Below are 139,915 nucleotides of genomic sequence, written 5' to 3'. Positions count from 1 at the left end.
CGAGGGCATGCCCGGCAACCGCTACTACGGCGGCAACGAGCACATCGACGCCATCGAGAACCTCTGCCGCTCCCGGGCCCTCGCCGCCTACCGCCTTGACCTTGCCAAGTGGGGCGTCAATGTCCAGCCCTACTCCGGCAGCCCTGCCAACTTCGCCGCCTACACCGCCCTCCTCAACCCCCACGACCGCATCATGGGCCTCGATCTCCCGTCCGGTGGCCACCTCACCCATGGATACTACACCTCCGGGGGCAAGAAGATCTCCGCCACCTCCATCTACTTCGAGAGCCTCCCGTACAAGGTTAGCTACGCCACCGGCTACATCGACTACGATAAGCTCGAGGAGAAGGCCCTCGACTTTCGCCCGAAGCTCATTATCTGCGGTGGCAGCGCCTACCCCAGGGATTGGGACTACGCGAGGTTCAGATCCATCGCCGACAAGTGCGGGGCCTTGTTGCTCTGCGATATGGCTCACATCAGTGGCCTTGTGGCCGCCCAGGTAATGAACGGTGATTTCTTTATCTAGGGTTCTTTTTGGTTCCTGTTTTAAGAACGAAGCCTTTCGTTTTCCTTTTGTTTCTTCTTATTGTAAGTGATGGGTAGGATAGATCTGATAGATCTGGACAAGTGGTTTTTGGTTTTCTTCAGCGTGTTCTGTTTGCACCATCTTTTCAAGAGCTGGTTTGAATGGATGACCTTTGTTGGATCCTTGCATGATATGGAATAGATCTGCAGGTTCGGATTACATTAAATATACTAGCTTTTTATTCAATGCACTTTTCAAGAACCGATTTTTCAGTTAATTACTAGACGTAGGCGCAAGATCTGAAAGTTATTATATTGTTGTATCTTTTTCTTTGACCTATATTAGAGTTGATTGGTTGTAATGCATGTTCAAACATCTTGAATTTGTGTGTTTTTTATTTGGACTTGGTCTTAGAATTTTGTTGGTTAAGCTACATTGCCTTTTCTTTTACTGATGTAAACAAAACACTTTACAGTTTTACGATTATTGACTGCATTTTTCTATATCTATCCATTTAGTAGAAATTAAAGCTCAGTTATGGTCAATTTATAATTTCACATAGGTCTTGCAAGTAGTTGGACTATTTTGTTGATTATTAGCATTGACCTTTTCTTCTCATGATACGGTAAGTCAGAGTAATTTCAAAGTTGATCTATTTGTTTTTCTGAGAAATTTGTATTTTGCTCTGCATGCGTCTAAATATTGTGCTGATCAAAAGGGTTATTTCACTATGATGTAGGAAGCTGCAAACCCCTTCGAGTTCTGTGACGTAGTCACTACCACTACTCACAAGAGTCTCAGAGGACCGAGGTCTGGCATGATCTTCTACCGGAAAGGCCCTAAGCCTCCAAAGAAAGGACAGCCAGAAGATGCTGTTTATGATTTTGAGGACAAAATCAACTTTTCAGTGTTTCCAGCTCTCCAAGGTGGCCCTCACAATCACCAGATCGCTGCATTGGCTGTGGCATTGAAGCAAGCTATGTCGCCTGGATTCAAGGCATATGCCAAGCAGGTTAAGGCCAATGCTGTTGCTCTCGGGAATTATCTGATGAGCAAGGGCTACAAGCTCGTGACAGATGGAACTGAGAATCACCTTGTCCTCTGGGATCTTCGACCTCTTGGCTTGACTGGTACTAAAAGCTTCACTTCTTTTTGTAGCTATTTGGTGTTTGTTTCTCTTAAATTTATCTATCCCTTCACCTTGGATTTGTGTAGGAAACAAGGTTGAGAAACTTTGTGATCTTTGCAATATTACTGTTAACAAGAATGCTGTATTTGGAGACAGCAGTGCATTGGCTCCTGGTGGTGTGCGTATAGGTAAGAACATTCCTTTGCGTGATTTACTTGCATCAGGTTGTAAAGCTCTGAAAAGTGGTAGTTCATTATTAGAATTTGAATTATTTTACTTCTCTGAATTTGTTTTCTATGAAGCAAAAGAAGGTTGGCTTTAGTGCATCGGCGAGGTTGCTTCATTTCCCAACTTGGCATCAAGGGTTAGAATCACAAAGACAGACTTAACCTACCTAGTGAAAGTCTACACTTGTGAACTAATGGAGGACTACTTGCCATACAACCCTTCATTTTCTAGCTCAATGCTAATTTTTCTTTGCTCGATATCAAAGGCATAATGAACTTGGAAATGCCTGTGGAATCTAAGGTTGCAGAGTCTAAGCTTCTATTAAGTGAACCATTAACAATGTATTTTATTCTCAACAGAATTTCATAGAGTTATGGATGAAATTATAGAATTTTCTTAGGTTGCTGACCTTATTATCCTCTTTATGTAACTTCTTCCCTTCATTCCTCTAAATCTTGCCTTTTGTATCGTTTCCTACCTTACTACTGTGAGTGCACATTGGGTAGAACCTCGTATTTTGGTCTAATTAATGCTGCACTCATTTCTTTGATACCCTGTTTTAGGGTTAAATTGTTGAAGTAGAAAGAGTCAATTTAGGGCATAAAATTAAACAAGACATCAGAGTTTTCAAGGATCATATTATGGAATAACTAACAGAAGAGCCGATATAGGATGTTATTGAGGATATTATACTAGGATTTAGAAAGGACATTCATGGTTCTAGTATTATATGCAAAAGCTTTCTTTGATAGGTCTGTTGAATTTATGGAGTATATTTAAAATATTTTTGTTAAGTTAGCTAATCTGTTTTTGCTCTTCCTAGCTCTTCCCTACATAGATTCCCTTCATCTCTTTACTCCTACAGCGTCATATGATTTTGTTTCAGTTTAACTAGTCCTCCATGATTAATATGGGCTCTATCTTTTTTGTTTTACCTCTACAAAAATGGGTGCATTAACCCTTGAGAAACGTATTCTATGTTGTTCGATCATTATATGCTTCTGCAATGCTTTTTCTCATCGTCATAGGAGTTCCATGTGATTCATCTTTCAGGCGCTCCTGCCATGACATCACGGGGCTTGGTCGAGAAGGATTTCGAGCAGATCGCCGAGTTCCTTCACCAGGCTGTGACCATTTGCCTGAGCATTCAGAAAGAACATGGGAAGCTGCTGAAGGACTTCAACAAAGGCTTGGTGAACAATAAGGACATAGAGGAGCTCAAGGCAGCGGTCGAAAAGTTTGCCGCATCATTTGACATGCCTGGCTTTCAAATGTCTGCAATGAAGTACAAGGACTAGTTGGAAAGAAAAAAGGTACGAGGTCTAGGGTATCGTCGTCATCGGCATGCAACTCTGCTCATGTTTCTTTCAACCCCTTATATTTTGATAAATCTGTGCTTGGTTTTGCTTGTTTAATTGTCCACACAAACTCTTCGTCCTCTGATGCAAGTTCATGTGCTTCGAAGGTAAACTATTTAGCATAATGATCCTTCTGAATAATGATATTTTTTTGACCTGTGAGAAGGTTTCTTATCACTATTGTCAAATTACGAACTGCAATACCTTTTTTTCTTAAGTTTAATAAACGTAGGCATGATGAAGGCCGACTTGTTCTTGTTTGGTTGACATTTATTTGGGTTCAGATGAATGAAATCAAGTTTTAGCATGGTGTATATAAAATCCATTTTCAGTGATGCAGCTCTTATACCAGATCAATTCTGATATCAATTTTTGTTATTTGATGAGATAATCGATTCATTAATGGGATTATGCTCAATAGCTTTGCCACTGACCTTTCAAAATATTGTAGTCAATCATATATGGTACCGGTCCATCAGAATGTTGCCATTTGGAGCAATTTAAAGCCTCCTGCTCAAGTTAGGCTTTTCCAGCCAAATTAATTAATATAAGGAATTTGTTTACACGAGGAATTATGACAAATAACAAAAAAAAATTCCGTGAATTCAAGTTTCAGTCCTATAATATCAAATTGTGTGTCATGAACACCTGTTTGAAATTGTGTACAAAAATATATATGACATTACAACTCATAAAATGGTCAACGAGAGGGCAAAACCAATATATATACAGTCAACACAAATATGATGAAGCAACACTACACTTGAACCAAATAATATGGAGGAACAACCACAACAAAAGTATACCTCGAGGAAAAATTAGAGCATATTGTCTACGTTACAAGATCAGCTGGTGATGGAACACAACAATGCTGAAGTAGTATGGTTGTTTTCTTTTCCTTCTATACTTCTCTTTTCGATTGAATATTGGTTAATAATCCATCAGACTGCATTATACAGATGAGAAAAACCTGAGCATCCTCTCATAAACTTTCTGCACCTGTACATATCTCTTGAACCAGCTCTCGATTTGCTCAGATTGATGAACTTGGTTTTCAGTATTTGATGACACGGTGCCGTAGCCAAAGCTAGTCCATCACCATGTGGAATGCATCGTAAGGTATGGGAGATGAGTGCCATTCAAAGTGTTCCTGATCCTGATAAATTGTTGAGGAACCACCAAAACATGTAAGCATTTAAGGCCAAAGAAGTTCTATCGAGTATACTCGGATGCAATCCTTCAGTGACAATGACTTTTGTGTTACTACATGTCAATAGATTGTTTTTGTTCTATTTAGTGTAGTATTGTCCACAAACCATTTAGACAATGCGGAGGAACTCATTTTTATTTGAAACTCCTATTTGAATGATGATAAGATCATTTAATCCCATGTTGGTTGAGGAATATGAGAACTAACGACTCATAGGTTTGTCAGGTGTTTCTTATCTTTAAAAATATTTTTTGAAGCTCATATACTTACAATAACGATCTTTCTTATCCTTATAAGTAATTTTTGGAGCTTATAATTTTAATTATATATCATTATGATTCCACCCCGGTCAAAACTTTCACGGAATCTATCAACCAAAGTTTGGCCCAATTCTCACGATATCGAATAAGATTAAACAGTGGTGGTAGTTCGATATTGTTCTTACGAAATAGGGATTATACATGAGATTCTAAAAGAAGAGGTCAATTTTATCTGTTGACTTCCTTCACTATATGTTTCCAATTAAACTACCCAATCAAGCTTCACATCATGGAGTCGAGCGCGAAATCAAAAGCAAAGAAACGGGCTGAACCCATCAGCTCGAGCCGTGTTGTGGAGTAGGATAAGGTTAGAGGCTCTGGAGGGGCAGTGAAGTTAGTTAGGTGGACGTTATCCTCAGTACACCTTTATGTTTTTTGGTTTAATAATAATAATAATAATAATAATATTATTATTTATATCTCCTCTAAATCCAACCACCTCCCCGTCGGTGCCCGCTGCCTAAACGCTGTTACCGGTTCCCTCCGTCACCGAACCTGAGGCGATCCCACATTTCCCAAAATGCCCCCCCACCGTGTCGCTCCACGTTGATAAATATTAATTTTTTTCTTATTTTGGGGGAATTATAGAAGTGAAATTAAAATATTCAAAATTAGTAAATTTGATATAATTAAAAATGAAAGAGAGATGCAATTGGGGAAGGCCCGGAAATTTAGGAGGGCGGTTGGTTAAATCGCACGAGGATTAGGGACACTATGGTAATTTGAAGTGGGAATAGAAGGTGACATAAAACATACGTTCCCATCGCTTCGGTGCCTTCGACACCTCGAATACGAGAGGGGAGAGCGCGGAGACAACCACAGAGAAAAGATCAAGAGAAGAGGAGGAAGAAGAAAAGGGGAGAAGAAACGAAAGACAACACTAATCGAAGAGAAGACAGGTGGTTGATGTGAGCCTCCATCTCGATCACCTCCTCCTCGTACCTCTCTCGAGCAGCCGTCGGCATCGCCGCTCGCCCTCCCGGTCCGAGCGTCGTCATCTTCCCACCGGCGTCAAACCCGGTACGGACTCATCATATCCTTTTTCTTGGATTCTTGTCTGTGTTCCTTTTGGTCTGCCGTGGTGCCGATGCTTATTTTCGTGCTGTACGTGGTGAGTGGACTGGGGGGTGTTTGGGGTCGGGTTCTTGAGGGTTGGCGGCCACCTCGGCTCACGGCTTTGGACCTTGTCGGTGGTTTTCCGTCATCTGGGTTTGTGCGGGCGTGGAATATGTGTGGGTGAAGGCTGGGGAATCGGATTTCCCGAGATCCGAGGTGGTGGTTTGGTTTGGTCTGGTGGACCTTTCGACTTTCTACCAGATTGAGGTTCTTGATGGGTTTTGATCGTTGATCGCGTGTTGCTGGAGGAGCTTGGGGCCTGACCACCCTGTTAGATTTGTATTCTAGGGATTGCTGTTTTAGTAGAGCGTGTGGGTTGGAGTTGGTTTCTGTTTGCTCTGTGTAATCTGATTAATTCTATACTGATGAATGATGATAATGTTGGTTGATGACCAGTGCCTGTTCACGGGAACAAGGTGGAGTTGTGATGTTTGACTCGGGTATCGTGGAGTCAACGGGATAGCACATCAAGGCAATTGATATAAGACCGAGTCATAGTGGGAAATTAGTTTCCTTACCATATGTTGAAGTTACTGTTCATTTGTGTGCATCATGAGGATCTTCAGTAGTTCTCTGTTTAGTTCTGCAGATTCATGTCAGTTTGAAACGAAAATTTTATGCCTTGAATTTTGTACTTGTTTCTGTGAATATTTCCCATCAGTTGTGACAATAGCAGTTGACATAAGTATGATGCATCAGTTCAATCAGCTCTCTTAAAGGACAGAAGACTTTGCTGCTGCAGTCTCTTTTACTTTGTCTTAGTCTCGTCCCTAAGAAATCTTCATATCTTTCTAGAGACAAACCTAAATAAAGACAAAAAAAAAATGATGGAAATTTACTTAAATTTGAGTATAATTTGAATCCATCCCCAAAAAGGTAGCTAAGAGCTACTTGACTGCGTTCATCCCTCCACTTCTTTCTTGAAGATCTCCAATATTTCTGCATCAGGATTGATGCACGATGGAGCTCAACAATGAGATGATTCCCTTTGACTTGGTGGTGTGCCAGGTTGGAACTCAATCTTGTCATCTCTGAAGGTGGAGCTCTATTAACATCCATTGTCATTTCAGTCATATGTCAGTGTTCAACTAAATTGATTGTTAAGCTGGAGTGATGTGGGTGGGCTCCGGGTTAGTCTCAAACTCTCGACCAATCTAGTTGATTTATACTGCTGGATGTTCTGGGTTTGAGGTCGAGCTGTTAGTTTGTAATCCAAATACTTAGATTCATGGTGTGTCCTATAGGGCAATACGACAACAGAAGATGGATCACAATTGCCGATGACAATTTATGCCTCTGGTGAGAAAGATATAGCACCTAGTTATTGTGGACACACCATATGATTGTGAACTGTTCTGGACAATGGATGTCCAGATTGAATGAAGCAACCATAAAAGTTTTTAAGCTGTCTATTGTGAAAAGGATTTATGTTTGGATATTAAAGAGGAAAGGTACCTATACTTTGAGAATGTTATCAAATGATATTATCAGATACTTTTGGAATCCCTTTTCATTCTGAAAATGACTTAATTCTTATAGGGCATCATATTCTGGATCCAATCATTTGACATCGCTTTTATTCTTCAAGATATGATCAGAACCATTGGACAAACTAGATAACTAGATGGCTTGCTTAAGTGGATTTCCATCATGTTTTCCTGTGAGTTTGATACTATGATGATGCGTCTGCAGGGAATGTATTGCTAAAACATGAGAATTGATAAACAGAACAAGTATTGCGATTGACTTGCTGAGATCCAACAATTTTGAGCTTTTCTAGGATAATTTTAATAGGACGTGAATGCTAATTGAATCTACCTTTTCACAGTTTTAATTGGACATCAAGTCATGTTTTGCATCAAGTGCATTTATTTGATTACCTTCTTATTGGCTTATGATTAAGGAATTCGTTATCCACATGGGTGAATGTGCTAAACCCATCCCCGAAAGGAAGACTCCCTCCAAACCAAAAGAAAAGTTGAAAATAATATTCTCCATTAAAAACTTCTATAATGTCTATTATGTGAAGAGCTTTTGCAAAAAGCTGAAGCAATACCAAACCTGTAAAATGTCTAAGAAGTCAGTTATTTTTTAACCCTAGTTTGAAATGTAGGCATCATTTTTTCTGTTACATTTTGATTTAGTGGATATATAAATCAATCAGGTATTTTTATCATGTAGCCCTGGCAATTGGTGTGATCTACTGCTATTAGTTTCCTGTCCATTATCTAGGCCAATTTATCTTGAACTTTTTGTTCAGCATTAGTTTTTTTTTTGTTCATGTTTTCTAATAGTATTCAGTGGATGTTTATTTTTTCCATTAATTTATCCTCTTCATTCAGAGCAAGGCAGTCAGCAATGGTTAGCATAAGGCGAAGAAGATATTTGGGGCTCTGTTCTGGTAATGCAATTTACTCAATCTATAAATGATTTCACAGCATGCATGATGCAAATGACTGTTTTCCCTTTAATTTTATTAGTTTGGGATTGATGACTTATAGATTCTATACCATGGACCTTGATTCTTAGCAGATATGCATGCTTTGCGTACTAAGTGATTTCTTTGTGGTGGAAGATAGTATTTCTATTCCATCTCTAGTTTGATCTTCCAAGGTTTCAATTGTTGTTAATGTCTCGAAAGAAGTCATGTTGATGAATAAAAAGGACATATCAGTAAGAGTAAAAAGGACTTGGTACCTTCAGTAAGAGTAAAAAGGACATATCAGTGCATGAGGCTTCCGCCAATGTGGGATCCAGGATATATATGCAATTACCTTTAAATATTTAAAAAGGTTGTTTCCGTGACTCTTACCTGATCTTTCAGATCACAAAGGAACTACCAAGGTTCACCTCACCTTCAGTGAGAGTCAAAAACTTAAGACATTAGTTAACTTGAATCTTTGTGACATGGATGGATTATTTACATCTCTGACATCTTACTTCTGATTATATGGAAGTGGAACTATCATGTCCCATTTTAATAATTGGATGAATTTATAGCATGCTTGTTGGGCCTATCATTCTAGTAAGAGTTCTAACATGATGTTTCAGGAAAAAGTTCTTTCCCGGTTGTGGTTCCTCAGCCAATTGACAATGGCAATTCTGTGGAAAATCCTAATCAACATGTCAAGCCAGTCAGTGTATATCCCATATCTTCAGTTAATACAAGTCCTCAAAAGCTGGTATATATTTAATTTTAGAATCCTAGGTTCATTTTTCTTCAGCTATATTCCTGCCACATGTGTCTTTTATCAATCATTTATATGTTATAATTTGTCACCTTTGTCAAGACATAGTTGTTGGCTCAAAAGTCTTACATTTATAAGTTTTACTTAGACTTTTAAAAACCTACTTCAGCAATTGCAATCATTATATTCTATGTTCTGTTTGATATGTGATGTTCATGTACTGTAATGTTCATATACTGCAGGCTTATACTAATAACACACATTTTCACTCTTTCGGCTGGTATATATAGTTTTCCCTTAATGAGTGTTGTTATTGTCAGTTTGGTACATTAGTTGCTTAGATTTGTATACAATTTTATTAAAATAATTAATTTGCTTTCGAGTATGCAGGCATGTTTACATCAATATTATAGCATGTGTTCTGTCCTTTTTCAAGTTTTACTGTTTCTCCTATCGGGAATGTTAGAGGAATAAGTTCATTTTACAGTTAATGGAGTAGATAGTATCTCATTTAACTATAATGGTGATCGATTAAAGCTAATAACTCATCTTGCAACTATTAGCATTCCCTCGGACGTGGTCCATTCTATTGATCCTGAAGAATGATGCTTTAGACAATATTCATCATTTTTGAAATACAAACCACCAAATCGAATTTTTGACAACAACTGCATCCTTGGTTGTTGCTAACATATGCCACTATTTTGTTTTTCAAATTTGGATTGTCAAAAGCTGGTCATTGACCCAAGGTCACAATGGCTTGTTAAAATCCTTTTTTTTAATCCTATCTTAGGTTATGTGTATACCATTACTTGGGATCTGAAATCCGAATACTGTTTAAAAAGTTCTGTTTAATTAAGAAAGATTTTTGAAATGCTTTTTCTAATTGATTGAGTTCATATTTACATAGTTCTTAATATACCAAGAAACCAAGACTGTTCAGCATCCACTTAGTGTTCAAGCTGAGCCAAATATGCTTCACATTCATTGATAAAATTCAAGAGACAGGGATACATGGTTCCAAATCTAAGGCACAAGGAAATTGATCCGTTTGTTATAAATTAATGGAGTATGCTAGAGTGCACATTAAGTCTAGTATGAGGCACATCTAGACAACAGTTTACAGGTTATTCCTCTATCACAATTCTTAGGCTGAAGGTGGTCATGAGGAAAACTGTTACTAGAAATATTTCAGGTTTGCAAAAACTATCAGTCGAACTAACACTCAAAATATACAAATGGTATGTTCACATTTCATTAAATGACTGACCTTTTATTTTTCTATGTTCATATTCTAGTTTTAGGACAAGTAGCTCAATTCTTTAAAGTAGTATCTCTGATTCTTTTTGACTTGCAAGATGCATCTGGGAATAAAAAATAATGTTCTTTCAAAAAATCGGATAATTTTTTCCATTGATGAAATAGTCTTATAGTTTGATTTTGCATTAATTCTGATCCTTTATCGATCAGCACCTATATCTGTCAGTTGCACCAATAGGAACTAAGCCTCAGATTTATAAGGGGGAGAGTATATACATTATGCTGATTAGGTATCTAAAAGCTTGAACTATCAGTGGCAGTGCTGGTAGTTTTGGGTATCTAATAGCAATGTGCAATTACCAGTCTCATGTGAATTAGGTCTCATTTAAATAGTCCACATAATATGTTTGTTTCTTGATCTAGTAGTATGCATTATTTAGCCATGACCATCAATCAATAGTTATTTCTACATGATTAATTTACTGAAAGACTAGAGGTTAGACAGAATTGTTCTCATTTTGCAAACTATTATGCTAGTTTGATCTGGCATGTATTGCTTCTTCCATATATTAAGTCCTACGCATGATATATAGAAGATCAACATATTACACTGGAAAATTTATGTACTTCTAAAAAGCCTGTTATTTGGTTTACTTTTTCTCCTATCTGTGCCTTATACTCCAATTTCACTGTACTGCCATGGTTCAGTGGTTGTGTAAACCTTTTTCTACACCTTATTTCTTTAGAGTTTATACTATGCAGTCCAATAGACTTTCGAAATGAGACACTGAAAAAGTGACTCTACCACTGGATGATATTTCCATATACTTTTGAAGTTTGAACCAATAGGCCCCTTGCTGGTATCTATGTCCACACAATCACCATAACTCATTATTGACAAACCCTTTCCTCGAAGACCTAATGTAATATTATTAAGCCTAAGCTGTAGTCCTTGCTGAGGTATTTCCATGCTCATTGTGTTCTGCAGGTAAATAAATCTGAAACATATTCTGGATCCTCAAATGTATCTGGCTTGACTACGCCGAAGGAGGCGCTGAACCATCATTGTCCTGGTTTGTTTTTTTCCTGAAAATTCACTTGATATTGAATGCCTTGAAACCTTTATATATTTATTCTCTGAGTATGGAATACCTTCAGGTACGAATAATCATGCATAATGTTGTAGTTCCTTTAATTTGATTTACTTAGAAGAAGGAATAGGTGACTAAGAGCCAGAAATTTTTAATACACTGGGAAAGGAAAACAGAAAATTTCATACACTAGAAGAATAATTTTAATTCATGTAATTTTTCATCAGTTCTTGAAGTGTGACTATTCAATATGCAAGTAGAAATTTAAAGTCTTTTTTTTTTGTATATACATGTTTGTGTATAAAGGGGGTAAATTTCGGTTCATTTCTTTTTCAGAGATTGCCATGTTCTACATTTACCGAACTGGATTGCTGATCCATTAAATTTTTTTTTTGTAGAAACAAATTTGAACAGCAAACACACGTACACTTGTTATTAAGACTCACTAAGCTTGCCATGTCTTTTAAAACAAGAGTTGAAAATTGTAGAGTTTTTCTCATTCTGTTGACATCAACTTAATCAAACTTTCATAAAAGGAGCTGACTTAGTGTTTACTGTTTTAAGCGAGTTTTTTTTAAAATTGTTTATTTAACTTACATGCCATTTTGCTACTTCTATTTGAGGTAAAGAAATAAAGCGTAGCAAGCGACACAGGAGAAAGCACTACGAAGACCAAGAACCACGCAAAATGACTGGGGTTTACTTTAAAAATATGAAATGGCAGGCAGCAATAAAAGTTGATAAGAAACAGATTCATTTGGGAACTGTCGAGTCTCAGGAAGAAGCTGCTCGATTGTATGACAGGTATTAATCTATTAGATACACTTAGCTGGTATTTTAATTTTTGTTTGTGCCACAAAGCTTCTAGGCTTTCCGAGAATATCGTTGTCTTTCTTGATTTATCTTCTAGGTTTCCCAACAATATCATTGCCTTTCTTTATTATTCTCAACCTAACTGGTGACAATATTTTCAGTGGAAACTTCCACAAGTTAGCTTTGCCCACCTGCTCCATGACTTCGATATTTCTTGTAAAATCGGAGATAATTTATTGTACAGGATTCAGGGAACAATTTCATTAGGCAATTGTCCTGCTAATTGGTTATGGTGTCTAGTTCAGAGTATGACAACTGATGTTGACTTGACTGATTACTAGAAGATACTGATGTTGTAGTTCTTCGGCGTGACTTACATTTCCTGCTGCGTATTCCTTTTATGAGGAGTTCATCTTTACCTACAGAGCGGCTTTCATGTGCGGAAGAGAACCCAATTTTGAGCTCACGGAGGAGGAGAAACAAGAACTAAAACAGTACAACTGGGATGATTTCTTGGCCATGACTCGCAGCGCAATCAACAATAAGAGTAAAATGAAGCTCATTTGTATTTTATTGTTCGTCATGCTCAACGGAGCTGTTCTATTCTCATTTCTTTTGGTTTTTGATTTCCAGAGAACCAGAGAAAGATTGGTGCAGGGAGACGAAAGAAGTTGGAGAGTCAACTGCCAAATAACAACCGGAAACAGGAGGGAGGCACCCCTGTTTCATCTATTTCCGAGGATGATGAAGATGTTGACGTCGAGACATCTGCCTCGTGATCACTGTGATGCAAAGAATCCAGAATACAATTTCTAATCATTTTTACTATCGAGGCTAGCTTATGCATACATATACACATTTCATAGTTTAGCTTTATTAATTACCTCATCAGTTTGCTCTATATAAAGGCCCCTATTAGGGCAAGATTTTTGTTGCCATCTTCTAATCAAAGACTCCCATTTAAGATGTCTCAACTTCTATGATTGCGTTGACCATCGTTTACCTTGTCGAATTCATGCAAATGTTGATCGATTGTGTGTGAGCCTTAAGACCTAAATCTTGAAGGGAGACTTCGTTCAGTTGTGATCCAAGTTATTGATTGTTTGACTACTAGTATGTCGATCATCGACATTTCTTCTCTTGTACAAAGAACAGTCGACTGTTCTGCACTGACGAAAACTAGTTCTATGAATACAAACCATTACTTTCTACTTTGTCCTCGATGTCTTGTGACACTCTCCTCGAGAGAAACATTGGAATACATCCCCATCGTAGCATCGATGAAAGCAATCCTCATACAGAGGTCACTGAACACCCATTCTACGTCTTGGACACGTTATAAGAGAAACTTAGAATCTTTAGATAACTTATTTTAAAAATTTATATTAGCATCTATAGTTACTAATTACCATAACATCATCAATGAAAAGGACCGTGACACCGTTAGGGACCGTGAGTAAATGTTGTGGATAAAGAAAATGACAACGAGAGATTAGGATTGCTTTGTATCTACGTCAATACTGACGCAATTGTCAAGCAGCATCGTTTTACATCTATGTTGGTGTCAACGTAACTGACGAACGATGAAATGATCGCAAATGTAGATACCGAACGACGATGCTCGATAATTGTATCGATATCGACACATATGTAATGCAACGAAAGGATCACTGGACAACTGCATCGACATCGACGTAGATACAAAACGACTCTCACTTTTCATTGTCGTTCTACTCATCAACAACAGTCATCCACGATCTCAACGGCATTATCGTCTGTTATCATTAATTGAAATATTAATTTTATTTTTATTTTTATTTTTTTTAATAAAACTAACGATATTAAGATAAATGAATCTATATATTTTACTTTTATAACTATAGAGATATTAATATAATTTTTTTTAAAGATAAAGACCAAAATACGTAATTAACCCATCTTTAGATCGAGTCGTATTTATCGTCCGTTACAGAGGTTTGTTGTATCGGGTCTTTGGTTCCCTACTCCTCGACTCTGGTTCTATTTGGAAGACGGCTTGCTTGCTCTCGCGTAGTCGCGTGCGGTGGGCATGCCGGAGATGTCGTCGGAAGAGAGGGCCACGGACGCGCCCGGCAGCCGACCTTCGGACGGCTGGAAGGGGCGCATCATTGTTCCCACTCTCCTCGCTGGTCACCCACCTCTCACTTTTTGCCCTCTTTCTCGTGAACTGTCCGTGTAATTATCAGTTCTTCTTAGATCCCAAGGATTCAATTCGATTTATTCGATCGATTTCAGGGGTGGTCGGTGGAGGAGCCGGATTGGTCTCTAAGCACCGGAAGGTTCTCGGCACGGGCACCATCGCCGCCACCTATGCGGCCGATTTGGCCATCGTTACCGGTTGCTACTGCGGTAATCTGTCGCCTTAGTCTGTTGTTTTGGTTGAGATTAGATACCTCTGTTGCTTTGAGAATATAATCATGGTTCAGTGTGTAAAGATCAATTCTTTAGGTAGAAAAATTGTTAGATTATTTCTTTTTATTATGTGTCTTGATTCTTTCTTTCGATGCTGAATAATTTGAAGGAAGAACATTTGTGCATTCGGGCGTTTACTGGATCATGACAATCTTATTTACTAAGTCTTTGTTCAGTTTTCCTATATATTTTTCTTACATGGATAAGATTACTTGTAATCCCCCTAAGCGTAGATAAGATTACTTATAATCCCCCCAGCACACAAACTAAGTATAACGAAGCACACATCACAAAATTACAAGTGCGTCTGGTCTTGGAAACGATAGATAGAGAAAAAACAGCTAAATATTGTATTCCTGGATTTATATGTATGTAATGAATTAAACCATTGAAGTTCATAGTCTACCAAATTTCAATATGTTGGTAGAGATGTAACGGCAAAAATACATAGAAATTGTTTAAGAATCCCCGAAAGGCACATGATAGGTAAAAGAAAAACTTAATTATCGAATAGACCAACTTGAGATGGCATACATAATTCATAATATATCCAATATAAATTGGTTGATTACGTTACAAATACCCACTTGCAATGTGAGATGAAAAAAGGTCCAGTGTGCCAAAAATTAGAAAAGTTAGGAAGTGCCAGCTGAAGTCATTGCCTGTAGACCAAGTGAGAATGCATATAAGGAATGCGGAAAAGTGGTTAAGACAAAGTACTATTCTGGAAAATTAATTTTTCATGAAATGGCCTCATCTCATTATTGATTTTGTTCCAATTTTGATCCAATCTCAGGGAAGATGTATTATGTTGTTCTATCTCTTGAGTAAGGAAAAGAAACAAAGAAGTTTAGAAAGATATATCTACCACTTTAGATATATTCTCCTATAAAAATTTAATCACTATTGAGTGTTTTGTTGACAGACCAAAGAGCTGGTTTTACAAACATGTTCTGAATGTTGAGATAGCATGGTTTAACACCCACTTTAATCATAAATGTTAGGGGCAACTTTTATTCAATGGCACGTCTAGCAATATACATAGCTTAGAGACCACCAGCAAAATCTTGATTTCATCACTCCATCAAGATGCCAGAGTTAGTGATTCTAACCCAACAAGAAAACCACCAAAAGATTGGAACAAAGAGATGCCATTTCTCTCTTTTCCTTTTATCTAAAACACAAAATATCATGGTTATGTCTACAAACTTCCTATTTGTCAAAAATAAACTAAGAACGTGTTTTTTTGTTACATTCACTAAATAACTACATAGTTTTTGCTAGAATACAGCTTATAGCAGGCCCTTTAGTGATTAACAATGACCAAAGCAAGAAAGCAGGAGTAATTCTAAACCAAGAGTAACCATTCCAAACCAAAAGCATAGCTAGAATCAAAGAAATCATATTTCAACAAAGATATTTGGATTGCAGTGTCAACTGAGGATCAGAAATGTCTCATTTTTTGAGGAACAATGATATCGACTACTTGCCCCAGTTTAGCTCCAAGAAAGAACAAAAGATCAGGAATGAAATGGAAACTTCCTCAGGTTAAATATGATGATTTGGATCGGCAATTGAACTAGGGATTAGGATTGGAGAGCTGGATCAGCTCTGGTGTTTTTGCTGTACAATAAAGTAGAACAATCTAAAAAGTCAAAACTATATTCAGAAAAATAAAACAAATAAAAATAAGAAATGTAACTATTATTTCTTTCTCTTCTTCCTCATTGTTTCTTTCTTGTATTCTTATCCTCTCCCTGCTATTCTCCTCTTTTCCTTCCCTTCGTTATCCTGTCTTTCTGCTCATTTTCTCTCATTATCCCATAATGAGATAAATAAAACTCATTTTCTCTCATTATTCCTGCTATTCTCTCTTATCCTCTCATTATCCTGTCTTTCCGCTTATTATCCCATAAGATGAATAAAACAAGTCGTGTTCTCTTTCTGCCCATTTTCCCTCTCTTATCTTCTTGTGCTCCTGGCAATATAATGGTTGGTGACACTTGCTAGTGTTCGAGTAGGGGCCTTGTGGGTCATGTGACTCATGACTTCTGAGCCTTATTTCTCCAGCTATAAGATCCTCTAAAAAGGAAAAAGGGATTAGTTGGGATGGGTTGAACCAACTTGATATCAGGTGGAGTTGGCTGATATGCTTTCTAGGATCGCTGCAACCCAAATATTGGAGTTTCAAGGTTGAGTCAGGTTCTTGATTCTACATGCTGCATGGAGTTAATGGTCTCAAAGCAGATGAAAATCAAGAGCACTGGAAATTAGTTACCTTTTTTATTCAGAGGAAACTGATTTATGGAACATTAAACTTATACTTTTCATGGTACAAGGCAGAGTGTTTAGACATGTATAGTAGCATATGAGATATGATTAAGGATAAGAGGTTTTTACAGGCTCTGCTACTTTTCCTTTTATGGGTACTCTAAATAGGAATCTTACCGGATCTACTTTGATATTTTGTGTCACTTTATTGATGCCCTTTAGTCTTGCTGCTGTGTTTATACTGATTATTCAGGTGCACGGGAACTTGCAAGAGATGCTCGAGCTTCAGAACCCGATGACCTTTTAAATTCTGTGATAGGAGGAATTGCAAGTGGCGCTCTTCTTGGGAGGCTACAAGGTGGTGAACCTTCTTTATCATCAAACTTTTCTTGCTTAATTTCATATACATATGTACAGTATGTTAACGGAATGAATCAAGCAGGTAATTTTTCAAGAGAAGGTGCATAGATGGCTTAGCATTGTGTTCTTTCGGTTGAGTCTTTATTATTCGAGTTCTTTGATCTTTTATACAATTACCATAGGAAATGTGTATGGGTATAACCATTGTTGCCAAATGTGGTCAGCTAATTTCAATCTGAGTCTGTTTCTATGTGAAATGGGTTTGGCTATAGTTTTGTGAATGTAAGTTGATTCTATTATCTGTAAAACTGATTCAAATATAGGTTCTCATTCCACCATTTCTATATATTTGAATATCCAGTGCATTTTAAAGGATCAAAAACTGTTCTCGCGGATACATAAACTAATTTTTCTTTGTTATTTGTATCATAATAAAGCCATGTTGACCTGCACATCAGGTTGCATAACAATCTTCAGTTTTTCCATTACCTAATTTTTCTTTTTTCCATTTCATTGCAGGTGGTCAACTAGGAGCAGCTAAATATGCAATCATCTTCGCAGCTGCAGGGACGGCACTAGATTTCACCACCAGACAGTTGAGACCCCGTTTTCAAAACTTCAAGAACACTCTAACCAGGATCAAAAATGGAAATTCAAGCTGGAGTTTCCCAGAGTGGTCACCTATTCAAGTGCTAGACGAAGAAGCTCTTGCTGCCAAGCGTGCCCGAGAACAACAGTTATACGCCAAAAGAACATTTGGTAAATTGAATAAAGAAGAATAAGGAGATTCAACAACTAGAAGTATGTTTTTACTTTGCAATCGTCAAGTTTCTGTCTCAGAGTTCCTCTGCAGTATGGGGACCAGTACAGCCGAGTTCCAGACTAGAGTTTCAAGTCTACATAAATAATCTCTCTTCCATGTCATGTTAGATCTTTGCTCTTGGGATCAGGATTAAAGGATAATACGAAAGCAATTCTCAAGGATAATAATCAGCTCAAGGCTGCTTGGAGCTGATTCTGAATTGAGTTCCAAATCCTTTGGAATGTGAAGCTGCTGCGACCTTTCTTTTGGATCGAGGAAAGCTTTTTTTTTCTTGTGCTGCTGTTCTCAAACAAGCTGTTGAGCCATGTTTACATTTATTTGCCACAATGATTGTATTTATAACATTACATATCTTTTGAATTGTTTTAAGAATATTATTGGAAGAGCACAAAAGTCGAGCAAAAGGCATGAGAATAGTGTAATCTGAGGGAAATTATCTGCTTTAAATCTAAAAAAAGCATGGAAGATGTGTGGGAGATAAAAAAATTGTTACAGCTTAAGTGATGGGTTAATTGGTTTAACAATTTTGTTTGGTTCAAATCGATTAAAATATTTAAGTTAAAATGGATAGTAATATATTTATCGAATTCTTATAAGTTAATTTTAATATTAATTTTTATAAATTAATTTTAATCAAACTTAATTTTTATGTGAAATTAATTTTTTTATAGGTTGATTTTGATATCAAATGTTACGATTTAAATTTTAATATATTCACCGGATCTTTATAAATCAATTTTAGTCTTGTCTATTTTGATACCAAATGTTATCGTAAGAAATAATATTAAATATTTTTTATTATAACTCAGGGCCCCAAATGACTATAGTGGCATTTTTGAGCCTTTAATTAAGGATACAAATGAATCCAATTAACCCTCAATGTGAATTCAAATTAACACTTACAGTAATCGATTCCCTCTCCTTTCTCTCTCTCTCTCAATTCTTCTTTTCGAGGGATTTACATCTTCACGTCAACGAATGGTAGATCGGCGATATGTTCAGAAATAAGGAAGAGGGATGGAAAGACAGAAGAAGACCATGGAGGAAAAGATTAGAAACGGGAAGAGAGGAACAATAGATGGACGAAGACAACTAAGTCAATAAGTCTAAATAAAACACAATTCCTAACCATTAAAAAGATCTTAATATATTCACTCTTCCTACTAGTAAATAGTCCACGACTCACCTCTACGCAACCAAGTCATGAGAGAGATCCTAATGGAGGGATAAATCTACCTCATCCTACCCACCGTCCCATAAACAACTTACATGGACAATCCCTACTCTCTGTTACGCAAAATGAGACTCTGTGTGATAAACCAAAGGCAAGAGTAAAATAGCTAAGCGATTGTTCGATGTATGATTGGGACTCGAATCCAATCTGAGAGCCTCTCAAGGACACAACTGGCTGTATTATTGTGTGTTTGGTGACTCTTCGATCTAGGTAAAGAATAATATCGAGAATGGATTATTTAGCTATCATTGATTAATGTTCATCTCTATATTGGCTGTATTTTAAGTGAACGATAGGAGAGAGAGAGAGAGAGAGAGAGAGAGAATTAACATTAGATGAGTAAGTAGTGGTGTAATTATAGATTGTAGTTATTTACCTTTTCGTATTTGTTTCTATATATTAAAAAGTTAAATTGATATTCTTATATTTGAAACATCTAAGTTTATTTACCTTGACGTCATCAATTCTATTAGTGAAAAATATAAAAAATAAAAAGATAAAATAATAATTTTAATATTTCAGTCGATAATAATGAATGATGACAATATTAAGGTCACGAGTGACTATTGTGGATGAGTAGAGTGTGAGGACAACTCTGCATCTATGTCATTGCTGACGTAGTTGCCGAGCGACCCTCATATCTCATCATCGCTATCATCATCCATAACAACCATCATGGCTCCTAACTATGTCGGTCATCCGTCATCATTAGTTGGAATATTAAAATTATTTTTTATCATTTATTTTTATTTTTTATTAGTAAAACCAATGATGTTAGAATAAATGGATCTATAAATTTTATTTTTATAATTATAAAGATATTAATATAATTTTTTTTTTAAAAAAAATAAAGATCGAAATATTAAAGATAACTAAACTAATGTGTAATTAACCTAAGTCAACAACAAGGAGGCATGCAGTGTGCGAAGGATGGCGAACAGAAACCCATCTTTATTTGTTGTCTTTCTTCTTTATTGGCTCTCTTGCATAACAAGTGCGTGCCTGTGCATAAAGCTACTCCTTATTGCAAGAATCATTCATGCTCTCTTTAACGTGTTAATTATTGTGTATCAAAGGATAAATCTTCCCCACCGATTTGCACTTCAGGACTCGCTGCTACTGCATGCTACTTTGAGAGAGCATCTCGAGCAGGTCCATCTCCGGTTTCATGTCCTCGCAGCACAGCGGCATGGCTGCCATGTCTTCCCACTCCATCGCCACCTCCACCTCCACCTCCGTCTGCAAGCTCTTGTCAATGTCTGCACCGCAACCGAGCTGGTCCAAGAAATAACCGAAGTCATAACTCTCACACGGGACGGCCTTCTCCTCCTCCTCCTCCTCGTCGAACAGCAGGCTGGCCATGACGTCGCTGAAGTCGCATGCAGGGACCAAGTTATCGTCGCTGTTCGGGGAGGCATCTGCGGCAGCGCTCAACTCCTCCACCGCGGCCGCCGTCGCCGCCTTCGAGTTTCCGCTGCTGGCCTTGCGCCTCCTCGTGGACGGTGCGGAGCTCAGGGCCAAGCTTTTGATGTAGTTCTGCAGGAGCATGCCGGACTTGGGGTTCTTCCTGTTGCGGCACCGCCGCCGGGCGAACTGCCTTCGCTTGGTTGCGTTCCAGTGGTTCTTGATGGAGTTCTCCGTTCTCCCAGGGAGCCTCTTGGCGATCTCAGCCCATTTGTTGCCGACTTCGGTGTGAGCTTGAATCAGAATCTTGTCTTCCTCGTCACTCCATGTATCTTTCTGGATGAATACAATGAACACAGCATATTGTCGTATATGTTGACGTATATGAATGCATGTAAACAACTTAAGAGTTTAGGTTGATATTTAAAGCTATTATTTTTAGATTTCAAGGATGCACTATGAAGAAGAGAGCCCATTAATTGATACTTTAGATCGAGTAAAATCCTATTAATATTCATGAACAGACTTAAAAGAATAAGAAATACATCTCTGTTGTGATATCCGGATTGGTTAGTGCATTGTTGCACGAGTTATAGATCTCATATTGGAATCCATATATGCTACTGAATCTAATAGAACTGTCTTCCATACAGCAGTAAATTATTGTGCTTCTTCGAAACATAATGATGGCATTCGTGAACAAACTCGAATTCTATAGAATCTTAATCCCACGATTACGTACCAACAAAGTAAACCTTGTTTTAGATGTAGTTAAAACACATATGAACAGGGCATCATCTTATCTTCATATTTAGCAGCCCTCGAATGATGTTTAGGAGTAGGTGTGTCAACAAGTAGATGGATGGATATCCAATGGAGAAGAAAAGAGATCATAGCAAGATATTTGATCTAATGATGCAAATGAGAGTGTATGTAAAACCTTGATGTTTGGCCTCAGATGGTTGTGCCATCTTTCTCTGCATTGCTTTCCTATTCTTCCATGCAGCATCTGAGCTATGTGAGACCACTTCCTCAATCCATGCTGCTCCACCAGACTTATCAGCAATCTGCAGCATGCATTCATGAATCAGCAATCAATAGCTGATACGGAAGAGAAAGGAAAAGACTTGCCTGTCTTCTTCAGCAGTCCATTGGCCTTTCACCACGCTGGTCTTCTTCTGCCCTTTACCCCCACTTCTTCTCGCAGGCATGGACTTGTTGTTCTTCTCGACCTCCATCTGGGGCGGCTTGTTGTTGACCACACTGGACAGCTCATCGGGGTAGCTGAAGTCGATGGGAGTCTCGAGAGGGGGAGTCATCGAAACCATGCTAACATCTTCTGGCTCCACATGATCGCCATTCGTGCTCTCTGCGATGTAGCAAGGCAACCCCAGGCTTTGGATGTCTTCAATGGGCACCATGTTCTCTGTGTCATCCAATGGTGGAGAGAGATCTTGAGGACAGAAGCCATCGAAGCCACAAGGGAAGCCATTGGCGATGCTGTGAAATGGATCATCCAGCCGGTAATTGAAATCTTGGTGCCCATTGGGATGGCATGCTTCCAACAATCCGTCGCCCATGTCGACCTTGAAGCACCCAAAGTCCATGGGGAAGAGAGAGAGAGAGATGTCACCATGTACAGGACTGCATGCTATATCAACTGAAACCTACAAGAAGGATGTCTATTGTTACTAAGTGGTGTAATTAGGGGAGGTGAGTTAATAGAGGATGTTAGTAAAGTGGAATTAAGCTGCTTTAATAGCAGTGTTAATGAGAAAATATACTTCATTAAGAAAGTTAGAGGGCTTTAGCTTCAGTTCTCACTTCCTCAAATTACTCAATGAAACATGAGAAACTGTGGCATATGGGAAAATTCTCCAGCACTCTTCTATGCTGCTAGACAAGGCATCATAAAATGCAAATTTAATGGGGCTGCTTTAAAGTGTTTTTATGACTGTGTAAGTAATAGAATTCAAGTCAGCATTTATATATAATATATCTTCCCTGTACGCTTTATTTTCTACTGCTTCTCCTTCCTGTCTAGAAACCAAAAAATATTCTTGTGATGTACCATAGAGTATTTTGATAATTCTCCTTCGATACTACGTTTATATCATCTCGATATGGTGAAATCTTGACAATGAAGTGAATCAAGAAGAAGATGGTTAACATCTTCTAATTAATGTGCCATTAGAGCATGGGCCAAATGGAGATTCGATGCTATAGTATTTTTCAGATTTCGATGTGGTCCGAACTTTTCGATTATAAGTAGATGAACATAATAACCACATATATCATCAGTGTCTTTGAATGGCTTGCTTGGAATATCCTCCCTCCTCCCTCATGGTATCCTGCGACACCAGATTGTGACACATAAAACAAATTGGTAGGGGCTCCACGGTTCATCCCTCTCCACCAACTTTAACACTTGGGAGTTGGAGACTGCCACGGCTGGGAAGACTGATGGATCTGTAGCACTAAGTGGTTGGTCTTCGGGCATATGCATCTTTGTCTTCGCTGCCATTTGGGATCTCTCTTTGAGCTGCAGAAGTAAATTTGTGTACAGTGTTAGGCCCATGAAAGCATAGTATTATTTGCACGTAAAAGTGTCAGGCAGGATTTTTTTTCTTTTTTCTCCCTCTCACAAAAAACGACTACCATTCAACACTTACAAATCAATTCAAAGGTTTCGATCCATTCGTTATGGATCTCAGGTGCTCCGAAGGTTTCCTAAGAGATCACTTTCCATGCAAAGCATGGAACCTTGCCTTGCCATATATTTATTGTTCCTCTCTATGGTTTCTACAATGTGGCTACAAAATTTCAGTGCAAGACACTTATTTTTCCAGAAAAAAAAAATTATATTCAACGAATTATTTGCAAACGAGCAAGCTCTGAAGGTAAATATGCAAGCCGAGTAGTTGATCACCTCACCAACTCATATGGTATTTGCTACAAAAAATAATAAAAAATCTGCCATTTAAATAAATGTTAATATAAGGTTCGCATTGCCATTTATACCTTGGGCTTCCGACATGGTTCTTTCGGAAGGCTCTGACCAATCTTTGTACTAACCCTGAGTGTTACGGAGTCCAGGAGATTTTAACTTGATAGTGAAAAGGCAAGCAGGCAGCTTTGAGCACAGTTTTCTGCTTCTGCCATCTTTAGATGTTGAAAGAGCTCAGTTGAGTGACAACCCCCAAGACGGTTTTCCAAAAATTCTTGGAATCTGCATATCATCATACCAAGCTTCAGATATGAAATTTACATGTTTTGACAACGCTGGGTTTGTGAATCTATTCTTGTTGTTTTCCTGGAGAACACTTCCATCCCAAGATTGTGTAACTGCCATTTCAGCATTAAGTTCCACCGAAATCATAACAAAGAGGCACTGGATAATATGTTAAATAGGAAAAACAAAGTAGGAAACTGAGATATGGCAGGAGAAGTAGCCCTTCAACTCTCTTTCATAGTCAGTTGCATAAAAGATATTGTCATTTTGCCAAATTCATCCATGCCATGCTTTATTATGCCGTCGGTAAATGTTTAAATGTATGCTAAAATAATTTTAGCTAGTAGTCCTTGAACCAAAACTCAATCATTAGCTAAAATAATGTTGAAATAATTTGCCTCTTTTCGAGCACCAAAACTCAATCATTACCAGAGATCAGGCAGGTAGACTGCAGCCAAATCCTAAATCTAAACACTAGACTCAACCCACTAAAGCCGTTTTTACTCGATAGAGCAGTGAAGCTGATTTGAAATAATTGGGACATCAGGGCTTCTTGCTGTTATACTTGATAAAGTAAAAAAATTATTTCAGGTCAAATAATATTGTAGAGTGTAAACTGGCAGAAGCAACAATGACTTTAAACTAGTATGGGTTGTTGGTAAAGGTAGGGCCTACAGTTTGGTAGCAACAAGTTACTTTCTGCTGCCTTCATCAGCAACTTATACGGGTGAATAGAAAACCAGCATTTGCAACTGTTATATGTGACTGAAACCAGCTTTAGATCATAAAACTATGATGAATAAACTGATTACAGCTAAGTTAAGAAGAATATCAGCCAACAAGCTATGGTACATACTTGTAGACAAGTAGTTTCAGTAAAGAAACAAACAAACAAAACAAAAGGGCTCATAAGAAGAATTGATGAAATAAATTTTACTGCTGGTGGATGGTGAAATAAATATCAAATCATAAATATGGTGAAACAAAAAGTGCTCATTTGAATTTTCTACAAATGGAGAATTAGCCAATGAAAAATTGTACTAGCTAGCATGGACAAAAAGCTTTTGATCAGGCTTCTAAAAGATTGCAGTTTAGCTAGACACAAGAAAAATCCTTTCATGACAAATAAAAGTAAATGTGAAGCAAGATCAATATCTTCTATAATAGAACTATGACCTATGGAAGCATGTCTCCAAAAATCATCAAATCATAGCATAATTAAGAATCTTTGGTTAACTTGCTAAGACCTCCAGGAATTTTAACACAAGTTTAAAGCTACTGTTTTGTCATGCTCAAAGCATCATTAAAATTAAGGTCAGAATGGTCACAAATGTCTATCAGAAGTGGCTTTTCACCAAGATGGAACCAATATTTTGTGGAAATGCACCAGAACAGTTCATTGACCCAATATATTCTTATCAAATCCTATCAGATCATTTTAGAGTCTTTAGTACTCTTGTTAGGATATATTAATTTTTATAAAAAAAGGGAATATGATCATATATCATTTGCATACACGTGTAATTTCATTATTGAGAATAGTGAGCAAAACAGGGGAACAAATAATGGGATAAATTCAAAACAAGTGAACTGACTTTTAGTGTTATCCTCTTTGTTCTTTTCTTGTTTTTACATTTGTTCTTTCAACCTATCCACTCTTAAGCAAATTTCTTGTTCAAGATAATCCATATCCCAACAATATTTTCTATTTTTAATAATATTTCACAATAAAATTTCAAGAGAAATTTTTTTTCTAAAGAACATTTTTCAATGAAAAATAAAAACTATTTTCCTAGAAAACTAGGTGATCCACTTTTCTAATTTATTTATGTAATCTTCAGTAAACAAATTATCTCCTAGCACACTCAACCTTCTTTTCTCTCTCTCTCTCTCTCTCTCTATCTATCTATTTTTTGACACCACCGATATACAACTTAACCCCAAGTCTAAGTTTTTAAGTGTAACGGAGTGCAGACATGTGATTTCACCCTAGCTCGGTTTGATTAGTGTACCAATGATGCCAGTTGGTAGGGGTTTGCAACCTAGCACTACACTTTAGTATAGACAGTAATATAGTATTTTTACAATTGAACTTCTGGTTAAATCAAGCATGAATTCATAGGGATCCAACTAAGATTCACAAGGTTTAAGTCAAATTAGCACAAATCTAACCTAAACCTACCCAACGGATCTAATCTAGATTTGTGTATATCTAACCTAAATTTAGATCCATAAGGATCAAACCTAAATTGACATGGGATCCAGTGATTTAAAAAGGCGCTCGGGCGCTCGCCTAGGCACTCGGGCAAGGCGAGGTGAGGCCCGAGCGTCTCGCTAATCTCCTAGGCGACGCGCTTAAAACAGGCGTCGCCTGGGCGCTCGCCCGAGCCCAGGCGCTGGGCGCTTCGGGCGAGCGCCTGGGTTAACCAAGGCGACCGAACCAGGATTTTAGGTCTGGTTCGGTCTATGATGGTTAGTTGGTTCAATTGAACCAACTAAAACTGATATAAGTGACAACCGAACCCTAACCCTCACCGCTGCCGATCCCGATCCCATTGCTCGCCGCTGTCACCGCTTGCAAATGCTTCTGCTGTCGCCGCTCACACCTCCCGCTGCTCTCGCTCCCGCTGTCGCCGCTCGCGCCTCGCTCCTCCCGCTGCTCGCCGCTCCCGCCGCTCGCCGCTCCCGCCGCTCGCCGCTTCCTCTTTTCTCAATTAGCAGGCTCAGCACCCCTTTACACTTCCTTTTAATAGTATACGTATACTGTATATTGTTAATATTATTAAGTTTATTTAAAATGATTAATTTTTAATACTATTAATAGATTAATAATATATTATTTTGATTTTAATACTGTTAATTTTTATTTATTTGAAACTTTTTGTTAATGTGACATTGTGATTTTGTATCTTAGATTTTCTTAATTTAATAGCATATTTTTATTTAAAATTTTAAATAATTATATTTATTAATTATATTATATATTTTTATATTTTAGCGCCTCGAGCGTTTTTAGACCTAGGCGCCTTTTGACACCTAACGCTTTTTAAATCACTGACGGGATCTACAAGTCCATATGGTTCTACATTCTTGTGATTCATTATTAAAGTTATGTGCATGCACTAATTCTAGCATTTTCAGATATCCTAATTTTGTATTTTGCTTGAAACACAAAAAAATAGGAGAAACGATTTGGGTACTAAATCAAACTATGAACTGGTGCAACTCGGTACCGGTATCCTACCAGCATAAGATGAGGTCATAATCAGTGGCAAACCGACATTTTGAATCCTGGTTATGAGACAGTAGAATACTAACAAGTAAGCATGACCTATAATTAATATGGTCTCATACCAATATTCCGAGCAAAGTGAAGTATTTATATTTTTTGGGAATAGAGGAAGGAAAAAAAAAAGAAAGGAAAAATAATAATAAAGATAATAAAAATTAACTACGACTCATTCTACCTCAAAAAGTATCTCTTAAGGATGAAGAGTTCACACTTTCACTCGTCTCATTTCGGAGGAATTGAAATTAGTCCAATAAGTTATCTGTTTTCTATCTTCCTTTCCTCTCTTCCCAAATTATGCTACTACGTAAACCCCAAACTACTAAGAACCTTTGTTAGAGCTAACCAACATCAGAGACCAGTGGACAACCTCACAATGAAGTCAAGCTAGTCACAAAGAGAGGCACCGATGTCATTCTTCCTCCTCAAAACCAATGTCTTTAGATTTGCACTACTTATTCTTTCATTGTTTGAATTAAGATTTCTATGAATTGAACATGTTTTGTCTAATTCTCCCCCATCTATCCCTTCTTTTTTCTCTGTTAATCAACTCTCTTCTAAATCCTTAATCCTTATCACTCTTTAGGATTGTCCTAAGTCAACCTCTCTTTTATAGTTTTATTAGACAAAATAACTACTTTAACATCACCCTTTTCTAAATTAAGAGAAGTGCTTAAAATTACCATTTCTCAAAGCATGAAGATTACTTAGGATCTTTAGCATCCAGTACCTCTACCTCTCCAGTTATGTGCTCATTCTTGACTGATAATGCAAAATCAAACCTAGACAACTGGGTTAGTGCAATTCCATCAGCATTGTTGGGAAATTTGGACTGTTTTCGCCAAAAGGAGGTAAACAATAATCCTCCTGCTAGAACTTGCTTCTTGTTCACTATTATATAAGATCAATCCATTGACAACCAAATAAAGCAATTCTATATAAACACAGTCTAGAATAAAAGTCAAGGAAATCTGTCAACAGTCACTGAACTGAAGTGCTCTATTGGAGGGTTAGATCTACCCCACACACGAGGTGAACACCATTACACTTCAAAACAACTAATTTTATTAATGTTTTGATTTACTTCACATGGTCCTAGTTCGTCAGAAGAAAAAAAGGTTTTAATTTACTTCATTTATAGGTTTAACACCATATATCCATAAAAAATCACCACTTTGTAGGAATAAAAAGCATGGGAAAATAAATAGGACAGAAATTCTCAGTTGAGGATGAGGACAACAATAAAACAAGGAGAGGAACACAGAGAATGGGGAACAGAATCATGTTATGGGTATCTGCCTCTCGTTACATTTATATCAAAAGTTAGGTTTGAGAGAAGTGTATGCTTTTTATAAAAAAATGTATTAAAATTCTAACATTTTGTATTATTTCCTAAATCAAAATTTGTTTTATAGTTAAGAATGAAACATGCTCCTGCTAATCCTCATGTATCTTGCAAGTCTCTCTCTCTCTCCCCTTCTGTTTTAAAGAAATAAAAGCTAAGGGGTGAAATTCAAAATTATCATGTAAAAGTTGCATCTCTTAAGTCTTTCATTTAAATGCATATGAGTATTCATTATATAGCCATCCACCTTAGATAACCTCGTAAATGCCCAATCTAAAATCTCCATGACCAAATCCACTATCAATCCTACAAAGGCCATCTCTATGTCATTCAATCTTATTTCACATTTGCATGTCATATTTGGAGTTAGTGATTTTGTTTGAGCATTAACAACTGCTTGATTTCTTGGTTTGCAATGCAACAATAATGAAATAAAAATCAGCACTTCCTCAATCCTGTCCTGTAAACAAAACCTGTTACCAGATATTATAACTTTTACCATTAACAAATATGATATCATCCTCCTGCTATGTGGTTTTGACAATTATTGGTATTACAGTTCAAACTTCAAAGGAAATTGATCTTAAACAATGTTATATACACAGGATGTTTCATCAAAGATTATTCACTTCTAGAACTAGAAGTTAGATTGTCTATTAAAGTGATGACTATTTCTAGCCTTTTGATCATTTAGTTAGATATTGTATATCAATCTTTAGACACTACCATAACAATCAAGCTAAATTACAAAAAAGTGTTCTCAAACTCTGTTGCATAACATTGCAAAGTTGCATAACTTTGAAATTTTCTTGTCTCCTGTTGCATTTAATAAATTTGAAGACTCAATAATGACGGATGATAGTACTTCTCAGAGATACCTTTTTGTTCTGTAACATGTAACTCTTTAGTAAAATTCATCTTTGTTTTTGAAGTTATTACATGAATATTATTCTTTCAAACATGCTGGTCAATCATTGTTACAGATTCCAACTATGCATATCTACCAAATTTCAGTTATCTATGCAATAGCGTATATCTTCAACCATGTGGAAACATGGCTTTTTGTACTCACATGTAGTTGATTATCTCTCCAAATAAGAAGGTAATTCCTATAAACAGAACCATAGCCATAAAATTCCAACTTAATATAATATTTACTATCACACAACAAATTAACATATAACTTATCCAACTTGCTTATCTTTCAAATATTTAGTTCCAGCATCTACAAAGATATAAAACTATAATAGACTTCATAAATCTTGAGATTGTTGTTCAACTTGCATCAATAAGTTGAACAATTTCTTTCCTCAACTTTGCTTTATTAGTTAAATATGTGAAAACCAGTCCATGTTGAGTAGTCAGATATTCTTGAAAACACATATATGCTATACAATTCCTTCATCATATGTGATAAGTAGTATAGATTGTCAAATTCTACCCTTTAAAAGATCATTCAGGTTTCTAATAATATAAACACTTATCACTTGCATTCTTGCAAAATGTAACAAGATGTACTCAAAGTGATGCTATGCCTACATCACTCTTGAATTTGTTTCTGTAGTGTCATTGTCATTCACAAATTTTGCTTCACAAGCCATCCATATTTGTCTACAATGTTAATTATTTCATCCAAAATTATGTAATATTTTCTCCTGATGCTATGCTAGTTTCACAGAACCTCTTAAAACTCACTTATAAATCCTTCTCAGTAATTTTTTTTAATGATTGCATGTTTATGTCAATTTAATATAATTTCTGTATACAGAATTTACATTTTGACTCAGACAAACATGCTTGTTTAATTCAGTAAAAATATCATAGATTTAGATAACAACCAATAATATTTATCTAGAGACCAAATTTTTATTCCTACACTGCCTAAATCAAATGACAAAAGTTCTTAGAAACAAAAAAACCAGATGTACTGGATACATACCATAAAAGAATGTTTAGACAATTAGATATATAAGTAATGTCATTAGACTCCACAATACCCACAAAGCTTTTTGTGAACATAGTTCTTATGACAAGCAACCCGATCCACACTTGTTGAAAGATAAAATAATTTTGCCCTTAAAAAAGGAAACTAACAGAACCAGACTAACAACAGTACCCGACAGTAGATGAAAAGTCAACTTTGTAGAGAAGAAGCTGTCATTATATGGATGGTAAAAAATGAAACAGGTAAAAAATAATTATAGATTATATGAGAAAAATGCAAATTGAAAATAGTCTAATAAATTGAAAGCTTTTAGGTGCATGTATCTCACACAGAATACAAACGACACTTTTATTCCTGTGATGTATAAACAAGACAAGCTGAGGGCAGAAAACTGCCTTCTAGTGTATTCATTTAACAGGAAATCAAGTGTAAATAGTTTATAGCTGTCCTGTCCAATAGGGAAGATACCTGCCAAATCTAGAACCAAAAGAAACATGTGGAATTTGAATTCCAAAGATACAATAGGCAGGAAAAACTTCATTACCAATTAATCTACGCAAAAAAACATTACTGATACTAGATATCAAGTCCAAAATTGGACGACAGCATAAACAGCCATAATGAAACAACGTGAACTGGAGAAGACTGTATGAGCAACTGCAGTGTCACTAATGCATAACTAGTGTAAATAGTATAAAGTGTAGTAAATGAAAAGTTGGGATTAGATGTGAATTATCCTATATGTTAAGGCACATAAAATTTGAAATGTTTTGCTGAATAGTTCATGTATCTTAGGTACTCCCTCAAGCTATGTCACCTTATAATCAAATTCATCGCAATTCATGGCAGGGATTACTGAAAGGGAAACACGTAGAGCTGGATCGTTCCTGATCATATATTGATTTGAAAGAAACATAAACAACAATAGTTGAGCATTAGACCAGTAAATCATGCTTTTATTTAGCTAGATTGCGCATTCACTTAAACTAGAGAGATTGAAGCTCCAAACCATTGGAGAAGTTAACTACTGGCTTCGGGATAGAAAACGTGTGCGTTACATAGAGAGTAATGATCCTAAAGTCCAAATTTTGAGGATAAAAAAGACTAAAGAAGTAAAGAAAGAAAGTTCTCAACTTGGCCTATATCGAACTCCGATCACCATGATTTCACAAATCGAATGCAACTAACAAGAAATATCGAACGATGGACAAGAACGAATCATACGGGAAACTGAATGGCCAGGGATCGAAGCGATAAAGAAACAAACCTGGAGGGTTTCCGGGCAAAGAAGACGCTCCATCACGAGGGCGAGCGAGCCAGGTGACGACGAGAAAGAGCACGCTGGTACACACAGCCATGGCCGCTCCCATGATTGCGGACCGGCGTGCTCTCTCTCGTTGTCAACCCGACATGCGAGCATCTGCCAACAGCAGCAGCACACAATCCACTGCAACCACCCTAATCTCGATCCGAAGAACAAGAAAGAGCAAAAAGAACATCAATCGGATTCCGGAATCGTTCGTCTCCGAATCCAGAGGAAGACAATCGAAACCCTCGACCCTCAAATCACGGGGAAGTTATTCGCCCAAGGTAGAACAAGCCGAAGAAGAATCGGATACCGAAGTCGAGCTAAAAGGTCAAGGCAACGAGAGAAAGAGGAGGACGAAAGGAGAAGACGAACCGAAGGGAGGAGCAGCGGCTGATGAGGACGATGGGATGGAGAGCGCATCGTCTCCCCACCCGGCCGTCCTTTTAACAAGTGGGGTTGGAGTTACGGAGCCGGTAAAACATTATTAATTCCGATGGACCAAAAATTAACTGGCGGGTAAAATTGCGTCATCGTCCTGCGACCTGTCCACCTCGGTGGGGCCCATGAATAGGAAAGGATACGAAAGTGGGTGATGGCGGCGGGGGTGACTTGGTTTGCGGTGAAAACCCGGGGTGGTGATGTGGTGTCCGGCACGGTAGGACGGAGGACCGTGTCGGGACGAGTGAGCGGTCGAAACGTGTCGCGCCGGAGGTACGGAACCATCCCCGCTCATTGTCTGTAATTACGAGAGTGTCACCACGGCGACGGACGCGACGTCGTCCTCCGCAGTGGTGTCGGAAATCATCGTGCCTTATCCCTGCGATCGATATGCACACCCTTGCTTTTGCGCATCTGCACCCTATTGGTGGAGTGATTGGCTGAGTTGTAGAGCACTCTCATCCCTTGATGTTTGAACCACTACACCAAGTCTTGAGTGCACAAAGACACAGTGTCCTAACACTATTGGAGCAAAGAGTCTATTAGAATGTCTATATTATTCAAAGAAGATAAGTTTGCATGCCTTGCGACGGGTGATTTGTACACTTTTGGGCACAGGTGACTTGCACAGCAGATTCTGTGCTGGGGAAAAGCGTTCATGGATCCAACATGTTTGTACCATCTCTCTCCAGAAAGATTCCTTGTCCAAGTTCTGTTACAGTGTCTCGATCCCATGTCCACAGCTTTGATACTGCCTGCTGTGTCCTTTTTATAGGGGAAGAACTGCGGATGGTGTACGTGTGGTCATGCGTGCATGAGTTGCGTTACGGACGTCGACGCCGATAGCACACCGATGACTAACGCGCGACTTCATGCCTTGGCCGAGCGAGACGGGACACGGGATCCGTCGCGTCACGCCCCGGCGCATCAGCCGCGAGAGGGCGGTGACGTCGTGGCGAGGGAGGGACGCACCTCACGTGTTCGGTGGCTTGGCCGAGACACGAGAGCCGTTGGCCCCGTATCGCGATTCCAAATATTTTGGACACCTCGATCCCTGGGAAGAGAAGGGAATAATCCACGAGCGACGGGACACGAAAAGCGTCGAGTCACACCCACGCATCAGCCGCGAGAGAATGGAGGCGTGGGGCCCCACGTCCGGGGACGGAGCAGGGACGCGCCTCGTGTTTGATGGCTCGGCCCATTGTCGCGACTCTCCAAATACTTTGGACACTTCCCCCTCTTGAAAGAGAAGAATACGATCCACGAGCGACGGGACACGGAAGGCGTCGCGTTGTCTCTCGGCGCATCAGCCGCGGGAGGAAGAGAGCGTTGGGGCCCACGTCCGGGCAGGAAGCAGGGACGTGCATCACGTGTTTGGTGGCTCTGCCAGGACACAAGAGCCGCTGGCTGCATGTCGCGCTTCTCCATATATTTTGGACACATCTCCAATCATCCACGAGACATGGGACACGGAAGGCGTTGCGTCACGCGTCGGCGCATCAGCGACGAGAGCAGGCACGCGCCGTGGCGCACGTCTCGTCTCGTCGTCTCCCGTGTTTGTCGGCTCGGCTAGGACACCAGATCCGTTGCACTTCTCCGTATGTTAGCAAGAAGTGAGCCACTTCTTATAATCACTTTGGATGTGGAAAACATTTCTCTTGTAATTATTCCTTGCAAGAATATTATGACATTATTTAATTTATAGTCATAATTAGTAGTTAGACTGTCCGTATCGACGACTTCTTCTGTTCATGGCGAACATGAAGGCGATATGAGCATCTCATAATAGTGTATGAGCATCAACTGGTGGTTTGGTGTTCCCTTCTCCATCATCATATTTAGGACCACAGTTCAAAGTAGATATCTAGTCCTATTCCATTTCCTTTTTGTAATGATGTACCATTGTCCTTTATGCTACGCATGAGTTGTAGAATGGTGATAGAAACAATTTACAAATAATTTGTTGGTTTGATTGAAATAAATTGATGTATTTTATACTTTGGTTAATCGACCACTTGACTTGCATTTCGAGTATTATTATATTTGGAATAGAGGAGTCACTAACTATTCATGATTTAGATGAGAATTTTTTTAATTGATATTGTTTATAATTTAATATGATCAAATTTCATCATAAATTTAACTTAGTAAAATTGACTCTATATAACTTATATTTCGAGTATTATCATATTTGGAACGGAGGAATCACTAAGTATTCATGATTCAGAAGAATTTTTCTCGAAGGCAAAATATATGTATCTATGTCTCTTATCTCACTTTAATTTGAGGACATAAGACTTTAATGTTCTATATCCCCGATGAAAAATTTGATAGTTATATACGAAAGGACATGTCGCTTGGACAAATATCCTTTTGTGATAATATTGAGATATTTTTAGGTTCTATAAATAAAATTCTAAATCCTTAATTAATTCAGTTCAAAGTCCAACATAATTATTTTTTAATTATAATATTTATTATTATTGTATTTTGTTGTTTTGTTAAGTGAAAAAGAAGTCAAGTCATTTCACAATTGTACTCATACGAGAGATAATTCCAATTTAATCCTAAGATAAAAAATCTTGATCAATTCCTCATGCAAGGATAATATTTTATCTTTCTAAATTTTATTATTTTATTAATTTCTTAATCAAAATCCGAATACATTTTACCCCGATATAAGACTCATCTAACAATCAAATTAATATATGCTCATAAGCATCTAAATCTCATAAGTGTTCATTTCATTTGTTTTGAATAATAGTAAACTTAAAAATATTGTTTTATATAACGTCACTTTATATCACAATAAGTTTTTTTATCATCTTTGATAGCTAACATGTTGTGTGTTCAGTAAATATATAATGACCTGAGTGATCGAAAAATATATTTTCGTTCTTCTCAATTATATATTTACATATGGCACATCAACTTTAATGTGGTGTTGATATATAACTAATGATTTCTTACACCCTTCTTAATTATATATTAAAATAGGATAGCATCATCTGACAACCATTTAAGAATCGTGAAATTAAGACGTGATTTGTGATAGATTTTCTCAACTGCACGTAAAAATCTCGCTGGACAATAAAAAAAAATCTTCCCTTCCCACATACATAAATAAGACATTATATTCAACTGTTTCATATGTACTTTTCAACATCACAATTCAACTTATCAATTTGAGCAGCAATCTAACCTGGATAGAGATTTAGTGTTTTCTTACCACAATGATGGATGATTCTTCTTCATGGTTCTTTTATTAGCTTAAATTGGTTTTGAATGAGTCCCATAAGAGAAGTTCTTAGATCTCTGAATTATGTCTTCAATAAATATGGTCTAGAATGGGTTGTTTGTGTCCATGATCAAGATTTGAAACCCACAGCTTTCTTGTGTGTACAACTCACAGATCATCTTCCTAAATATTTTGATATGAGGGTTGACTAAATAGAATAAAGCAGAAGTCTGACAGTGGAAGAACAAAGAACATAAATAATTGTTTGTTGTAGCTTGCAAACACGTTGATCTTTCCTACCGGAAGATGAACGGAAGCTTGTTCTTGATGATTGATAGCATAATGGCTCGAGATGAAGCTTGTCATATGCTTTATAATATTTCATCTTTGTAGTTCCAAGTACGACTCTTTCTCCTCAAATGCAGAACTTTCATGTCACACGTTCCAACACGAGGAAGACGACTTGCAAAGCACGGCCAAATCGCCGATCGTCAACGGTACTGTTATTTCCTCTCCACTCTCCTCCCTGCGTCATTAACTATATCCCCCCTCCTCTTCCCTTCCACCATCTCGTCTCTTTCGCGTTCTCCAATCCAAGGGGGGGGAGATTGCCGAAGCTTCTGTCCCCTTGGGCATCGCGGAATCTTGGCGGGAGGAGAAAAGACAGCACCTTTTCATCATTCGAGGCCTGAAATCAGAGAATGGCGGTGCGTTTTCGTCCCTTTGGGATGTTTTCGATCATCATGCTTGGCATTCTTGAGAAATCTGGAATTGGTTTCTTTTTTGCTTTGATGTGGTTTTTCTGGTGGTCTTTTCTTGGGAATCAAAGGTTTGGTGGGTTATTTGTAGCTCTCTATCTGCTTGTTCTAATGTTTCTTTTAGTGGGAAATCTAATTGAGGTTTCTGCTCTCTTTGGTAGATGCATAAGAATTTTTTCTGCCTTCTTCCCATCTTTGGAGGCATATGGACCATCTTCTGCTTGTACTATTTGTGTTGCCTTTTTATGGATTTTGATATTTGAATGTGGGAATGGTGAATTTCCCAATGTGGAGTGTCATAAAATCAAATATGATTTTATCCTGCTGTTATATTCACAATGCTTTCTGATAAAAGATGAAGCATTCTTCTTGGATTGCTTTGGACTGATTCATGCACCACAATTTCAAGTTGAGAAGGAATTGGTGGTAATAAGAACATTCTGATTAAGGGCACCAACTTGACATACTTGTGAATCATGACAAATGTTTTGATTTCCATGATTTCAGATAAGATTATTTATCTCAGTTTGACATTTGGATCCAATAAAATCTTGCTATCACTTTGCTACATTAGATGTGATTGTGGATTTGGGACACCAAAGGGATATGTCTCAAAAAGTTTCTGTGTAATGAATTTGGTTCTATTTCATGGCGCAAAACATTTATCCTGCCTTTTACGATATGCATTTTGTGATTCTCTATCAAACTTGGCCTTTGATCGGAGAAGGTTTCGGTAGACCAAGGCATAAATCAGTAGCCACTTCATCTATTTTTTTATCTCTGTCATAATGACAAAGATATTTAGTGCATAATCCTTGAGATTTCTTTTCACGATCGATGTGCCAACTTCATTCTTTTTCTGGATAGAAATTGATCAGCTTCTGGCTTTATTTGGATGCAGCAACAAGCTCAAGTGCCTCAGTTCGGCAACTGGGAAACTGCTCAAGATTTCCCTCACACACAATGCTTCGATCATGCCTGGAGGAGAAAGAGTGGAAGAAATGCCACCAATCCGATTGGTCCTAATGAAAGCTCAGAAGCTCATGCTAAAGCTACATCTACAACTGAGTCCATTGCTGATACCACAAAACCCAAGGATGCAAATCCTCTGAAGATTAATGGTGGTAATTTTCGCCGAACCGCGACACCCCCCGTGCGCAAATCCCCCGCAAATCGAGCAATTTTTGGTGACAACCAGAAGAGGTTTCAGGGTAGAATAGCATCAGAAGTCACTCCAGGAAGAATCAGAAGAAACCTCTGCGATCGAGCAAATGCAACAGTAAGTGTTGTCTTTACTGATGAAGTAGTCTGAGAAGCATATGCAGAGATGAGCAGGAAGGTAATGCTGTTTCTTTGGCTGGCAGCCTGACCACCATTATGTATTTGTGCCACCTTTCGCGGGATGGGATGAGAACGATCCAGCATCAGGCCAGAAGTATACTGAAGTCTTCAACAAAGTAGCTGATCAAAGAACTCCTGGAACTCCATTTAAGCCATCGCAACCGAGTTCTCTGAAGCAGAAAAGCACTGAACCTAAGGTCAGGATCTCTAATTGTTGGATCCAGCCATGATTTTATATCAGAAATATCCTATTTAAATTGCTCTTTAATCACATTTTCTTGTCAGATGACTGCTCATCTTGATGGAAAAACTTGGCATGTTGTTTCATGGCCACATCTCATCATGCTCATACACTTGTATCAGCTGTACAAGAAATTGAAGATCTTCTGTGCTGCTTAATACATTAGTTTAATGTAAGCTTATATTCTTGCTTTTTCAGGGCTGTGGGTGCCTAAGTTGGATCTTTTGAGCTGAAGACTTCCTACCCTGGTGAGCATTTTTGGAGGTGCATGCAGAATTCTCCAGATAAGGCATGTCCAATGGAGATGGATGTGTTCTCAATATCTGTCTGTTTAGCATCTTATCATAATGTCATTGCATGTTTGTATGCAAGTTTGCATTTTCTTTTTCTTTTTCTTGTATCATGGCTGCTGCTTTACAAGCTTGTCGACCATTTTCTGGCGTTGACTTTGATGCTAAAATGAAGAAAGATGGTAACTCTTTTCCAGGAATTTCAGCTGAAGTGGCATATAAAGCTTATTTCAGAGGCATCAATAGAACCATCCACTGAAGTCAACCCAATAGAGAGATGCATACAAAAAGTCAATCCAAAATGGTCAGAGGTGAACTTATTTTTTCCGCATCAAATGTGGATAACATCCGTTAACACACTAACATCAGTGGGTGTCGGGACGGGTAGAATTGGGTCGGATGGGCCGAACATGTGTGTTGGCTGTCCATGAAGTAATTGGATTATACTGATGCGCCGAATGGGAAGCATAACCCCATCGAAAAATGTGAAGGACTTACCCGAAGTCACCCGCCTCGACACCACGCGCACTGTCGAACTCCCATCCTCGTGGGTCCCACCGTTGTTCTTTCTCCCGGTCCTCGTCCCGGCTGCCTCTCCCGACTCTTCAGCCTTCCATTTCCGCGCACGAACACACTCTGACCCTAACCACCTTCTCCGTCGCTCTCTTCCGTATCTCCGATGCCGCCCTTCTTCTCCCTTGCCGCCCTTCGCCTTCGCCCCCTCCCGCCGGTTTCCGCCGTCCTACGCCGCGCCCGCGCCCCCTTTCACGCCGGCTCCTTTGCCGCGCTCTCCTCCCGTGAGAAACCCCGTAGGCCCGCCCCCGATAAGAACGTCCTCAAGGCCAGGGACGTCGTCAAGGACCTCCCCTCCGCCACCTCCCCCCTCGACTCCGACGACGACCGCCGCCGCCACCTCCTCCCCTCCCAGGCCGTCGGCCTCGTCGCTGCCGCCCAGGCTAATTTCATGCGCGTCATCGTCGTGTCTGCCGGCGGGGAGCCCGAGAGCCGTGGATTCCTCGGGGGCGACCCCCGGGTGGGGCGGGAGCTGCTCTGCGTCGTCAGGGCTCTGCTCAAGAAGATCAAGAGGAGGGTCCTTGTCGGTGACAGGGTTCTCGTCGGTTCCATTGACTGGGCCGAACGGAGCGGGATGATCGAGGACGTATTTAAGAGGAGCTCTGTGATCTTGGACCCGCCGGTCGCCAATGTGAATCACCTACTGGTCCTCTTCTCGATGGATCAGCCAAAGCCGGAACCGTTCACGCTAACCAGGTTCTTGGTTGAGGCGGAGTCCACCGGGTTGCCGCTCACGTTGGCGATGAACAAATCGGATCTTGTTGGCGATGAGGTTTGGTCACCAGCTTGCTTTCTTATTCGATTTCTTTGGCTCGCCGGCTTGCATTCTCGATCGTTTTCTTCGGCCGATCATTGATTTTGAAGGTGAACTTGTTCTTGTGTGGCTTCGGATGCCATTCTTTGGTTGATTCGTCAGTAGCATGTCAGTCTGGTTGGTATTTTATTTTGGTGATTGGGGTTTATGTGGTATGGTAGTGTATAAAGCTGAATTGAGCTTGGTGCTTAACAACAGAACTATTTTAGTTCAATGTGAATCTATTAGTTAATGAAACCTAAGGTAAAATCAATCTCAGTATATTGGTTCCAAAGCTAAAAAATGCCTCAAGTAAAATGGGACTACTAATAAAAGATTACAGCTACGGAGAACAAGTAAATTGGAATTAATCTATCGAATTGCATGATCTTTCAATGGCACAGTATTTAAAATTGAACTAACCATAAACCACAAGAATAAATTCGATAGTTTAGACTAAAATTACATACAAATGGCAGGATGCCTTATATACTGATCTAACATTCGGGCAATCTGTGTGGGAAAAGAGCAATAACAGCAAGAAAATGGACATGGATCTCCACCGAGTTTTTGAATTGTGTTAGAGTTGATGAAAAAGAGGAGTGTGTTGGTAAGGACTTTAAAGGGTAAAATACTGCCTAAACTGATATAAAAATGGGAGAGAGATAAAGATGCTACAGAGAATTGGATGGAGAACTTATAAGGTGACTATGCTTGAGATAGATGGGAGCCCTCTTTTTCATTAGTTCATTAGATACTGCTGATTAGAGCTTCGCCAAGACGACGGGAGATAAATGAACGAAAAAGAGTTTCCATTTACATAGTGGGGAACTAGGTTGGGTCTTGCCTTTTCTTTATTGCTATATTACATAATCACCCTGTAGAAACAGCACAGGTGTGAAATATGCTTCTATTGCAGACTGTGGGAAGATGGCCTATTATGAAGCCAACTATAGCGATACAATTTGTTAAAACATGCTTGACACCTTCTATATATCTTTAATGTAAGATAGAAGGGTTCTGGAAAGGTCCTTTCATGTAGTTTATTATATAACTATTTGTAACTAATCCAAATACAAGCCTCTATTCTTTTTCTTTCCAGGTTTAACATTTTCATGTACAACCCTAACTTGTTCTAGGTAAAAGTACTTAACAAAAAGCTTCATCATTTGGTATAGTTCAACTAGTCAGGATAGCGATCACCTTGTTTTCTTGAACTGTCTAGTTTTTTGGATCATTTGAATTAGACATAGAGGCTTGTTGTATTTTTCGTAAAGGGTGTGCTTTCCAGAAAATGTTATGTTTTGTAGTCATATTTGTGGTCTAAAAAACATTTGCTAGTTTACTGTAGTTTGGTTCATCTGTTTGGAGAGTTGATTTTTTTCGAGCAACATCTACTCATGCATTTGTTTTGGGTTAGAATTGTTTAATTTGCCTATATTTGGTGTGAGTTAGATTGTGTATTGAACTTTTCTTTCCGATTTTGGCCTTGGTCAATGGATAAGTTGAAACCACATACGAAAACTGCCATTCTTGTTTGGTGCAGGTAGCTTTGGTTGGACTTGGCCTTTTTTTAATTTCTACCATATTAAAAATATAAAAATTAACATAAAAAGGGTAAAGAGAGAAATTCATTCACTACAGGTCTTAGAGCATGAATTTTAATCTTTCATTGGTAAAATATCCTCAGTTTAATCTTCTTTAATGAGAATCTGGAATTGGCTATATTTTCTACGAATACTGTTAGTGTTAGAAGCACAATTAAATTTATTTTCTTCATATTTTAATTTTTATATTGTATTTTTTTTGAAAATTGAGATACTGAAATTTTTTGGCATGCTTACATATGTAGTTCATGTAAATATTATATTTTACAGTGAAATTGTTATTGAGATTTTAAGAAAGAAATATATTCATGATTCATAATCGATGATTTGGTTTGGAAGAAAGGGGGAAATGTTGTATGAAGATCTCAGGCATACCAGGTCTAAGTCTATTTCACAGGATTATGAGTGGTGGATGCTTTGGTGGTATGTCAAATTTTGAACGAAACAGAACTTGAAATTAGTTATAGAAATTAATCATAAAGACAACAGACTTTTTCTTGTTTGACCTAGGTATTCTGACAACTAAAATTACAAACTATTTTTAAAGATTATTTAATGCCGGTGAACATGATTCGGATGTAACAGTGACTTAACAACCATTGAGCATTTAGTAGTAACCAAGGTGTTCTGTTACCATTTTAACATGTAATTTTCAATCTCATTTAGGATTATCTTCTTCTTGTATGTTTGTTGCAAATATCTGTGAACATCTGTCTGTCAAACTTTGCTTCCTACCTTCTATTAAATGCCTAGACACTAGGCTAATTGGACATATGCCGGACATATGTTAGTTCAGGCTGGTTGCTTTTGTTGCAACATATGCAAATAAAACACAGGTACAATGGTACTTAAGAGTAATGTAACCCAGTGGTCTGCCTGTATATAATGTCTTGGAATAGTAATTTGGTGTTTTTTCTAGTGACTAGTTGTCCATTCTGTCCTTTCATGGCATTGCGTCACTCAACAAGTGCAACTTTTTGTCTCATGATGGACGCTAAGTGGAAATTGCCTCTCGATGTCATACTGCTATTCTTTTAGTTTGAAAGGTAATTGACTTATGACACATTAAAATGAAATTTTTGCTATGAAGTTGGGATCAATTTGCTCTCGTGCTATTTTTTGTGAACTCATTAGAAAGGATTGATTCTAGTGGCAGTCTTCTGATGAAAAGACATGTTGTTAAATGTTATGACTTATAACAAAGTACGTCTTTCATTCATTTGTGATTAAACCTATAAAGTATCACATTGAGTACCCTTGAATGTAAATTGACTTCTGTTTTACATTTTTATGTTGATTATTATGATTAATAATTATAAGGGCTGTAATATGAATTCAACATAGGTTTTTCATATATTATTTTAGAAATCGATCATCGCATGAATGTGTAGTATATCATGTTTCTTGGATGCAGACTTTATCTGCCTGGAAAGAAAGGCTACATGGATGGGGCTATAAGCCACTATTCTGCAGTGTTGATCAGAAATCTGGATTAGCTGCTCTTGAAGACAGACTGAAAAGGCAAACGACTGTAGTTGTTGGTCCAAGTGGTGTTGGGAAGTCCAGCCTTATCAATTCCTTGAGGCTCACCCTGAACATTTCTGATGAAGAGAAAATAAATAAGTTTCTTGAGCATGTATGTATATTTAAAAGACTACTTTTAAATATTTTTTATGCATTACATATTTGTTGTTGATCCAACTTTCTGTTTGTATTAAATGGGGATTCTTGTCTGTTACACATACCTTGTAAATTTCATGAGGTGTAGGAATGAATTTTGATTAGCTGATTTTAAGCGTGTATAACATACATGACAGTGATTAGGCTTCTCATTTGACTGTTTTATCTAGAACTTTACTTTTCAATCTATCCATGTATATGATTAATTAATTTATAGTGTTATCATTAGAGGATATCCCTTCATTTATATTACAGTTTACATAATCATTATATTGAAAACTTTTTTTTTTGCATAAATTGGTCAGTATGAAAGAAGTAAGTGGCTAGGAGAACAGCGTGTTGGCAATGTGTCTAAAAGCGGCAGAGGAAAGCAGACAACACGACATGTTTCTTTACTTCCACAATCTGGTGGAGGCTACCTTGCTGATACTCCTGGCTTTAACCAGCCGAGTTTGTTGAAAGTTACAAAGAAATCTCTTGCAGAAACATTTCCAGAGGTTTTGTCTAATTTGCATACTGTCATTCTCTCAATTGTTTCTTCGTAATCATAATGCTCGATGCGCTATCATTTTTTTGATGTCTTCAGATCAGACAGGTGCTTAGTGCTAGTGAACCCCTGAAATGTGCATTTAATGACTGCTTACACCTTGGCGAACCTGGATGCATTGTCAAGGCAGACTGGGAAAGATATCCATACTATGTGCAGTTGCTTGACGAGATCAGAATCAGAGAGGAATTCCAGTTACGGACAATAGGAACAAAGAGAGAAAGTGATGTGAGGTAAGATTAAGATAAAAGAGGTCAATTTGTTTATGAATGTATACAAGTCTAACACTCATTCGTTATGAGTTGCACGTTCATCTCAGTGATCTAGACAGAGTCTCAATTGATTTATATTGGTTGATTGATAGGAAATTACTGTGACTAACACTTAGAACTATGACCACTCATTTTGATGTGTCAAATAGGATTGTTCGTATAATGGTATTGAAATCTGCACCACCACATTTAGTGAGAGAATATATGATTCATTATTCACGAGTGATTGGGTGGATATATTGAAGGTCAATGTCAATGTACAAATTGTGATATTAATACTTGCGAAACAAGATGAAGTAAGCTGAACTTTTGCAGGTACAAGGTGCGTGAGATGGGTGTCAAACAAGCAGAACCACGACTTGAGCTTAAAAGGCACAGGAGGATATCAAGGAAGCGTCTCAACCAGTCTATACTAGATGATCTCAGTGATCTTGATGAACTCGAGGACTACTAGTCAGATGCTGAGGGAAGTGCTAGATGAGGCTGGATTCAGATAGATCTAAATGAAAGTCCAGGAAGGCCATTGCCACAAGTCCATTTTGTGTAAATACTAAATAGTGGGACTAGGACAATGCCTTTTGTATATCTTCTGTTCTGTTGTAGCCTTGTGGTGATTAGCAACTACGACTGTAGGACACTTACTCTGCTTACAAAATAATATTGCACATGAAAAAAATTTTCCCGCAACTCACGGTATATCTTAAACTTAAACAAAGCGGCACAGGTTAAAAAAACAGTGATTTCATTTCTAGTTTGTTTTTTGCAGTTTATCAGAGTTTATGCTCCAGTTATGCTGCAGGTGGTATATGATCAAATACTTAAAAGAGGAGACAAGTTTTATGGTATGATGAAGAAACTCATGTACATCGCTATGCTTATCTGATGTGAAGTTGTGATACTTGGGGTTCAACCTTTGGCAGATGTTTCCCCTTTTTTATGACTTTGTAGCACTGGATTATGAATGTCCTTGTTACACTCCTGCATTCTGAGACCACACTTTGTTTGTCTTCTGAAACTTTGATACAGTGTGTATGATTGTTCTCTTGTTCATTAACTATGGGGTTAATTAACTATGCTTTGTGTACTTATGTTTTAGGTGCACTCATGTCTGGTTTGATGTGTTTGCTGAGCTGCTCACAAACACATCCAAAAAAGAAAACAGAAATAGAGACTGAGATATTTAACACAATTAGGAAGAACGAAGCAACATAAGATGTTTTTTTATATATAGTTCATTGCCAATGGATATTCACATAAAAAAAGACATGAGAAATGGTTATTGAAGTCTTATTAAGCGAACATCCAAAGCCATCTTCTTTATTCTCTCCTCTGATCAAGTAACTGCATGTTCTTGAGCAAAGATGGAAAGCCAGCCCTCAGCCTCCTTTCAATTCAAAGCCCTGCAACCTCTGCAAACCCAATGGAATACATACAGTAAACAACTAGTCACAGGCAAGAGTAAAAAGTAATAGTAAGTAGGATGGGTGGATGTACAGAAGAAAAGATGTGTTCTTACTTCCACATTTTCCCTTGGGGACAGGTTTGCCACAGCGTTCGGCAACATAGACAGCCTTCTTCAAGCTAATCTTCTTTTCGATCCCTGGGGGGATGTTTTTGCAGAGACATGGCACATCCACCTTTTTGATCTCAGCGCAACAAGTCTTGGAGGGCTTGATTTGTGGCCCTTTGATCTTCACATACTTACCACACTCCTTCACTAGCTTCGAAAGGTTTGCTCCGCAGATCTGTGCTTGTGCAGGAGAAATCAGGAGGAATGCTGCAACCATGGCCAAGACCAACAGGGACAAGGGAAGCCTGCGTGCTGCCATCTTTGCGGACTCTCGAACACCAACCTCGAATCACGTCTTGTGGATAGCTGAGTCGAACCGAGTTGGGGAGACTTTATAGCATTCCGGGGGTGTAGTAGGGGGAGATTTTGCTGGCTACGAGTATCCAAACCTGCCAAAGAACAAAGAACACACATTGATTGCATGATATATTTTTAAGGGACGCAAATAATGATTCATGAGATAGATATTTCAGTGATTAAGTGATTACCATAGTGAAAACTTCCTTTTCTGAATTTTCCTACACTTGGGAGGCTTTTTTGGCGGTGCCATAAGCATTTAAGAGTTGATTTGTTTCCGTATGTGTAGATATTTCTACGAGAATAAAGAGTTTATTTTAATGAATATGATCGAGAAATGAGAAGCAAACATTATCTATTGGGCATCATCTCTATCTCTAGAAAGAAATTAAATAAGCCAAGAATGAATATTACACTTTTCATTTGTTTTGGTGTGCACACACCAAATCTCTCAGGAAAAATGGAACATTAGTGATCATATTGAACATTTGTGTTGAGCGAATCCCCCAACCTGAGAGTGGATATGTTATATTCATCCATCTCTCTCTCTCTCTCTCTCTCTCTCTCTCTCTCTCTCATGATATGATATGATATATTCATGCATCTCTCTCTCTTGAGATGCATTTAAGTGCGTTCACTAATGTAAACGACAAGAACTTTGTATTCTTCGTCATCAATTTTCAGGGCCACGGAGAAGGAAGGATATGCGAGAAGTAAAAAGGATGATGAGGTGGATATTTTTCTTTTGAGAAACAAAATTGGCAAAGCATGGGATGAAAAGAAAAAGGAAAAAAAAAAAGGGATGACATGAAAAAAATAAAAGGTATATTTATTAAATTTATAATTAATTGATTTAATGATCCATTAATTCGAGTCTCCGATTCGATCAAGATGATACATACTTATGTCGTATGTATCACGGAGAACAAATTTAGTAATTTTTCTCTAATTCAAATCAATATTTATAAATTATAAAATATATTTAATATTATAATTTTTTTAATTATATTTAAAAATATCATTAAAATATTTATAGTTTTATCAAGATGAGATGAGTTAATTGATATATTATCGTCTCATTTCTTGTGTATATCAATCTTTACTAAAGGTGTTCTTGGTATCTTAATATAAAATTATTATTATTCTTAGCTAATTAGAATTATCTTCTAGTTAGTTATCTTTAGTATTTTAGTCTTTTCACTTTAAAAAATTATATTGACATCTCTATAATTACAAAAATAAAAAATCTAGATTTATTTATCATGACGTTATCAGTTTTATCAATGAAAATAGGAAAACAAAATATAAATGAGTAATTTTAACATTTCAATTAGTGGTGATAGATGACGATATTCTTGGAAGCCACGAGTGATTGTTGTAGATAAAAAGAGCAACGACGAGAAGTGAGGGCTACTTTGTACCTACGTTAATACCGACGTAATTATCAAATGACGAAAGGGCTACCAATGCAGATATCGATCGACGTTGCTCGGTAATTGTATTGACATCAACGCAGATACAGAACGATGTTGTTCAATATCTACATATGTGGTCCTTTCATCTACATATGTTAACGCTGAAGCAGATACAGAGCGGTGCTATTCGGTAACTGTATTGACATCAACGCAGATGCAGAACAACGTTGTTCAACATCTACATCTGTGGTCCTTTCATCGCTTGACAATTATTTTAACGCTGAAGCAGTACATAGCAGTGCTACTCGCAATTGTGTCGACATCGATGTAGATGTGGAGTGGCCAATTAAATGATATCACTCTGCATTTGCATCAGCGTCAACATAATTATCGAGTGATAAAAGGGTCATTAATATAGATGTTGAGCGATGCCGCTCTGCATTTACGTCGACATCGATGAAGTTGCTGAGTGGCGTTGCTCGGTATCTATATTGGCGACCCTTTATTGCTTGTAACTATGTTGGCATCAATGTAGATGCAAAACGACCCTCACCTCTTATGTCGTTTTCCTCATCCATAATAACCACCGGTGTCACTATCTATTATCACAAATTGAAATATTAAAATTAATTTTTTTTATTTTTATATTTTTGGTAGGGATTGAGATAGTAAATGTAGCTAATTATAGAAGTAATATGTAATTAGTCCTAAGAAGTTTTGTTATTAAGTTAATGTTCAAATGTTCAATGGTTAGTATTTGTGCTTTAGCTTCGACTCCACCTGAATATCTAAAAATATTCACATGTGAATAAAAAAAATTAATTTTTTTCTTTTAAAAAATATCTTCTTATGACTCTATTCATTAGCTCTAAGTAGATGTATTTGAGCTTAAACTAGTCTTTTATCTCACTTGTAGCCTCTCATTCTAAAGAACTCAAGCAATTCAAGACTTTAACAAGTATTTTGGGCTATGGGAACACTTTTTTTCCATGTTCTTTATATTCACAAGATTGCAAAGCTTATGCAAACAAAGAAACACAACAATGGAAACCTCAATTCCAGTGTAGATTAAGTAAAACATGTTGAATCATAACAATCAATTCCAACGATATTTAACAGGATACAAAACCACAACATTTTTCTAGCACTTTTCTTCTAACAATCAATTAGTCATATCTTCATGTAACCACAACTTACCCTAACTCATCAGTAACAATTGTAAATGGAAGGTGACCTCCATGTCCATATTTAAAATATATATTATTTTTTTCTTAAAATTAAAAGAAATTTTCATTGCATCAGATTACATTCGTATATGATACTCACATGTAAATTCAAGATTCGGATATATCACTTTGTATAATAATAATAATGCATTAACCAATCCGGATAACATAACAAAAACTAAAACAAACATTATTACACATTATGGGATTGTATACAAATTATTAGACAAATAAAAAATTCTTTTAACTTTTTTAGACACATTATGGGATTGTATACTAAAACAAACATTGTACATTTTATTAAACAAATCAAAAGATAAAAAAAATTCTTAAACTTTTTTATTCTCTCGATACTTTGGTCTCATGTAAAGTTGATGATGGGATTGTATACTCTATAAATCCAATAAAACTAATAAATAATTAACCATATAAAAGAATTTAAAATTAATAATAATAATCAGATTGTATATATGACATGGACTCGATGCTCTGATTTATCACTTGTAGGAAGGATAATGTACTAATCAATCTGATTAACATTATTAGACACACATCTACATCTATTAAGCGAATCAAAAGATAAAAAATCCTTCAACTTTATTATTCTCTCCTTTCGTCTCATGTCAAGCCGATGAGATGATGGGATTCTATACACTCTGCAAAACCAATAAAAACAGTAAACAGTTAACCGTACAAAAGATTGGATGGATATCCATTAGACATATTCTTACTTGCACATTTACTTTTTGTATCTCTTTAAATGTTCCGTGTAATCTTAATTTACTTACATAAAGCAATTTAAGGATAGGCTACTTACTAGGAGTTCAAGGTGTGTTTTAACTTGACAGGCAGGGCTATCTATGGCCTCGAGATTCTAAAGAGCTCATGCAAACAAGAAACATAACATTTTGGAAACCTCGGTTCCACTTTAGATTAATCTCTAACACATTATCAATCATAACAATCAAAACCAATAAGATTTAACAGAATACAAAACTGCACGAGGAGTTTTCGTTGGATTCCGCTACCTTAAACCATGTCAAAACCAAGTACTCTTCTTCAGTACTTTTCTGCCAGTCTAGCAGTGACTGCTCTAAGTTTGGAGTAGACCTTGCCGGCTGGTGATCCCAGTATAAGGCTACATAGAGAATCTCTAGCGACCTTTATGTTCAAGAAAGACCCCAGGATGTGGATCTTGGTATCCGCAATCACGATACGGGTCCTTGTAGAATTTTCAATAGCAAACTTGGTCTTGCCTCCCTTCCCGGACAGCCTGCCGATAGCACGAGAAAGGTGTTCTCCCCGTAGCGTCTTCACATCCTTGATCTCGAAAGAGTCCACGTAAAGATCATCCAGGCGTAGCAGAGCAAGGGCATCGGCAACATCAAATCCAAGCATGAAAGCATGAACAAAGTCGGCACATTTTTGCAGGTTACTGACATCCGGAGTATCTGCTCTTGTTTTAAGTTCCACCTTCCTTGCCTATAGGATATAAAGGGATTCACAATAAGAAAAAAAAAAAAAACTAACATGAACAATAATTTCAAAGTAGAAACTCGTATATGCATGGTCCAAGAAAGATTAATTGACGGGAACAAAGTTAATCAACAAAGGAAACAAATATTTCAGCCTCCGCAAAACACCAAGCGCTATCAAGGAAGAGTGTCTTTTGTCATCAAACAAGATTACATGGAACAAAATAAACAAATTTACATTCTTTAATGCAACCAATTCAACAAAAACCGCATATGGATGTTTTATTTGTAGTTAACAATAGCATATTTCAAATCCAATATCTCAACCAAATTACTTCACAGATCATTTTTTCTCAAAAGAATAAACAAAGCATTGATCAGCACAAACATGCATATGAAGTTCATAGAGGGTTTCACTAAACCAAGTTCTGTAATCCAGATCATTAAAAAGGAAATTACACAATTTATTTTGAAATCCAATATCTCAACCAATTTTTTTCTAGAAGCATTCTTTCTCAAAAAGAAAAAAAAAAGTGTTGATCAGCACAAACATGCATATGAAGTTCAAAGAGGTTTTTATAAAACCAAATTCTGTAATCCAGATCTTTCAAAGGAAACTATGCCCCTAAGATATTTAGATATTCATCAAACTGTAGCTCAAGAAATCCTCCTAGGGACTTTTTTCAGTACAAAATAGTAAATACTGAGTCATCATTTGGCTACAGCAGAGTAGATTTATGGGACACAATTGCTATTAAGAAAGTCGCATACTAAATAAATATTACGTTTGCTTACACTATTTTAAGCAAGATCTATCACATTTATGAATACAAGACCCACGCCCTTGAAAAACTAAAGGTTAAAACATACGATACTCTGAACATGCGAATATCGATGCAGTAGATCATAAAGAATGCCACTTAGATTTCATAAAAATATCATATATAGATATTTGCACACAAAGAATATGAAAGTGCATCTATTTTCACTGAAATTAGCATCACAAAACTTCACATTACAGTAACCAGTTCAACATAACAAACATCTAGATGGAGACCAACAAATTTTGGTAGTTTAGTTGATGCTGTTCATAATGGTTTCTTTAAATATAAATTTGAGAAATAAGTTATAGGAAATTGTCAATATAGTGAAAGTAACAGAAAAAAAAATGTCAAATGAGAATTAGACACTTCCAAAGCCTGTTTGGCAGACAAGAAAAAGAGATTATATCAATTTTCAGTGGGATTAGCTTCTTCTCAAGAATTTACAGCAACAACTATCAATTTACAAGAAGATACAAGTTGTTTAACATAAGACACCTCCAAAATAGAGATTGGTGAATTTGGTTGTTTAGTTGATGCTGTATGTGACTGTTCTTTGTATATAAATTTGAGATGGATCCAAGACGAAAATGTCTAAACAGCACGAGTAACATAGGAAGATCAAATTCTCTTATCATAATATGAATTGAACATACCTAAGTGAAATAAGCTTGACTAACTAATGAATAGCTGGAGTACTATGATCAACCAACCAAGATTGGAAAAGTTGGCCAAAATAAACCTCAAAGTAAAGAAAAGGTTTCAGGGTCTTCTAAATAAACTCAGCTGATCTCACCCAAACCTGAAAGCAGGAATACCATAAAAGCCAAATAATCATATCTTGTAAGATGCAATCAAATTCTGATGCAGCCAAATGGTAAGCTGAAGGACTGCATTAACTCTTGTTTGTTTAAATTGTCTGGGTTGTTTAAATTGTTTGTTTATGTATTGTAGCACAAAAGCTAGTCAGATGTTGAACCTGAAACATCATCATGAACCTATACATAATTACATAGAAATTGACAAAGGCACAAACTTGAAGCTCCAAGTCTGTTTCTTCCTGCTATCACTTAATTACAAATTCATTTAATTAGATTTATATGCCTCGATATGAATACTGTGCTACTATTCAACTAATGCAAGGAGAAGAACAACATAAAAATCTTAACCGCAAGAAGTAAAAGATACCGAAAGGGGATCACAACAACGTTCTCAGAAATTTTACTTGGCCGCTAAAGAAAACAAAGAAGACTCGATGATCATTAAGTTCACTCGTAACATAACATAAGATAAAGATAATCATTCATATTCGTATCCAACACGTTCTTCAGATTGCAGAGAAGCAATAATTTTCAGGCTAATCGTTTCCGCAACAAAGCCAGCATACCAATTAATGCATAAAACTAGAAGGGATCCACTTTTCTGACAACTACAGAACCTCAAATTAGATATCCGATTCGATTAATAGACGACTAATCTACTGGCGGAGGGGAGAAGACGGTGATCAAACCTTAAGGTTCATCCTGATGTCAATCTTCATCTGCTCATAGATAGGGGTGTAGATTTCCATCCAGCAGCGCTTGAGCGGCGCGTAGCGGTGGGTCGGGACCCCCACCTTCCGGAACTGGACCTTCCCGTCGGACATGTCGTGCGGCTTCAGAGCCTCGAACTTGGGCCGGAGCACGGCCGCGGGAGCGGGAGCGGTGGCCTTCTCGATCTCCATGGCCGAAGCGGCCGCTTCGCTCGACGCCATGAACAAGAAACCTCCTCTGAGGGTATGCTACGACGTCGGCGAGAGAAAGCGAAAGACGGACTAGGGTTTCAAGAATGCTGCTGTTATAGGAATTGGCACGCGCGTGTGATGACGGAGTTCGCATGACACCGTCCCAAACGAGACACTTCGGACGGTGGATCGCTGAACTGTTCTCAAATCCAACGGCCTTAATCAAAGAGAGTAGGATCCTTATTGACCCAATGAGCGGACAATTGTAATTCTCCATCGGACCGTTCATTTTGCACGATCTCACGTCTCAACCGTCCATTCTGCCGCGGTTGAGAGTGGTGTTCGTCCGATCATAATATCAGTCCATTTATTTATAATTGATATGTTTTTATGCGTTTATATATATATATATAATTAAAATATGTCAGAAGTGGCGTAGAGGATAATAAAATAAAAGAATTAATATTTAGATAACAGCATCTACATAAGCTTACCTTTTAATATACATGAATACATCTTTGGAATTGCTCCAAAAATCTGCAGTGGTCTAAATTGGACGCAACGTTGGGTACATACGTGGAATAATACGTACGGTCAGGCAATTACGTATCATTCTCATCGGTGAAGGATAATGGTCGATACTAAGTGGCCACTGAAGGAATACAGTCCGTGTACGTGTTCTCTCCCTCCTCCGCCGTTTTCTGTTTGACGTTACGTTACGGTTTCTTTCAGCTACATAAAATTGAACCCTCCTTTAATATAGCTTCGTCCGCTATTATGTGCGGTCAACGAGAAGGAAACGGTGGCAAATCTTCGCCATTAACTCCGTTTGTGGACCTCACGACGCTTCACAGTTGATGCGCCAATACCCGCCGTTGGATCTACAACGAACATTTTTCATATACATCACTCAATGTTTTATAAATTGTGACTGATGATAGCATAGGGTGCACTGTAGGGGTGTATTTGCAAAAATAATTTAGACGATGGTGTATCTGACAAAGTACAACATGTCTATTTTTGTGAAACGAAGCATTTGGGTGTGCGGGGGATTACCGAATGGCTGCTCTCTTCTCCCTGACCTGCGTCGTCTCCCCCAAACCCTCGGTTCCGGTCCCCGTTCGGAGCTCGAACGCCCGATGGCGGTGGGAGTCGGTTGCTTCGAGAGTTGTGTTGCAGCCTGAGACGCGGAGATCGAGAGTTGTCGCTCTGGTTTCCCAGGCTTCCCGGGTCGTCTTCCGTGACCTCGACGCCGATGATTTCAGGCACCCCCTCGATAAGCAGGTTTGACCTTTGATCGTACCATAGGATAAAGGCTATCGATCTTCTATCCTTGTAATCGGGATTTTATGCTGATTCCCTTCGGTTGCGTACCTCGAACCTCGCAAATTTTGTATTTTTATGATAGTACGCTATATTTCGTTTTCGCCTGAAACAATCATGTCATGTGCAAAATGATTGTTTTTTCAGGTATTTAATGGGGTTTTAGTTCTTTCTTTTTTTTCTCCTCTTCCACGTTTCTGTGTTTTCAGCATCTGATCCTTTTGGTATGATGGATAATCTTGTTTCTTTGTGTGTGTCCAGAATACTCTGCTGCTGAGGACAATTCCTGGGTTGAATGAACTTGGCAAGGCGTTGTTAGGTAACATCACATGGAATCTACTCCTTTTAGCTCATGAAAGCTTTTGCAACTATATTTCACTTGACTCTGGAAATGTTCAGCAATTAATATACTTTGTTTAATGGTTTAATCATCACTTTTCTTAGTGACGGGATAATTTACACTTCTTTTCATATCGAGTAGGGACTTCAAAGTTGATAAGTTTTAACTGATTTTTTTCCTTTTATTTTTGAAAGGTGATATCCTTGATGATTTTACCTTTGTATTTTTTTTACTTTTATAGTGTCTAAGTTGGCAGTTTATATTTTGTCATTGCAGGACCAATGACAGAGCAAGTAATGCTTCTTGAGAACATAGGAACATCAGTACTTGTTTCTGAAAACCAGGTTGGACGCTTGCAAGAATTAAATATCTGATTCAACATGCAGATATCTATCATATTGAATGATTAACTACATGAAGTAATTTAGCGTTGTTTGCTATGTAGTTGAGTTCATTTGTGTATTCCTGCATGGTGCATTCTATGATGCATTATAATACTACGAACTCGTCATCATGAAAATGATGATGGATCAATCACTTTGTTTCTGTATTTCAACTTCATGATTGCAGAGGATTTTGGAAAAAGAAATTCTTTTAAATTGTTACTGTTCTTAAGCAAAAAAAAAAAAAAAAAACTTTTATGCCTGTTGCTACCTTCTGATTTTTCGCTTAATACAACTTTACTCTGCATATAGATCTTTATTCTTTTGGAGCTTTCCCTCTAATTTCCACTTTTACAACTTTGATATAATTGAAATAGTCCCATATGTGAAAATTATGATATCAGTTTGTCCGGTCAGTCACTTCAATATACTTTGAATAGTCCTGTTTGTAAATAACTTGTTACTGGAAGGCAATCCTACTAAAGATCTTGGAAGACATAAGACAAAAGTACAAATGCCTTACTGTGTTTAATAAGAATTTTTAGTATTCATAGTTGTGACTTATGTAAAAAGTATACAAAGGAGAAAGAAGTAGAACAGATGCCCTACAGTGGGATTTGTTATTGAATGACGTGCAAGTAGAGATTATACAACAATTTTTGGCAAATATTGTAATTTTCATGAGCCTCTAACACCAGCTTAATTGTTGCAGATTTATCTGCTTGATATTATCTTTTAGCAATTTTCCCTCCAAATTTTGTTCATCTATTGTTGAAGCAAAATATGGAAAGCTTGTCAGAAAGCTTTTTGAGGAAAACACAAATGGTTTTTGGTAAGCATGTTGTAACATCTTAGGCAGCTTTTGCTGAGAGCAATTTCCAAATAAGGTTACATAGGCCTCCCTCACATAAAAGGGATAGTAATCCAATGATTTTGAGGCATCTTAACATGCCATTTCCATGTAATAGGATGGATAATTGCGATCAGAGTAGCATGGACATCTGTGTCCTAATAAATATTCCTACTCAAACTTTGATTCTCAGTTTGCTCAACTGGCCTCTGTTCATAGAAGTCACAAAACTGAGCAAGAAGGATAGATCCATGATGGACTTTACCCAGGACAAGCTTTTTCGCTCAACACACACAAGGCAAATGTCCATAGAAACAGTGTATTAGACTGGGCTGCCTGGGGCTGAGGATGCACAATTGTATGTATCACAGATTGGATGTACATGATAGATGCGTAAGTCACACAAGTGGTTTATATTGTGACAGATTGTGCACAAGCAACAAGGTTGATGCAGATTTGTTGTTCCATATCTCTTCTCTACTTTTTGGAGCATCATGTAGTGAAATAATTCATTCTTGGTGAATATATTAACTACAATTGTCAATTATTTGTGATCATTTATCATTATCTATAACTATATTCTCCCCCTTCTTTTTACAGCTCCCCGGTCTTCATAAATTGATGATTGAGGCGGCAAAAGTACTAGACACTGAAGCTCCTGATCTTTATGTCCGCCAGAATCCTGTTCCAAATGCATACACCTTGGCAATTAGTGGTAGGAAACCATTTATAGTTGTTCACACTAGCCTTGTGGAGCTTCTTACTAAAAGAGAACTACAGGTATCATCATCTTTATTTTGTGGTGCAGAAACATTAGAGTACATTTAATTCTTTCTTTTAGATAAACAAACAGCAAGTGAATAAAATTTGAGATTGTTCGTAAGAGATCTGCATGCCTATGTGCTCTGAAATAAAAAAGGGGGTTCCCTCGTATAAAAGTTATATTGCTGATGATGGTTCCAGAAAGTGCCCAATGGATAGAAAATAATAAAAATATCTTATATTTGTGAATCCATTCCTTGATGAGATATGCATTTTTTTAATAGTTAAATGCTGGAGAATGTGTTGCCTTTATTATTTACTGATTTCTTGGATCATTGTTGCTCCATTTAAATTCTCGCTCTCTTGCCTGTTGCCTTTTGGAAGTTCTGAAGTTATTGATAACACGTATCTTATGTCATTATTTTAATGTTGGTGACAGTAAACTCCTGTAGCATATTCTTAATATTGCATTTCAATTTCCAGAAGAAAATTTTATTTGACTTGGATCCAATAATTTACTTACGTATGCCGAGGTTTTCCTTTAATTAGGCCGTTTTGGCTCATGAGTTGGGCCACTTAAAATGTGACCATGGGGTGTGGCTTACATTTGCAAACATAATTACACTTGGAGCTTACTCTGTACCTGGTATGATGTGTTACATCTTGTGGTGCTCTTCATGGATTTATGAACATCCACGCTGAGATGGATCTATTGTCTGCAGGCCTTGGTGGGTTGATTGCCCAGAGTTTGGAAGAACAGCTTTGTAGGTGGCTTCGAGCTGCTGAGCTAACTTGCGATAGGGCGGCTCTCCTTGTTGCACAAGATCCAAAGGTACTTTTAAGTTTTAACTGCATATCAATGTATTTGAGGATAACCATGGTCCATTCAGTTTATGATATTAGTGTAAACTATTATGTCTGACCAAACATTAATATCCCAAAACACAAACATTGTGGACAATGTTGATTGGTTATTTAAAGGTGTGGTATTGTTTCTATATCTTCACCTCGTCTCTGTATAGAGCTTCATATCTGTTGAAAATGTATACCAAGACATCATGGTTAGTGGTAGGAATCAAATTTCTCCTAATCTATACTCATCCACTGGAATCCCATTAGGAATACTGGAGCTGACCTCATTTAAGAGTTTAGGGTTCCCGAACAGGCAAACTATATTCCACATGCAGATTTTTATATATGCACATTGTTCTTTTTTTCTGGAGCTATGATTTCATAAATGCCCATGCCGTTTGAAATTTTAAAAAGATACTTATAAATTTTGACAAATTTATAAGGATATCTATAATATATTTTCTGTGATACCTGCGACTTTATGAGGATTTATTGTAAAATATACAAGTTAGCTGAAAAGCCTATATGCACCTTCTTCTGTTTTATCTCTGGAAGGAGGCGGGAAATGCAACTGCTAGATGCATATGCGGGATCACATTCCAACTTCTAGTCAATGACAATGTTATTTTAGTTATTTCTTCTTGCAGTACATTTATCAATCTCTAATTACTTTTTTCTTGTGTCCTATCAAGAGGTGGTCATCTCTGTTTTGATGAAACTGGCTGGAGGGTGTCCATCTCTTTCTGACCAGCTAAATGTAGATGCATTCTTGGAGCAAGCTCGCTCATATGACAAGGCTTCTTCCAACCCCATTGGTTGGTACATCAGGTTTGTGTCATGTGCTTTAATGTGACATTAATTAATTTGTAGTATTTAGATATTACACCAACTTTGCTCAGAGGAGGAAAAGGATCCATGAAGACAGCCCCAAATAATTGGGACTTTACGGCTTCTCTTGCCATGTAAATCATTTTATGAGGTTTCTTGTTGAAATTTAACTTCAAAGTTCATTTGTGTGGTCCTAGGAATGCTCAAACGAGGCAGTTATCCCACCCCTTGCCTGTTCTACGTGCCCGTGAAATTGACGAGTGGTCAAGGGGTCAGGAATACAAATATCTACTGAAGCATGCTATCCAACTGGAAGATTCTCTAAAGCCTAGAAATACCTTTGTGCGGTGAAGATTGCGATGATGTTTTAAATGCTTAATGTTGAAATTAAACCAGAAGGTAACTAGAAATGTTTTGCAATTGTCTGTTCTAAATGTCATCGATGCCGCTTAATCATGCACATCTAATTCATCATGTCTGGATTCTGTAGTGCATGGTTGGAAATAGGATGCTGGAAGCGCTAAGGAGGGGGGATGTTGATACTAGAGCGTCATGAAGATAGGAAGAAATTTAGTGAATATTAGCATTGTACACAACATATACAGTATTGTAGATATACATGAGAATACGGATCTTTGGTATCTGTGCATGTAATATGTTTTGTTAAAACGCTGAAATACAAAGAAAGTTGGATGAATGATTTGAAATGTTGTATATTTCCTATAGTTGGCTTCCTATAGTTAGCTGGGCCTACTAAGATTTATTACTACTGTATACCTTAACATATTTTAATACATTCTTCGTATTGCTGTTGTTAATTTTGCAGGATTAGATCCTTGTTGCTGTCCATAGAACCATACTTCTCTCGGTGAATGTTTGTCTTCATGACTACAGGATAGACCTATCAAAATGGGCAAGGACTGTAGGTGAAGGGATTGTGGCAGATATTGCACACCGGGATTCCTAGGGAGAATCTGGAGGCAGATATCTCATGTCTCAATGAAGGTACTTTGGATTTGTTTAGGAAGTATTCACAAGTCTTAATCTTCTTTGATTCATGCTTTAGAAAAATTATATATTAAAGTCACATTTGACAAGGCTGATATATATTTTTTCTTGCAGGAATTGATTGGAAGACAGAAGCTAGCAAGCCTTACTCAAGATGATAAGGATTACAGATAAAACCAGGGGAAGAAATTTAGAGAGTTGAAAGAAGCTAAGCCTCTGAAAGTGACCAGTGCCTGCTTGTTCACCTCACTAGAAAACAACAGTAATAATCTCTTTGCATTTGATCTTTCTATTTCAATCAATTTCTATTGATATGAATCCAATTGAAAAGGATAGGACCCTCACCCCAACAATATAATCCCATAATCTATTAGATTTCTTCCTTCCTTGTGGGTTCATGAGATGACTCCAGTAGAACACATACATGGTTGTGGTTGTGAATGACCAAGTCAGCTCTTGTGATGTGAGGGGGAGGCATCAGTAGTCTTTGTTTTAACATGACAATTAACCCTCTTGCAAGTGGTGATTTGACATGAAGAAAGATGGCAAGATTTGCCTAACCTGCATGTAGAAATTATGAACAAAATCTGGTTATTATATAACTTGTCCTCCTGATTTGATTTCCAAGAATCTGCATGATGTGAACTTTTTTGTATGATCAGATCAAGTCAATCGATCACTCAGCAAATGGAAGATAATATGTAGAGTAAATCTTTTCAATGCCTGGCAAATATTAGTGTAAAATTTCAAATGATTATAAGATCATCCAGCTCAAGTATTTTTGGTAGTAGATTTCAAGATGCAGAAGTTGATAATTTTGATAGTAGGCTCATTTAATATTTTATATTCATTATCATCTGATCTTTTAACTATTTTATTATAGGATAAAAAGGTAAAAAACAAATGTAATTGATTTTTTTTTCCTTGTTCAACAATAAACAATCAGTGATTGGCTCAAAGAAAATGTCATTTTCATGTCTTATCCTTGGATTCCTTTGTACGTCCCCCCCACTGTTTTCTGTGTCTTCACACTTTTCACTTGATTCAATCACAGTCAAACGGAAAGAGCGTTACGCACATACAGAGAGAGAGAGAGAGAGAGAGAGAGAGCAGAAGCACTTTATTCCGGCCACAGGAATAAGCTTAACCCCAACGCAAAGGCGATTTAAGCTGGTCCACCGCGTGTGACCGGAAAAAGCTAAACAAAACACACAAAGTATCATCAACATCATATATATATATATATATATATATATATATATATATATATATATATATATATATATATACACACAACAAAAGGCTGCTCACAAGTCACGCACGCCACCTTCTCTCTCTCTCTCTTGCTTTCAGTCCTATTGAGACGTTGAGCGTTTTTACTTTCCACAACACCGCCAATTCAAGCGGTTTCTCTCTCATCTCGACAAAATTAGGGTTTATTGCCATGTATTCCAAATATTCCTTATCCAACTGTAACGTCAATCTTTTAGATGTAATCTCTACTTTTTCATCTCCCTCAAGTCCACTTTGAGAGGAGGATTGGAATGGCTCGATTGAGCTAACTACAGTTAATTAGAATTAACTGTGGTATAATCCCACAATTAAGTTTCTATTATATTTGGCCACAGGAACGCCACATTACGTATTTTTCTTTGTCAAGAATTTCCATGATTATATATCTCTTTATATTTGAATCTCGTTTTTATCATTTATTTTTTATAAAATATATAAACAATTTTGACAAGGAAAAAAAAATTTCATGCTAAAAAATATTTTAATAAATAAATAAATATAAATGTATATATATATATATATATATATATATTATGGGAGAAATAAAAACATGAGAAAAAGATGAAGCCATATTTTTGCTTTTTTTTTTATCTCTATAGAGGTTGAGAAGAAGGAAAAAAAAAGGGCATCATTTTTGCCTGCTGTACAAAAATAGAAAAAAAAAACCAGAAAAGAAAAGGAGAAAAAAAGGACTACCTCTCAATTCAACATCATCATCATCATCATCTCACCGTCACCAACCTCCGGTGGGGCTCCGGCCGCGGCGGCGGCATCGAGCCATCGATCCATGGGAGCGCACTCGGCCTTGTGCGCCAGCTTCCAGTGGAGCGCCTGGCACGCCCGCGAGCAGTAGTTGACGACGCCGCAGACAGAGCAGCGCCGGAACTCGTGCCGCCTCATCTCCCGCCGGCCGCAGCCGATGTGTGAGCAGAGGCGGAGGCCATCCTCCCTCGGCCACCCGCTGGCGCCCCTTGCCGCGAACCACTCCGCCATGAACCGGTTGGCCGGGTGGGCCTCGGGCGCCGGCACGTTGCAGCCGAAGTCGCTCAGGAGGGAGCAGCCGGAGGCCAGCGCGTCACCGTGGCGTTTCCAGGCAGGGGAGGAGTTGAGGACGGCGGCGAGCTCCCGGGCGTTGGCCTGGATGAGGAAGCGCCGGCCCTCGGCGACATTCCGGCGGACGCCGTAGCCGTCCTGTAGACAGTGGCCGAGCTCCCGGAGCGCGTCGACGTGGCCGAGGACGGCCGCGCGGGCGCACAGGGCGACCCCGGCGCGGAGGTCCTTGTCGTCCTTGGAGCCTCCGCTGCCATTGAACTGGATGACCGCCAGCGAGTACAGCGCCGCGGCGTGGGAGCCCATCGCCGCCCGCGCCATCAGCGACGCACCGCTCCCCCGGTTCTGCAGGCAGTAGAAACGGATCTGCGGCAACAAATCACAGAATAGGAATCTCCAAAATCCTTCCTTTCGACCAAGAACGAAACAGGGGAGACGCCACCTACCATGCCGAGGATGTAACAGGCCTCCAGATTTCCGGCGTCGGCGCACTGCTTCAAGAACTCGTGTGCCGACTCCGACCAGTTCTTGGCCCTAACCGCGAGCGATTTCATGGACGCCATGGCAAGAGCCAGGGGATCGGACCCCAATTCGTTCAGCCTCTTGCATCTACGACGGGAAAAAAAAAAGCGATTTTTAGCACAGAGATGGAACAAATGAGACGAGTATTCGAGCGAAATGCAGGAAGCTCAGAAGGAATAGTACGTTATCCGGACGCCAACGAGGTCAGCGGGGCGAGCGGCAGAGGCGCTCAGCTTGCAGAGGATGGAGACGACGAGATCGTCAGGGAGGGAGTCGAAGAAGTCTGGCATCTCCCCAGCGACGCCCTCAGCGGCCATCATCCTCGCGGGTTCGTCCGCCGCTGCTCCTCCGGCAGGGACCCGCCGCGGCCTCTTCCTTCTCCTACCCTCCTCCTCCTCCTCCGGCTCCTCGGCTCTCCACTGCGGCCTGGGGTAGCAGACGCCTCTCCTCGTCCGCATGGCGCTCTCGTTGGCTGCGCGGATGGGCGAAGGACGCCTCAGGAGGAGAGCGACAAGACCACCGTATATACACAGCCATACACAAAGCAGGAGTGTCTTAGCCAAACGAAATGACCGTATCGCCATCGGTAGACGGTGGGAATCAGCTGCTCGCACACGGTCAAAAGTGCGTTGACCCGTCACTTCCACCTCACGCATGCTTCTCTCTCCTCTTTCTAACACTGGCGGTTGAAAACAAAAAAAATTCAACTAAAAGTAGAGATAACTACGTATTATCTCATTTAATTAATTATAATTTACATCACAATCCTTATATTTGAAAAAATAATATTATGATCCTTATAATTATAAAAAATCTTTAATCTCAATTTTTCTCGATCATTAATTTTATCGACGAAAAAAATCGCATGTGTTATCACATGTAAAACGGCACGAATAAAAAAAAATAAAAAATAATTTTATTACATATTAATTTCATATAAACTATTTCTTCGGAAGAGATTTTCACATAAACAAATTAAATTCTTTGTTGATATGGCTCACTCTTTTTAGATTTCTCTCACTTTTTGTTTTTTGGATTTCTCTTATTTTTGTTATCATTTTTTGTTTTTTGGATTTCTTTTTTTATATTATCCCTTACTTTTTGTTTTTTGGATTTCTCTTACTTTTTGTTTTTTTGGATTTCTCTTTACTTTTTGTTATCTCTTACTTTTTATTTTTTTGGATTTCTCTCACTCTTTTCAGACAAACAAACTAAATTCTTCGTTGATATGGCTCACTCTTTTCACACAAACAAACTAAATTCTTCGTTGATATGGTTCGCTCTTTTCACACAAACAAACTAAATAATTTTTAGATTTCTCTCACTTTAGATTTCACACAAATAATTTTATTTTTTGGAAAGGGTTTGGGGCATAGCGTCAAGGTTTCGCGACCGCTACGGTGTGTAATCCGTGATCCTGACATGTTTGACGGAGAGAGAGAGAGAGAGATAGTTGAGAAGTTGGCAAAGTAAATACGGCTATGAAGTAAAGTGAGTCGGAACGGAAGACTGAGTCAGGTGGTCGACGGTCAAACTTCCAAACCCGGCGGGCACTTGTATAACTCCGAGAGAGAGAGAGAGGGGAAGAAGGAGAAATGATGGATGAACAAAGACAAAGAACGGTTCGAAACAAAATAACAACGTTAATTAAGTTTGAATTGATGTACCTGTAATCAATGAGGCTTTCGTCGTTACGTAATTTGAAAATAAATTATGTATAGATTATCGACTTCTCCAACTCTACAAGAATTGAAATATATGATTCAAAAAAAATATTTAAAATATATGATAAAACTGAAATTTAGTTCTCAATAGAGGGATGATATTGATTTTAAATAATATTTTTTGAAATCAGTGAGGCTTCCTTTCATTAATACAAGATTCGAAAATATATTATGTATTATGTATAGATTATCGACCTCTCCGAATCTGTTCGAAGAAAAAAATATTTAAAATATATGATAAAACTGAAATTTATTTTTCGATAAAAGGATGATACTGATTTCAAATAAATTTATTTGAAATCAATGAGGCTTCCATTAATATGAGATTTGGAAATATATTATGTATTATGTATTTTTGACTATCTTGAGCGTCAGACGAACATTGATTTTCATACGAAAACCCCTCGAGGTCAGATCCCCACCTCAGAGATACCTCAAGATCACCTTGGAGCCGCCTCGAATGTCTCCGTGCAACTTAGAGAGAACCTCGGATGACTCTATGCCTTCGAGTATAGACCAAGTCGGACTGACTCTATCTATATTACATCTCTCGACACCTCCAAACTCAAGTAGAATGCCTCAAGCTTGAAGAACAAAAATTTTATGTTCAAAGCCTAAGTTTGTGTTAAATAACTTTGACCATGTGCTTGAGATTGTTTTAATGTATAATTACATACATTCAATGGGTACTTAGTTTTATCGAAATATCGAGTGTTATTTTGAATATAGAGAGTCATTTGAATCGTACCCAAAAAAAAATATTATTGATGTTATGTGTTGATCGGATGTCCCACGAGATGTTGACATATAAGTTGCCTAACTTGGTAATAAATTGATAATCATATGACATTCAATATTTTTTCATATCAAGGTGGTTGGTAGCCGGTTCGTCATACCAAGCTATGCCGCTTAGTATAAGCAATTCGTATTGGTCTGATAGAGGATCGATATATAGACCACCTTCTATCAAGTTATACCTATTTCATGACATCATATCGGATGAGACTAGATTTGTACTAGTCGGTAATGATGAATTTTAATTATTATTGATCAAGGGCTCAAATTGCCCTATTTCAAATAATCAATTTGACCATTTGAATCATAGGAAAGAGTTTTTAAACCCTCTCTTCCGCTTCAATCTTCCACTCAACTTGCAAAGGCAAAAATGTAACGGGGAATATAGTAGTATCATCTACACCATAGGAAAGAATTGAGCTGTGCGGACACTTTCTCAATTGCATTCAACAACCCGCTCGATCTATAGGCATGGCAATACATGAACAGTAATACCTCGATCGATGATGATACTTACATCGGGGAGTCAATGGTCTCATGTACAAAATTCAAGATAGTGCATAAATCAAGAATTAATATTTTACACATACTACCCAAGATTCAAATCATAGAACTCATCGAGGTACTAATCAAATTTATACACAGATGGGAAAGAGGAAGATAGTGGATGATTTTTAGTAGATGTAATAGAGCCTATATGATGTAGACACAGAGCTCATCGTATTCACATCCATTATATTATGGAGAATCTTACGACTAACAATAATATAATGATAGTTAGTCATACTTCTCCGAGTAGTAGTATAGTTATCGAAAGTAAATCAATGGCGAAGGTAGAATTCTAACATTCTTCATGCTCCACATCAATACATGTCATAATTATCCTTGTCTAAGGGTTGTGTCGGACATATAGTTCATAATGATTAGACTACGACCATCATTACATCGATGCACCAATGAATATGGTGTATCAGTATACTATGTCGTAGGATCATTTTTAAGATTAAACCTAATAAATTATTAAATTGATATATAGATATATAGGATCGAGGACCTCGATTTGTCGATCGTTGAGTCACATCATTTTTTTGTGATAAAATCAAGTATATCCATCGATTAATTACTTAATTCATTTGAATCTTAAAGTTTAAATTATTTAAAACTAATCTAATAATTTAATTTATTTTTTTAATTGATAATTCAATATTAATGAAAGAAAGATCCCAAATGTACCACAAAATTACTTCGCAAAGAAAAAGATATATCACTATTTTTTTTAATTTAGATTATTTTTACTAAAATTATATTAAATATATTTATTTTTACTCAAAGTCCTAATATAATTATTATTTTTTATATTTTTAGAAATTTTTAAAGCTATTTTCGATAATTTTATCGTACTATCGATATGCTTAGTTATAATGATATACGGTACGTCGATACACCTCAATACATATCGTAAAACAAATCTTAGTTGCTAGGTATATAGTTTAATTTTTCTAAAGGAGAGACAAAAATATGCCGAGATGTTTTAAGCTTTTAGATAAATAATATTGATAAAAAAATTGAAAGTGGTATAAATTAAATTCGAGAGGGATACAAATAGAAATAGACACTTGAGTCAAATACAAGACTTAGTGGCATTTGGATTAAGCTAATGCTGGCTATAATCTGGTCAACTTTGACCGCTACAAGTCCTTTGACCACATCCACCAAATTATTGTCAAACCCTAATTCCCACCACATGCATCGAGTTAAGGTTGAGCGAGGTGGCCATTTCTCACTAGTCGAAGCACCTGTGGTGGTTGGTTCCTTTGCTTGGAAGAAGGGAGAGCTGCTTTGTGGCCTAATTTCTTCTTCTAAGAAGAAGAAGAAGAAGAATAAGAAGAAGAAGAAGAAGGTGGTCATCATCATCAATTGTTTTTGCTTGGTTGAATCAAACACATGTATCAATTCCCAATGTTTTATTCTCCATTTGGCCCCGAGATTATTGAGTTCCGACTGCCATCACTGTGGCTAACACTGCCATGATTGCTAAGTCTCCTAATCCCTTACGCTATCCACTTATTCCCATTCCATGTGTCTTTGGAGATGCATACATACACTTTGGAATGTGTTGCGTACGCTATATGGATTCTTGCCAAGTGATTGTTTGTGTCCAAACAAGAGAGAGAAAGAGAATTCTTAATTCAAGAATAAATGTGCATGCCAAATACATAATAACATACATATATGTGTATATGTGACCACATGTGGCTTAGGAACCGCTAACGTCGAAGGCAATAAATGGCATTAATTATGGTAGATAAGTAGTCATATTCTTCGATCGTCATTTTTGAAGTATATCACTTGCACAACAGGACACTAATTGTTTATTAATTAAGGTAGATAAGTAGTCATATTCTTCCATTATTAGAGAAGGTACGAGGAAAATATCATCTTTTACGTCTATCACTTATGTAATAATTATGCATTAATCGTCTATGTATTAGTGTAAATTCGACCCATAACTTTTTAGGTAAATCAAATATAAAACTATCATAAGAGCTAAGTACGTAGCAATGATTTGTCTTGAAAATTGCAACTAGTATTTAGCAAACAATTAGGGGGGAAAAAAGTCATGTTTGATTGTGATATAATTATTTTCTGAAATCCACTTGTCAAAAATCCATCTAAAATACAAGGTAAGAAAAAGTATAGGATAAGTAGAAATCGTTTGTAATGTAAAAGAAAGAAGAATTGATTGTGAGGTAAAAAGTGTATTCGAAAATACTTGAAAAAGGATATTAAATTCGATTTGATTATTTTCTTATGGTAATCCATATTTGGGTGTTTTCGATCAATGGGTTGGAGTCAAATGTCAAGAATAAGATCGATCACATCCTTCTAGAATTCAAGAACATGATAAGTGGGGAATTGGTCGTCCCAAGTTAGTTGATTTGTTCGTTGATAATTTTCTAAACCTTAGAGTTTAATATACATTGGTGACTAGCTTTCGTTTTTATATGGAGGATTTTTTTGGAGTTTAATATAAATTAGATCCTCTATTTATTATTAGAAGCTTACTATTTAAAGTCTTTTTTTACTATTGATTATTATTTATTATTATTATTATTATTTATAATCTCAATATTATCAATATTATTTTATTTTTCCTTTCTTATGATCTCTTATTAGTTGCCATTGTCATCGGTTGCGACCATGCTCATCATTGCTTTTGATGTTGCTCGTTATTGTTCGACCTTGCTCATCTCTTTCTCTATGTCATAGGAGGAAGAAGAAAAGAGGGTGTTTACGTACATTTGCAAAAGGGATAATATAGTGATATTATTTTTTTTAAAAAAAAGTTTATAAATAGTAATATATTATTTATTAAATAATGGTATGAGTTTGAATCTTATAATTATTTATGTAATATTAGTTTTTTTATTTGAACTCGCATCAAACATTTGAATTTTGAATATAATTTACAGAATAGATTAGGGTTTAATTTCATAAATAATATCCAAATCATTTTCCAAAGTGTAAACTTTTGGGACAAGTAATCAATTATTTTAAAACACTGACCCCTACACGTAACTAATCTCAATGTGGGTGCAATCCGACCGACACGAGCCTATGTTTGACCTCAAGATTAGCTGTCAATGCATCATTAATAGCAGAGACAATCATCATCAACATCAAATAGTTTGCCATTAATGAAAAGTATAATTCATTAGAAGGGGAAACCTTTTTTGAGAATATACTTGGAGATATTTTGTAATGTGACATGTGACATGTAATCGTTGGGTTGAGATCGTAGTTAATGTTCTGATAGATAGAGATAACTCGTAATAAATAGAATCATGAAATCTTACATCAAACCTAGAGGGTCTATTGACTCAAATTTTCATTAATGCTATGCTATATTTCTTCGTGATCGTGAAGATATCATGTCGACTAATTATTGTTCTGATAGAGATAACTCGAAGATATGGACTATCCATGTGTCATATAATCCATTCAATTAAAGTTTGTTGGTTATTTTATTTATTATTATTGGATTCATATGAAAATTTTGGTTCAGAGGATAAGATTGATAAATCATTTTTTTTAATATATATATAAAAATAATAATGACGGAACTGAAATTAATTAACAAGACATATTCAAAATCTTTTTCTAAGTATAAATAATTTATTTTACTCAAATCATATATATTAATAAATAAAATATCAAGAAAATGGACAAAGGCATGAATAGTAAGTATATCATAAACAAACACACGTTTCTTTTTCAGGCATCGTCCGAAATGAGGTGTCGGTACGTCACCGACAGCCGAAATGCCGGTCGTCGTTGGCGGCGGTCGTGGCACGACTCCGTCTTACCCCACAGGTGCCGCCCTCCCACGGGCTCATCTCTAGCGAAGATGGCGGAGGTGGTCAGCGCCCTTGACAGCACGGTGACGCCGTTCCCCGTCTTCCCTGAACCTGGACCGGGCAACCATGGAATATTTCACGGCTGCTGTAATCGAAGCTTACCACACGAGAGTGAGTTAAGGAATGGAGGAGGCTGCCGGCCTCGGGATTCCACAGCAGGAATGGGTATCCCTCAGTGCTTCATTCCTTCCTTGTGCTCCCTTGTTCTACTGAACAAGGCAGCGTAGTTTACCGTCTCCGAGAACACCATCGCAGCAATGCAAATGGAGGGTTTGGGGTTGGGTTGAAGACAGAGGAGGGACGTTGCTTCACGCACTCCTCCTGTTCCCTGCGTGGAGGTCAGTGCAGTGTTCGTGATCCCGTGCTCTCTCTCTCTCTCTCTCTCTCTCTTTCTCTGTCTCTCTCTTTCAACATTTATGCAGCAAGTATAAGGGATGCAATTGACCGTTAGACTTCGTCATGAAACCCTTCATTTACCCGATGGTTCGATTAAGGAATGAGGTACTCAACTTTGATTAGCCACGATGATTATTAATATTGGTGATTGAAATGATAATGATATAGATCACATAAGTAGATCAATGCTTCGATTGATGCAACTAAGTAAAGCATCCCTCAATAATAGAATGTAATCAAATCAAGAAAAACTTAGCGAGTAATGCAACTTATGAAAAAAGAGAAATTAACACTTTTCTTCGTAAAGATATACATTGAGTCAAATAAAATGTTTCTTATTCCTTTTGGCTAAATTAGTATTTGTCAATATGACTAAATCAATCAAGATGCATCATATAAGCCCCACTATCTTGAATCGAAAGAGAAACCACCAAATCCACTTTGTATGGTGGAGAATTAATCCTTTGGTCAACCCTTATCTTGTGAATTAACCTACAAGTGGTCTCTCTTGTGGTGTCCATGGAAAATGTAGGTGTAAGATTACTTCACATTGTCTCCATCAGCATTAAATGGATATGGCACCATTACGTGATGGTAGCCCACAAATATATAAAATCTACTAATTTATTGAAATAAAAGAAAGAAAAACAAGATGATAAAGCTACTTGCAATTACCATAATCTTGAATAATAATAATAAATAGCAGGCTATCAAAACTAGGTAGGAGGGAAGGAACAAGAGAAAATTGATTAATAGCAAGGCTCCAAGTTGATAAACATTCAAATTGATGATTAACTATGTTTAACATCCTAACATATGCATCACAAGACATACAAAATAAACAGCCTTACCAATATAGAACATGTATTATCTTTGATACATCAATATCTCAGTCATAATGAGAATTGGACCTCAATGCCCTCAATTAATGTGGTTGATGGTTGGAGACAATGATTGGGTTGGGTGCTATCCCAAGGCCAAGTAGATGGATATTTTGTTGATGGTTGTGTCTTGGCTATTGCTTTTGGAAAGAGGAGGCAAGTTCCAAGTTTTGGGAGCAATGGTATGAGAATCCAAGTCAAGGATGAGCACCACTTGTTGTGAGACAAGTCCCACATCTTTTCTTCTTTTTGCTTGTGCTTCTTTCTTTCCCTTCATTTGATGACGGAAAAAGATTGGATTGAAGGGGATAAGAACAAGGAGGTGGAAATAATTGGCCTCATGCTTTATTGCATCAAGGAAAAAGAGGTGGGGGGATGAAGGTGAAGGTACAACAAGCGATCAATCAATCAATCAATCAATCATGGTCATAGTATTTAACATAATCATGGTCTTCAGGATCTGGGAGGGATGAGATGGATAAATCACATGCAAAGATACTTGACCCCATGCAAGGAAACCAGGTTAATTTGGATGCTTCATGTCATCTCAGCCACTGGGTGACTATATGCACATGGATCAAAAATATGAGTGGGAAATGATGGATTACCATCTGTAAGCCCATTGTCTAGGTCATATGGATTGAAGTCGAAGATGTTATAAGCATCATAATCACAAAGTACAGTGAACACATGATGAATGAAAACTTTGTTTTTCTCATCATTGTAGTGTTTCATTGCAAGGCCATCCTAAAGGGAAGAATCATATGAATTGTCATCTCTAACAATTGACTCAAGATTAGTTTCATAAATGTTTCATCTCCATGATAGCTTGCATGAATTCAGAATGAGATTCATACAATCAATCAGTAACACTTCTCCTTCAAAAAATTATTTGGTCGATAACAAAAGGCCATACAATCAGTAACACTTTTCAATCTAAAATAATAATAAATAAAATAATCAAATTAAGAGAAAAGATGTTGGTTCCATTCCTGGATGTAATTGTTCAATATCCATAACATAACCTTCTTCATAATCTTAAAGATGTAACTTACATCTAATGCCACCATAATTTCCTCACTAACTGATTGCCCAGATTAATCCATTTAAATGGAATCCTACACCAACACACAGAATGGTCATTGGCACCACTGCTTCAGGTAAGCATTAGCTGGCAAGATTGATAAGTGGATACATCCTGTAGCTACTAATTAAGACATGAATCCCACCTAAATTTACATGATATCATACAAATGTAGGATGCACTCTATGTTTCATCTAGAGGAGGTAAGTTTGGTAAGAGTGCTTGATGGATCAACAATGGCCTATCATTTGTCATTTCTGGGTCTCTATGTTTAGCCCATCACATGATACCATTAGGGCCTGCCACAGGGAATGCCAGACTCAGCCGAACCAATGGGTCTCATCAAAAGCAAAATTATGCCTCATTGCCTTCAAGTGGCCTATGAGTTTGATTGAATTGAGCCTCATCACAAGTATGGGGTATAGAATGCTCCTTTTACTAAATTGCTAATAGGACAAGAACTTATTCAGCTACATAATAGTCTCACATTCACTATGAAAATTAATCACTATATGCAGTTGAACAGATATTCTACAAAGAAGTATTACCGGAAATGTAAGCAGCCCATACAGTTAGCACAGAAGAAAAGTATAGAAACTGAGAGACATTTCTATCATCTTGTATTCTCTGCTCCAATCGGGAGGAACACATTCACGGTGTAGCAGACCATTCCCCAGGAACACTAAAATGAAGTATGAACAATGTAGATTGCTATCTTTCTCTCAGCAGTAAAGCAAGCATTAGTTGTGAATTCACATGGGCTATCAAATTTATGCACCATGGACTAATATTACATGTTAGTGTCATCTGCAAGTTCTGGTTTGCCATACTGAAGCCATTCTTCGCAATTCTATGCTGTGCTAATTGTAAGATATGTACCCGATCGAATCAATCACTTAGGAATATACTAAGCAAAATTCACCATTTACTGTGCATATTTTATTCCTAGCCAATGACATAATTGAAATCTGCTTGGGTCTACTTGGATGAAACCAGTTGTTTGTTTAAATCACACAATGCTGCGAAAACACGATCATCCTAAATGACTACATCAAGTTATGATCAACAAAAAAGACATGAAAAATAGTCGCTAAATAATGTGATAAAATAGGCTAGAGAACGTACCCAATTACTGCATCCAGAAGCCAGAATCCATTCATCTAATGGTGTCTCTTCTCTGCATGACAAATGAAGGGAAAGCAAACACCAACAAACATCGGCATTGTGCCGGGTAAATACGTTCAGAGAGTGTTGCTAACAAATAATATGTTGCTAAAGAAGTTGGAAAACAATCTCATTAGACAGCACTGCTACAAGACCTACGAAATAATAACATTCAGTTCTCAGGTCACAAACCTTTGGGTCTCTTGAGCATTTCTTCAAACGTTGATCGATCATCAACGACCATTAGCAGACACCCTGCTAGGCATTTCTTCAAACATGTAATAATGGTCATAACCATCAAAGCGTCCTACTAGGCATTTCCTCAAGCATATCGCGCTCGAGAGGGAACATTGAAATTACACTATCTATCCATGGAACGAGCCGTTCCCCACGAATCATTCTTTATACAGATGATGAACAATCGCAGACACTAAGATCGAAATAAATAGCTGAAATCCAAAAGAAAATTAACTAACAAATCACAAAGCGAAGGAACTCCACGGCCACAATTAGAAATCCTCATCCAGCTTGAACACGTGGATGCCTCCATTCCCATTCAAGCTCGACATCACGGAGGCCTTCTGGTACTCACCGACCCTTTTCTCGAAGAAGTTGGTCTTCCCCTGCAGCGAGATGAGTTCCATCCAGTCGAAAGGGTTGGAGACCCCGTACATTTTGCCGTAGCCCAGCGCCCCGAGCAGGCGGTCGGCGACAAACTCGATGTACTGGCTCATGAGGACACCATTCATCCCGACGAGTGCGACGGGCAGGGCGTCGCAGACGAACTCCCGCTCGATGTCAACGGCGTCGGCAACGATAGCCCGGACCTTGTCCTCGGAGAGCTTGTTGCGGAGGAGGCCGTAAAGGAGGCAAGCAAAGTCGCAGTGAAGGCCCTCGTCACGGGAGATGAGCTCGTTGGAGAAGGTGAGACCGGGCATGAGGCCGCGCTTCTTGAGCCAGAAGATGGCGCAGAAGGAGCCGGAGAAAAAGATGCCCTCGACGCAGGCGAAGGCGACGAGTCGCTCGGCGAAGGAGCCGGAAGACTCAATCCATTGGAGGGCCCAGTCGGCCTTCCGGGCGACCGCAGGGACGGTGTCGATCGCGTGGAAGAGGCGAAACTTCACGTCGGGGTCCTTGATGTACGTATCGAGTAGAAGGGAGTACATCTCGGAGTGGATGTTCTCGATTGCAATCTGGAAACCGTAGAAGGCGCGGGCCTCGGGGAGTTGGACGTCGCGCATGAAGCGGGCGGCCAGGTTCTCGAGGACGATGCCGTCGGAGGCGGCAAAAAAGGCGAGGACGTGGGAGACGAAGTGGCGCTCGTCGTCGGAGAGGCGGTGCTGCCACTGGGAGAGGTCCGGCGACAGGTCCACCTCCTCTGCGGTCCAGAAGGAGGCCACCGCCTTCTTGTAGAACTCCCAGATGGAGGGGTAGGTGATAGGAAACATGCAGAAGCGGTCTGGGTTCTCCGCCAGCAGCGGCTCCGACTCCTCCAGTCCTCGTCTTCCTTCTCCTTGGGAAGCAGGTGGCACAATCGTGGGCATGGCTGGTCGAGCAAGCCGGACTGAACGGAAATCAGCAGTGGAGGAAGAAGGGGATTTATGTCTCGGACGACGAGGAAGAGGATTGAGCGTATATATATATATATATATATATATCGGGTGAGAGAGAGCCGGCGGGGGATTTGAATTTGGTGGGCTTCGGCTTGCAGTGGAAGGAGGAAGGGGTGAATGGTGGAACCGTGTGTCAAGTTACCGCGTCATTCTTGCAAGGGAAGACAAGGGAGGCTAGGGGGACCGTCGGCAGGCGGAAATTACCCCTTCAGCCACCTTTTATGTGATTGGACAATGTCGTTGGGCCCACAAACAAGCAGATCGATCCGAACGAGAGTACATTTGGAACGTTCTGAAGTCGGGCGGGAAACTGTACTGCAATCTTGACGGCGTTAATGGGATGAGCGTTTTGGATCAGAGGGGAGCGGTTCCACGGGCGGCCACGTCACGAGATGACGGAGGCATACTCGTGTGGAGACCGTGACGACAAGATGGTTCGGATCTCGTTGGCTATTGGAAAGCGAGGTGACGGGGCGCAAAATATCTGACGAGCCCAAAGGGCAACGAATCTTTATCCAACTGATAGGCAGCACGCATACACGCACGCACACTTCCGAACGCGGTTCACCTGCCCTGTGATTGGAGGCAGTGGGTGGCCCCCCCGGTTTGCAGTCTAAGTAGGTGACCATAAGAGCATCGCTCGCAGAGGAACATCAAATGATGTACAATAAATGGCGTCCAACCTAAAACCCAATCAGCTGCTACTTTGATTCTTGTGGATTGTCTAATGTTTGTATAGTTTGTGACTCGATTCATTCTTTTCTCTCAAGTAATCACTGTTCTCTTACGTCCAACTGCAAACATCACGCTCATGAACAAAGTCCGATGTAACTCTGTGTGGGTCGTGCCAAGCCCGACCCGGCCCACAACATCGTCAGGGAAGCATGTACCATGGACTGCATCGAAGCCTCAGTCCATCCAATTAGTGGACATGAAGCATCGAGTTTAACCATTGTTACTCTGCATTAAATGTTGATTATGATAAAACTAATTTGATTGGATAACATTAATCCCAAAGGGTTAAACTTGTAGGAATCGATTCGATTTATATTATGTGCAAGTTCAACTAGACTTGACACCAAGTTTATGGTGCAAGTCAATTAGACGGGACATTACAGCATATATCAAGCCCTTGGTGTAAGCAAAATAGAGAGAATAACATTGCACAAGCATTAATTAAACAGCAAGCAACATGGAGAGAGACAAATATAAGATTTGAATCCGTAACTTGCTCTGGTACCATGAGAACTAAAATACAAGCCATGTAAGCTAAGAAATTTGGTGAAATATAAAAACCAAACATCTAATCAATAATGTGAGGAATATAATGAGATCAAAGACACACAATAATCCTGCGATGAGATGGAGGACAACGATGTTGCATTGTAAGAGCCAACGTTTATGGCCACGAAATGGCATGCGACCAATAAAATTGTAAAAGATGAGCAATGGTGACAATATGATTAAAGTGATGACGATTCATTTGGTTAAAATGTCATGCCCACTTAGTTGACACACAAGTGAATCCTTGACCTACAAGGTCAATGACATAAGGTCGATAGGGATACTGACACCATGCTAAAATCAAGGGGAGTCGTTACCCTATAATCATAATCTTACAATTTGATGTATGATTCTATGACTTGATAATAGACAAATAATCCATATACCCATTACCATTATTAACTACAACCCAAGCTCAACAATCACCTGACACACTATAAAACCTTCTCAAGTGTGTGCATCCTTAAAAGGAAGAACTCTCCTATCATCTCACTACATATTTGAATATACTATATTATTAATATCTAAGAGGCCTTTATCAAAATTACTCCCAACAGTCTTACAAGATCGTCAATCAAATCCTAAAATTTTGTGTGATGTGTCGGGCAATCTGTCTGTGTGCTTCTGTGAAGAGTGTGGAGTAGTAAGATGTTTGTAGTCTTTGATGCCATTGGCCGCAATCATATTCTTGTGGAGGGCAGTTGGGCCATCGCTGTTGCCTGCCTGCGGTACTTGCTTGATGCAATTAAGCATGTCAACTTCGCACCAACCTGTAACAGGCAGATCGCACACACATGATCGTGCTGCCGCCCAGCTTTTTGCTCCATTTGATTATTGGTTTCTACTATCCCATCTGTTTCCTGGACAGTTGGATAAGGCCAATTTCGACATCACGATTAGCAGATTCGACATAGAATCGTCTGTTTCGATTTTGAATTCATCAGTTTCAATTTGGTTAAATTTGAAATCAGAATCGGATCAGTTTTAGGCGAACCCAAGTCACTAAATGACTGTTTAAATCATCGGTTTCAATTGATTAAAAAAATTAATTATTATATCAAAATTTAAATCAAAATTAATAAATTTAAATTACTAATCACTACATCATAGAATTGTCAACCTGTTGATCCAATTCAATTTCGATTCGAATCAACACGAATGGCTATTTCAATCAGTCAACTGATGTCGATACAGAATTGGGGGGTGTGGGGGGGTGGGATCCGCAGCAGCAGATTGATGTGGATGGGTGATGCAGCCCCATTGACCCTCCAGCAGTGATGGGATGAACCCACTGACGTCCCTCTCGTATGTACATCACCTCGTCAACGCCAACCCGTCGCTTTTACAGCGAAGGGTGAGAGGGGCGTGGGTGGCGATCCTTAATGGTGGTGGGAGGCCGCTGTCCCCCAAAGGAGAAGAGGCATCTTCCCCACCCACATTACTCTCGGGCTGTCGCGGGGGTGTGGCTGAAAAGCATCAGCCCAAAAACAGCTGACATAGGTTGATGGGTGGGCTGCCTCTCACAGCACAAGCTTTGCCATCGCACAGCTTTTTCCCTCCAAGAGCAACTGGCCACCAACCCATGAGACATGGGACGCAGTTGCTGCCTGCCTATGGCTGATGTGATGGGCTCGAACGTTTTGGGTAATGTTAGATGCTGTTTATGCCACCTCATCATCTCCTCCTCTTCCTTTTCCATCCTTTAGTTTATCTTAGTTTATCTAATAAAAATCTTTTGAATCGAATTCCACCTTGATCAAAACTTACTCACCCTTATCCACGTTTTTGTTTTTTTATGTGTCATCCAACTCAATCGATAAAAAAATCTTAAAATTAAATTTCATCATCGTTACTTACCTTTTATATTTAAAAAATTATTTATATAAATATTAGATTAAAAATCAGAGCCAGCATGCTATCATAACTGTCAGAAATCTAATAATGATAAATCTGAGTCAATTCAACCAAATCTAATAATGATAAATCAATTTAAAAAAGATTAACATATATCAGATACCAACACAATCAAAAGATTAAGCATATAAGGTTATAAGTCAAATATAACATATGTAAGATTATATTTACAATTCATCCTTCTTTGTTTCACACACAAATATTTTCAACAATAATGGATTGAAACTAAAATATTATAAGGATCTAAATATTGATGTTTGGCCACACAATCTAATAAAGAAAGCCCTCTTCTTTTAAAAATCATGCTTCAACTATTTAAATGTAGAGGTAAGCAATGTTGGTTATTGTATTAGATCAATTTAAGAGGAAAAACATACAAGGACCTTTTCATTCTAGAACCAATGCTAAAGATTAATACACTATTCTAAGGGCTCCTATGTCATTTAAATCCATTGGATATATATATATATATATAATCAGTTTTTGTATAGTACAGCTATCAGTTTTTGTATTTAGATAGATCCCCTATTAACACACCTAAACAATTTTATCTATGTTGTTAATTTTAGGACATGTTTGATTGCACAAAAGTGGCTTTCTAGAAGTAGGATTATCATTATTATTGTTTCTTCTTCTAGTGTTGTTGAAGGATTTCAACAGTCAGAAGTGGCGTTAAAGGCCTGAAATCTATGATTAACTTGAGGCTATGCTAAATTTCTTGAGCTGGCTTCAGCATGTAAATGATTGAAGTCACTCGAAAGGAATGGACACGTCACACTCATCACCAAATAGATTGATACGTGACAAGAGAAGTGAGATCATAATGAGAAATTTCTTTTGACAACATTGACTTACCTGTCATTGAGGTCCATCTTCCCACAAGGCTTTGCTCCCAACTCAAGCTTGCCATCAATTATTGCACCCTCTCCCACTGCCAAGGGATATACATGCCAAGTGACGATGAATCAGATACAAGAGAAAGATCCAAAAGAAGCTTAAGATCAAACTATAATGAAGAGAAGTCGACCAAAGGAAAATGATATATAGAGAGCTGATAAAGTCGACCAAAGGAAAATGATTAGACCAAAGGGTGCACCATTGTGGTCTAATCAATAATGATGGAACATTTACAATGAACAATGCTTGCTACCTTCCAGAAAAAACGGGTTAAGTAACATATTAACTCAGATTAAGGAATCTACCATTTCACAAACATCACGCCACCAGGTTGGATGATGTAATAAACAATGCACACAAAAGTTAAACCGAGGAAGACTTACCAAAATTTTGAAGGTGCAAAGACCAACCCTACCAGCATGGGCATGCTGGTAAAGTTGGCTGGTAGGAAGTCTGTATATAAAGACTCAGACTAGTTGCTAAACCATCACATCATTGTTGGATTGTATGTCTTTGGTTCTATGGAAGAGGATGACCCAAGAGAATTGCAGCTGCTACACCTCCCCTCGACCCATATTCTTTCTGAAGCACCCATGTCCTTGGTGGGAAATGATCCATCTGATCATCCTTTGCTCGACCTTAATCTGTCGATGAGTGTTGGAACACAGCGATCATATTTCGAAGAGTCCAACAGCTTTGCAAAAAATCTGCAATTACTGAAGCAACAAACCGCAGAGCAGATCCAACTTACTGCTGTAGAGAAGGCTTACGCTGAGAGAATAAGGGAGCTGACAAGGAAGGAGATAGACTCAGCAAAGAAAGAGTTTGCACAAGCTAGGCTGGTCTGGGAGCAAGCCAGAGAGGAGGTGGACAAAGTGGAGAGGATGAAGGAGATAGCCACCAGAAATATGAACCCTGCCTGCTTGGAGTTCACCTGCCACAGTTGTCATCAACGGTTCCGACCATAGCAGAACTCAGTTACCATATCAGGTCCAGGCTCTTTCCGCATATGTGGGTCATCATCATTAAGTGATTTTTTTTCACAATTTAATGCTTCCATGTTGAGATTCAATCCAAAAATCAAGCATCCATGCCTTTGTTGTATCATTTATCCTAGCAAAATGTCTTTGACCATATCGGTAACACAGCCACTTAAGCTAAATGTGAAATAGGAACATCACTATGATCACTGAAAGGAAGATGTTCTAATTGCAAAATTGTGGACGTTTCTAGTTGACCTGTCAGATATTAATATTTTCTTCTTGAATATTTTTCATGTAATCCATGAAACAGTAATCATCTTCACAGGAAAATTATGACTAGAGAACAGAAACCTCTGCATGCTCATCATCAGTGAAGATCCATGGCACGCCTGCTCAAAAAGAAATTGGAATGGGGTTCAAACATACTCCAATACCCTTATTAAGAGTCACTGTATGGGGAAAATTAAGATTAACAAAAACAGTTCTGAAAATTTCAGGTAACCATTTCACAGTAAATTTCATCATGAGTTAAATATCACTCTACAATGTCAATAGTTTGAAATTATCCAACTGTAAAGCTTGAGAAAGAAAACAAAATATGAACACTTCTAGTTGTCATAGTAAAATTAACCCTTCATTCTTCAAAAGTCAGAGTAGATCATTCATAATAGCATGTTACCTTCAGCACACTTTAGAACTTGTTTATAAATCTAACCTGAATTAACAGAAGCCTCAATTCTAACTGGTAAAAAGGTTGGTATAATTAGGTACAAACAAATTATCAAAGGTTCAACTAGGACATGATAAACCCCTCCTCACCCAACATTTGAGACCTGTTTCCCTATACTCCTGCTAGCAAAATTTGGCAATGTTTAGTCATGTCAGTTGCTAAATGGTAAGGTACATAATACAATTAGACCTACTAGTAGATCAATCTTTTCACTCATTGATATTTTGTATGATCGTAAGAAGTTTGAATCATATTACCATCTCTTGTTGCAACCCTGTGTACCTCTTCATGCAAGCTGTAGGCTAACCAAGGGTTTGTTCATGTGGATGGTATCAGTAGGACTATTTCCAAGTGTCATCCACTTCAGACCTGAACACAACCGGTGATGAGTATCACTACTTCAACCCAACCCACACACAGTTTGTTGGGTGAAAGTGATTCTTAAACCTCTTCTTCAAACCAACAAAACGAAGAAGGTTGAGAAAATATTGCAGAAAAGAAAAGAAAACAGACATTGTGAAGAAAGAACTACAATATAACATCATTAATCATTCTGAAGATCAAGATTAAAATTGGTGGAATAGAACTAAAACAGAAACCCTGCAGCCGATAACTCACCCAAAACGCCTTTTAAAAGATTATGTGGTACTACTAGGTCAAGAAAACCTTTACTATGTTCTATAAGCAAATCAATTACAAGTATTGCATGAATTACAAGCTTGTTTATATTGGCTGTCTTTCTTCATAATTGATGTATAGCCTGACAGAGAAACTAAATACTAGTAACACTAGTATCATTGATTAATAGTGTTACGTATAAAGTTGTTCAGAAATAGTATCATTAATCGAGTTATTTATACCAGTAATACTAACTTATATGATTTTAATTTTTGGATTACATGTTCCTCGATTTTTGTATGACTTGACTAATCATGTGGTTGAATCAGCCTTGTCACTGGACAATCAATATATCACATGGCACATGCAGGACAATCAAGATATCAGATGACACATACTTGCATATGATACTATATCTAGCCAGTAACACAATTCACAAAAAACAGATCCACAAGTTTAAGGCAATAGTTTGAAGGATAAAATATTAGATTATTATAGTTGTGTGTTTTTTATTCAAATTATTTTTGAGATTTTTTTATGTTAATATCTATAATAGAATAAAAATGTTTTAACCTTTTTATTAGAATTTTCATTCCGCTTAGCCAAGTGTGTCTTACTACACTAAAGTGTGTGACTTGCAGCACTTGCCTTGCAACTCACTCCCAAGTTTCAAGGGTTATCAGTGTCCTTATATATCTTAATCTCTCAAACAACCTCGGCTTCTATTTGCCAAATTCCAAGTGTAGTCATGATATATCAATAAATATTTATGAAATTTTCATTGCTTTGCAAGTAACAAAACAAGTTCCATCTCATGCATTCTCTGCCAGTGAAATCATGTGCTGTGACCTGTGTTTTAGCCATTATTGTAGATTGATGAAACTCATTCTTCTACGTTCTATAAAGTCAATTTAATGCTTATGATAACTCATTATAGAAATTTAACTCTTTTACAAAACAGAAATTATCCATTAACAACAAAAGAAAAGAAGACAACGATATTTAACAATGTTAATTCACAAGATTATTATGAACAAATTAGGAAATTGCTCAGGAGATGATCATCGAGACAGAAATCCTCTGAAGCCAGAACAAATCCAAGTGAAAACATAGACACTATTGTCATTACTGGGAACTTGCTACAGTCACAGCCATCGATGAGATGAGAACTCAGAACCATCTTCTAATTTCAACTCATAATTCAACCTCTTTGTTTTTCTGCATGTTCACCGCTTTTTAACCAATTCTCAATCGTCAATTTCTGCAAGATCCCCTTTCGGTCAATCATCTGTATAAATCTCTCGTGTCCCATTCAGCATTCTTTAAATAACTTGCTTCTCTATCATCCGCCACAAAAAGAGTAAACGAAGCAGAACAAGGAAGGTACCTGGCCGATCTCTACAGCGAAAACTGGAAAATCGAACACCGGACATTCGAATCCGTAGATATTCTCCGGGGTTCGAAGGATTCAACAACGGCGTGGAAATCGACGACGTCCAACAGATCGGCCTGGTTGAGGACCAGCTTCTTCGTACGATGAAATAGAAAACGGGAGACAGGAAATGGGGATTAGGCTTAGGGTTTTTGAGGAGCCTGTGAACCTGGATTTGGGTGGCACGGATTTTGGAGTACCTGAAGCGATTCCCGCCTGCCACGAGTCGGGGCGGTAATTCGAACTCTCCGGGTCGGAGATTGAACCGGTGAACAGATTAAACCGGAGTCGTCTGAACGGGCCTAAGTTTGGGCTCGTAATTAATTCGGGTCCGGACTCACTCAGAGCCGGGTTTGATCAAGTTCGGCTCGCACTTAGTTGAATGCAAAGGCCACCATTATCTCCAACCGTGAACCACTCGTTCGCACGAGTTTTCAAGATTTGTTGTGAAGCGAACGGTTCCGGGAAGAAAAATATCAGCGAGATGGCGCGCAGAAGCGTCGCGATGCGTTCGATGCTGCTCTCGGAGCAGCCATGGCGGCCCTTCCGCCGCCCATTCTCGCTGCCTCCCATTCGATCATCCCTCCTCTTCTTCCCGAACCTAGAGTTAGGGCTACGTGGGGTACCGCTCTACTTCGGTGTTCTCGCGGCGACGCCCCGTCGGCGGCCTCCCGTCAGGATGAACAAGGCCCACCCCAGGAAGCCATCCTCAAGGCGATTTCCGGTGAGTCTCGGAAATCCCCATTCTGTTTTCTGTTACTTGATACTTTGTGGCTCATCAGTTTATTAACTTCTCTATTCCGATTGGATCCCTGTAAGATGCCAAATTTTCTTACAGCGTTTTGCCGGCGTGAAGCCACATTCAACAGAGTCCGGATGTATTAGACCGGAACGGAATGTACCCATTAAAGCTATTAATACTAATTAGCCTTACAGGAAATAGGAGGGTGAATAGTTGCAGGAAAGAGCATCAGATATTGGGAAAATTCAATCAGAGGATAGCAATAGCAGATCGAAACCTAATTTCCCCATTCTCCCTCCTCCCCTGCTCTCCCAGACCCAATTCCAACTAAGTATGAGCTTGATCTCCCTCATAACCTAATTAGTTGCCCCAGCAAGTCGTGCCTGATATCTGTGCTCTGCCTTAATATTTCTGATGTAGACCTTCATCATCAGCTTTCCTGACTGCATCTCTCTCGATTGGGTATATCTTTTCTCGTCTCTCTATTCCTTCTCTTTCATTCCTCTTCTTTCTACGGACAGTGGAGCAATGGTCATATGGCTTGAAGCTCTGTAATTAATCATGCTTAATAACCAAGCAAGAGAGAACCATTCTATATATGTTTGTCCATATATATCTTTAAAGAAGATATGTTTCATCAGGATAGTTACATAAGGCTCTTGAGATGTTAGAGCCTAAAATTGGATAGCAACTTCCGAAGAGCAGTTAATCCTGTGTGTCTTAAGTGTGTATGGTATTGATCCTCCATTTTTGAAATGTGGATTTTGAAACAGCTCCTTTTGAAATTGGTTTATAGAGGAGGTTATTGCAGAGGATAACAACCAGAAGTATATGGAAATAAGCTGTCTGCATTTACTGCTGGCTAGTATTTTTGGGCTTCTATCATCGAGGGGCATCCATATCCATTCACTATTAGAGTTTCGAAAGTGGGGCAGGTAGCTTAATAAACAAGGTGACATACAACGACATGACATCATGTCACCTAAAGGCAAAACATCTATTGGATCTTATGGGCTAGTTCATTTGCTGCTATTTGTCAGTAAAGTATTGGATCCTGATGTTTTTTTTTTTAACCTCCACCTTTTTAACATCTGTTGGCATTGGATCCAGAAGTATCAAAGTCTAAAGGGTTGCACAAACCACAAATGTTGTTATTGGTGGTACGGTGATAGATGATTCTACTAATGAATGGCTTGTTCTAGATAAGAAGGTACAATGTCGGTACACTACACCAAGCTACTCATTTTTCCGTTCACCTTAGTTTAAAGTCAATATTGCAAAATTTATTTTGTTTACATTTATGCTACTTGGAATCCACTTTGTTGCTTCTTCATGACACCAACGATAAGACATATGCCTGGCTCCAATGTTGCCTTTCATTCTAGTACATATAAGCAGCTAGGCTTTAGTTTGTTTTTTTGCTTTCTTATTCTAGAGCATAGTTACATTTGAGCTAGATGTATGGCTGGTTATCCCATCTAGATAAAGAACATTTATCAGAGAAAAGCTATATCTGCATTTGGTCTTCTAACTCTCGTGCTTTCCAAATACAAAATCTACTTTGGGCAAATGTATATTTATACTTTTCTTCTGATAGGAACATGGTTATAGTGCAGAATTATCTTGACTTAACAGCTTCTGATATTACATGGATGCTTCCAGAGTCTACTCAGGCCTGTACCCAACCTGTTTGCTGTAAATACAGATCAAAAGCTGGCCTGAGTTTATTAGCATTGCATTTGTTCCTGCTGTGAGGTACTCAAATATTTAGTTTAAGTGGTCTAGTTGATTAGCCATGGAACCTTATTTAAATTAATGGTTGAGATGCTTTCTTTTTATTCTATTGGCTAGTTGATGATTTGTTTATACAAAATATTACTATATTGATCCTGAACGTCTAAAAGGATAACTCATTCATCTTATGCTTGGGGTGATTTTTTTCTCTCCCTCAAATTTGATATTGAACTACACAAGGTGATGCTTGTTGCTGAATTGAAGCAACTCTCTTGTTAGTTCTATCAAGATGCATATGTTGATAAAGTTGAACCAGTTGAATGTATCAGTAAGAACAACTTAGAACAAGTAGAGCAACAATAAACTGAAAACAGAATATTGATCTACCCCTTCTTGATGGGTTCTCCATCTTTTCTACTACTTAATGAGCCAATGAGAAAAACTAAAAAGGCACTTAATTCATTTTTTATTATGTTGAATTTTTAATGTTCATCAATTTATTTTTTTTACAGGTTAATTTGTATCCCACGGTCAGGCGGTTTACTGCAATAGGAACTGGAGATGACGAATTTGTCCAATCAATGGTTGTTGCTATTGAATCTGTGATCCAAAAATCAATTCCAAAGGTTTGTGTTTACTGTTCCGTGAAAACAATCATGTTAGTCAAATAGTTCTTAGGATGAGTGCAAAGTTTTACATATGTATCATCCAAGTAAGTTATTATAGTTAGTACCTTCTGGATTGTACCTTCTGGATTGATAAAGAAATATAATATGACATTTTAAGAAGCCATCCTACTGTTGATGATGTTGGGACATGAGATAGGAGTGTTGCATTACTCAAGATTCTGATGGGATGAAGGATACAATGAGCATGTAAACTACCTACTTACATTTCTCGTCGTAGTAGAAGTTCCAACCTGTTGATCTCATACTTGTCTCGTGAGTGTTCCTTGCAGTTTATCTACTTTAATGAGTTTTCTCAATTGACTTGATTCTAAACTTGTATGTGGGTGCCATCTGGCAGCTAGAACAGTGATTATTGGTAACTCAGGCCATGTCAATACTCTGAAACTGCTTGGCATAGCGATATCAGGCTGATGGGAAAAAAAAAAAAACTGATGAAAGAAAAGTGAAAAAAAAAATAGAATTCCATGAAAGAGAATGTAATTTTTGAAATTGGATATGCATATTATAATATCTATATTTTGGGACTTGGGAGACATATGAAGAGCTTGAAATTCTTTTGTGGAGGACTTGTAGCCCCTAAATTTGTTTTTTGTACAGATGCATATGTAATGGTAAGTCAACTACAATTGCTAATTATTTTTGTCTAGTTTTTTATTCTTCATTGTTCACTAAAATCTTTTCTATCGCTGAGCTTTTTTTTCAGAGGCAAGTGATCAATTTTTTTTCAGGTTACATTAGAACATGATCTTTTTATATCATATGTTTCTTTTTTGAACAGGGTAGGGTGAGTCAGGAAGTTTCTTCAAGGGACAAGTATGTGTCAGCAAATATTGGACCTATTCGTGTTATCTCAAGTGAGCAGGTACCCTTCATTTTTTTTCTCTTTTCCCCCACATGCTACCTTTGAGAAATTTCATGCCTTGGATGAATATGCCTTAATTTATCTAAGACTGAACTGGAGGTATATATATCAAGTAAATCAGAGTGCTTGCTGACAACAATTATCATGTGGCATATGATCTGTGTTCCAATTGACCTTTCCAGGTCCAAGCTGTCTATAATGCCATGAGAAGATATGACAGGCTGAAGTACTTATAAATCATAATACACATGTTTCTAAAAGTGGTTATAATGGTTCCAGTTGAATTGACATAATCCATGGCAATTAGGAAGTTCTCAGGTATACAATATTTTGAATTTAGCTAGTTTCTTGCAAGTTCTTTTGCTTGTTTCCGTACGATAGATTTTCCCCAAAAACTATATGATTCCTGGCAGGTTGAAGGTAAAAGCTTTATACTAAATGCTTTGATCTTCTGCTTGTCTAAGTTTGCAAAAACAATGTGTTACAATGGTTCAGATCACTGGTCGATAGGGTTGATATTTGTTCAGAAAAAAAGAAAATTATTTATTGATGCACAGAAGTAATAGTCTATACGATGTACCCGTTTGATGCATCAGCATTTGACATAGCTTGTTGTAGTTATGCCTTTACATTCTATGCCAGGAATTTAAATGACAATGGCTAATTTTACCGCACTTGTCTGCTCTTAGTCATGACAGGAATAAAACCAAGGCTCGTGACTCTTCCAATCAAGGATGCTTCCGAGAAGCTCTTTTGTATATCCACCAAAATCACGTCAAATTCAATGTCAACAACTGAGCTGAACGTCGCAAGAAACTTACCAAGCTTCTCAATCAGAGACCACTCTCTGTTTCATGTACGTAGCCCAAATTCAATGTCTGCTCTTAGTCTCCCATTCCTTCCCCAACTCACATTCCATTTCCACCCCCTTAATCCCGACAGGACTTCGATTCCCATGCTCGTTTCAGAAACAGTCCTTCTGGTCACGTCCCACTCATCGCATGTCACCTCTGAAGCTGAAGTGGGTGTGTTTGTGTGCAGAATGCAGCCACCGTACGTACGTGAGCATCAGCAAATCGACGGCTCCGATGCTTCCATCTGCAGCTGGTCGTGTCATGGGAACTAAGCGCCATCAGAGTCCCCGGATACGTCTACCTCATGTACTGTGCGCCGACTTCCCGCCCTTGGTCATCCGCCGCTCTCATCATTCATCACCCATTCGCTAAATCCTCGACATGCCTCAACACGACATTCACTATTTTCCCTCGCCATATAGGGTAGTTTCGACATATCAGATAACATTTAAATATGCCGCACCGCCTCTCCGAGCCATAAACAACTTAATCTGTTGATCTTTTCTCGGTGCGGCTCGATCCGTGCGTCCGCACAACAAAAAATATGCGAGAAAGTGTCTGCCGTCGATTTTCGATCGACGGATCATGATACCTCGTGCGTATATTTACGCCTAAACCACCCCGAGAACAAAAGTCGACCCGACCGGCTAAGGCGGTGTAGGCGATCGAACAGAGCGAGGAGCGAGGTAGGCCCCATCGGAGAGAACACGAATCTCGCAGCAACACCCTCTCCTTATTTGTTGTCCATCTGAGATCCAACGGCGAGTAAGAATGTGCGGCCACGTCGGTCACATCACTATCACACGCCTCTCGCTCTGGCTTCGTTGGGTGGTAAGTAAAGGCCGGTAAAACCCTAGTCTTTCTCTCTCATCATTTGGGCCAAAAATATCTACAAATGTGAGTGTGTATATATATATATATAGTGAGGAGAAGGCAGAAAAAAGAGGATCCACAACAAGCAATGAACCTGTACCCCAAGGGGAAGGGAAAGGTCCACCCGTCGCCAGCGGCGCCACCGTCCGCCGGTGGAGACGAAGGAGGGTCCTCGGTCCATCGCCACGACGCGCTCGCCGTGCTCAAGCTCCTCCCGGCAGCGATCCTGGCCCTCACGGCCGCGCTGACTTGCGAGGACAAGGAGGTGCTGGCGTACCTGATCACGCAGTCGATCAATGGTCCCGCCGCCGGAATGGAGCCGAGGCGGCGCCGGGAAGCGATGCCGCCGGCTCATCGGCCGCTCTTCGTCTGCGGATGCTTCGACTGCTACGCCAGCTTCTGGTCGCGGTGGGACTGCTCCCCCGACCGCGAGCTCATCCACCAGGCTATCGAGGCGTTCGAGGAGCGCCTTGCGAGCTCGGAGAACAAGGGCGGTGGTGACGGCTGCAAGGGGCGGCGGAGGGAGCGGCAGGCGAGGGATAGAGCTGAGAAGGGGAAGGGGAAGCGGAAGAAGGAGCGGGGGAAGTCGGTGGAGGTGGAAGCGTCGGTGGTCCACGAGCTGAAGTTGTTCGAAGCATCGGTGGCCAGTGGAGCCGCCCGCTTTTCGGGCGAAGTGAAGGAAGCCTCAGAGACAGCAGAGCCCGCAACGGAGGTAACGGGCGAGGAGAGGTGCGGGGAAGAGGAAGCGGTGGCGGTGGCTGTGGCTGTGGCCAGCGAGAGGCGGAGGGGATGGCCGGACCTGATGGGGCTCTTCAACCCTCGTTTATGGAGCCTTTGGTGTCCGGGCATTTGAGGTCATTTTGTTTTCTCTCTATTAATTTAAATGAAAAAAAATCAAAAAAAGAGAAAATATAGAAAATATAGCTTAATTGGGTGGTGCTGTTTTGGAATTTTGAGTCCGCAGATGCTGTTTAGAGAGTTGTGTAAATTGTCCATGTTCCCTATTCCCGGTAGTTTTGCTGTTTTTTTTCTGGCCGGGATATAGATATGTGGATATTATTTAGATATGTTGTGCTTCACTCAATCACAGCATTACTTTATGTCTAATATGGCCCATGTAATATTGCAATAGCTAGTTTGTATAAACCAGTTTCACTCAAACTACAATTGCTATCGTTGGAAGCTATTTAGTTTTTGGTTTTTTGTTAGTGTTTTGCATTAAATTTTTGCATGTACTCTGAGTTGATTTTTAAGGAGAATTGAGTTGGTACGGTGGCTGGATATTAATTAGAGTGGTGGGGGTTTTCCACCTGCATGTTTCTTGTTGAGAGTGGATTAGTGCCCTGGTGAGTTTATAAGTTTGGGATGGTCTCCTTCTGAGGTGAGAGGCCAAAGGGGTCTGAACGGTGTGTTGGTTCGGGGGAGTCAAAAGGTTTTTTGGAACTTGCACCAGGGGAATTAATTATGTATATTTGGAGAGTACCAACAAAAGCTAATTAGTCATGATATATACGTAGTTTGGCTGTAGAGGATAAGGAAGGGTGACGTGCTACTTGCCCTGGATTAGGTGCAGGTGATGTTGGATTCTTGATTATTATTATTATGAATGACAGAGATGGTGTTGAACTGGTTATTAGTGAGGTGACAACACTTGGGATAATTATGAGAACCGGATCTAGCCTGACTCAAACCGGAATGGAACCAAAATCGAATTGGTCCAATGATTTGTCTGATTTCAAACTGAACAGGAGTTTCGGTTTTTACATCTGTGAAAGCTGAAATCAATTATTTCAGTTTGAATAATCGGTTTTGTGATTTTAAAATTATTTTAGGGTGAATTCTTAAATAAAAATGTTATGTTTCATAATTTCTTGTAGAGCGGTTTAGGTCTCGTGAAATGACACGATTAGCATGGTCAACTCGCTTACGGAGATGCCCGCTTCCATGGTGGTGCCCAAAAGCGTACATGTTGCTTTGGGACAGCAATAAAGGCCATTGCTTTGTTTTCTCAGTACTAATGTCATTATTCTACACCTCTTGTACTTTCTCGGTGTGATTTCGTTGCATGAAGCCATTTCGAGTGGCCCCAAAGGAGGTCACGGGAGATTGGGTGAGCCACATATCTGACTCGGATCACACGACATTGTCTATTGCAGTGGAGGGACATGGGATTTGGGTACAATGTATTCATTCGGAGTGTCATCCACAGGACATCCTTTTAAGCAGCCGCAAGCGTTGGGAAGGAAGAGAAGAACGAAATCAAGAGAGAAATATAGATACAAATAATCAAAATCAAATTAAAGAATACACCCCCAAAAAAATATTGTTGAAAAGTTAATTTGGTTTGATAATTTTTTTTTTTTGGTCTATTTTTTATATAAAAATTAAGTTTTTCGTTATATGAGAAAATTAAATATAATAAATTATTTTAATTTAAGTTGACGCAAACGTAAATACGGAGAAATTTTCTCGTTAGAAGTACTTACTGCAATGAGAGAACGCATGTAGCGATCCTCCATAAATCGTTGCACTCTTCATCGATGATATCTAACATTATGGAGATGGGATACTCTGTTCTTGGCTCAGCTAGCCTTGTCTTCTCTTGTTTGGGGGGTAACAACGATGTGCGTCCCAAACCTTCTCTCCGAAGATTTCCCTTCCATGTCGGCCCTCTCCACTGCGACATCGTGCCAAATGGATCACCACCACGCCACACCGTAGTCCCTCCTCTCTGTTCTTCCTGTCCTGTCGCGTTTGCTCTTCTGCATCAGAGCTCCGAACTCACGTGCTGTTTTAGCGTAACAGTGTCCTGCGCATTGCTTTGTTGTTGCCTTCTCCGTGTTCCTCTTCACGCACCATCGTCCTCCACACGCTCCCGCCTTCATCATTGAGACATTGCCCCCTCCCCCTCCTTTTATCCTCTCCGCTCCACCCCCTCCGCCCTTCCTCCAGCACACCCAGCAGCAAAGATGAAGGTGAGTAGGGAGGCCTTTCACTTCCTGCATTTGCCGTATTCCACCGTTTCCTCAACACGGTTTCGTTTCTCGCTGCAGCTTCTGGGTTGGATGCACCGCAGGTTCCGCTCCACCAGCGGCGATGTGTTCAAGGACTTGGGAGGCGGTACGTTCACCTTTGTCTGTTTCAGTGCTCGGTTGGCGACTTGACGTGTTCCTCTGGGTACACCGTACCGCGGTTAAGTTGGGACGCTTGTCTGTATGTGTCGCAGGCGGCACCTGTAACTCCCTCGCCGGGCAACCGTCGCTGGACGAGGACCCCAACCGAAGCCGTCGCCAATACGAACCCTTTAAGGTAAAAAGCCTCCGCCTCGATGCGGAGGTGCTCTTTGACGGCGATGGTGGAGGTGGCGGGGGAGATCCGGCGATGGAGGTGCTCTTCGGGGGGCTCCTCACCGTCGGAACCCTAGGGACTGGGTCCTGGCCAATCGAAGAGAAGGGAGCGGAGGCTGACGCCAAGGCGAACGGGGAGGTGGACGAGAAGAAGCCCTTGGTGTTGGCGGTGGAGGAGCTGGTCACGCCGGCGGCGCTAGAAGCGATCGCGGAGAAGGAGGCGGAGGCGACGGAGAGGGACCTGATGGTGGTGGGAGCGGAGCTGGAGAAGGTGCTGGCAACGGAGGCGGAGAAGGGCGGAGGCGGCGGCGGGATGTCCTCCGCCCGCTCCAGCCATTCCGGGGCAGCGGCGTGCCCGCTTCAAGGTTTCCCGTTCGGGTCGCCGATCGAGACAGCGTCCGCGGTGGCAGGTGGGCGGAAGGAGCGGCGGGCCTCGCTGGGGGAGCTGATCATGATGAGCCGGATCGCGGAGGGCGGCGACCGAAAGGCGGAGGAAGCCGAGTACGCCGGGGTAGACAGCGGGGGCCATGCGGAGGGGAAGCCGACGGCTGAGATGTGCTTGATGAGAACCACGATGGCAAAGCACCGCAAAGGATCGGACGGTGGTGGTGGCTCAACTCATGCTTCAACGGTGGAGACGAAGATCCAAAAGGTACGGATCACGAGATCACCGTTCATTTTTGCACAATACATCAAAAAAAATCATCAATTTATGATTCAGAGTCATCATATTCATAAACAACATAACGAGACATTGAATCCCAGTAGAGACATTGAACACAAGTAAACATGGTATCAATGTGTTTAAGATCGATCTGTCTGTCAATCATATGTCTTGCATATTGGGAGAACCAGGGAAATCCATAATGAGGGGTGATGTATGCATGAATTAATCCTTTTACCATTTGCTAACTGGGCAACACTTTGATCTTGGTTTTGGGTCAGTGATAAGTGTCTCTAGTGGCCATCACCCTGTGATAAGTGTCTCTACATTGAGCCAAGCTGTGCCCTACCTTCATTTGGCTCCATGTCAGCCAAGCCAATCTGGACAGTAACTAGTGCCAAAAACTGGTTGTCCTCTTATGCCTGCCTTACTGTGTGAAGATGGCACTGTTGGTTGACAAGGAAATTGATTTGCCTAAAAGTGAACCCATAGATAAAAGTTTTGATTGGATTGATGCTTCTTTCTTACTAACCAGCATATTCGATCTAAAGCTACTTCTTGTCTGCTATATCTGTAGTAGCTACTTCAGAGATTTTAGTGTTTTTCTGGATAACAAGAACACTTGGCTGTTACTTGACAACCACCTCATTAGATCTGAATCCATCCAAAAAGCACCTTCTTCATGGTATCTGTAGGCTACTTGTAAGCAACAAGTGTGGTAGTTCTAGAACAGATGTTTCTTGAATAAAGAATCTGTCAGCAAGTCACCTTGGTTTCTTGAATCATTGTACATCTATGTGGAAAAATGTTTTTGAAATCTTGCTAGCTTTGCTACACTGATAGTGATTTTATTACTCTGTATACATGTATGATCTGGAGTAGCTGTATGTTTCTTTGATCAGATATGTCAGTAGTGATTCACATCAAGAATTCTTGTCTGACTAGTTTCTAGAAAAACGATCCTCAACAACATCCAACCTCTAAAAGAGTTGTTTTCATGTTTCAGATCCTTCAAATTTTCCACAGAAAAGTTCACCCTGAGAGCAGTATCATGACTAAGAATTCTTCAAAGACTGGTAAGATCGAGAAGAAAGATCACACGGCTCTAGTTGGAGGCATTGATCTCAGTGGTACGGGAGGCAGCACACTGGCCACTTTGAAAGGTGAATGCAGAAAAGAAGACATTCTAAACGTCAGTTTCTGCACCGATCCTCCATCCAATGCTTTTAGTGGCTGCCATTCAAATATCAATCGGGAACACTGGATTAAGACTGACGCAGACTGTAAGTATCCCTTCACAATACATTCAGATGCAATCTACTGTAATCATTATATCTTAGGTAGAAGTAAAAAATGACCGGTTGCATTATGTTTGGAAATGATTTGCCAACTGCCTATCAATGTTTGTTCATTTTCTTCTTAGCATATTCTTTCTATAAGCTAATGAAAATAACTCACAGGTAAGGCTTAGGCACACATTCAACGCCCATCAAAACAAGACTTTCTATGCTGAACTTGGGAGCCTTGGCATCTCTTTTTCGTTGTTAAGTTTGTCAACTAAAATTCATTCTCTTTATTCTGGTTAAGGATTCCAAGAAAAAAAAACGTCCCAACACAGTTGATATGGTATCTGATTTAGGATGCCAAAGGATGACAGATGGCTCTTAGATATAGAGAGAGAGGTTCATATGTTGAATACTTATAGCACTTCTCTTGTCTCCAGCATTTCTCCAAAATCTGTTATTCCAGTGGTGAGATACACATACACGTAAGTTTAAATTTGTCTTTTTAATTCAAAGCACATCAGTACAATCTCATGTTGTTGCAGAAAATTTTCATGTGTAGATGAGTTGTCTGACCGCTCGATGCCTGTGAATCAGCAGATATTATGTGAACTGTAAATTCATCAAGTAAAAACTTCTGTAGTTGACATTTTCCATCTTAAAATCTACTACTGAAGCATGTGTTCTTCTGTATTGGGACCTGACAGATTTGGTGCTGGAGCTGTAGAAGGGAAGGAGCCAGTCAAACTTCCTGAATCCACACAAGTCATGGAAGTAAATTGAACCTTTACAACGAGAAGTCGAGTCGAAGAATAAGTTTACAGTGTGGAGGTAAATAAATATATTCTGAATCAGTTACCAGTGTGGAAGCTGCTGTCTTTCTGGTGGACATTATAATTTGTTCTTCATTTGTACCTTATGTACGTGGGAATAAATATATTATTATTACCACTGCTGCTAAGTTTCATATGAGAATTATTACTGCCATGCATATCAACAGGCAATGCTTCCACTTTTGGATCTTGGATGCTCGTCCAACTGCAACTGCACTAAAGCATGCATGACTGTAATGGATGGGGTCATGTGAGGAGCAGTTTCTTGAGTAGCTTTTCAGTGTGTTTGCGAGTAGGCAGACACTGCATGTGGCAGATGCTGTGTGTGGTGTTGATAGGGACCTGAAGAATTGCGTCTAAAAGAAATGGATCAACAGTATGGGACACTTATTTTTCTTTTATTGTCTGTGTAATGGTTCCTCTAATTGGTTTGTAACATTCTAATTAGTTCTAAATATAAAGTAAATAAAATTAAAATTGATTTATATAAATTTAATTATTATATTATTATTAATTTAAATTTAAATATTTTGATTACTGATTTGGGTCAAAAGAAGTTGATAGGTCAATTAGTCAATTAGATCTGAGTCATGGTAGTTGATATTAGAATCAACTTAATATTTTGGCTAGATGAAGTTTGAGGATTTGTTACGAGAAAAATTATAACATCCTGATTAGTCTCGTATCAGAAGTACACATCGTTGAGTCATCATTAGATTACACCTCATATGTACCATATTATGGTAAAAAAAATTATAACATCATGATTAGCTGCACATCAGAAGAAGTGGATAAGATTAAGATTAATTTACCGTGAATAAGATTAAGATTAACTTACAAGAATCTAGTCAAATGAACTTAATAAGTCAGTTAGTTCATCAAGCCGAGATCGTGACATGATGTTAAGTGTTACTAATTGTATCGAAGCAATATCCCTTGATCTGCCTCTACTCACAGCAAGAGATTAGCAAGGGTGTAAAACCAAATCAAATTGATTCAAAATAGATTTGATATAAATCGATTCATCAATAGTTCCATTTTGAAGATGATATACAATTTCAATTCGATGTGACTCTTCTTCACTTTGGTTAATCGATTCAAACTGAATCAAATTGATTTTAAAAAATATCAACCATGAGTTTGTTATCTTAATTTCTTAATTAGTTAATTAAATTAATCAAAAGATTAATTTAACCATATCATAATTTCCTAAATGATATGAGTCGAATTTCACAAATCTATCTCAGCCCAATTGGACTAAGATTTCAATTAGTTCATCGATTCATTTAAAAAAATTAAAAACTACTTAAAATTATAAATCATTTAACCTCACCAGATTAACCAGTTCGATTTGGTCTCGTTTGCACGTAATTTATTTTAACTAGAAATTAGTTCAATTTGAACCGATTTGAACAATCCTATCAAGGTATTATAGAGTTAGTTGATTGGTCCATCGCAAAAGGTTAGCCTCTCCCTCCAAAATCTCTTATGGTCACTTAAGAGCCTACAAAAGAGAAACGGATTAAAAAAATATTTAACTCGAGATCACAAGCAACCATTTTAGTAAATACTTAATAGGTAATATAATTATAAATATAAACTTATCAACGGTCATACAATAAAAGATTCAAGGTTTTCATGCAACAAAAAGTCTTCATAAATTTTCATATAATACTACTATGGAACAAGACAACGAACCAGCCCTAGATGCTACCTCAAAGGCTCATCGAACCATGTGTCACCTGAGTAGCTCCCGAGTGTTATATTGCCTGACATTTTTACACCACTCTATAGAGTTGTAAACTCCTAAAATGGCTATCTAGATGGCCTATTTCTAAGTAATTTTACCTCAACATGATGATTGTAAGCCTCAAACGACTATAAAAGCTAACCAAAATGGGATAGACAAACTTACCATAAACTTTCTATATACTATACAAAGTATAAACAAAATCAAAAGACACATACATATATTAGCATCATATCAAATACCCTATTTATAGCTTTTATTTATGACATTCTCCCTCACTTATTTACATGGATGTTGTATCACATCACCTTTGTTGAATCTTCAATTTTCTATTTTGGTTGCAATGTGTCTCTTATCATCCAAATGTACTCAAACTTTGGTTGTTGAGTAGTCAAACTTTGATCTGACATGTTGCTTTAACTCGTCGTGACTCTAACTTTGATGTGGGGTCGATAGAGTTGTGTTGATCCTTGTTGGTTTCTATGAATCCTTCATATAAACAAAAATATATTTTTTGTTATGCGTTAGTCTCTTAAATGTCTTATGCCGTTTGAATTGGGTGGACACTTATTAGAGCTTTAATGAGCAATGCCTTGCAGACTTTAAAGTTTTTTTTATCTTTTCTTTGTAAAATTTGTTTATCGATTCCTCTTCTACTTAGTTGTCGTGTTCAAGTAGGTTCACATTAATTTCACTTTTGATTGATATTTTGTTGAAAAATAAAACGGACAGTCTACTCTTAATAACACCAATCACCATTGGTGAGGATTGGATAATTATTGTCTTCCACCAAGTTTCTACAAAAGGTCTTTAAACCTATGCAGAACTCTTCTACTAGATAAATAAGAAAACCATAGTACTTGATTTCATCCATTCTCTTAAGAGTTGAGAAAACAAAGGTTACTCAACTTTGCTTGCCTTCTCAAGAGTTATACTCCATGTATCGAGTTGGTTACTAGCATTCGCCTACTCTTTGCTCACACTTATGAAGCACTCAAAATGTTTACACTCCTTACGATAAATTAGCTATTGTGATTTGTCTTCTTATTACCATTGAACTTTTGGAATGCAAGAAGTTTTACCCAAAAAGATAAAAATTTTACCCAACTTAGAGCAAGTCTCCAATAGTTTTGGTTATCTCTGGGATTGTACCGCCTTCTCCATCATCTATGTTGCCTACTCTTCTAAACAAAAAAGGTATATCACTATGTGCTGTCTACTTTATTTTTTAGTCGAGCACTCCATTATCGGTTTTACGAAGTTTCTTGGCCTCTGCCCTTCAGTCTTATCTCAGTACTTAGAGTTTGCATCTATATTCTCCAACTTCTTAGTCTCTTTCACGGCCAAGCGAACTTCCTCCCTAAGAGCAAGGGATTGATGACTCCACAGAAGTCTCATTTCTGTGGTACCATGGCACTGTTATACCTATGACCCTACTATCCATCGCCTTGTAACTATGTCACTTTCTTCATTATCGATTGATCCACTTCTGTGGTACTATAACACTCATCCGAGTCTATCTTTATTCTAATCGATGTCTGACTTTGGATAGTTGAGTCCCTCTAGATTCGTCATCGCTTCCTCATCACTTTCAACCACTTGCTTCAACACCTCTATGTTTCTTGAGCAATTCTCCTTGGTCAATAGAAAGATAGATTGTAACTTTCATGCATAGCCTCTGCCATCAATTTATAGGACTCACTCTGATTCTATTCTCCTTTACTTCTTTGGTAGCAATATTCGCTTGCTCGATTTTGCCCTCTAATTTGCCGGACTTCCTTAAGCGAATATGATCTTTGGATCAATCCAATTCTCCAACCACTCTAATCATACATTTGTATGAACAAGCCCTCCCGATGAGACTCACTGGTACTTACACTCAAAATTTTCTCTCGGTGATACATAGCCCCTATATGTTCATAACTAAGGTTTTCATTCAATGCAAAATTTAATGCATACACAAAAGACTCGCATCTCTAGTACCATGATATTCACTCTTTGAATCCATATCCCTTATTGTCGTTATGTTGTTCATCGAAGTGTAGCTCCTTGTAGCTCTCGGTCATATCTCTCTATGATCAAGTCTCTTACAATACCTCTCATGTGTATGACACATTGTCTTGAACTGCTCTACCATGATTCGCTGCACCATGTTGCCCCTTGATGATAAATTTATCGTATTCTGATCTTCGTGGGATGAACTCGGACTACAATCTCTCCATATGTGGTCTTTGCCAGCACATTGCATGGCTTCCGCCACCTCTATTTATGTTCACTCTTGTGGCAATCGACCTTTGGCCATTTACTCTTGGGTTAAACTCGGACGAAGTATATCTCTAGGATAGTCCATCACCTAGCAACTCTTAAAATCCGTCAACTTCGCTAAACTTAGTATCCCATTGTTTGGATCCTAGACCTTTGCTCCCCAACACAATCTTCATTGTGTATTGCTTCCTTCACATTAATTCGAATAGTAGAAATATGACATATTCTTCAAGAGCACTCGCCTCTTATCATCTTATACCATGTGAAAGCCTTCTGACTCTAACTTCGCCTCTGTAAGTTAAGTTGTCTTAGTTCTTAAATCAAATGTTTCATCGAGATAAGATGCATATGCCTCAATACTCTCTTTGACTTTGGCACTATGTAGGTTGAGTCCACTCTATCAGAATAAGAGACCTATGGAATGACATGATCATACTATTGCCTCAGAGTTCATTTCTTTTCATGTTCTTAACCTCTGTCTAATGAAAGACTTGTACCTTTGCTCTATATTTTATCTTTTATGTCGACTCCCTTTATGCGGCTCGGGCACTTCACTATGTTCCACCCAAATTACTCCACTCCGTGATTTGCATTGAGTTGATGGTGGCTCTCATGCCCACCATTCCATGGGTCAACCCTCTATTGAGTCTGATCTCAACAACGACTCTAAGTATGCCTTTGTTTAGTATTGTCTTGGGTCATTCCCTCATTTGATCTCGCAAAGTGTTCACCAACACATTACCTTACGAGAGATCACGCAATGACTCATTGTCCCTCGCTCGGTCTGTTGAGCTTGGTGGAGTTATTATCTTGAGGTACCCTCCTTAACATATGTGGTCTATTGTAAACGATTCGCCCTGTAGAGAATCGGGACTTATCCCTCCCGGATATATGTCTCATTGGAGCAAATTCCTTTATTGCATCCTTTACTCTAGAAGTTTCAGAGACCACCGTCCACTTGGACTACTCTGCCTTGCTAAACAAATTATGCATTATTTTTGTCCCCGCAAACATAATTGCTAAATTATGACTCTTCACCAATATAACCCATATTGCACCCCTCAAGGCCTAGTAACATACTAAACTCACTTCACACTTTAACCTTTTGTGGATGTATCATTGTCATGCTGAAGAAAAAGTTTCAATGCTCCATGACGCTAAGTTTCAGTCACCTTGGGATGGCCACGGACAATTCATTGTTTGCATACAAGTCCTTGCACGAGTAATGAATTATTCAAGTTAGTAATTCCTCTCAATTCTATGAGCTTTACATATCTCTTTTAGTCGTTAAGAAACTCATCCCACCTTGTACTATGTTATCCTTTTCCAAGTGCCATGCTTATCTTGAGCACCATTAAGTTTGGTTACCAACGTCAAGTCGTAGCTCGAATTCGGCCATCACAACCTTTGTGAGCTATACATTCTTCCAAACTCGCTTATCTCATGGTGCCTCTCATGTGAAGGTTTGACTATTCATCTGAATATCAATCTTGAATTCTCATTCCTCTGAACAATTCCTTTTCATACATCTCAACGCTTGTTTCTCCCAAACGATCGCATATGTTGGCTGCCTTCGACGTAGCCCTACTAGGTCCTCTATGATTTCATGCTAAGTGTTTCTAAGTATGCTTGTCATACACTGATATCATCTATCAGGAACTTAGCTAGTTTTGCCTAAGTCATATGACACCCTTGCATATACGTTCGTAAAGGATTAGTCTTCTCGAAATCTCTTGTGGTCCCTTGAGGACCTACAAAAGAGAAGATAGGTTGAAGAAAATGTTTAACTCGGTTCATAAGCATCTATTTCAGTAAATACTTAATAGATAATGTAAATTACAAATATGGACTTTGTAAGCTCTAAACGATCGCGTGGACAAAAAATCCAAGGTAATCCACTATGATCAAAAGTCTCGACAAATCCCCACATGACACTATTGTAGAGCAAGGCAACGAACTAACTCTATACACTACCATATGCTATCTAAGTAGCTCCTAAGTATTATACTAATTAATACTATGCACCACTCTACGTAGCTAAAAAAACTCCCAAAGTGATTATATGAATACGTGACGACTATACAAAACTCATATTTACAAGCCTGAAATGACCATAAAACCAATCAAAATAAGGTTGTGAAACCTACTACAAGCCATTTACATGTCATATAAAATATGAATAAAATAAAATAAAAACATCATTTTAGAACTAAAAATTATTTGTTTTAGAACTCGTTTTAGAACTAGAACTATTTTGATGACACATCTTGTTTTTCCTTTTGAAACTTTTAGAGCTAAAAAATAATTCGCCAAACTGTTAAAACACAAAAAAATTTCTGTTTATATAAACATTATATCAAATATCCAGTTTATAATGTATGAACATGATTCCTAAATCAGTGGGATTGACAATAAAAGAGTTGAGAAGGAGAACCAGTAAGGAGTTCACAACTCAATTACATATAAACTAAATAACGCCTGATTGATTGTTTTTGAAGTAAAACAACAAGTGTTCTACATTCTTGTACAGTAATATCCCCTTGAGTGGCTAAATTATGTTAACATGGCTGAAATACTTATATCATCCAATTACGTTTCTGCAACAACCTGGTGAGGCAAAGAGCTTAAGAATTGGTATGTCTAAATGCTGCAGCTAGCAAGAGCTGTCCATGAACTCAACCAACAGGTCCTGAACGATTCCCCTATCTGGCATCTTTCCCGCGGCACCGTAGAGTGGTGCAAGCCCTCCACTGATCGGACCTGGGTTTTCTTTTACCTGCAAACGAAAGAGCAAGACAAGATTAGTCAGACACTGACATCAGATGATTTTGGTATTTCTTAATGGACGTACCATCTTCACGGACTCCCTAAGATCTCTCAGAAAGTCTCCGACCACATGAAGATGCTGAAGGGTGACACAGATATGAATACTGCCCAAAATTTTGAAACAAAATGGTTACAAACATGATAGATTTTTCGGATCGAAGTAAACACTGCAATCTTGTGGTAGAAAATGTGTTTGGATAAAGATCTACCTGTTGGGTTTCTGTAAAGCATTTAAGTGCCATCCTTTCGAGGTCATCATATCGTTGACCTCAAAGATGTCAATATCATTGGAGCCAAAAGCCACGACAGTCATGTGTGGCTGTCCAATGATAAACAGCCCTGGAATCTCCTCTATCCTGTGAGCATATACAAATTTCAGAAAAAATTGCAGATCTTGAATAGAAACAGATAACAAGAACATCACTTTACCCTTTCTGTATCTTCTTGGAGACTTCCATCATTTGTTTTGTATTTTCCAAATAACCTGAAATGTGATTACCATGTGGGTCAGTAGAATGAATTTAGCTTCGAGAAGAGATGAATGTGCAACATTTTTTGTTACCATTCAGCCCCAGAGACATCATTGCCGCCCAAGCCCCGGCGATCAACCCACCAGGTCTGCTTCCAGCCATAGTAGGGGATACATATAGCCCACCTGACCACTCTGTGACTGCACCAAGAAAAAAGGTTGAATTATGAAGGGGCAATTTTGCTACTTTGATTTGACTTCAATTTCTGGCAATTTTGCTACTTTGAATTATGAAGGACATAAGTACCAGGTATCTAGGACTTTCACCTCTGGTCAGGTAGATGTCCATAGTCTTTCATTAGAAAACAATAGTAAATGAAGAATAAAAACATTTGAAAAGTATTTATATATCCATAATGCTAAATAATCTCACTACCAAACTTTAATTCCAACAATATCTAATAAATACAATCATCTGCTAAGAGGCACAAAAATGCCCCATAACCAGGAATAATCACACTACAACATTTAACTTGATGAATTGTACAAAAAATAATAATTCCAAGAGAATATGTTACATATGTTATATTTGCACATTGATAGATGAGTTAGTATGTTGAGTAACCAAGGAAAGTTCATTCCTGAGCTTATAGTATGAATACCAAATCCTATATGATCTTCAGATATCTAAAAGTAGTAGTACATAAGAGATTTAAATGTACTTACCAGCAACAAATTGGTGCTGCAGAAAATGAATGGACAGCAAGGGAACAGGAACCATGTGCCACAACAAACATAAAAGAAGCATTAGTAGAATCATTATAGATGAAAAAAAAAGCAAGGTATACAATAGTTTTTCTGTGTTACATGCACACATATCCAAAACCAAAAATTGTGTATGATGTGTGTTCACAAAATCCACACTTACTTCCGACATCAAACAACAATAGCTACAGAACAAAAACTTGCTATGAACTTAGAAAGCAAAAGAAATTCACAATGCTATAATAAACTTTTTTTTTTTAAGAACCAGTACTAATGAGTATCATATTGTTTTAAGAATTATTACTGTTATAATTGCCCGATATCTCCATTTGTCTTGTCGAATTAGACACTTGGACATTTGGACACATGTCCATAACAAATTTGTGGTTGTCCATGGAATGTTGTAAAACTTTCAATTCAAAATCAAATCTGAAACAGGATAATCCCCTAAAAATATCCTCAAATTCTTGATTATGTTTGACAGCACATATCACCTGTTTAGATTTAATGTGTAATCATTCCCAGCACAGTAGCAAAGACTAAATCTGAAGTACAGCAGATATGCATGCACCAAATCGAAGTCTGGTACATAAAGTGACGTCATTGAAGTGACCTGCTGGGATGGCAATAACAAGCCAAACATTCAATTTTCGACTTAAGTTCCATCTTAAGACTATGCTTCCTAGCAAACTGGACCTTCAAATTTACAGCCTGAATCTAGCAATTGTCACTGTAAATGTACGATGTTTTATAAATGGCTTTCTTGTTTCTTTTCTCTATAGGAAAAGAAGATCAGTGAGAAGAACTATTATCACTAGTATATAAGAATTCAAATGAGAATTTAAACTTATTCTCTGAAAATAAAAGTGAACTAGAACAACAAAAACAGAAACCTTTTCATTATCATCCAAGCCTTTTTTTCATTAATGTAGGATCACATAAACAGAGTCGACTGTACTTATTGGAAGATTTGACAAAGTCTACAATCATCAAATCATAAGTATGTATAATTTCTAGCTGTAGAAGTTTGGACAAGGGACTCATTGACAAACTTAATGGCACATGACAACTGACAAGTAGAGGGAACTACCATGCTTGTTGTAGTTTATTTTGTCATTCAACAAGAACAACCTCCAAAATCTCTTCAAGCATAAGAACAGTCAGGACGTAGGAAATAGCAAAATTTCTACATCTCGAAGATAGATCATGTTACCTTTCTTATCTCACGATTTCTGTAAAGAACCACACTTGTGCCCTTGGGACCTAATCCATACTTGTGAACATCAGTTGAGATTGATGTAACCCCTTTAACAGAAAAATCAAAAGGTGGGATGGGATACCTGCATAACAATGAATAATATGAAATGAGATCAAGTTAGGCTAGCAATAGATGTCTTATCCATTATCAACTGGTAGACACCTCAGATACAGAGAGTTGTGGTAAGAAGATGTATGTTTGATTGATGATTCATAATGATTTATAACACAAACTGATTGATACTAGATGATTCATGAAAATGTATAACACAAACTGATTGCCAATATGTTATGGTACCAAATGAGTGCTTTATGTTCGCTTTAAACTTCAAGGTCAAGATGCTGATGATGTTGAATATTCTTTATTGCAAATGTACATGTACATTTATGGAATAATATTGCTTCTATGATCTCAGGTTCTTCAGACCCATACAAGAATATATACCCCTCTTACCAATGGACTTAATGTATTTGGGTGTTCTAGTTATATCAAATGTTCACTTCAACACAGTGAAATACTACATATTTTCTTCGGTAGTTAATTATTACATCCTTGGACCAAGTAGCATTGATCTATCGACTGCAGTCGAAAGGCCAAACATCAGTTCAATGCCTACCAACTGGTGCTAATCCAGACAACTCTAGTAAGAATCATTATGTTGTAACAAACATGACGGTAATAGAAAAGCTGAAGAAAAAATAAAAAGTAAAATGATGAATATGTAAGAGGAGATGGATTATTCTGCAGAAAATACCCCAGCTTACGAGCGAATGGTAAAACAAAGCCACCAAGGCAAAGATCAACATGCAAACAAACACCATATCTTGATGCTAAATCCCCAAGCTCCTGTGGAGCAAAATATAAAATAATAAATTAAATTAGGAACCACATGTAAAGTTCAAAAAGCCATACTTCATTTTGTTTATGGTCATAAAAAGCTGTAACATGAACGATAAAATCAATTACACTAATACATAGTTCATACTTCAATAGGATCAATGACGCCATGTGGAAACCCTGGTGCAGATCCAACAATCTGAAAGAACATGGAAACAATTTAATTCAAAATTATGAGAATGCAGCCCAATGAGAATTTTAAAAAATACGAAGCATGTGTTCTGTAATATTGTCCGAAACGAAAATGAAATGGCGATAAAAGTCTGCAGAACTTTGTTATATTCTGTTTATTGACATGCACATATCGTTTTAAATGACAGCTATATTGAGGTCCACAAATTGAGCGCAGATATCTTAGTTCACATTCAAATTTGCTCTCGTGTAGTCTGACAGTACTAGTAATTGCAAATTTGCTGCAGTGAATTCATTTACTCTCTATCTTAAAATACTAGACCTTTATGCACTACTTAAACTCCAAAGGTGTTCCGCTAAGCATATATATAGAGTAAAGATATATAGCATACTTGTCCGATCTTACATGTTCCTAAGTGGCAGAATGTCCAGGAACCATGTGCGTTGGTGGGTGCATATGCAGACAGATTAAGAGCTGATAGCATAAATAATATTAAAGAACATGATACAAATTGTAATCATCGTATCTTCAATTTACGACGTATTTAGCATAAAATAACATAGTTCCTGGTAAGTTAGCATTCCTTTCTATGGTGAAAACAAACATCTGACAACAACTGGAGCAAGCATTTGGGCAACTATAAACAACATAACACACAGGACTGGCATTTTATAACCGATGGTTTGGTGACCATGCCCCAACTAATTTTTCAAGTTTGCTTGATTACATTTAAGCTGCTGTTTCATGATTACCAGATAAAACTAATATTATTTGAAGTAAAAGGTTAAATTTCCAAGATAATCAATAACATGCCTTCACATGATAGTAGGCAATTGAATCAAGTGGCTCATCCTTTAGTTGGTTTAGTGCTAGAGTTCAATATAGAACAACTTGAAAGTGTCCACTCTATGTTTGACTGAGAATCCTATGCTCAATTCTGATAGGGAGCCAAATCTAAGAACATGGTCAACCATAGGTGTTTAAAATTAAATAGGGCTTCAAAACATAATGGTGTGCTTCAAAAAATAAGCATGGTTTTTGAATCAGCAAGTCAAGCTTGAATTGATTAAGCACAAATCAAACTAGGTTGTGCTTGCTCAAGCGAAGGTCACCATATTGACTCAAAGAAGCTCAGATATGAGGCAACATAAAATTAGGGTTTCCTGGGCGCTGCATGTTATAAAATATGCCAAGATTTTTTAGGGATGGACTCAATCAAGCATGATACTATAGAAGAATAGGAGAGTCAGAAGAATTTTCTTATTAACTTCCTGGATAATCATGGAAGCTTGTGAATGATAAAATATAATGAGGCAAAAGCAACCAATGTATAACAATGAATACCAATATGGTGTTTCCATTGATGCAGCGCATAATTCTTTTAACATCTGCAACATAATCTTTATTTACAGGAACACGCCACAGCTTAATATTAAAGTATTGTGCAGCTTTATCATATGCAGAATGTGCCGATCCTGGAATTATCCTGTAAATACAGGGAAAAGAAAAATCAATTAGAGATATACAAATATTTATGAGATAGTGTAACTTCCTGAAATGTCACTGCACTAAGCTAAGTTTGACCCACATTTCTGGCTTTGTAATACCCTTCTTGGTTCTCATGTAATCTCGTGAAGTTTTAACAGCTAATAATATACTTTCTGTTCCTCCTGATGTCATGTTGCCACATATTTGTCCTCCAGATGCCGGCTCTCTACTGCCAAGGAGAGCAGCTGTCATTGCAACCACTTCTGCTTCATATCTTGCCACACTTTGGAACACATCCTGATGCAATGGATTGGTATGTGAAAACCTGACATGAGATAACAGATTACTTCAACAATGTTGTCCATAACACCTAACAACATAGAGGGGCAAACTAATCCCAAGGGAAAAGGGCAAAATTCCCTGAAATGATGATTAAAAAGCCTCTTTCGACCAAAGCTACTTTCCAATATATATATATGCAACTCTGACTCTTGTAGTGTTAGCATCAAATTGATGTAAGTACTTCCAATTCTTCCACTTAGTCCTCTTGTTTTTCAGACGTGTGCCATAACTAACTGCATCTTTTATAGGTGTTTAGGACAGTTATATGCAACCTTGTTCTCTTAGTCACTCATCCTATCTAGGCCAGAAATCACCTTTTTCCTTTTTTGGCAGAACATCTTAAGCTAGCATCATCTTGGACTTAGGTATGCTTTTTCTGCCCACTGTCAATGCAAATAAGCATTGAAAATTATGCTAATAGCTCCATGGTGTACAATGTTAAACACGTTTTCATGCATGTGTATTATCTTTATATGCAAGCATAAGGCCCATATATCTAATATGTTTGACAACAAACTGCATTTATCTTGTTGTGAGTTATGACTAGTTAACACTGATTACCTCACAGATACCATTGTCAGAGCAAACACTTGTGAGAGCAAAAAGTCATTGTCCAAAATGTTGAACCACCAGGTATTTAGCGACCATAACAGGAACTGTAATGATACATATAATTCAATACCACTTTGTATTCTTTTTTTCATTTTTGTAAGTCATATCATGTGATACAAGTTAGCACATCATCAAGTATAATGGTATAGTACCAGTCTCATAAGTAGTCAAAATTGGTACTTGACTAGTATTCAAAATCTTGTCTAGCAAAAACGTATCACATTTACAATCATTAATAGAGATTAGAGGGCCATCAAAAGAGATGCATCACATATAAGACCAATTAAAATTTTCATATATCTATTGTATCTCCAGCAGCAACAGATTATAATAGCTATATGAATGAATTAACAGAAAGCATCAGCTATATGACCACCAGGACATATCACCTATTAAATGTCCACAAAAGCAAATACTGTTAGCACCAGCCAAAAGTGCAAGAGAGCTTCACATTGGTGACTGGTGAGAAAGTGTTAAACAGAAAGGCCATAACAGGAAAAAAAAAAAACTAAATTACATAGTACTTGCAAGACATTTAGCAGGTAAAGCAGTATCAAATCTTACTAACATTGCATGTGCCTCGTTTATCAAAGCAAAATGGTTCTCTGAGTCACTTCCACCAATATATCTGCAATGATTCCATAGATAACGTGATAAGTATACAGCACTAATGACTATTTGATTAAATAAAACAACAGCGGTTGTCAAGTTCCTATTCAAAATCTTCAACTGTTAGTGGAAGACATACACTGTACCAGAGCATTTGCCTTGCCAAGCTATATCTTTATTCCTTGCATCTTCTAGTTCCTGTATAGTTGCTTTACCAAGTCCAATGTTTGGTAACTCAGTTCTCCAGCTATCCCTTTTAGACTTACTACCAGATTGTAATTTCTCCACAACCTGAAATAAGAGGAGAAAAGAGGGTATCTTTGTTTCAGTCCCTTAGATGTGTGTATTGGAAAATAAAACGAACAATAAAAAATTCTCAGGTTTTAGTCTGTAAATAAAGTTGATGCTGCTTTTGTTGCACAAATAGTGGTATTCTGGCCAAGAATTTTACATCCTGAATCATTATTGAGCTTTTCCAAATTCAGATGTATGGTAACTATCTAATATTACCATTTTTATTAGGTGGTGGCGACCAAAAAGAGTATACCAAAATCAAAGTACTGTGACATGTCTGCCATTTGTTATAGACTATATCTACACCAACGTGAGATTCCTGATGTAAATATAATGCTAAAATCCTTCTGCACTCTTTAGAATGCACCCCCACAGCATTAAAATTAAAAGTACAAATAATCGCAAACAGACCACCAAATCGATGTCTTTAAAATATTCTTACAACCAAAAGAATTAGAAGATGGTCATACATTAAACCATAAAAATTTAATTCAAAAAGGCGCATGAATATGTTCATATACTCCAATACAATTCGGCAACCTATCAGTGCATAACTCACAGAAATAAATGATGCCATTGATGTCACAATAAATCCCGACACCAAATTCATGAAAAGCCCATCAAACTAAATCCTAAAATTTTGAGCTAAATGCGATCCTCGGCTCTCTAAGACGGTGAACCCTTTGTTACCCTACGGATTAATCATGGATGACAAATCAAAAAGAATCTTAGAAGGTGAATTACACAAATAACCCACCTTTTTCTTCTCGGATTCAATATACCAGCTCACGCCGGGAATCGACCTGCACCAAATCCAAGAATCTCATACCATGAACAGAGCGATCGCCAAGGAATTCTCGAAAAGAAATCGTATGAGCAAGAAAGAACTCACTTGACGGAGGCGAAAAGGAACCCTAGAACGGCGGCCTTGATCCCTTTCTCACGGACGGAGAGGAAGAGCGCGTGGAGGGAGCGCGCGAGGAGGAGGGTGAGAAGCGGCGCGACGACGAGGGCGAGAGGCTCGTACCGCGAGAGGGCGGCATTTGCGGCGGCACGGAGGCGGAGCATGCGGTCCTCCATTGAGCCGGCGAGGTAAGGTGAGGGACGCGAAGGGCGGCCGATGCCTGGGAGAGGGATCCTACCGATGGGTTGGTTGGCGACAACTGAGACGTGAAGCGTGGTCACGCATCGCTCTTGCGTTTTTACGCGTCCCGTGGACTTGAGTTGACGGTCAGCTTACCGCTGCGGAGTCAAATCAGCGGGTTTAAACTCCGTGAAGCACAGTCCACCCGCATCTAATTAATGGAATAAAGCCTTCGGTTATGTTAAAAATGGGTCGGATTCGGATCTTTAAGATCCACATCCATCTTAGAATCTGCCATAATTGGTTTAGACATCAAGTCTGGGTTCACCGACGGTGAACTGTACAATAATGATTGCTCTATATTCGGTTTCAATAGCGTGGAAAGGACGTTCTCTTTCCGGCAAAGCTGTCCGAGTCAAATATTACTTGGCTTGCGCTGCCGCTCCGTGATGCTCTCACACTGCTACGGATCTGCCGTTCGTTTCATAAAATTGAGGGTCGAAATTTGTCCACGTATGGAAGTCAACCCGCCTTCATTAGGGTGTTACGCCAAGGTGGGATCAGGTGTTAGGTTCGTTGTAGCAAACAGCAACATCGGGCAAATGATAAACTGCAACGTGGATCATATGATGATCCGTGATGCCAAGTCAACGCTTTGGGAAACCTTGATGGTCAACGGTGAGAAAGCTTTGAATCGATATATCCAAGGTCATGGGAAGGCACAGATTGAGGTGGTCGGTCAACGTGTATGACCGATTTGATTCGAGTGAAATCCTCTTCCAAGATCTAACTTAAGGAATACTTCAATTCAAATTGGAATGTATTCAAAGTGAAGATGACAGGCGGTGGGGGAATTAAACGTGGAGATAAAAATGGTAAAATTCATTGATTGGATATCCTTTTAGAACTTCTCCTTATGATACGATTTTTTTTACATTAATATTGGTAGTAACGTGGTGAATTAGATGTTAATGGTCTTTATTGGAATTTTCATTATTAAGTTTAGAACATGAAATGGTTGAATTAATTTCTAAAATTTTTTTGGGGTATCATTTTAGGATTAAATCCACTGGTGCCTGAATGATTTGGGATTTATCCTCAAATTGTTTATGTGTGCATCTGTGTTTATAAAATTTCTAAAATTATCGTCCCTTATGGTATCACTAAATTATATATATATATATATATATATATATATATATATATATATATATATATAATAATCATGTATGATTTATCCCTCGTGAAGCATAAGATATGTTTTCAAACTATCTTATCACTTATATTCAAAAGTGATTAACTTATGATTTGATTTTTTTATTATAAAATATATATATTATACATAAATGAGACTTTTTAGAATATGCTATAATTTTAGATGTTTTTTCATTGGGCAAATATGTCATGTGCAAAGGAGATACCTTTGATGTGTAAAGTGCTTTCGATGTTTCTATATCATCGATGAATATATTACATGTAAATAAGATACTTTAAATTGTATCATATACTTTAGATACTTTTATATCATAAATAAATATATTATACATAAAAGAGTTGTGTTAAATGCTTTAGATATTTTTTTGTCCTAAGTGGATACATCATGCATAAATAAAAATGTATTACCATATCAGGTGCCTCAAATTTGGGATTCATACAAATGAGAGCACTTAAATGTTTTTTTGCTCTAAATAAATATATGATAAGTGGATGAGATATTTGAGGAAGTGTTGAGTGTTTTAGATTTTTTTTTCTTAGACATATTCATAGTCAATAAAAAGGATATAGGATATGTTAGTCACCTCATATATTTAAAATATATACCATATACAACTTATACAATGGGGATATGTTAGTCTCATTATAAGCACAAAAAAATCTTATGTTTTTTTATTGTATTTTTCATACAAACCTCAGTATGGTATGGTGCAATCGGAATTAGATTTAGGCATAAAGGAAAGAGAACTTTTGCTCTCTTTCTATAAAGATACCCTTTTATATAAAAAGACTCTTTTATATAGTTCTAGATTGGCTCTTTTTCTGGTTGGATCTCGTGTTTTATATCATTAGGGAGTTTGCTCGTTTCTTACAACTATTTGGTTAGCCAAAATGCCTTAGATTAAGGTAGAGATAGTTGAAACTAAATTAGGTTAAACTCTTGAGCAAGTAATTATGGTACCTAAGGAGGGGCTTTATAGTTGATAAACAACTAGATTATATGTTGAGCAAGTAATTATGGTACCTAAGGAGGGGCTTTATAGTTGACAAACAACTAGATTATATGTTGCTACCCGCTAACATTTATGGTAGAAGAAGAAGAGGAACAATAGTTTAGATTATGTCAATCAAAATTTAGACTTGTTAGGTGATGTCAAAGAATATCTCAATAGGAGTGATAAGTTGAGTTGGAATCCTCATTTAGAAATGAGAATCATTACTTGAGTTGGATGTTCTCGTAGAGAAAAAGACAAAGGCCCATTATTTGAGTTTCAATGTTATTGTGACTTCATGACATCAAAAGAGAATGCTCTTTGCCATAGTGTTATTATGACCTGCTATATTAATAATAAGTTTAAATTTGATTGTCAACTTTTTGCTATAGTATTACTATGACCTACTATATTACAAAGAGAATACTCTTTGTAAATGATGGACTATTTATGGATTATTTTTTTAGTACAATCCTATTTGGAAGAGAGAAGTCTGGAACTATTTATGTAATATTTCAATTAGTCTCGAAAGTGGATAAGACTAAGATTGACTTATAAGGTTATAATATGTGTACTGCTATTAATTTTAACTTAAGTATTTTGATTATCAGTTTACACTCAACAAAGATTATTTTTGTATCACTATAATTATTATTAGACTCGATCTAGTAATGAGGCATGATAACGGGGCTCAAGATAATTACCATGGGATCAAAGGACATATTACCACTCATGGATAAGAGCAAAGACTAGTCACAACATAGAATGGCTATGTCTCATATTCATCATTCTTAGATTTGAGTTGGATTATACTAAGCTTCGATAAAAAATACATTACATTATGAAGTTTTCACTGGGTTATGCCTCGTATTCACGTCTGTCCCTTAAGTGAGGGATATTACAACATCTTAATTAGTCCCATATCGAAAATTTAAAGACAGGCAAAATGTTTAAATATTTTTAATTAATTTATCTATTAGTTTATCCTCTATCTATCTTCCTGTGAAGTATAATATGTTTATGTTATTTTATATAATATCTTATTTTAAATATCGAATATGGGATCTCAATAAATATTGATTGGATTCGGGCCCGAGTGATAAAAATAATCATCATATCAATAAAAAAAGCTTTTCTTTCTTATTTAAGATCTGGACCATGTAAGTAGCATTAGTCCCAATCAACTCCAAAAATTCCAGGCTGATTGATTGCATGAGTTGCAGACACGGAACGTCTTCGAAGAAGCACCACCGGATTGATCTTGCTCTCGTCGTTCATGCTCGTCGTGTATATCTATGACTCAGACAAGTGGCTCATCGTCAATCGCATGAATGGTTCTGAAAAAGGCCCCTTCTGTTGCGATCACATTTATTGCATCAATTCTCGAGAAAGTCTATTTGCATCACCGAAGACATAACGTAGATTAAGGAAGAATAAGTGTACACTATATCTTCTTAATTGTATATTTTTAATCAATGATTCAAATTTTGTTTATTAATTTCATGTTCTTAGCAATCAAATTAGGGAGAGAGGATAAGTGCTCGTTGAAAGACTCGGAATTAATCCAATGGATTAATTTGTAAATGTAAAAATTATAATTATGTTATTATTAAAAAAAATTTAATATTAAAAATTAAGATCAAATATTATGATTACGTATGACTCAGAAAACCTTTGTCTGAAGTCGTTTGATTCGAAAAAAACAACGATGAATCTAAACTGTCACCACCCTAAGAATTCTGAGGACTCTTATGTTCAATGAATCAAGTTCTTGTTTGGCGTAGAAATCTGAAGCGCGTATGCTCAAATATCTAAGCTGCTACGTCGATCGTCGTCGGCAGCTGATGAAGTCGACAGACGAAGCAATGACAAGGGAGGGAACATGCATTGCATGCATCGTAGGAGAGGTTTTGTGCCTCTACAAACCCTGATCCAGGAAACCAGAAGCCTTTAGACGGTGGATCCACTTCATTCATGCATATGCACCATTTCTGGAAGCACATCTTCCCCGCAAGTTTGTGATAGGCCCATGTCAATTTTTTTGGATTCCAACATATCTATCTATTCCTACTCTCGAAGTGACCAACTTGAATCACATTACCGGAAGCTCACAAGTGTATCTTCTACACTTTGTTGCTCACCAGTATTTCACGTTGGTGCTCTTCTACATTCCAACCTTTGTCAGTACGAGTATCTGATTCAGATTGAGGTTGTTTTCCTTCTTGTTTTTACCTCTGTTCCTTCCGGTCTTCCCGCAGTTTCTTCGCATTAGAGTCCCCTGATTGCTTGTCATCCATCACAACATGTGATGGAAATCGATATGAGAACCAGTCAAAGGCATGCATGTTTCCTCTTGATGCAATCGTTTGATACCACACGAGTGTGTCCAAGTTCCATGAATGCTAGCTGTAGGAAGCCTGCTTGCAGGTTCCTACGCGACCAGGACAGTCATGGAGATTTTAATTTTCTTCTCTGATGGAATGACCACCAAAATTCTTCGGATCCACCGAAAGGAACCGATGAGAATGATCATTGTCGCATGCGTCACTGTGTGGTAAGAGCTTTGGTCACTCTTATAAGAATATTCAAGCCATTGGAGGTTCTTCTTCCTCTTGTTGTTGTTGGAAGAACAGTGGCCACAAGGATGGAGAACCAAATCGATAGCTAGTCAAGCACATGGTGCACTGTCATGACTGACCACGACCTCTCTCCTTATCAGATGCTGAAGCTATCAAGATCTCAGTGGGCGTGATGGGGTGTGATCAATCCGAGACCCAACTCGAGGGTTGGCGTAAGGCTACAGCTCATCGCATAGAAACACCAAACAATATTCCATGACGTTGACCATGTGTTTCTGACTCTTCGTATATGTCATGCAGGAAATCCAATCTCTAGAAGTGCTGCATACGGTGTTCAAAAAGAAGTGTAATTGAATTCGACATTCCATGCGTAGAAAAATGGAATGCTTCCGCTCTTAAACCCATTATTCATCATTGATTAATTTTATTGTTTCATGAAGTTGTTTGAGGATTTTAATCATCTAATGACTGAATAATTTGTAACCCTTTCATCCTAATTTATGGTGAAGAAAATAGTTTATAAATAAATATATATGCTTCTAACCTATCTCACGTGACAGGAAAAGTCAATGGCTGTCTTGTCGGGAAACGCATGCATGTCTCTCAAACGACTCTTCTCTGCACTGATGCTTTCCACCAGTTCAATGATTGCCATATGTTCCAAACCATAAAGGCCTAAGCAGAAGCAGAGACCGTGAATTAAGAGTCGATCCCTCACTATTTCAATTTAGGTGTGTCGAGGCTAAGACTACTATAACTTGTGAGTGCCTCCCTCAACTCATCACCTTCTCTCTCTCTCTCTCTTTCTTGAGCGACCATGGAGAACTACCCACTCCGGTTTCCCTCACAGCAACCTTCTGCTTCGTTTTCTACACCATGTCTCTCCCTCTTGCCGGCCGACATGATCGGCGACATCCAAGTCTTTGACACTCTCCGAGGTGGCAACTCAGCTGGTTTCTTGAGGTCCAAGGATGAGGTCGAGGTCCCGACCTCCCAAGGCTATGGAGCTTACCAGTTAATGGAATCCTTCGCTGGATCGAGGGAGAACGAGGAGAAGCCTAGCAAGAAGAAGGAGAAGAAGGTGAGGAAGCCGCGATACGCCTTCCAAACTCGGAGCCATGTTGATGTACTCGATGATGGCTATCGCTGGAGGAAGTATGGGCAGAAGGCAGTGAAGAATAACAGGTTCCCTAGGTCAGCTCTCTCTCTCTCTCTCTCCCTCTCTCTCTCAATCTCTCTCGTGATGCATGCAAATGTTGTCTGAGAAGGAACATAAACAGCTTCAGCTTGTCATGAAGGAAGCAAACATCGCACGCCATGAACACTCTTCCATTCATCAAAAGGTTCATGATGCAGATGAACAATCTTCTTTCTCCGTTCATCTAGAGATTGTTCTTGTTTTTTTGGACCAATATTGCATCAGTTTTAGGAAATTTGATGGTAGAATTTGACTATGAATAGTATACGAACACGATTTTGTTTCGCCTATAAACGTCATGGTCCCTCTCAAATTTGTCTTCTTCGTTTAGCCTCGAGGCTTCACGTTCATTATTTTCTTTGCAAGCATTACTTTCGCATTCTTTATCCTGTTTTCTCTTAGTGTTGTTCATGAATCCACCTAAACATTTTTGTCATCTTCGTAGAAGAATGAAGCATTAGAAATGGACAGTTAATTATCTTTGAAAAGATCACGAATAGAAAAAATCGATCGATTGTGGCCTTTTAATTTCATAATTTACTCCTCTATATTAGATGCATTTTAGTTGAGACTTTTTTATTATTGTTGCTGTTGTTGTATATGTGATGCGTTTATGAACTAAAAACATCTCCATAGATGTCATCAGCATCTGAAACTGCTTCATCAGAAAGAAGAAACACATCATACTGCAAATGTTCTCAAAGATCCTAACACAATATTGCAATTGTTGAGAGCTTTTTCCTGTTACTTCTCATAGGGAAGAACTACAAGCTTTCTTTTTCTTTCATGGTAATAGAGTCCTTAGTTTTTCCTCTCAAAAAGAGATGAACTTATTGACACAAGAAAGCTGTTTGATGCACAAGGGATCCAAAATTGATTGATATAACAAGAACAGAACAGAACCGATTCTGGAGTCACCTATACTTAGCCTTAATGTCTTCTTTGTTTGGTTGCAGAAGCTACTACAAATGCACGCATCAAGGTTGCAGCGTGAAGAAGCAGGTTCAACGCCTGTCAAGGGATGAAGGCATTGTGGTGACAACCTACGAGGGAGTGCACACTCATCCCACGGAAAAACCGCATGACAACTTCCAAGATATTCTGAATCAAATGCAAATCTACTCCAACTTTTAGGTCTGTAATGTGACGGAACGAAGATGTTGAAGTCATGTATGCTTGATACATAATAAGCTTCACCAGTGCAACTTCTATATGGTGGACTCATTTTGCTGCAATACATATGGCTCTCTTGAACCTTTCTGCATGAAAATTGTGGTTGACACAAAAACAAAAACAAAATTGATCTTGAGATAAATTGGTTGGTGACGAGTAAAAGTGATATTCTATTACCAAAAGTTTGATGTTCAAAGGATATAGAAATTTAATTAGGAATGACATGACTGCCAGGATTTCTTTATAAATGATCTACACAGCTGCAAGACCAACACGTTTCTGCAATGTTTTCAACGAGTAGCATATTGTCATTTAGGAATCACAATGATTCCAACTTTGAAATAATTGGATTCAGAACTATTTCTTGATAGTTATTCTTTTTATTATGAATAGAGCATAGTTAAAATAGAATAAAAATGCGAAATTTTAGTATAAATAGTAGAAACTAAATTTATTATTTTTAGAATAGGTATAGTATGTCATTTTTAACTTATCCAAATTCTTAACATATTAAGATATTCAGGTATAAACAGTAGCTATCTGTTGGGTATAAATTCTAACATAAATTTATTGACTTATCTTAAAAGTTAAAAAATACAAGTATTTGTATTGATATGTTAATATTATTTTAAACGATTTAATTAATCTTTAAATATTTATAATTTGTGTCCAAGTCAAATGAAACCAAAAATGTCTTACTACTTCGTGTTCTCAAGTTTCCCGATATCAGGACATCACATACAACATAAAAGCCCAAACACAATAATTGTAAGTTCCACCTCATCGATCTCTTTCATGAATCCAGCTAACAAGTCTGCACGCGGAAACCATACGACCGGGCGGTTTACGCGCTCCTAAGAAAACAGAGAATGCCCACAAAAATGCCCAGCACGAGTGGGGCCCGGGCGTGGAACGCGTGCCCGCGGCTGATGCTGGGGCTCACCATTATCTCCGGCGGTGGAGGGGCGACCTCGACGAACGGCGGCGGCGGCGGCTGGTTGAGCGATGGCGGAAGTCCCCGGCCGTGCGCCACCGTGATCCGGAACCGCATGCCCTGTAGGCACTGCGCTCCCCCGTCGGCGGCGGAGAAGAAGTAGGTGACGCCTTCCTCCGTCAGCGCCACCGGCACCGTCACGCCCGCCTCCGGGACCGCTCCGCCGTCGTAGTAGAAGGTCGTGTCGTTGCCGTTGTCGTCGGTGAAGTTGCAGAGGGCGTAGGTGGTCGCGTTCAGCGTCTGGATCACCGTGTTGCTCGAGTCCGTGTTGAAAACTGCGACAAGATCGCAACTTTAGCCAATTAATCGACCAAAAATGGGATTTTGAGGGGGCATTTCGAGTTTCCCCGTCGATCCAGAAGGGAGAGAGGAGGAGGAGGAGGTCTTTCGTACTGAGGTAGTCGCCCAGGAAGAAGTTCTGGGTGGAGGCCCAGTCGGAGTAGTTGGTGACGGAGGAGTTGGAGGTGGAGTTGAAGAACCACCCAGCTGCGCCGCCGACTGTGTGGTTGGTGTAAGGCGGCGCAGGAGGGGAATCGCCGGCCGAGGTGGTGAAGCTGACCACCATGAACAGGACAGTAATGCCCATCGCCGCTATAGATGCTCTGTCGGTCATTGCTCTGTCTATTCTCCCCCTCTTCTGCTTCTCCGCTCTCGTGTCTGTCTGATGGATGAACGGGCCTCGAGATAAAGTAATGGTTTCTGACACAATCTTTTATATTCTTATGAAATCAAACCGGGGAGGTGGAATCAGGATGGTTCAGTGTGATCCGAAATAAGTGGACTTGTCATCTCTCCATATTAAATCTAACTTGAATTCATCTTCCAATCTGTAATATATATGGCTAAATGATTTTTCCCATCATTCGATTCACTTCTGATCCGCTTTTACCGCTCTTCCCATTCTCTCTCTCTCTCTCTCTCTCTCTCTGCAGCAAACTTGCATGTTTGCATAGGCAAGAGAATCCCGAAGAGCGAAGCTGGCAGAACTCATCCCCCCACCGGTGGCATCTTCTTCGGTCGATCGTACTTGGAGAAACCAAGGAAATGATCGATCAGATCTGTTGCAGCACATATTTCAAAGCCCAAAGCACTTTCTCTGACTTTTGAGCACTCGCTCGGTATATTAAGAGGAAGCTTTCGCTTCACCTGCGTTGGAGTTGTGCCATCGTTGGCTGTCATGTGTTGGATTCCAAAACTCCGTTGCATAAAATATCTGAATGAAGCCAAGAAAATGTTGACTTTCTTCTGTCCGGAACGACTATTAGGTAATGATTTTTTTTTTCAGTGATGAAAACTTGTCAAAGATTTAATGAAATAACTTAGGATAATTTATCACAACAAATTTTGGACATTTTATCTTAACAAAGAACTTTTAGCTCATGGTGTTGCGTAATTAGTTTTTACCTATTTTTTTATCATTTTGATAAAAATATCTCCACAACACTATGACTATTGGCATATTGTCGCCAACACCACTACTATTCCTTCACAACCTCCGACTCTCCGCTCACAAGCATTAATAAACTATCATCACTTTTTTTTTTTTTTTTTTTTTTTCTGTTGTCTCCTCCGTCTCGTTACAACGCAAGGCTACCCACCTTTTTTTATCGCCTTCTTTCCGTTTTTTTTTGTTTGCTTATCTTTTTTCTTTTATTATATTTCTTTTTATTGGTCTTCCAGTAAAAATAAGGAAGATGATAAATTACATTACATAAAAGAACCTCACTTCTGTGTAAAGATGGAGGAGTCGACTAGTGAAAGATAAGATGGTAGTAATAATGTTGAAAGCCATCGGGGAGTGAAAAGTTATTGAGGAGGAAATGATAGTACCGACAATAATATTTTTCATAACGATTAAAGACAAGAGTTGTGACAAAAGAATATTTTTATTAAATGACGTTAAAAAAAAGCTCCTTACATAAAAGCCAAGCATCATTAATTAAAAACCCAATGGCAAAGATTTTTTTTGAGGTAAAATTTCTAGAAAAAACTTTTAATAATTATTTCTTTATGAGAAAGCACCTTAGAGAATGTTTCTTGTTTTAAATTTTAGTTTTATTTGTAATCTTAATAATATGTTTTTCAAATTCTTTAAAAAAGAAATTTTGCTTTTTAGTGATGAAATAGTGTCAGAAAGGTAAAGTGATCGAATAATATCCTCATGATATAATTGACTTATTAATATTATTATATCTAAATGTACATAAATGAAAATAGATTCATCTGGTTCTTATAAATATATTCAAATCAACACTATTCCTTATGTGAGATTAAATTAATAGTAATAATATATTTTATTAAATTATTATTTAACTAATCAAATTAAATTTGTCGAATTACTGATCCAAACCTAAGTTAGTCGTAACAGATTTATATATTTATTATATTCATTCATATCATTGCTCATTTTGAGACCAAACAAGATTATGACTTAAGTTCGTAGATAAAATGATATTAAAAAAATCATGTATTCAAATCTTGCCCCGATTATACTTATAAAACAATAATATATTTTCGATGAGTTCGAGTTCCACATATTGAATTTGACTTCGTCTTTCACTGGGGTGTGAGTGTGTGAAGGATGTAACATCATAAATTATATATGATCTAACGCCTTAAGGTTTTAGATGAAATGATAAAATTAACCAACTAACAAAACTGGTCAACTGCTTATGTAATTTTGACCATAATTCTATCATTTCCCTGATTCCATTAATTAATAGAAAGAAGAATACCCTAATATATTCTATCTATTTTCTTATTCTCACTGGCAATTTATTCATTTATATGAAAATACCAGAATTCTTAAAAGAGGAAATAGAGAATTACTCAGTAAAATAATACAAGAATATAAATATATTATTCTCGTCAGAGTTGATTCTTCCTGCATTTTACTCAGCAGAGAATGTAGCTTTGTGATTCGAGGAGCTCAACTCGTGACGTAAGTCGTTGAGTACGTGGCATTTTCGACCTTCGTTTCGTGTCGTCAACCCAGTCGGATCCCAAGTCGCGGTCCGAGTGACGGCGAACGTGGTGATGCGCATCCGACGGTTTCTCTCTACTGCGAGAAACAACCGCGGCCGTTGGATTACAACAACTCTCCATGCTGATCTCAGCGGTGCACACGCAGTCCACTTCTGCTGTCCGTTATGCCTCCCGCTAAGAAAATTGTCCCATGTTTCCGTCTTCGGGCGCATCATTCTTTTCTCACTATATAGAGCCTGTGTTTTCCGGGGTTTAAAGAGGTTCGGTGTTTGTTGCTCCAAACGTAACGGAATCTGAACGGCCTCGTCTTCCTCGTCTAGCTCTTCCCACCTTATAAATTCGGTGGAACCCCAGTCCGCGAACTCTCGACTCGGGAATCTGTGAGGAATCGTCGATGGAACCTGCGGAAGGCGAGCAGACGTCGTCGCTGGAAGAAGACCTCCTCCTGCCCGAGGTCCGATCCCTCTTCTCATGGCATTTAGATTTCGTTCGCTTTTCTGCTCTCCATATGAATCCCTTAATCTTGTTGTCTCTTGATCGGTCTTGGATCCTTCTTTGCTTCCCAATGTTTTAACTCGTTAAGATTGTTGATGGTTCTCCGTGGACGAGGGTGTTTGATTGTTGTGTCGTGGTTCTTTAACTAGACTGTGGATCTTTGAGCGAGCTAGTTGTGTATGACCGCAAGTATTGCTTCGAGGTCGATACTATGATCAGGCTTCAGATCTTCGAGCGAGATTTGTTATGAGGTTTAAGTTTCAGGTGGTGCTCAATTGGACCTTTATCTTGTAATCAGAGTTTGCTTCTTTGAATTTTCTTCTAGTATCGGATAATGGGATCATGATTTTAAGGAGTTTACGGGGGATCATTGCTCGCATGTTTTTCGACATTTTGGATCTTGCATCTCGTCACTCGGTAGGACCTCCTATTCTATGCACTTGAATTTTGTTCCCGGTGTCATTCAATGGGGGAATACTGGTTTGTTTCACTAAATGCTGTTGGACCAAAGTTACAAGTATGATAAAAAGGGTCTATATCTCTATTTGTCCAACATGTGCATATCGATATGGTTTGTTACATTCTTCAACGTCTGAAATTTTATTAAGAGATATAATGAACCTTTGCATGTACCTCAGATTATGTAAATGTCATGCTCGGTCAACTCAACCAACTAAGGATCCAAGAATGTACCTTCCAAAATGCTTTACTCACTTCTTTTTGATGGATTAGCCATTGGGTCATTTGAACCGTTCTTATGCAGTAATTGATCACATCAGATATGTAGTGTGATGTTATTAGGACCTGACTTCAGTAGTATGTCTTAACAAGAGAGAAGAATGCTTCTCTGATGGGCTGACGGCCTTCTGTGTGCTACATGTAAAGGCTCCTACTAATGGACTCTGCATCTAATTTATACCGGTGCAGCTATGGTTAGGTGTTGAACATTTGGCTGGCTTTTCCTTCACGTTTGTCTAGACCATGGTTAGGCGTATTAAATGAGAAGTAGAAATAAAACGCTTATTTTTTATTAATAAATATTTCGTATAGTGATGAAGACAATTTTGGTCACTTGCTGACTAGGATCGCAAGGCTTGACCTAGGCCTTTTTTTAGTTTAGGTAAGATGACACATCTGAGAGTGTTAGTGTAATTTGATAAAAGGAGACCAATTGTTGTTCAGATCTTGAGTTACCAAGCTGCGTCAAGACTAGCTGAGGCTATTGTAACCAAGGTGTGGCGGTGAGTGACGAGTTTTGAATCGGATTGAGCTGAGTCATGGTTCACTCTACAGAGGATTTAATCTTCAAAGTTAATCTTCCGAAACATAGGAGACATTGGGAGTGTAGTTGGTCACTGAAGTCGGAACTTAGTCTCAGATGGTCAATGAGTAGAGGTAGAGGTTTCGAAATTGTAAGGGCACAAGAAGCAAGGAATCAATCCCCTTTACCTGGGGAAGAAGTTCCTTCTTATAGCCTAAACTGGTAGGCTACCCCATATGGGTTAGGTTTGATCCTCCATTACTTCAGTTGGGACGTTGTTGCTGAGAGGATACACTGGGCCACCTGTCGCATGATAACGTGTATGAAGCAGTTTCGGCCTGTTGATCTCATGGCAATTTGTCAGTGTCGATGCCATGCCCATCGGAGAATTTGGTGGGCCCACTAAAACCCCCTCACCGTAGTGTTAGCATATTTTTCTGATATGACATTGAATTTAAATAGTTCGGGATAGTTAATATAGTTGCCTTATTCATATAATAAGCATCAGAACAAGTCTTGTTCTATTTTGTTAGTTTCGATTTGTGTGACTTCTTTGTTTCCTACTCAGAGAAAAATTTTAAAATGGACAGCAACACAATTAATGGCCTACTAGCTCTTTTAAAACATTTTCTTTTTATTTTTTTTATTTTAGCTCTAAATTTAGATTGAATTCACAAACATACCAACATATATTTTTGGGAACTAATTTAAGAAAAGTAGGTGAAAATTTATATGCTAATCTTTGTCCATGCATTATACACATATATGTGGAGAGAGTTCGAGTTATAATCCTTGAGGTGGATTGTGGTCTCTGTTCTATCTGCAGAACATGAATCATTGAGGCTCCAAATTGAACATCAACTATGTTGAACATAATATACAACTAGCATCTTTTTGAAATATTCTAACATATGAATCGATTGAAGAAACAATGAATAATTTTAGCAACCTAGAATTATATATATATATATATATATATGTATGTATATATATATATATATATATATATGTATATATGTATATATACATATATATATATATATATGTATGTATATATATATATATATATATATATGTATGTATATATATACATATATGTATGTATATATATGTACATATATATATGTATGTATGTATGTATGTATATACATATATGTATATATAGATTTGACTAGTAATGTTCAAGAATAAAAACATAATTTTTTGTATATTTTCATCTAATATATATTTTTTTATCAAAGTGAATATTAAAATAATTTATTAATGGAATCTAGATCTATGTTTATCCATGCAATTTTTTTGTGCTATTTTTTTTAAAGAATGGTTTACGAAGTAGCTCGTATAGATAGCCCTTGATCATCCTGAAGCTCTAAGTTATGTAATGAGATTTAATTCATCTTTTTGAAAACGAGAGGAGGCAGGGTGGATTAAAAAGCTCAACTGAAAGGTTAATCCAATAAGGTTTCAGTTTTCAAACTATTTGTTAGAAATAATCTTTGACTACTTTACATTTAATTCCTCTATAATTCGAGTACCATATATTCATTAATCAGCAATTTCGAGTTATTTTGATGAACATACAACTTGTTTGATGAGCGTTTTCTTGACTGGCTTGGGTAGTTTCAGCCAAAATATCTTGATTATATTTCCCATGATAACATGGCCTCCATGTGACCTTAACTCACCACCAGTTTGTTCTTGACTTTGTAATTGAAGAATGTAAATAACGGACCATACACTGGAGATGGATCTGTGGACATGCAAGGGAACCCCATACCAAAGGATGGCACAGGCAACTGGAAAGCTTGTCCTTTCATTCTAGGTATGTACATTAACTGGCCACAGTCGAGTCCTTTTCTTTATTAAATCTACATAAAGTGACTTCTTATTTTCAAATCACAAATTTTAGCGAACGAGTGCTGCGAACGATTAGCCTACTATGGAATATCGACAAATCTTGTCACTTACCTGAAGAAAAAGTTTCATGAGGCGAATGTTTCTGCTGCAAGAAAGGTTACGACTTGGCAAGGAACCTGCTATATGACCCCATTAATTGGTGCAATTTTAGCTGATGCATACTGGGGAAGATACCGGACAATAGCAGTGTTTTCAACAATATATTTTATTGTAAGTATGGTTGGTGCTGTCTCTTACTTGTGCAATGGTCATCCATGTGCTGTTTAGAGTAATGTGTCATGATGCTGTTTCTTTTTTACAAAGATAATATGATAAATGCTGCTTTATTGAACACAGGGATTGGCCACGTTGACCCTTTCAGCAACTGTTCCTGCTTTTAAGCCTCCACCCTGTGTAGGATCTGTTTGCCCAAAAGCAAGTGCGGTTCAGTATGCGATTCTGTTCATTGGACTCTACTCTATTGCACTGGGAACTGGTGGAATTAAACCTTGTGTTTCTTCATTTGGAGCTGATCAATTTGATGATACCGATGAAGATGAGCGAAGAAGGAAGCAATCTTTCTTTGACTGGTTTTACTTATCTATTAGCATTGGAGCTCTCATATCCAGCAGCTTTTTAGTTTGGGTGCAAGACACATGTGGATGGGGCTGGGGCTTTGGAATTCCTACAGTGTTCCTGGGATTAGCCATATGTAGTTTTACCCTAGGCACCTCACTTTATAGATTCCAAAAACCAGGTGGAAACCCTCTTTCAAGAATGTGCCAGGTGATTGTTGCCTCTTTTCGCAAGCGGAAAGTAGATGTCCCTGATGACAGTTCTCTCCTGCATGAAGTACGGGGAGATGCCCCAGCAATTGAAGGAAATCGACAGCTGAAGCACACAGATGACCTTAAGTAAATAACTCAACTTCCATAACAACTTTGATTTTGCTTGCTAAATGCTTAACTTGATTAATTATAGAACTGAATTAATCCAATTTTTATTGATTATGAGGAAATTAAAGAACTGAATCCATCAAAGAGATATGGCTTCCAAATTTGCTTAATGAGGTTCTCTTGCCTTTCTTTTTTAGTTATCCTTGGAATTTTATGTTTCCAGTTGTGTAACTGCAATTGGGATATCATTGTATAACTGCACTTTTAAAGTTATTAGATAGGAATCATTATATCAGTTATCAGAGCTAGTTAAACTTGGACTTATGCACTGTATATAATATCCTATGATTGGATACTTATGCACGAGATCATGTTTTTTAATATTATAAAAAACATTGACGATCGTGCTTCAAACGGCATGTTTTACAACAAACCTAAGCAGTTGGTGCTTTGTGTTTGATGGAATTTAATGCTCAAACAGTCGAGCACTTCTATCACTGAATTGTCCTTTGTGTGTGGTGGGAGTGATGATGTTTCTTTTTAGGATGTTCTAAAAAGCCTTTTTAAGTTCTAACATCTCTGACCGGTATTTCGGTAAACCTCTTGGACGTTGCGCTGTGCATGTACCTTGTTGTTTGATGTCATGTCTAAGAGGACAGAAGCATTAGAGGGATGTTTAGAATTTCTAGGTGACATTAATAATCTGTCAACTCCAGTTTAGTTTGCGCAAATGACATATAAGGATATTGTATTCAATCAAATGGACTAAGCTTTAGGATTTCAGATTCATTATTGTGCATTAGACCATTAGTAAACAGTATGCTTATTTCATTTATTGTTTATAATAGTGGTATCAGCACCAAACGTTAAATGTAACAAGGAACTAATTTTAGAAAATAGCTTCTTAATTATTTTGAGCTACTACCTATTTATGTGTCCCTTTATCTGTGAAATTCATGGTCTACATGAATTTGGACTACGCATTATTAACTGTTACCTACTGCAGATTCCTCGACAAGGCTGCTACAACGACAGATCTTGATGGGGAAAACGGTAACTCTATAAATCCATGGAGGTTGTGCACAGTCACTCAGGTGGAAGAATTGAAGATTCTTACGAGGATGTTCCCTGTTTGGGCAACCACCATAGTGTTCTCTGCAGTTTTTGCACAGATGTCTACTCTGTTCGTTGTACAAGGGATGGTTATGGACATGTCCATCGGCTCCTTCGTCATTCCACCTGCATCTATGTCAACCTTTGATGTCATCAGTGTCATTGTATGGGTGCTATTATATGATAATATTGTTGTTCCGGTGGCAAGGAGGTTCACAGGCGAGGAGAGAGGGTTTTCAGACTTGCAAAGGATGGGCATCGGCCTCTTCATATCTATACTAGCAATGGTAGCGGCTGCGCTGGTGGAGATCAAGCGACTGGACATAGCCCATGCTGAGGGTTTAGTGCACGAGAAAGTGGCCATACCATTGAGCATTATGTGGCAGGCACCTCAATATTCTTTGATCGGAGCAGCAGAAGTGTTCACATACGTCGGCTCGCTCGCATTTTTCTATGATCAGGCCCCTAATACCATGAGAAGTTTGTGCAGTGCATTATCACTTCTTACGACTGCGCTGGGAAGCTACTTGAGTTCCTTGATCGTGACTGCAGTGACATCGCTGACAACTTGGGGAGGGAACGCGGGATGGATTCCTGATAACTTGAACGAGGGGCACCTCGACTACTACTTCTGGCTTCTTGCGGGGCTGAGCTGTTTGAACCTTTTGATGTACGCAGCCTGTGCTAAGAGGTACAAGAGGATCGTTCCATTTTGAACTCCAAACGAAGCGCCGGCCGCAGTCATTCATGAAACTTTCAACTTGTACATGTCACGTTTAATTGGTCACCGATTTGAATGTTTCTTTTCCAAGTCTAAGCCGTGAATAGGGCAGTCGCTACATTTCGATTGCTACATACAGTTCTTTCTTTGCTCATGTCCACGTCAATTTGTAACTTCCGATGATGGCAGATTACTTGCTGCTGTGACTTGAATTCTTCAATATATGTCGTCAAAGATTCAGGAAAGTGCTGTTCAGGTTGATCTTATTCTGTAGACGGCCAGAGAGGAAAATCTATTCGACAATGAGGTTGGCCTGTGGGAGATTTCTTATCCGAGTACACGTAGACTCAATCGGATGTACACGTGAGGCGCACGTGATTAATCGACTCTGAAAGGGGGAAGATCTCAACGATGGCGACGAGGTACCCTATTTGTTGGGGGTGTTTGGACCACCTCGCCAAATCACCACACCCCCGCCATGGCGACTCCCTCCCCAGCACCGCCCGTCTCTGCCGCTGCGGCTGCCGCAACTACCTCGGGCGCCTCGGATCCTTCGTCCGCCACGCACCTCCTCTCCCGACCCTTCGCATCCCCTCCTCTCCTTCCCGCTCCGCCCTTCTCCTCCCAGCCGCTCAGCAAACCCCTTGGCCACCCTCCGCCTCCACCGCCGCCTCAGGGATTCCTCTACCATCAACGGGGCTTCGCCACGACGCCTGCTGCCGGGCCGGCCCCGGCGGCCTCGGATCAGTCCGTCGCGGTGGCCAACCCTGCCGTGTACACCAGGAACGCAACCCCCGCAGCCGCGATGGCCTTCGCCCCCGCTACCCAGTCCGGGCCCTTTGCTTGTGGCCCAGTCGATCGTCCGGTCCGCAACGTGAGGCCGCGTTTGCCACCCTCGACTTCACAGCCCGTGACGCCGATCGTGGTCCCGAGGCCCGTGGTCACTGCCGCAGGTGCTTCTAGGAGCGCTCCAGTGGCCACGCAACTAAAGGTTTGCAATACCCTTATACAGATTCCCCCCACATCCCTTTCTTCTCTGGGCATTATGTTATGATATCTGTATTTTCCTATATTTCATGATAATCACATATATCTTCGTAATCTATTGAAATTAGCATTCATACTTCATAGTTGGGCTCTTGTCATACTCAACTTGCTAGAAAACAAGGGGGTCGATCTCTAATTTGCATCACACGTTCACGCTCATTGCTATCTAACGTTAACTTTTCAGGCTGCAATACTCTCTTCAGTGTCTTCAACACCAGAGCACAATAACTGCAAGGAGAGGTAAGTGGCAATTTACATTATTTCTTTCAAATTCATTAATGGCTTTCTGCCTGCGAACTCCGATGATGTTCATTTATATGCAGGGACGAGACTAGGGAAGATGATGTTGTGGTCATTCACGATCGAAAAGTAAGCAAAACTTAGGCATTCTTTTAATACCTCTATTGACTTCATAAGGAAGACGAACAAATTTGGTTCATTTGTGTATGTGATATATTCAAAATATATTTTATGTATGATTGCTTTTTATAAGCTATTGTTGTGCTTGGAATTATAAAATATGGTGCTATTCAGGAAGAAAGCTGGATTGCTACCAGCTCTAGGTGGATTACTATGTTCATATGAATAAAGATAGCTGGGGGAATATATTTGTTGAGTCTTATGGAGAAAGACATATGCTAATTTCAGGCCTTTGTATGTCACAACAGCAACTTTCCTTTTATATTAGACATGATAAAAATCGTGCAATTTATTCTCATTTTAGTTGTTTCTGCTAGAAGGATACCTGATCTCGAAGCTTGTCTAAGTGAAAATAGGATGCTTTCTTACTATTGGATAATATATTGTGTAATTTCTATATCTGTTTACTTGATTTTCTAGAAAAAATATTCTAAAGGCCTATATTAAGCGGTTTGCCAGCCAAACACATGGTCACTTTGCAAAATTGTGCTAATATGATTTGTTGGGGCTAGGTGTTGAATTTTTTTAGATCCTATGCAGTATGTTGTTCATGTGTAATGCTTGAGATTTCAATTTGGCAAGAAGTTCAATTGTTTAAGAACTTTCTTTTGAGGCTTACATTGTTATATTTCAGGGCTAGCTATTTGGTTATTTCTGGCTGATGAGCTTAATTCTTTAATGTATTTCATTTTTTATTTCATACCATTTTGACCTTTTAATAGAAATTATTGGAGCTTTTTCCAGGTATCTAATCATGCACAGACACATTTCTTATTTCTAAGAAGTTTGCTTTCTTCATATTTCCATTTTGCATATAGTTTCAACCATATTCTTTTCTCATCGAGCATCCTTAAAAAAAAATTAAGTTACCTAAGAGTTGCCAAATGACATCAATTACTTTTGGTGAGTATTTTAAACTCGAGCTTGTGAAGATGTGACAATTTGTAAGAGGACAAAGGGATACAAGTACAGTAGATTTTGCTGCGTGTAAATTGCTATGTTGACAGAGGGCAGTTTCATGGATTGTGCTCACTTAAATTTTCAAGTTGTTGTACAACACAAGTAAAATCTCTTTTTTTTAGCACTTTGCTGTTTGTTGAAATAAGCTAGATATGTTGTGTGCAGTAATTGGCAGAAATATATAAACCTTGGTGTGATTATTTAAACAGATTTAGTCTACAATATATGTAATGGTTATTACTGATGGTGATCTTTATGCCTATTGAAGGTCAGAGTACTGGATGGTTGCTCGCCCTCCCTTTATTCCCTTTGTCGTTCTTGGATGCGGAATGGCCAACCTCATGAAATTAAGGTTTCAATATATCCTTCTTTTTACCAAAAAGCTTTATGATTTCTGCTATAGCAAATACGCTAGTGTTCTTTGCCTATCAAATTTTTTATCTGATGTTCTTTGTGGCTATGCATATGGGGCTTCTATGCTTGGTCTAGTACTTAACTTTTTTTTTTTTGAATGATAATGTGTTGCTCATTATTTGCTCCCCCATATTTGAATCAGATAGGTGTTTCTAAGCATTCGGCACATATGTAATTGCTTGTATGCTTTAGGTCCCACAGAAAAGTTTTATAGAACATATATAAAAGAAATCTCTGCATGGCAATAAGTAGAAATCAATAATTTTATTTTTGTGGTACGGGTGCAAGCAGGCCAGGGGTGTGTAGTCTGGTGGTTGGAAATTTCAAGATGTGTGGCGTCAGTTGGGATTGGATATTATGTCAACAATTAGCAATTTTTTTCTTTTCTTTTCTTTTACTTTTTTTTTAATTCTTCATATTACTTCTTGCAGTTAAACTTCGCCAACACTGAGAAGCCCATTCCAATACCTTTGCCTTTATCCATGTTTGATGCTCAAGTGATGAAGCAGCATGAAGATGTTACTGAAACTGAAGATGTCAACAATGAAGAGGTCTGTTGTGTAACATTAATTCATTTAACCTTGCGTATTGGAATAGAGCTACTTTATATTGTATATATAAGCTTGGTTAGCATTGCTTAATTGAAGGAGAACATCACAATATTTCTTAAGCTTTTGCTTTTGGATTAAGACTGAAAATTGTGATTAAACTTAATGAGGAAATACAATGCCAACATGCAAAGGCATTCGTGTGGATGCAACGAAGAGAAGGTTTAGATGTGAGTTAAGATATGAAGATAACCAAAACAACATAACACCACCATTATCAAGAGAGTTGACGTGGTATCTGCAAAATTAGTATAATCCATAAGCATTTGATATGCTACACTTGTTTGTAAATCTTGTCTAGTTTCATAGATAACTATAACTTGCTGTATAATTTGCCACTTTGGTTTTCTATGACACATTGTTCAAATTTAGTAACAATGGTCTCATTGTACATATATACATGAACATTTGTCTTAGAGGCCTAGAATTTTGAGCTTCCAGACATTTATGCTGCAAATTTGTTTGAGTTTCAGTATTATTGCCATCATGTCTTGTGCCTTTTAGTTGTAACCATGAGCCAACATTGTTATGATTAGCATGAAGTTTTGGCAGTCTGGTGGGGACAATGAACTGCCTATTTTTGTTAACCAAATATCAAATAGTTATTTACAGCAACCAACAAGCATTCTTACATGGTTATGCTTTTATTTTTGTGCAATCTATTTACCTTGTTCTTTCCTTGGATCATATTGCTAGTAAACCACTTATTAGGATTTTAGAAAAGGGCACTGGAAATGAGGATAAAAGAAATTGGATACTTTATCTCAAGCAATTGTTTTACTAAATAAATCTTGCAACCTTTTATTGTCCATAGTTTTAGCCTTTTTCTTTATGTATCCTCCTTTGCTTGCAACTCTTTTTTTCTTAGCTGCTAGAATTGTGGAATCATAATATCAAAGATGTACTTTTATTGAAATATGAGATTAACTTGCAGCCTGTAGGTTGTGTTGAGGAGTTATCTGCACATGATTTGTTAGAAATACATATAAATCATGCTAAGAGAGTTCGAGCAAGGTACACTTCCTACCTAATATGTTGTTCTATCTGTTTATTTTGTCATAACCTTCTACATCATTTTGTAATATCTACCGATTTGAAGTTGAGGCTTTGGTTAATAAGTCTGTTACTGGAAATTTTTACTTCTTTTTGGATCATGGCAATTGCTTGACTAACATATACAGGGATAGTTTACTAAGAGTCGAGAATAATGTGTCCTTTTTTAAGAGACTACTGGAATAAGAAGTTGGTCCGAGACGAAAGACCATATATCTAACAGATTTTGTTATTTGCTTTTACATGGAATTCAGTGTTCCATCATGACCTTCCTGAGTATATATAATGTTGATTTTGATATGTCAGTTGTCTATACATAATGATGTGTAGAGTGCGGGATTATATAATAGTCTAAACCAACTTCTGTGTCTATTCAATTTGTATATTAAAATATTCCTTAGCAAACAATGAAAGCTGTAAATTATGGTGCTGAGTAAGCTATTATTAGTTCTAAGGCCTTGTCGCTGACATTTGTTTGCTTAAGATCTTTTGCCCTTTCCTTGTTTGTGATTTATACGTTCAAAGTATATCTGAAGGTTAGTGTCACATAGGCACACTCTAGCATCAGCTGCATGCTTTGGCATTTGTTTCCAGCAGCAAATTGGTAGAAAGAGACATAATACTGCCTTTTCCCCAAGAGCATGCCATATGTGCTTCTATTAGTGCACATAAAAAATAAAATAAAATCCACAAATTTGTGAGTTACCATGGAGATACTGCTTAGTGCATTGCACAAAGCAATTATCGTAGCAAGTCATGTACATTCTTGCTTTGCTCCTTACCTGGTGCATCAGATGCCTTGCTCGATGACCACTGATAAAAAGGAAGATCCCTTTGTTCTAAAAACTACTTTTATGTGAATGCAACAGTTTTCAGGGAAAGCATTTGCTGTAGCTAATTATTCTCTCAGGACTCTGATAAATGATAAACCTAATCTCCTGCTTTCTTATCTGATGTAGGTTGCAAAAAGAACGCCTTCGGAGGCTGGAACGTTGCAAACAAAGATTGGCCTTTCTCCTTCTGCCACCCATGGAGTTTGAAAGAAATGAAACTGACAACTAGGTTTCTCTGCTACTCTTTGGTGATTCGCTTCAAGCCACCAGCTACGTTCTCCCTTCACCTCAAGCCAGCATGAGAGACTTCACACCCAGGTAGCTGGACCATGTTTTAGTTGTGCAGATAGTGCTTGTTGGGCTTCGAGTTTTGTAGTGGGACGAGGGAGAAGATTCAGTATAGGTTGCATATCAGTTGTATAAATCTGATAGGATTTGGAAATTTAATGAGTTGGGACAAGAAAGCTTATTCACATGAGAATTTACAATAGTTTCATAATTTGACAAACACACGATCTGTTCATTTCCAGAACTGTATAACAATATATACAAGCTTAACACATCGCCCGCATGACCAATCTTACCCCAAGTATTAAACCATTTCCAATAGAGTTGATTTGAGATGGTAAATGTTTTTGATTTATGATTCCATGATTCATTCTGATACATTTCAATCCATCCATCTCAAAGACACCACTCCTCTTGATCGATGTCACATTGTATTCTTTTCTTCTTGATGATCAAAACACAAGTCATTCGCTAGTTAATACGGGCTATTTGCAGCTCCAAAAAGGAAACGAGTTAAGCAATTCATATGATGCCACTGAATTCTCCCAAAATAAAAAGATGTTATGTTGGCTATCTACGCTTTGACTTCATCTGCGGATCATGCTGCACTTGAACAGAATGCAATGGTTGACTGCAGTAGAGCGAAGAGTCTGTCAACTTTGACTTTGCCTATTGGTGGTGTTCTCATACATCTATTTATATTCGTTTGTTCCAGTCACCAGACTTTTCACACGCACACAAGCACGCGCGTGCGCACGCACTCACGGACGCTGCCGTAAGATTTGTGCTGAAGCATGTGGGGCCCGCGGGGCTAATTATAGATTACAGTAGGTAGTTACATTTCCTTAGCATTACGGTTCTTATATTTAAGAAATTTATATTAAAATCTTTATACTTATAAAAGTGAATCGTTTATGCTATCGATTTTACTAATGAAAGATACAGTACATAAATGATACGAAAACGATAAGCAAAAAGATAATTTTAATGATTATAATGGATGATGATACGGTTGATGTTGGTGATGGTTGGTAAGAGCGATATAGCGATCGATCTTATTGATGTTGATCCAGACATTGATAACGAAGAAATAGAGGAGGTAAAATGGTGAGGCATTTGCATTAGTGCCGAAGGAGGAAGATGATGGAGGTGAGGCATTGTATTAGTGATGACGGGAAGGGAGGAAGAGAGGTAGATGAGACATTTGCGTCAATACCACACCGCTTTGCCTCCTATTCCTCCTCCGACATAGATGTCTCACCTGTCTCTTTTTTTTTCCTCCAATGTCGAAGCAAATGTAGAACGATGCTATAAGAGCAAGAGGAGATAGAGTGACGCAACATCGTTGTAAATGTCTTACCTCCATCCTTTTCCTCCTTAGACGTTGTACCGCTTTGCCTCACTTGCCCCCTCTTCCTCCTTCCTCCTCGTCGTCGACAACGCAAATGCCTCACCTTGTAAGCATAAAAATCTGTAATTATGCTAAGTCAATAATGCGGAATTAACCTATATGACAGGATTGAAATCAATACATAGATCTAATTATACGATGCGTACCTTTTGATGCAATCCGTTCAGAAATCTTGTTTGATCTGCTCAGCACCGTGATCCAAGATTGCTGCAGGCTCCGTCTTTAATCCGATCGCGCTGCAGAATCTGCAGGGAGTGCGAAGAGTAGACCCTTTCTCCTCTCTTCCTATCCTTTCACAGGATCACACAAATTGATGGATTTGGGGAGAGGGTTTTGGGGAGAGAGTCGAAGAGAATAACTGAATTCCTCAACGGAGAGATGCGTCTATACGTGTCAACGTTATAACGCTCTAATACACTAACACCCCCTCAACCCCTAGAGATCCTGTCCTTTTATAGGCGAGAGCAGAGGGTCTATGATGAGATCTCAGAAGATTTCCTCCCATCAAGAATATCTCCGAGGAATCGTTCCGTAGTGGACTTAGTCTATATTGGCTAAAATATCGCAACGGAACCTAATTAGTTATTCTATTATATATCTTATTCAATTATAAAAGGGCCACATATTCTAACATTCTCCGACTTGGCCCATTAATTGATGAGATATAAAAGAGATACAAAATCAAAACAAACAAAACAAAATTTGTTTGAAAACAATTTTACCTAATTGGATTCCAAGAAAATTTGAAAATCATTTTATACATGGCCATGTTTTAAAAATAAGCCAATAAGTCCAATAATCACAATAATACTATATTAAGTCCAACTATCAATGCGAGTCATAGCGGTTGTATTTCATCAATGTCATACTCCCTTCTATGTACCACAACATTGTTAGTCTTTCCTAACATAGTCCATAATGACCCCTGTAATTTGTCTTGTCAAGACAATCCCGTTATTACATTCAACCATAATATGCATAAACATAAATGTAAACAGGATAGTAGAAACAGATAACTTTTAATTAAATAAAATGTCAATAATAGCATCCACGTAAACATGCATCACCGTATCCTTTATGACTTGCTCACAAGCCTCGTTCTAAGAACATGTTCTTTGAATATTTTGCATTGTAAGGCTTTTGTCAATGGATCAGCAATCATCATAGTGGTGCTCAAGTTCTCAATTGACACTTGTTGTTTCTGGACTCTTTCTCTAACCACCAAGTACTTTATCTCAATGTGCTTGGAACCACTAGAGTACTTGCCATTCTTAGAGAAGAAAACTGCTGCGGTGTTATCAAAATATCTTCAGCGGCTTGGCAATTGAGTCGACCACACCAAGTCCTGAGATAAAATTTCGCAGTCATAAAGCTTGATTTGTGGCCTCAAAGCATGCCACAAATTCAGCTTCTATTGTTGATGATGCAATAAGCGATTGCTTTGCACTTTTCCAAGAAATTGCCCCACCAGTTAACATAAATACAAATCCTGAAGTGGACTTCCTACTATCGATGCAATTTGCAAAATCAGCATCTGAATATCCAGTTACTTCAAGCTGATCAGATCTCCTGTATGTGAGCATATAATCTTTTGTCCCTTGTAGATATCTCATTACTTTCTTTGCAGCTTTCCAACGTTCCATTCCTAGGTTGCTTTGATATCTTCCCAGCATTACAACTGCAAAACTGATATCTGGTCTTGTACAGGTTTGAGCATATAGTAGACTTCCAACTGCGTATCCATAAGGAATATTCTTCATTTGATTCTTTTCTAAGTCATTTCTTGGGCACTGGTTTTGACTGAATTTTTCACCTTTAGTAATAGGTACATCATTGGTTGAACAAAGCTGCATATTAAATCTCTCCAAGATACGATCAATATATCCTTTCTGAGACAATCCTAATAATCCTTGAGATCTATCTCTGAATATCTCAATGGCAATGACGTAGGATGCCTCATTCATATCAACCATCTTAAAGTTCTTGTTGAGAAATATCTTGGTTTCGTGCAATAAACCAAGATCACTACTGGCAAGTAAAATATCATCCACATATAAGACGAATATAATAAACTTGCTCCCACTTACCTTCAGGTATATACACTGATCAACAGTGTTTTCCTTAAATCCGAAGGAAGTAATGGTATTATGAAACTTTATATACCATTGTTTGGAAGCTTGTTTAAGGCCATAAATGGATTTCTTAAGTTTACAAGCCCAACTTTCTTTTCCCTTTTCTATGAATCCTTCAGGTTGTTCCATATAGATTTTCTCATCCAGATCCCCGTTCAGAAATACCGTTTTCACATCCATCTGATGCAACTCAAGATCATAATGAGCTACTAATGCCATAACGATTCTCAATGAGTCCTTTTTAGAAACATGAGAAAAAGTCTCATTATAGTCGATGCCTTCCTTCTGAGAAAAACCTTTGGCCACAAGTCTGGCTTTATATCGTTCGATATTACCCATTGAGTCACGTTTTGTCTTAAAAACCCATTTACAACCGACTCTTTTACAATCATTGGGCAATTCAACGAGATCCCAGACATCATTCTGTACCATTGATTTTAACTCTTCTTTCATTGCATCATACCATTTTTCAGAATCGTTACTTTCTATGGCTTGTGAAAACGATAAGGGGTCTCTTTTTATTCCTATATCATAATCTGATTCTTGTAGATATACAACATAATCATCAGAAATGGCATGTTTCATTTTCCTTTGAGATCTTCTCAAATCTGCCAATTGTGATTGTTCTACAAGATCATCAGCGGCGACATCAACATCATGTGAGAGTTCTTGGATGTTATTTTGTTGTTCACCCTCATCAATACTCATTGATTTGAGGAACAACAATCTCTCGGACAAGAGATGACATAGGAGAATTAACCTGAATCTCCTCAATATCAAAATTAATCCTTCGAGATTTTTCACTCCCACTGATTTCGCCATTTTCTAGGAATTTTGCATTACCAGATTCTACTATTCTCATACTATGATTAGGACAATAAAATCTGTATCCCTTGGATTTTTCTGGATAACCAATAAAATATCCTGAAATAGTTCTTGGCTCCAATTTCTTTTCATGTGGATTGAATACTCTTATCTCTGCAGGACACCCCCATATATGTAGATGTCTCAGACTGGGTTTCCTACCAGTCCATAACTCAAATGGAGTCGATGAAACTGACTTGCTAGGAACCCTGTTCAAGATGTACATAGCTGTCTTAAGAGCTTCACCCCACATCGACTCAGGTACAGAGGAGTAACTCATCATGCTCCTAACCATATCCATCAGAGTACGATTTCGTCTTTTAGTAACACCGTTCTACTGTGGCACACCTGGTAATGCATATTGAGCACAAATACCCCGTTGTTCTAGGAATCTAGCAAAAGGACCAATATTCTGACTAGATCCATCATATCTGCCATAAAATTCACCACCTCTGTCAGATCTGACAATTTTAACTTTTCTATCTAATTGTCTCTCAACCTCATTTATGTATACTTCAAGAGTATCAACGGCTTGAGACTTTTCATGTATTAGATAAACTTTGCTATATCTGGACAGATCATCTATAAATATGATGAAATATTTTTCTCCACTAAAACAAGGAATATGGAGTGGCCCGCAGATATCAGTATGAATAATCTCAAGGAGTTCTTTACTTCTTGTGACATTTTTCTTTATTTGTTTAGTTTGCTTTCCCTTAATGCAATCTATACAAATATCAAAATCAGTGAAGTCTAAATGTTCCAAAATATTATCCTTCACTAATTTTTCAATTCTTTCCTTTGAGATATGCCCCAATCGTCTATGCCACAATATGTAAGATCTTTCATTATTGAAACTATGTTTCAATCCAACATTTGATTGCAGGGTCATTAGTGTCTTTGCAAACTCAAGATCCAAATTAATTCTGTACAAACCATCACAAAGAATTCCAGAACCAACTTTTATTGAACCGTAAAATATGTTGAGTTTGCCACTACCAAAAGAAATATAATATCCCAACTCATCAATTCTAGAAAGAGAAATCAAATTTCTAGAAATTGTAGGGACATAACATGTGTTAACAAGATCCATCAAGTGACCCGTCTCTAAGCGTAGACGATAAGTTCCCATTGATATCACTTTCGCTTTAAGACGATTTCCCATAATGATGAATCTTTCATGTTCTTTTGGTTTCCGAATTGAAAGGAATCCCTGCATGTTATTTGTAACATGAGTTGAAGCACCGGAATCAATCCACCAAGTGTTAGAAGGAACTTCTGTAATGTTTGATTCGAAACATACAAAGGTCGAGTTAATACCTTTCTTTTCGAACCAAGTCTTGCGTTTAATGCAATCCTTCTTCACATGTCCTTTCTTGCCACAAAAGAAGCACTTTACAGTAAAGGCTTTCTTTTCATTAGTCTGTTTAACATTTCCAGACTTAGCAAATCTCTTTGATGGATGATGATTCAACTTTATTTTCTTATTACCACCTCCTTGAGTAGTCGTCATGATAATATATGTATTTTCCTGCCTTAATCTCAATTCTTCCTGAACACACATGCTAGTCAACTCATTCAAGTCCCACTTATCTTTATTTGTATTGTAGTGAATCTTGAATGGGCCAAACTGAGAAGGAAGAGAATTGAGAATAAATTGCATGAGGAAAGATTCATCAACATTCATGCCTAATGTTTTAAGTTTTGCAGCTTTGTCAGCCATATTGAGGATATGATCCTGAATTCCTCGAGTACCATCATATTGAGCCATAGTCAGTTCTTTCATCAATGTGCCAGCCAATGACTTATCAGCAGATTTAAATCTGTCTTCAATAACCTTTAAATATTCCTTTGCGCTAGTTGCAATCGGTAATGAAATCTTTATGTTATTTGCAATTGTCATTCTTATGAACATTAAACTAAGCCTATCAGATCTTTCCCAAGCCTTCATTTCATTAACTTATTCTGCAGTACTTTCATCAGTCAAGTTTGTAGGCTTTTCAACAAGTAATGCTAGATCAAGATCTAATACACCCAGTGTGAATTGCACATGCTCTAACCATTCTGAATAATTTGATCCAGAAAGTACAGGGACACTTGAAGCATATGAATGTATATGCGGAAATACCACTGCAAAAAGATATATAACAACATTAATGCTTTGAGTTTGTCAAAAATTGATGAACTATTGATATCATCTATATTACACCTTTGGGTGAAATATTAACATATCTAGTGTTCACTTAAGAATATTTTTGGAGGACTGATACCATCATTGAGGAATAGGTATTGTTACCTTTGGGTATACAACCCTAAACTGCAAGGATATCTAAAATAGTATCATCCTACCCCATCACATAATTATTTGAATTAGATTCTCCTTTGGGATTATCTAAATCTCATAATTATATGTGCCATTATGAATATTATTTCTTTAATATCATTTAGGACTCATTCTTTAATATTATTTTATAAGTCATTAGTCCAGGTCACTTTGGTGGCTACAAGACTAATGCTATGATATAAAATAAAAATGTCCTATAAATGATAAAACTTTTATTGTAATTCATATCACAAAAGTCTATCATCCTAGGCCACTTTGGCAGTTACTAGTCAGATAAAACTTAAGGAAATAAATTACAAATAATATTCATCAATATTTCTTTAATTTTGCTAAGCAGTTCAATAATAAAATAACAATAATAATTATTGAACATTTATGTAAAGCAGTTCAATAATAAATAACCATAACAATTACTGAACATTAATGCAAAGCAATTCAATAATAAATAACAATAATAATTATTAAAATTTAATGCAAAACAGTTCAATAATAAATAACCATAATAATTATTGAACAATAATACAAAACAGTTCAATAATAAAATAACAATAATAATTATTGAACATTAATAAAACTCATATGATAATTTCAAGCATATACATGTGAATAAATAAATGAAAATTCCAAAAAATAATAATTGGATTTTAATTTTATTTACCACATATATAATGAATAATTCATATGAGAAAACCATAAAATAAACCATAATTTATATTTTTTTATCAAAATTAAATCCAATCAAATAATCAAAAAATATAATCATGATTAAAATTAATCATAATTATAATAAATGATATTTATCAATTTTATAATTGAGAATTTAACCTAAATTTCTCAATTTCATAATGATAAAAAAACCGAAAATATTTGATAAGATATAAATCGAAAATATGCGAATGGCAGAACTGTAATTTGGTAGAAATTAGACCCAAGGGCAAAACCGTAAATATGTTGACAAACATAAAATGTAATTACGATATTTGCAAAGGGTAAAACTGTAATTTTGTAAAACCCTAGCCTCGAGGGTAAAAACGTAAATATGCCAAAACCCTAATCAGCCATCGCCACCGCCGCCGCCTGCGCGAGCGGCGCTACCGCTGCTGCCTGCGGCCTGGCCGCCTATGCGCGGCTGCCAACGGCAGTTCTAGCCTGTGCGCGGCCACTGCCGCCACGGCGCTGCCGCTGCGGCGGTTCCTGCCCACGGGTGGCTGCTGCCAGCACGCGGCCGCCGCCTGTGCACGGCCAACTCACGCATTGCCGCCACCTGGGCTATCTGTCTACGTGTGGCCTACGTGTGGCCGACCGTCGCATGGACGGATTCTGGCCGTGTGCGACCGGGGTTCTGTGATGCCGTCCCACGGACAGAGTTCTGTGATGCCGTCATGTGGACAGGGTTCTGTGATGTCGTCACGTGGACAAGGTTCTGTGATGTCGTCACGTGGACGGGGTTCTGTGATGTCCGTATATGGGACAAGTTCTGTGATGTCCCACGCTACTCGGCGTAACCGCAGATTTGCAGCGAGGTCGACGGTGACCATTACTGCTTAGCAATTCTTGGAAAATAAAGGTAATTATGCATCGTAAATTAATTTACAGATCTAATGCATGATTTCAAAAACCGGGCTCTGATACCAATTGTAAGCATAAAAATCTATAATTATGCTAAGTCAATAATGCAGAATTAACCTATATGCCGGGATTGAAATCAATACATAGATCTAATTATACGATGCGTACCTTTTGATGGCATCCGTTCAGAGATCTTGTTTGATCTGCTCAGCACCGTGATTGCTGCAGGCTCCGTCTTTAATCCGATCGCGCTGCGGAATCTGCAGGGAGTGCGAAGAGTAAACCCTTTCTCCTCTCTTCCTATCCTTTCACAGGATCTTCCTATCCTTTTCACAGGATCACACAGATCTCTTCCTATCCTTTCACAGGATCACACAGATCTCTTCCTATCCTTTCTGAAAAGGATCACACAGATCTCTTCCTATCCTTT

General features: G+C 38.2%; 17 protein-coding genes and 1 long non-coding RNA gene across 27 annotated transcripts in view; 11 read left to right on the top strand and 7 right to left on the bottom strand.

Moving 5' to 3' along the window:
- Nucleotides 1-3,418, top strand: part of LOC135614450 (serine hydroxymethyltransferase 4) — a 3,709-nt gene extending 291 nt beyond the window's left edge. The window contains exons 1-4 of the mRNA XM_065111841.1: nt 1-499; nt 1,266-1,656; nt 1,742-1,843; nt 2,937-3,418. The exon at nt 1-499 is cut by the window's left edge and continues 291 nt beyond it. Of these exons, the coding sequence (XP_064967913.1) occupies nt 1-499; nt 1,266-1,656; nt 1,742-1,843; nt 2,937-3,181 (1,237 nt within the window). The 3' untranslated portion in view covers nt 3,182-3,418. The remainder of the gene's footprint in view (nt 500-1,265; nt 1,657-1,741; nt 1,844-2,936) is intronic.
- A 2,131-nt stretch (nt 3,419-5,549) lies between these two features.
- Nucleotides 5,550-13,217, top strand: LOC135614449 (ethylene-responsive transcription factor-like protein At4g13040). Of its 4 annotated transcripts, none has more exons than XM_065111840.1 (7): nt 5,550-5,791; nt 8,230-8,288; nt 8,939-9,027; nt 11,324-11,408; nt 12,056-12,230; nt 12,665-12,786; nt 12,873-13,217. In XM_065111840.1, exons 2-7 carry the CDS (start codon nt 8,246-8,248, stop codon nt 13,016-13,018), a joined length of 660 nt encoding a protein of 219 aa, XP_064967912.1. In that variant the 5' UTR covers nt 5,550-5,791; nt 8,230-8,245; the 3' UTR covers nt 13,019-13,217. The 4 variants fall into 4 exon arrangements, with proteins under 4 accessions (XP_064967912.1, XP_064967911.1, XP_064967910.1 ...); XM_065111839.1 differs by having other exon boundaries at nt 12,050-12,230; XM_065111838.1 differs by having other exon boundaries at nt 8,939-9,069.
- A 1,011-nt stretch (nt 13,218-14,228) lies between these two features.
- Nucleotides 14,229-18,537, top strand: LOC103987123 (uncharacterized). The gene is made up of 4 exons (XM_009405329.3): nt 14,229-14,407; nt 14,514-14,627; nt 17,215-17,319; nt 17,841-18,537. The coding sequence occupies exons 1-4, from the start codon at nt 14,308-14,310 to the stop codon at nt 18,101-18,103; spliced, it is 582 nt and encodes a 193-aa protein (XP_009403604.2). The 5' UTR covers nt 14,229-14,307; the 3' UTR covers nt 18,104-18,537.
- Nucleotides 18,538-20,359: 1,822 nt separating this feature from the next.
- Nucleotides 20,360-21,960, bottom strand: LOC135613711 (transcription factor MYB98-like; the record flags this gene model as incomplete). The annotated part of the gene is made up of 3 exons (XM_065110749.1): nt 20,360-21,118; nt 21,723-21,849; nt 21,914-21,960. Coding segments are annotated over 3 exons (798 nt in total), but the record flags the coding sequence as incomplete, so codon positions are not given.
- A 736-nt stretch (nt 21,961-22,696) lies between these two features.
- Nucleotides 22,697-32,305, bottom strand: LOC135614448 (uncharacterized). The gene is made up of 3 exons (XR_010487546.1): nt 31,861-32,305; nt 23,804-24,011; nt 22,697-23,324 (listed from the first exon to the last, which is right to left on the bottom strand). It is a non-coding gene; the product is annotated as an uncharacterized LOC135614448 (long non-coding RNA).
- A 3,537-nt stretch (nt 32,306-35,842) lies between these two features.
- On the top strand, nt 35,843-38,454 carry LOC135614447 (RPM1-interacting protein 4-like). Of its 2 annotated transcripts, none has more exons than XM_065111835.1 (4): nt 35,843-36,075; nt 37,238-37,615; nt 37,701-37,874; nt 38,117-38,454. In XM_065111835.1, exons 1-4 carry the CDS (start codon nt 35,998-36,000, stop codon nt 38,144-38,146), a joined length of 660 nt encoding a protein of 219 aa, XP_064967907.1. In that variant the 5' UTR covers nt 35,843-35,997; the 3' UTR covers nt 38,147-38,454. The 2 variants fall into 2 exon arrangements, with proteins under 2 accessions (XP_064967907.1, XP_064967908.1); XM_065111836.1 differs by lacking the exon at nt 35,843-36,075 and adding an exon at nt 36,083-36,285 and having other exon boundaries at nt 38,117-38,448.
- A 254-nt stretch (nt 38,455-38,708) lies between these two features.
- Nucleotides 38,709-44,367, top strand: LOC135614446 (small ribosomal subunit biogenesis GTPase RsgA 1, mitochondrial-like). The gene is made up of 5 exons (XM_065111833.1): nt 38,709-39,553; nt 42,596-42,817; nt 43,167-43,358; nt 43,448-43,641; nt 43,996-44,367. Exons 1-5 carry the CDS (start codon nt 38,888-38,890, stop codon nt 44,132-44,134), a joined length of 1,413 nt encoding a protein of 470 aa, XP_064967905.1. The 5' UTR covers nt 38,709-38,887; the 3' UTR covers nt 44,135-44,367.
- A 4,727-nt stretch (nt 44,368-49,094) lies between these two features.
- LOC135614445 (uncharacterized) lies at nt 49,095-52,311 on the bottom strand. Its single transcript, XM_065111832.1, has 2 exons — nt 51,995-52,311; nt 49,095-49,670 (listed from the first exon to the last, which is right to left on the bottom strand). The coding sequence occupies exons 1-2, from the start codon at nt 52,235-52,237 to the stop codon at nt 49,248-49,250; spliced, it is 666 nt and encodes a 221-aa protein (XP_064967904.1). The 5' UTR covers nt 52,238-52,311; the 3' UTR covers nt 49,095-49,247.
- A 946-nt stretch (nt 52,312-53,257) lies between these two features.
- On the top strand, nt 53,258-58,242 carry LOC135614444 (plastoglobule-localized metallopeptidase 48, chloroplastic-like). Its single transcript, XM_065111831.1, has 9 exons — nt 53,258-53,491; nt 53,792-53,849; nt 54,147-54,214; nt 55,704-55,883; nt 56,415-56,511; nt 56,588-56,697; nt 57,412-57,545; nt 57,743-57,944; nt 58,036-58,242. The coding sequence occupies exons 1-8, from the start codon at nt 53,267-53,269 to the stop codon at nt 57,894-57,896; spliced, it is 1,026 nt and encodes a 341-aa protein (XP_064967903.1). The 5' UTR covers nt 53,258-53,266; the 3' UTR covers nt 57,897-57,944; nt 58,036-58,242.
- Nucleotides 58,243-60,397: 2,155 nt separating this feature from the next.
- Nucleotides 60,398-61,933, bottom strand: LOC103987118 (F-box protein At1g67340). Of its 2 annotated transcripts, none has more exons than XM_065111830.1 (3): nt 61,602-61,933; nt 61,343-61,505; nt 60,398-61,241 (listed from the first exon to the last, which is right to left on the bottom strand). In XM_065111830.1, the coding sequence occupies exons 1-3, from the start codon at nt 61,874-61,876 to the stop codon at nt 60,546-60,548; spliced, it is 1,134 nt and encodes a 377-aa protein (XP_064967902.1). In that variant the 5' UTR covers nt 61,877-61,933; the 3' UTR covers nt 60,398-60,545. The 2 variants fall into 2 exon arrangements, with proteins under 2 accessions (XP_064967902.1, XP_009403599.2); XM_009405324.3 differs by having other exon boundaries at nt 60,398-61,262; nt 61,602-61,931.
- Nucleotides 61,934-72,171: 10,238 nt separating this feature from the next.
- On the bottom strand, nt 72,172-73,602 carry LOC103987117 (ribonucleoside-diphosphate reductase small chain). The gene has a single exon (XM_009405322.3). It carries the CDS (start codon nt 73,422-73,424, stop codon nt 72,390-72,392), a length of 1,035 nt encoding a protein of 344 aa, XP_009403597.2. The 5' UTR covers nt 73,425-73,602; the 3' UTR covers nt 72,172-72,389.
- An 8,169-nt stretch (nt 73,603-81,771) lies between these two features.
- On the top strand, nt 81,772-88,291 carry LOC103987115 (uncharacterized). Of its 3 annotated transcripts, XR_010487545.1 has the most exons (5): nt 81,772-82,075; nt 84,340-84,453; nt 85,295-85,378; nt 86,068-86,234; nt 86,321-86,735. XR_010487545.1 is itself a non-coding variant. In XM_065111829.1 (3 exons), the coding sequence occupies exon 3, from the start codon at nt 87,194-87,196 to the stop codon at nt 87,956-87,958; it is 765 nt and encodes a 254-aa protein (XP_064967901.1). In that variant the 5' UTR covers nt 86,072-86,234; nt 86,420-87,063; nt 87,156-87,193; the 3' UTR covers nt 87,959-88,291. The 3 variants fall into 3 exon arrangements, 2 of the variants coding, with proteins under 2 accessions (XP_064967901.1, XP_064967900.1); XM_065111829.1 differs by lacking the exons at nt 81,772-82,075; nt 84,340-84,453; nt 85,295-85,378 and adding an exon at nt 87,156-88,291 and having other exon boundaries at nt 86,072-86,234; nt 86,420-87,063; XM_065111828.1 differs by lacking the exons at nt 81,772-82,075; nt 84,340-84,453; nt 85,295-85,378 and adding an exon at nt 87,156-88,291 and having other exon boundaries at nt 86,072-86,234; nt 86,321-87,063.
- A 1,388-nt stretch (nt 88,292-89,679) lies between these two features.
- Nucleotides 89,680-93,350, top strand: LOC135582162 (protein LAZY 1-like). 3 transcript variants are annotated; one of them, XM_065111827.1, is made up of 5 exons: nt 89,681-90,080; nt 90,159-90,225; nt 90,332-91,104; nt 92,123-92,399; nt 93,107-93,350. In XM_065111827.1, exons 1-5 carry the CDS (start codon nt 90,075-90,077, stop codon nt 93,124-93,126), a joined length of 1,143 nt encoding a protein of 380 aa, XP_064967899.1. In that variant the 5' UTR covers nt 89,681-90,074; the 3' UTR covers nt 93,127-93,350. The 3 variants fall into 3 exon arrangements, with proteins under 3 accessions (XP_064967897.1, XP_064967899.1, XP_064967898.1); XM_065111825.1 differs by having other exon boundaries at nt 89,680-90,080; nt 90,159-91,104; XM_065111826.1 differs by lacking the exon at nt 89,681-90,080 and having other exon boundaries at nt 90,114-91,104.
- Nucleotides 93,351-99,710: 6,360 nt separating this feature from the next.
- LOC135614442 (sphingosine-1-phosphate lyase-like) lies at nt 99,711-108,125 on the bottom strand. Its single transcript, XM_065111824.1, has 15 exons — nt 107,833-108,125; nt 107,698-107,743; nt 106,786-106,937; nt 106,606-106,665; nt 105,184-105,408; nt 104,940-105,081; nt 103,551-103,601; nt 103,320-103,411; nt 102,521-102,647; nt 101,269-101,284; nt 100,636-100,743; nt 100,503-100,557; nt 100,283-100,429; nt 100,099-100,177; nt 99,711-100,023 (listed from the first exon to the last, which is right to left on the bottom strand). The coding sequence occupies exons 1-15, from the start codon at nt 108,018-108,020 to the stop codon at nt 99,901-99,903; spliced, it is 1,611 nt and encodes a 536-aa protein (XP_064967896.1). The 5' UTR covers nt 108,021-108,125; the 3' UTR covers nt 99,711-99,900.
- Nucleotides 108,126-113,510: 5,385 nt separating this feature from the next.
- Nucleotides 113,511-115,262, top strand: LOC135613435 (probable WRKY transcription factor 75). The gene is made up of 2 exons (XM_065110466.1): nt 113,511-114,004; nt 114,965-115,262. Exons 1-2 carry the CDS (start codon nt 113,628-113,630, stop codon nt 115,140-115,142), a joined length of 555 nt encoding a protein of 184 aa, XP_064966538.1. The 5' UTR covers nt 113,511-113,627; the 3' UTR covers nt 115,143-115,262.
- A 598-nt stretch (nt 115,263-115,860) lies between these two features.
- On the bottom strand, nt 115,861-117,181 carry LOC103987112 (early nodulin-like protein 18). The gene is made up of 2 exons (XM_009405317.3): nt 116,569-117,181; nt 115,861-116,450 (listed from the first exon to the last, which is right to left on the bottom strand). The coding sequence occupies exons 1-2, from the start codon at nt 116,786-116,788 to the stop codon at nt 116,026-116,028; spliced, it is 645 nt and encodes a 214-aa protein (XP_009403592.2). The 5' UTR covers nt 116,789-117,181; the 3' UTR covers nt 115,861-116,025.
- A 2,373-nt stretch (nt 117,182-119,554) lies between these two features.
- On the top strand, nt 119,555-125,537 carry LOC103988256 (protein NRT1/ PTR FAMILY 8.3-like). The gene is made up of 5 exons (XM_009406809.3): nt 119,555-119,614; nt 122,633-122,738; nt 122,826-123,043; nt 123,170-123,726; nt 124,715-125,537. Exons 1-5 carry the CDS (start codon nt 119,555-119,557, stop codon nt 125,535-125,537), a joined length of 1,764 nt encoding a protein of 587 aa, XP_009405084.2.
- A 412-nt stretch (nt 125,538-125,949) lies between these two features.
- Nucleotides 125,950-131,350, top strand: LOC135614441 (uncharacterized). The gene is made up of 7 exons (XM_065111823.1): nt 125,950-126,533; nt 126,774-126,829; nt 126,913-126,958; nt 128,238-128,321; nt 128,815-128,934; nt 129,926-130,005; nt 131,004-131,350. The coding sequence occupies exons 1-7, from the start codon at nt 126,021-126,023 to the stop codon at nt 131,104-131,106; spliced, it is 1,002 nt and encodes a 333-aa protein (XP_064967895.1). The 5' UTR covers nt 125,950-126,020; the 3' UTR covers nt 131,107-131,350.
- The last annotated feature ends 8,565 nt before the right edge of the window (nt 131,351-139,915 follow it).

Source organism: Musa acuminata, chromosome BXJ2-6 (genome assembly GCF_036884655.1).
Source record: "Musa acuminata AAA Group cultivar baxijiao chromosome BXJ2-6, Cavendish_Baxijiao_AAA, whole genome shotgun sequence".
NCBI lineage: Eukaryota > Viridiplantae > Streptophyta > Magnoliopsida > Zingiberales > Musaceae > Musa > Musa acuminata.
The sequence above is the reverse complement of the archived record's forward strand: the minus strand, read 5'-3'. Positions and strand labels throughout refer to the sequence as shown.

What these genes read in the sequence shown, in the direction of transcription:
- LOC135614449 (XM_065111837.1), top strand. Translation starts at nt 8,246, where the DNA reads ATGGTTAGCATAAGGCGAAGAAGATATTTGGGGCTCTGTTCTG. An exon ending in ATACAAGTCCTCAAAAGCTG is followed by an intron (nt 9,070 to 11,323) that starts GTATATATTTAA and finishes TGTGTTCTGCAG; the next exon opens with GTAAATAAATCTGAAACATA. An exon ending in GCTGCTCGATTGTATGACAG is followed by an intron (nt 12,231 to 12,664) that starts GTATTAATCTAT and finishes CTTTACCTACAG; the next exon opens with AGCGGCTTTCATGTGCGGAA.
- LOC103987123 (XM_009405329.3), top strand. Translation starts at nt 14,308, where the DNA reads ATGCCGGAGATGTCGTCGGAAGAGAGGGCCACGGACGCGCCCGGCAGC. An exon ending in TGTTCCCACTCTCCTCGCTG is followed by an intron (nt 14,408 to 14,513) that starts GTCACCCACCTC and finishes GATCGATTTCAG; the next exon opens with GGGTGGTCGGTGGAGGAGCC. An exon ending in TCTTCTTGGGAGGCTACAAG is followed by an intron (nt 17,320 to 17,840) that starts GTGGTGAACCTT and finishes ATTTCATTGCAG; the next exon opens with GTGGTCAACTAGGAGCAGCT.
- LOC135614447 (XM_065111835.1), top strand. Translation starts at nt 35,998, where the DNA reads ATGCAGAACTTTCATGTCACACGTTCCAACACGAGGAAGACGACTTGC. An exon ending in CAAATCGCCGATCGTCAACG is followed by an intron (nt 36,076 to 37,237) that starts GTACTGTTATTT and finishes ATTTGGATGCAG; the next exon opens with CAACAAGCTCAAGTGCCTCA. An exon ending in GCGATCGAGCAAATGCAACA is followed by an intron (nt 37,616 to 37,700) that starts GTAAGTGTTGTC and finishes TTTGGCTGGCAG; the next exon opens with CCTGACCACCATTATGTATT.
- LOC135614446 (XM_065111833.1), top strand. Translation starts at nt 38,888, where the DNA reads ATGCCGCCCTTCTTCTCCCTTGCCGCCCTTCGCCTTCGCCCCCTCCCG. An exon ending in TTGCAGAAACATTTCCAGAG is followed by an intron (nt 43,359 to 43,447) that starts GTTTTGTCTAAT and finishes TGATGTCTTCAG; the next exon opens with ATCAGACAGGTGCTTAGTGC. An exon ending in AAGAGAGAAAGTGATGTGAG is followed by an intron (nt 43,642 to 43,995) that starts GTAAGATTAAGA and finishes GAACTTTTGCAG; the next exon opens with GTACAAGGTGCGTGAGATGG.
- LOC135614445 (XM_065111832.1), bottom strand. Translation starts at nt 52,237, where the DNA reads ATGGCGTCGAGCGAAGCGGCCGCTTCGGCCATGGAGATCGAGAAGGCC. An exon ending in ACATCAGGATGAACCTTAAG is followed by an intron (nt 49,671 to 51,994) that starts GTTTGATCACCG and finishes TATATCCTATAG; the next exon opens with GCAAGGAAGGTGGAACTTAA.
- LOC135614444 (XM_065111831.1), top strand. Translation starts at nt 53,267, where the DNA reads ATGGCTGCTCTCTTCTCCCTGACCTGCGTCGTCTCCCCCAAACCCTCG. An exon ending in TACTTGTTTCTGAAAACCAG is followed by an intron (nt 54,215 to 55,703) that starts GTTGGACGCTTG and finishes TTCTTTTTACAG; the next exon opens with CTCCCCGGTCTTCATAAATT. An exon ending in CCCATTGGTTGGTACATCAG is followed by an intron (nt 57,546 to 57,742) that starts GTTTGTGTCATG and finishes GTGTGGTCCTAG; the next exon opens with GAATGCTCAAACGAGGCAGT.
- LOC103987118 (XM_009405324.3), bottom strand. Translation starts at nt 61,876, where the DNA reads ATGCGGACGAGGAGAGGCGTCTGCTACCCCAGGCCGCAGTGGAGAGCC. An exon ending in CTCGTTGGCGTCCGGATAAC is followed by an intron (nt 61,506 to 61,601) that starts GTACTATTCCTT and finishes TTCCCGTCGTAG; the next exon opens with ATGCAAGAGGCTGAACGAAT. An exon ending in CCTGTTACATCCTCGGCATG is followed by an intron (nt 61,263 to 61,342) that starts GTAGGTGGCGTC and finishes TTGTTGCCGCAG; the next exon opens with ATCCGTTTCTACTGCCTGCA.
- LOC103987117 (XM_009405322.3), bottom strand. Translation starts at nt 73,424, where the DNA reads ATGCCCACGATTGTGCCACCTGCTTCCCAAGGAGAAGGAAGACGAGGA.
- LOC103987115 (XM_065111829.1), top strand. Translation starts at nt 87,194, where the DNA reads ATGAACCTGTACCCCAAGGGGAAGGGAAAGGTCCACCCGTCGCCAGCG.
- LOC135582162 (XM_065111825.1), top strand. Translation starts at nt 90,202, where the DNA reads ATGTGTTCAAGGACTTGGGAGGCGGTACGTTCACCTTTGTCTGTTTCA. An exon ending in TGGAGACGAAGATCCAAAAG is followed by an intron (nt 91,105 to 92,122) that starts GTACGGATCACG and finishes TTCATGTTTCAG; the next exon opens with ATCCTTCAAATTTTCCACAG. An exon ending in GATTAAGACTGACGCAGACT is followed by an intron (nt 92,400 to 93,106) that starts GTAAGTATCCCT and finishes GGGACCTGACAG; the next exon opens with ATTTGGTGCTGGAGCTGTAG.
- LOC135614442 (XM_065111824.1), bottom strand. Translation starts at nt 108,020, where the DNA reads ATGGAGGACCGCATGCTCCGCCTCCGTGCCGCCGCAAATGCCGCCCTC. An exon ending in CCATTCGCTCGTAAGCTGGG is followed by an intron (nt 102,648 to 103,319) that starts GTATTTTCTGCA and finishes ATTGTTATGCAG; the next exon opens with GTATCCCATCCCACCTTTTG. An exon ending in TTAGGGAGTCCGTGAAGATG is followed by an intron (nt 100,024 to 100,098) that starts GTACGTCCATTA and finishes TTTCGTTTGCAG; the next exon opens with GTAAAAGAAAACCCAGGTCC.
- LOC135613435 (XM_065110466.1), top strand. Translation starts at nt 113,628, where the DNA reads ATGGAGAACTACCCACTCCGGTTTCCCTCACAGCAACCTTCTGCTTCG. An exon ending in AAGAATAACAGGTTCCCTAG is followed by an intron (nt 114,005 to 114,964) that starts GTCAGCTCTCTC and finishes GTTTGGTTGCAG; the next exon opens with AAGCTACTACAAATGCACGC.
- LOC103987112 (XM_009405317.3), bottom strand. Translation starts at nt 116,788, where the DNA reads ATGACCGACAGAGCATCTATAGCGGCGATGGGCATTACTGTCCTGTTC. An exon ending in CTTCCTGGGCGACTACCTCA is followed by an intron (nt 116,451 to 116,568) that starts GTACGAAAGACC and finishes ATCTTGTCGCAG; the next exon opens with TTTTCAACACGGACTCGAGC.
- LOC103988256 (XM_009406809.3), top strand. Translation starts at nt 119,555, where the DNA reads ATGGAACCTGCGGAAGGCGAGCAGACGTCGTCGCTGGAAGAAGACCTC. An exon ending in TTTCAACAATATATTTTATT is followed by an intron (nt 123,044 to 123,169) that starts GTAAGTATGGTT and finishes TATTGAACACAG; the next exon opens with GGATTGGCCACGTTGACCCT. An exon ending in AAGCACACAGATGACCTTAA is followed by an intron (nt 123,727 to 124,714) that starts GTAAATAACTCA and finishes TACCTACTGCAG; the next exon opens with ATTCCTCGACAAGGCTGCTA.
- LOC135614441 (XM_065111823.1), top strand. Translation starts at nt 126,021, where the DNA reads ATGGCGACTCCCTCCCCAGCACCGCCCGTCTCTGCCGCTGCGGCTGCC. An exon ending in GCCAACCTCATGAAATTAAG is followed by an intron (nt 128,322 to 128,814) that starts GTTTCAATATAT and finishes TACTTCTTGCAG; the next exon opens with TTAAACTTCGCCAACACTGA. An exon ending in GCTAAGAGAGTTCGAGCAAG is followed by an intron (nt 130,006 to 131,003) that starts GTACACTTCCTA and finishes TATCTGATGTAG; the next exon opens with GTTGCAAAAAGAACGCCTTC.